Source organism: Ahaetulla prasina, chromosome 3 (assembly GCF_028640845.1).
Source record: "Ahaetulla prasina isolate Xishuangbanna chromosome 3, ASM2864084v1, whole genome shotgun sequence".
NCBI lineage: Eukaryota > Metazoa > Chordata > Lepidosauria > Squamata > Colubridae > Ahaetulla > Ahaetulla prasina.
This window is the reverse complement of record NC_080541.1, coordinates 203,933,478-204,054,537: the sequence shown is the minus strand read 5'-3', so window position 1 is coordinate 204,054,537 and position 121,060 is coordinate 203,933,478. Positions and strand designations below refer to the sequence as shown.

The window sequence follows — 121,060 nt, the reverse complement described above, 5'->3', positions numbered from 1 at the left end:
ACAAGGCGACGCTTAACAAAGCCTTACAGAAAAGCGCTTACCCGGTTCCCGTGGTGCAACACTTATTGCACTCTTTGGGGCAAGGGCAAGTCTTTGCAAAGTTAGACTTGGCCCAAGCCTACCAACAACTGCCCGTAGACGCCCGCTGGCGAAGCCCAAATGATTGTAACGCACAGGGGGACCTTCAAGTGCACCCGATTGCAATTTGGGGTTAGTGTGGCACCAGGGCTGTTCCAAAACCTAATGGAACGACTACTGCAGGGGCTCCCAGGGGTAGTTCCCTACTTCGATGATGTCCTAATTTCAGGGGAAAACATGGAGGAATTGGGGGAGCGGTTAAGAAAGGTCTTGGGCATTTTCCGGACAGCCGGATTAAAAGTCAAGGCAAGCAAATGCCAAATAGGGGTCGAATCCGTCGATTTCTTGGGCTATCGGATAGACAAGAAAGGAATTCACCCCACTGAGAGCAAGGTTAAGGCAATTAGGAAGGCTCCAGCGCCCAAAAACAAAGCAGAGCTGCAGGCATTCCTGGGATTGGTGAATTTTTACGCGGTCTTTTTAAAGAACAAAGCAACCGTTGCGGAACCGCTGCATAGGCTCTTAGGAAAAAATACTGTTTGGTTTTGGGGAAAGTCGGAAAATAGGGCTTTTGAAGCAGTAAAGAACCTGCTCTCAAGTGATAGCCTGCTCATCCAATATCACAACTCATTACCCCTAGTGCTGGTTTGCGATGCCTCCCCTTATGGGGTGGGAGCTGTACTCAGCCATAGACTCCCAAACGGCACAGAAGCCCCTATAGCTTTTTACTCTAGAACGTTGTCCTCCCCAGAGAGAAACTACAGCCAGCTAGATAAAGCACTAGCCATTGTGTCAGGGGTTAAAAATTCCACGAATCGTCTTTGGGCGGAATTTTGAAATCGTGACTGACCACAGACCGCTACTAGGGATACTGGCTGGCGACCCAACGCCTGTGGCACTTTCGCCACGACTGACCCGATGGACTATATTCCTAGCCGCTTATTCGTACAAGCTGCAGCATCGACCAGGAAAAGAAGTGGGGCATGCAGACGCGTTAAGCCGATGCCCACTACCAGGGGCAACCGACGACCCCACTCCGGGGACGCCCATTCTACTTATTGACTCTTTGACTCTGGCCCAGTCACATCTAAGGAAGTGGCTCGGCATCATACCGGACATTGTGTTAAGGACTGTACTCGGTTGGGTACAGAGGGTGGCCGCTGCGCCGGGCGAGCAGTTCAAAGAATTTGTTAAAAACGAGATGAGCTCTCGGCTCAAGGGGTGCCTGTTATGGGGTGATCGTGTAATAATTCCTGATAAATTAAGGGAAAGGTATTGGACCTCCTCCACGAGGGTCACCCAGGATCGAAGGATGAAGGGTTAGCTAGAAGCTATGTGTGGTGGCCACCATGGACGCAGAGATTGCTGAGAGGGTAGGGAAATGCCAGGCTTGCCAAGAGTCCAGACCTCTACCCCAACGGCCCCAGTCAGGAATGGGAAAAGCCCCAAGGGCCCTGGTCAAGAATCCACATTGATTTGCTGGCCCTTCCACGGCCAAACGTTCCTAGTGGTGGTTGATGCATTCTCCAAATGGTTGGAGATCATACTCATGAAATCCACCACGGTCAAGCAGTAATCGCAGCCCTGCGCCACCTATTTGCAACTCACGGGTTGCCGGACACTCTGGTGTCCGACAATGGCCTCAATTCACGGCAGCCCAGTTTGAAGAATACCTGGCAGAGGAGGGCATCCGACATGCCCTCTCTGCGCCTTTCCACCCTGCGCCGAATGGCCTTGCAGAGCGTTCCGTCCGAGCACTAAGGAGGCATTGTCCAGGCTCAAGCCAGGTGACTGGCAAACAAAGATAGACTTTTTCCTAGCCGCCCAGCACAGAACCCCAAGCACGCCACCGAAAAGCCCAGCCAATTACTAATGGGACGGAAACTCCGTGCCCACTTGACTGCTTGAATCCCATTACACACCAGAGGGTTACAAGGGGAACTAGAAAAGACAAGGAAATGAGCATAGGCGACCGGGTGGGGTCAAACTATGGGGACGGCCCTAGTTGGTTCGCAGGACAAATAATAAAGATAACCGCCCAAAATCGTACGTGGTAGAGCTACCAGACAACCGAGTGTGGAGGCGCCACATAGATCAGTTAAGGAAGCGAATAACTGATCAAACCGAACCAAATGAAACAAATCATGACCAATACCAATTTGAATTCACAGCTGACAATGACCCGGGGGAGGCGCAAGACTTAGCTGAGGTCCCAGAGTTCCAGCGACGCCATCAGGTTCCCGAGGGAAACAGCAGGGATAGTTTCAAAAATAATCCAAGGCCGGATGGCCAAGAAAAAGAGTCGGCCAATAATCCGGATCCCGTTGGCTCAGAGAAAGAGCTGGGAGGAGAAAACAGCCCCTCCGACCAGCTCAAAACACCACCCAGAACTGAACCGCGCAGGTCAGAAAGAACTAGGAGACGCCCAGGTTATTTGCGTGACTACGTCGAAAAATAACATGTAAATAAATATGTAAATAGAGGCAAAGTGTTTTCTGGGAGGGGAGGAGTGTTATGTATTCATGTTTGTGCCTTTAAATATTTGAGCGGGAAATCAGCACGTTGCTGATTGGACAAAGCCTCCAGTAGAACTGTATAAAAGGAGAGGTTTTTCTCCCAGCCAGTCGCTGGGTTCACCCTATATTAAAGAGCTGTTGTCACTACCCTGGTCTCCAGCCTCGTTACTTCCAGAACTTAACACAGCATGTTTAAGAAAAGGAGAACGAGGAAAAGAAAAAGACGAAAAGGTACACAAAAAAAGGAGAGTTAGAAAAGGAAGAATAAAGCACAAAATAAACAGGAAATTTGCAATTTATTCCCTAAAGAGTGGGGCAGAAGGAGACCTCTGGTGGCTCAGACTGTTAAGACAGTCTGTTATTAACACAGCTGCTTGCAATTACTGCAGGTTCAAGTCCCACCAGGCCCAAGGTTGACTCAGCCTTCCATCCTTTATAAGGTAGGTAAAATGAGGACCCAGATTGTTGGGGGCAATAATAGAATAGAATAGAATAGAATTTTATTGGCCAAGTGTGATTGGACACACAAGGAATTTGTCTTGGTGCATATGCTCTCAGTGTACATAAAAGAAAAGATACGTTCATCAAGGTACAACATTTACAACACAATTGATGATAATATATCAATATAAATCATAAGGATTGCCAGCAACAAGTTATAGTCATACAGTCATAAGTGGAAAGAGATTGGTGATGGGAACTATGAAACGATTAATTAAATTAATTAAATTAAATTAATTACTGCAGATTCAGTAAATAGTCTGACAGTGTTGAGGGAATTATTTGTTTAGCAGAGTGATGGCCTTCGGGAAAAAACTGTTCTTGTGTCTAGTTGTTCTGGTGTGCAGTGCTCTATAGCGTCGTTTTGAGGGTAGGAGTTGAAACAGTTTATGTCCAGGATGCGAGGGATCTGCAAATATTTTCACGGCCCTCTTCTTGATTCGTGCAGTATACAGGTCCTCAATGGAAGGCAAGTTGGTAGCAATTATTTTTTCTGCAGTTCTAATTATCCTCTGAAGTCTGTGTTTTTCTTGTTGGGTTGCAGAACCGAACCAGACAGTTATAGAGGTGCAAATGACAGACTCAATAATTCCTCTGTAGAATTGGATCAGCAGCTCCTTGGGCAGTTTGAGCTTACTGAGTTGGCGAGAAAGAACATTCTTTGTTGTCCTTTTTAATGATGTTTTGATGTTAGCTGTCCATTTGAGATCTTGCGATATGATAGAACCCAGAAATTTGAAGGTTTCTACTGTTGATACTGTGTTGTCAAGTATTGTGAGAGGTGGAAGTATGGAAGGGTTTTTCCTAAAATCTACCACCATTTCTACGGTTTTGAGTGTGTTCAGTTCCAGATTGTTTTGGTTGCACCACAAGGCTAGTCGTTCGACCTCTCGTCTATATGCGGATTCGTCATTGTCTCGAATGAGACCAATCACTGTTGTGTCATCTGCGAACTTCAGTAGCTTAACAAATGGATCATTGGAGATGCAGTCATTGGTATACAGAGAGAAGAGAAGTGGGGAGAGCACACAGCCTTGGGGGGGCCCTGTGCTAATTGTACAGGTATTTGATGTGATCTTGCTTAGCTTCACCTGCTGCTTCCTGTTTGTTAGGAAGCTTGTGATCCACTTACAAGTCTGTTCCGGTACCTGTAGCTGGTTTAGCTTAGTTAGAAGAATGTCTGGAATGATGGTATTGAATGCTGAACTAAAGTCTACAAAGAGGACCCTTGCATAGGTCTTTGGAGACTCAAGATGTTGTAGGATGTAGTGCAGAGCCATATTAACAGCATCATCTGTTGATCTATTTGCTCGGTATGCAAATTGCAAGGGGTCTAAAAGCGGATTCGTGATGGTTTTCAGGTAGGAAAGCACTAGCCTTTCAAAGGTTTTCATGACTACAGATGTTAGAGCAACTGGTCTGTAGTCATTCAGTTCCTTGATGGTGGGCTTCTTTGGCACTGGGATGATGGTAGAGCGTTTGAAGCAAGAAGGAACATAGCACATCTCTAGTGATTTATTGAAAATATGGGTGAAGATGGGAGCCATTGGTCAGCACAGACTTTTAAGCAAGAAGGAGTTATCTTGTCTGGGCCTGGAGCTTTTCCTGGCTTTTGTCTGTGAAATAGGTCCTGCACTTCCTTTTCTGTGATCACTAGGGGTTGTGAACCCAATGAAATGGGGTCAGTTGTAGGAGGCTTGGCTGTTGTTGGTGTGTCTGAGATGGGGGTTGTGGAGATAGGTGGCTGTAGTTTCCTTTCAAACCTGCAGTAAAACTCATTCAGGTCATCTGCCAGTTGTTGATTACCTTCAGCCTGGGAAGGAGGTTTGCCATAGCCGGTGATATTTTTAAGAGTTTTCCACATGTTTGCTGGTTCATTTGCTGAAAATTGATTCTTTAGCTTTTCAGAGTAGCTTCTTTTTGCTGCTCTTATCTCCCTTGTTAGTGCATTTCTGGCCTGATTGTACAGCATTTTATCACCTTTTCTGTAGGCTTCCTCTTTGGAATGTCGTAGCTGCTTAAGTTTAGGTGTAAACCAAGGTTTGTTATTACTGTGTATTCGCAAGTTCCTTGTAGGTACACATAGGTCTTCACAGAAGCTGACATATGATGTTACAGTATCTGTGAGTTCATCCAGGTCTGCAGAGGTATCTTTAAAAATATTCCAATCAGTGCAGTCAAAACATGCCTGTAGCTTTAATTCTGATTCCTCCGTCCAGGTTTTCACTGATTTAATTATTGGTTTTATGGCTTTAAGTCTTTGCCTGTAAGCAGGTACAAGGTGAATCATGCAATGATCAGAGTGTCCTACAGCTGCACGTGGTAAAGATAAGTTGACTTTGTATATAATATACAAATGGATGAAGACTATTGCTAACATAGTGTAAGCTGCCCTGAGTCTTTGGAGAAGGGCGGGATATAAATGCAAATAAAAACAACAACATAAGAGCAGTCTTCTGATACATGAAGGAATGTCATAGAGAAGAGGGAGTAGAATTATTCTCCTAGCACCTGAGGATAGGACAAGGTTGGAATTCTACAGTGAGAGATCCAAAAGTTAAAGAAGGAAGAATTTCCTGTCTCTGAGAGCTATTAAGCAATGGAGCAACCTATATCAAGGTTCCAACAGATGCCCTAATTAAATCATGAACTTCGAGACAAGCTTCAAAAGAAATCCAGTTATTTATTAGGAGCTTCATGTCAGCACGTTCCAGGTGAAGCCAACTCTGACCCCACGTAATTTATGTCCCAATTATGATCCTATTTCCCCCCTCCCCCCACAGGGTGTGTCATCAATCACATTAGCCAACGGAGCAATTTTGTGGGTTGTAGAGCTCACTCCCCTCTGGCTACTGTAGGTAATCCTGGGAGACAGCCTTGAGAGAAATATATCTGGAATGTGCTCCTGTCTTTAGCTGCCATGCTGCTTCGTCAGTTTCCCATCCCCCTTGCCTATAGCAACTTGAGAGCAGGCCAAGGATGCTTTGTGACTTGACATCCTACCCCCTGAAGTTGTGGATGCTCTATCAAGATGTTCAAGAAAAGTCTGGGTAGCCATTGGTTCAGAATAGTATGAGAATTCTCATATTTGGCAGGGAATTGAACTAGAAGACCTCCAAGCCTATCCCTCTACCAACATCATAGAACAAGGTTAAAATGTTCAGTACTTCATTAATTAGTTTAAGCAACGGAATATGTTACAACTTTTTCAAAAAATTACCAATTGTTATTAAAAGGCAAGTAATGCAGTATAAATCATAACATTAGATTAAGAATTACAATAATTTTTGTTTAAGCAATAAAACCTTTTTAGAATTGACAATGAAGATATTGAAGTGGTAGATCAGGGGTGTCCAAACTACGGCCCGCGGGCCAACTGCGGCCCGCGGGTCAGTTTTTTTTGGCCCGCAGCAAATTCTGGAAGTATAATTTAAAATGGCCCTTTTCATGCTAAGCTCCTCCCCATGGGCGGGAATAATGAAGGAGGGGCAGAGGAGGCGGCGGAAAGAGGCTGCTGGCTGTGCCTGCCGCCAGCAGTCCTCCCCTCACCTTCCTCGGCCCGCCACCGAGAAACAGGTGAGGAGGGGTCCTGTCCTCGCCTTCCTCGGGTGGGAATAACGAAGGGAGGGGGGGGAGGCGGCAGCAAGCGCGAAAGAGGCTGCTGGCCGTGCCCGGCCCAGCAGCTCTGTCCTCGCCTTCCTCGGGTGGGAATAACGAAGGGGGAGGCGGCAGCAGCGCGAAGAGGCTGCTGGCGTGCCCGCCCAGCAGCTCTGTCCTCGCCTTCCTCGGGTGGGAATAACGAAGGGAGGGGAGGCGGCAGCAAGAGGCTGCTGGCCGTGCCCGGCCCAGCAGCTCTGTCCTCGCCTTCCTCGGTGGGAATAACGAAGGGAGGGGGCGGCAGCAAGCGAAGAGGCTGCTGGCCGTGCCCGGCCCAGCAGCTCTGTCTCGCCTTCCTCGGGTGGGAATAACGAGGGAGGGGAGGCGGCGCAAGCGAAGAGGCAGCAAGCGAAGCAGCGCGTCACCAAAAGGAGAGACCCGACAGTCTTTTAATCCGTGTAAAATTGGAGGCTTGGGTGGAATTTTAAATCAAAGGAATGCATTGATCAAACCAATATGCAATTGGGGAAAAATCCTGCTGGGCGTGTTGCACGAACTGGACACATCAATCCACGCGCCTTGGTTGCACTGAAGTAAATTCACAAATCCCGAGTTAAAAGCTCGGAGGGTTAACAGCGCCTGCCGTCTAGACAGGGGAAAAGGAGCGCCCATTTCTAAGGGTGGGTGGGAAATGAGCGGACTGCTAGGCGGCGCAAGAAGAAATCTCAGGAATAAGAAATGCAAAACCCAAATCCGAGCTAAAGTCTTTCCAGGGTTTGAAAACCTGGGCAAGGCGGATTTTCTGGCTTCTGCAGAAGCGGGAACCAGGAGTCTGCCGGGAAGGATCCGCCGAGTATCTTCCGGTTTTCCAGTTTCAAAGAAACCCTTTTCCCCGCGCTTCTTCCAATCTGCAGGGCTCGAATCGCCAGCCTGGGGCTGATCGCCTTGCTGCTCTCTTCCGCTGCCCCACCTGCTCTCCTCTGGCAGCAACCAAGGCCCGACTCCTCCGGCCCGGAGACTGCGGGCTCTGCCTCCCTTCCCGGCGCCTCTTCTTCCTCCTCCTCTTGCTTTTACCGCACCATGCTACCGCTGCAGCCCTTGACGCAGCTTGACCGACGGGCGGAGCGGATCCGCCAGTCTTGCCTCCTCCTCCTTGTGTCCCGGGGAAGGAAGGATCCAGTTGCTATGGCGCTGTGCCGGTTTCTATGGCTACCTCCGATACTGGAGCCGCCGCCGCCGCCGCCGCCTCTTGCCAAGACAAACCACTCGGGCGCCTGCAGCCACCACTTTTCACCCTAAATCCCTCCGCGGGCTGATCCCTGCAGGAGCCATAAGCATCCCTCTCCTGTACCTCTTCCTTCTCCCGGTCTGGAGAGAAAAACAAAAGTATCCAGGTGGGCCTCGATGGGAGAATTGCAATTATCTTGAAAAGGAATAGCCGGACTAGGGGACACCCCCGAGGGGGTATCTTAATTTTTGGATAAACTTCTTTCTTTTGGATGCTTCTGGGTGGAAATTCCTGGGGAGAACACCAGACCCCAAAGAGTGAAGCTCATACCCTGGGAGTCCGCAGGTTACTCGACAGATGCTCAGAGGTATTGGGTTTTTTCCCCCCTTTATACAGATTCTGTATAAAGTCAGCACCCACCCACCCACCCTCCTACAGAATGAAGTATTTTGGGGGATATAAATAGAATTAGAATAGAATAGAATTGAATTGAATTGAATTGAATTGAATTCTTTATTGGCCAGGTGTGATTGGACACACAAACTCGGTAACTTTAAAGTAGGTGGACTTCAGCTCCCAGAATTCCCCAGCTATCAATGGTACTCATCAAGAAAATTGAATTGCATGTTGTTATGTTACTACAAACTGAATGTGACTCAGCCATATAACATGATGCCCAGAGTTGCATTATCACAGAGATGGAAGGCATATAAATTCAATAAATAATGGCTGCGATATAAATAATGCAAATGTATTTTATCTTGCATTATCAGAAATAGGTCTTTTTTCTGCATTAATCATTCTTTACTTTCAGTACAGGGTCCAATTTTGAGTACCACAAATATGGATTGAGACCAATTTAGATACATTTGGAGAGAAGCAACAGGGATGATCGAGAGTCTAGAACAGGTGTCCAAACTTGTCTTTTGAGACTTGTGGACTTCAGTTCCCAGAGTTCCTCAGCCAGCTTTGCTGGCTGAGGACTCTGGGAGTTGAAGTCCACAAGTCTTAAGGGACCAAGTTTGGACACCCTGGCCAAGATGAATGAATATGAAACATTTTCCCCCCTTAATTGAAGATGATATCCACATATTGTTGCTTTTTAGTAGACTGACTGTATCCATCTGTATTGTAATGTCCCAGGTTTTCAGGCCTCTGATATAGTCTATTTACCACGAGTCACCAGCAATCGCAGCACAAGAAACGCAAGATAGCAAGTGAGTGTAGAAGATTTCAAACACGGTGGGAAAATGAATATTTCTTTAAAGAAATCAACGGAAAGTGTGTCTGTTTGATTTGCAATGAAGATGTTGCCGTGATGAAAGAGTATAATGTCCATCGGCACTATGAGACCAAGCATCAGAGCTACGCATCGTACACAGGTGCCAAACGAGCACAGAAATTCAAGCAAATGGCAGCTAGCCTGCAAGCTCAACAACAGTTTTTATTTCGTGCTAACAAAATACAGGAAAACGCCACAGCAGCAAGCTATGAAGTCGCAAAACTTATTGCCCAGCATGGCAAACCGTTCTCAGACGGTGATTTCATAAAGCAGTGCCTCATCAAAGTCACAGAAGTAATGTGCCCGGAAAAGTGCAGGATTTCAACAACGTGACCTTATCCAGAAATACAGTGGTGCGGAGAATCGAGGACTTGTCAGCTAACCTGAAACTTCAGCTGAGAGAGAAAGCTTGTGCTTTTGATTTTACTCGATAGCATGCGATGAGAGCACAGACGCATACAGACACCGCACAGCTTTTAATTTTTTGCGGGAGTCGATGATAATTTTGCTGTACGGAGGAGCTGCTTGATATGATGAGCCTAAAAGGCACAACGACAGGTGGAAATATTTTTGACGCTGTGTCAGAGGCAATTGAAAAGATGGGGCTTAAATGGGACAAGCTCTGTGGAGTAACAACGGATGGAGCTCCGCCATGACGGGTGAGCGCAAAGGAATGGCATCCATGGTGTGCGTCAAGGTAAAGAGAGCGGAGGTGAGGCTGTTAGGATGCACTGTATAATCCACCAAGAAGCACTGTGTGCCAAGACTGTGCAGCTGGGCGATGTGATGAACACTGTTGTAAAACTGTCAACATAATTCGAGCTAGAGGACTGTACCACAGGAATTTCAAGCTTTCTTATCTGACATGGATGCTGGATACGGGGATGTACTCTACCACTCTGATGTGCGCTGGCTCAGCCGTGGCTCTGTTCTGCAGCGGTTTTATTCGCTGAGATCAGAAATCGACAATTTTTTGAAAGAGAAGGACCGACCTCTTCCTGGACTCAGTGACCCTCTGTGGCTGGCAGACCTGGCATTTTAGTTGATCTTACTCATCATCTGAATACACTGAACAAGAACCTACAAGGCAAAGAACAGCTGGTATCACACCTGTATGCGCACATGAAAGCCTTCTGTGTAAAGCTCCGCCTGTTTGAGACACAACCACGAAGCTTTAATGCTGTACACTTCCCTGCGCTGTCTGAAATCAAGTCTGCTTTTCCAAAGGCAGACCTTTCTGCTAAAAAGGAGAAATATGTTTCTATAATTACATCTCTCGTGACAGAATTCAACCAGCGTTTTCAAGATTTTTCTGTCATTGAAAACAAATCAAGCTGTTCTCGACCCCCTTCCTGGTGGATGCAGAAGAAGTGGAGGAGAGTCTGCAGTTAGAACTGATTGAAATGCAATGTGATGATTCTCTGAAGAGTCAACATCAGCTTCTCTCCCTCCCTGACTTCTATCAGAATTTGGATCATGCCAAGTTTCCTCTGATGAGACGCCATGCAAAAAGAATGATGAGCCTGTTCGGCTCAACATACATATGTGAACAAACATTTTCTCTGTTAAATCAGAACAAAAGCAGACTGAGATCCAGAATGACTGATAGCCATCTCTGTGAAGTCCTTCGTGTCTCAACCACCAAACTTTCTCCTGACATCCCAGCCATCCTTCAATCCAAAGGACAGCATCACTGCTCCCACTGAGAGCAATGTTCTTCACATTATAGGCGAGTTAGAAATACACACAGTAATCATGTGTCAATATGTTACCTCTTGTGTGTGGCCCGGGCCACACATGAATTTACTAGGCTTATATACTGTTTGTTGTCCAGTTGTGAAGCAGTTGTGAAATGAGTGATATGGTTGTTAAAATGCCTACAATCGAAGAATGGACAAAACAAAACAACAAATGGACACTCAAAGTATCAAATCTGGCAGAGATGACAAAAATCTCCGCTTACTTGAAAGACTATATACTAGAAAAATATATTTTAGAATGGAAAATGTGGATTGATTATATTTAAAATAAGTATCAGATAAAAAAAAATATCGAATAGCATATGAGTAAATTTAGGAAATATTTTGTATTAGATATATTTTTGAAGGAGAGGGGAATTGAGAGTGTGACTAAGTGTGGTGTGACTAGAGATTATAATTTAGGAATTATTTTGGATTATGATTGTTAGTTTTGATACCCTGCATTTTGTTCTGGGAAGTCGGGGTGGGGGTGGGGGTAAGGGGAGGGAATTGGTGGTTTGGTAGAGATGGAGTGATGGTTAATGTACAGGGATTATTGAAGAAATATAATTAATGTAGGGTCGGGTCTGCATAGTTACCATTTTAGAACGGTGGGGAGGGAGAAAAGAGAGAGTAGGAGGTAGGAAAGAGGAGAAGAGGAAGGAAGAGGGATAGTAGAGGGAGAAGGAAGGTGTAGGGTGGAGGGAGGAGTGGATGTAGATAAGAGAAGGAGAGGAAGGTTTGGAAAGTAAAAGAAGGTAGAAGAGGGAAGAGTGTTAAAAAGGGTGGTGGTGACTGGGCAAGCCCGACTAATTGTATATAACTGTACATTGGATGAATTATTTGATATGATTGTAAAAATAAAACTTTTTATAAAAAAAAAATAAAAAAATGCTGCAATGGGCATAAATGTGAGGATGGTCATAAGTGTGAGGACTGGTCAAAAATTACTTTTTTTAGCCCTCTGAGTAGTTTCTATGCCCATAGCCACATCCACTCAGTCACATGAGCAGTTAGCCACGCCCACCAGTCACATGACCACCAAGCCACACCCCAAAATAAGCCACGCCCATTCCCCCCCCCCCCCGTGGCCCGGGCCTTTGCTTATTTTTCTGTATTTGGCCCTCACTCAAAAAAGTTTGGACACCCCTGTGGTAGATCGATTCTGCCTTTTAAGATCAAATTACATTCTCATCAATAAAGACAGTATTGAGAGCCATGAAGGTCTTGGAAAAGATATTTGACCAAGTTCAAATGAACAGAATTCAGACACATAATGCAAAGACCCAGCTCTTTGGGAAAGGCTATAATGCTGGGGAGGGGAGGATGGCAGGAAAGAGAAGAAGAGGATGACCAGCAACAAATGGATGTTTATAGTGGTGATAGGTGCACCATTGGAAGGCCAGGAGCAGATCATCATGGAGAAGATCTATGTGATTGCTAAGAATATACACTGACTTGATGACACATAATTAATCAATAAAAACAATACAACCTTTATGTTAAAGAGAAACCCAAATTTCAGATATAATACAAGCTGCAACATAGAGTTCTACTCCCAAAAATTTATTTCTATGTTGAATTAAATTTTTTGCCAAATTTACTTTTGAAATACAAAGTTACTTTAGCTGATTGGTAAGTAATGATTACTTTCCAAAAAGAACTATAGAGTATTCTTGTAACGCATTATATGCAAAGCTTATTCAATATACTTTGAGATTTAGCACTATCTTATAGAAAAATAGCAGGCTGTAGACCTGTCAAACTGGAAGCCCACAGGCCACATCCACCCCAGCTCTGCAAAGGCAAAAAATGTCATGATACATCACAATACGCCACGTGACACAGTCGAGTTCGTGCGGTAAGCGAAATTCAACTTTTAAAATTGGTTCCATTCTATTCCAATTAAAATTGGTTCCATTCTATTCTATGTTGTACCTTGATGAACGTATCTTTTCTTTTATGTACACTGAGAGCATATGAACCAAGACAAATTCCTTGTGTGTCCAATCACACTTGGCCAATAAAAATTCTATTCTATTCTATTATAAATAATTCTGTGTTTACTGAGTTTTACAACACTGGCACCAAGAATGGGAAAGTTATTCAATGTGATGGAATGGAGCACAATTTTAAAGCAACCGTGTCCCACCCTTTCAAAGATATTGGATAGGAAGCCAAGAAAAGAAGGGGGAAGTGGGCCAGAAATCTCTTGGAATCAATAGCAACAATCTCATAGGGTCAGATTCTTGGGAGAGGCCTAATGATGCCAAACAGTTGTTGATTAGATGAGGTTTAGTGGCTTGGTGGTCTTTAATTATCTCTGGAGTTGCTCACAAAAATTGGTTCTATCATTCACTTAGAAAACCAACCAGCCTCAACAGGTATTAGAATCTAGTTGATCACTGATCTTGGAAGTTGGGCAGGGTCTGGCTTGGATAGCATCCTTATTAGGATTTTTTTTTTTGCTGGTTAGATTGAATTAAAAAATAATCCAAGAAGAAGGGACTTTCATAGCTTTGCCAAGAAAACAGTATATGTAAAGACTATGAGTCATACTTGACTCAAAGGTGTCTTTTACCTTGCATTAAACTACAGGACTAAAAAGGAAAATCATAAAAAACAGTATGAAGCAATACAATGAGAAAGTCCAACTTGTTTGCAGCAAAACAATAAAAATTAATGGTCAATTAAAGGTAGTTAAAACAGCAGGTCCTAGATAAGGAACAAGCAGGTACTAAGCATTGTGAATGTTCCACCAGAAGGGAGATGAAAAAATAGCTGCTACTTACACCCTTACAAGATGGGTCCTGGGTGACTAATTGCATTTCATCACCTTTTTTCTTTGGAAAACATTCAGTGCATCAGAAAGTACATTGAAACTACCACCATCCTCCAACTGTTGATCTTTCTCATAGCCAGATTAGCTACAAGGTCAACATAATCTATTTATTTATTTTTTATTTATTAAATTTTTATACCGCCCTTCTCCCAAAGGACTCAGGGCGGTGTACAGCCAAAAATAAAACACAAGATATATACAATTAAAACCAACATTTAAAACATAGAAGATTATAAAAGGCTGATAATTAAAAATTTAAATTTTAAATTTTAAAAATATTAACAAAACCCCAAATTAAAATTCAACACTATTATGCCAGTCCCGCTTGAATGAATAAGTATGTTTTTAGCTCACGACGGAAGGTCCGAAGATCAGGCACTTGACGTAGACCAGGGGGAAGTTCGTTCCAGAGCGTCGCTGCCCCCACAGAGAAGGCCCTACTCCTGGGGGCCGCCAGCCGACACTGTTTGGCGGACGGCACCCTGAGTTGACCCTCTCTGTGAGAGCGTACGGGTCGGTGGGAGGCAAAGGGTAACAGCAGGCGGTCTCGTAAGTACCCGGGTCCTAAGCCATGGAGCGCTTTAAAGGTGGTAACCAAAATCTTGAAGCGCACCCAAAAAACCACAGGAAGCCAGTGCAGACTACGGAGCAGTGATGTTACATGGGAGCCATGAGCGGCTCCCATTACTACTCGCGCAGCCGCATTCTGGACTAACTGTAGCCTCCGGGTGCACCTCAAGGGCAGCCCCATGTAGAGAGCATTGCAGTAATCCAACCTAGACGTAACCAGAGCGTGAGTGACCGTGCACAAGGCATCTCGGTCAAGGAAGGGACGCAACTGGCGGACCAAGCAAACTTGGTAAAAGGCCCTCCTGGAGACGGCCGCCAGATGTTCATCAAAGGACAGCCGTCCATCCAGGAGGACGCCCAAGTTGCGAACCACCTCCTTTGGGGTCACTAACTTGCCCCCAACAGTCAGCTGCGGGTGCAGCTGACTGTACCGGGGTGCCGGCATCCACAGCCACTCCATCTTGGAGGGATTGAGCTTGAGTCTGTTTCTCCCCATCCAGACCCGTACAGCTTCCAGGCACCGGGACAGCACTTCGACCACTTCGTTGGGGTGGTCCGGGGTGGAAAAGTACAGCTGAGTATCATCAGCGTACAGATGATAACTCACCCCGAAACCACTTCACTGTGAACAGTCATCTGATGCATGTCCTCCAGATCAGTCATGCCTATAAGACCATACACAAACTTCCTCTTCTTGGCACATCAGTGATATACAGCACAAAAAGTGAAGATCAGGTAAAATCTTTAGCTATAAGTTATATAAAGCAATTATCTCCTCAGTAATTGCAATTCATGGAACATAGAGAATCAGAAAAAACATCATCAAAAAAGCACAACAAAGAATGTTCTTTCTGTGCCAACTCAGAAAGCTCAAATTGCCCAAGGAGCTGCTGATACAGTTCTACAGAGGAATATTGAGTCTGTCATCTGCATCTCTATAACTGTCTGGTTTGGTTCTGCAACCCAACAAGATAGACACAGACTTCAGAGGATATTTAGAACTGCAGAAAAAACAATTGCTACCAACCTGCCTTCCATTGAGGATCTGTATATACTGCACGAGTCAAAAAGAGGGCTGTGAAAATATTTACAGACCCCTCACATCCTGGACATAAATGGTTTCAACTCCTACCCTCAAAACGACGCTATAGAGCACTGCACACTAGAACAACTAGACATAAGAACAGTTTTTTCCCGAATGTCATCACTCTGCTAAACATTAATTCCCTCAACACTGTCAAACTATTTTCTAAATCTGCACTACTATTAATCTTGTCATCATTCCTATCACCCATCTCCTTCCACTTATGACTGTATGTCTGTAACTTTGTTGCTTGTATCCTTACGATTTATATTGATATTAATTGTATCCTGATGGCTTATTTGTACCCTATGACTATCATTAAGTGTTATACCTTATCATTCTTGATGAACATATCTCTTCTTTTATGTACACTCAGAGCATATGCACCAAGACAAATTCGTTGTGCGTCCAGTCACACTTGTCCAATAAAAAAAAAATATCAAAAGAAGTGGAACAAGCGGTATTGGTGAGCTATGATGATCCACTTGACTCCGATGGCAGTTTGGAAGGCAAGGCACTCAGTATCACCCAGGCATTATTGTCCTGTCAAACCCAGGCTGGCGTCTTCTGCCAGCTGCTTCCAGTCAATGTTGCCAACTTACCAGTTATATCAAAACCAAACTAAGGACAGATCAGGCCAAGGAATCCAAAACCAAGCTGGGGCCAGTTCAACCAAGGATTCCTGTAGTCACATCTTTGAAGTCCCATTACAGTGGCCACAAGATAGGCAGCCCTCAACCCTGGCTTTGTTTCTCTTCTAATTGGAGCAGCTACTGTTAAGACCATAAAATCTGGGCTTAGTTAGATGGCTGCAAATAGCTCCTTTTCCGTATCTGTTTACTGCCAGCTAGTTGTCATCCAGTTTTTCAATTCTGCCACCACATTTAAAATTGAATGCAAAGAGAATGATGGCAGGTTCCTGCCCAAGCATGTAATGATGGCTGTCTTTGGGCTATGCCATTCAGCTGCCACAAACTAAAACTGAGTTATGTAGAAAAGACCTGACAATTATGTACATGCCTAATCTCGCAAGAAAAGTGTTCCTACAACCCACTGAACTAGGCTGAAATAAGTAGTTTGTTTATTTGGAATGTTGGGGAACACAACCATTGTCTTTCCATGTTGCCTAAATCAAAACAATTTCTACCAAAATAGATATCAGACTAACAGATATCAGACTGCCTTTGAATGATTAGGATATATTATTTCTGATTGCTATGGGGGAGGTTAGGATTTGATGAGAATTGCAGGAGTTAACTGAGTTAGGAGGGAAAATTTTTAGCATATGCTTGTTTTATTTTTAACTATACCTTGTGTTTGTTCCGGGAAGTGGGGGGGAGGGGGGTTTTGAAGGGAGGGGGAGGGTAGAGGGGAGGGGAGAGGGGAAGGGGAAAGCTTTTTTTTGTAAAAACTTTTTCAATTAAAAAAAAACAATTTCTTAAACTATGGTATAATCTGGGGCATAATCCCCCTAGAGAGGCTTATATTTTCCCCATCTTACTTGCCTTTAGGTGAGCCCTAAAAATGTGGTTCTTTTGTCAAGATTAGATCTGGCAGGCCCTTTTAGGCTGGGAGAGATGGGGGAAAGTGTTTTTTATCTGTTCCTTTAGAGCTACTACTTTTTTTCTTACATAATGTTATTCTCTTCTTGATTTTAAAGTTGTAAAGCTGGCCAGAGTTCCTGGAGTTGGGAGGCCTAAAAGTGGGATGGATGGATGGGGAAGGGAGAAATTTGTTTTGATATATGGGTTAAAAGTCTTCAGGATGTTCAGACAAGAGACAATCTTGCAAAACTGTAGTCTCATAAGAACTGCAGTGTCTTCTCTTTGTATTATCAGTAACAGCTGGGTAGGAGTGGCTTTTTCTCCTGGTTGTGAAAATCTGATTAATGTGTTCTGAGTTGTGCTGTGTTTATCACAGATTATTGCTTGCATTATAGACAAAGCAAGACATCATGGTTCCTCTTGATCCAGAAATATCAAGATATAGCCCCCTACTAGAAAACAAGTCTATCACACCTGATAAAATATTTGGACCAAGGCTATCAGCTTCATCTCTTCTTCCATTGTAACCAATAGCAAAAGAGACACACAGTTGCCACGGGAAAGCTCAGATCCTTTTTTTAAAAAAAAGGCTATAAGTAAAGCCAGCAGTTTTATTCGCGCATAACGCAATTCTGATCTGCATTAAAAAAGAATAATTACTGCAGTTTGAAGATGGAAAGACTTGGAAAAAGAGACGGGAACTATTTTTATCCTTCTACCTCTACTGTCACAGCTCTAAGACCTTTTTATCAGAGTATATAATATTTCCAGAAATATAGAAATTAAGACTGGGGGGGGGATTGGAAACAAATTGAGAAAAGTATTTTTCTTTCTTTCAAATATATCTCTTTGTGTCTTTCTCCTTCCTCCTGCCATTGTGATTTCAGACACAGCTACAACATACAGTACTGGGAAAGCTGGTAAGGATTTATTAGTTGGGTTGGTTCTTAACATTTATAGATTTAAAAAATTGTCTTTCGTGATAGTCTTTCCATCTCTTATTTTAATATTAACTTTCCATCTTTGATTTCCAGATTTTAAAAAGATAAAATAAAATAGGATTTACTTATATGGGCTTGGTATTAAAAGAAGAGAGCTGCCCTCTTGTGGAATCTATTAGTAGATTTCACTGCAGTACCAGTTTTTGAGCAGCACATTTTTCCTTTTTGATATTTCCATTATTTTATAGCACATTCAGTCTGCAATGCCTTCTAGAACTTATGCCTATATCTGTGTAGCTTTTCTGTGTATTTTGCAAAGCAAGCGATCTCTTTCCAAAGAACTGAGCATCAATTTGATAATGCCAAAGACTGCCCCGCCTTGATATGCACACACACTTCTTGCTTGAGCATTTTATTTTAAACCTTTATATCCTGCTTGCTCTCTACGGAGTTCTAGGAAGCTCACTCCCATCAATCAAATTTTAATAAATTGTTGGAAAGCCTTGGTTGAAATTATTGGTAGAGCGGCCAAACCACACTCCTATAGGTGTGGGTGGGGCCACTGATAGGCAGTAGCTCCAAAGGCATGACATAGTCCTGTTTAGTTGTACCTCTGTTGTGCATTGTGACATCTCTTTTTCACCCCAAGAAAACCATGACTGTGCTATCTGCAATATAGACTCCATCAGTGGTGAAATCCATTTTTTTTACTACCAGTTCTGTGGACGTGGCTTGGTGGGCGTGGTGAGGCTTGGTGGGCGTGGTGAGGCTTGGTGTGCATGACAGGGGAAGGATATTGCAAAATCTCCATTCCCACCCTACTTTGGGGCCAGCCAGAGGTGGTATTTGCTGGCTCTGAACTACTCAAAATTTCCACTACCGGTTCTCTGAACTGCTCAAAATTTCCGCCACCGGTTCTCCAGAACCTGTCAGAACCTGCTGGATTTCACCCATGGACTCCATGCACATGAAAGAGATATAAACAGATACAACTCCTATTGATATTGATATTGTTCCTAGTATGATTTGATTGCTTATTTGTACCCTATGACTATCATTAAGTGTTGTACCTTATGATTCTTGATGAATGTATCTTGTCTTTTTATGTACACTGAGAGCATATGCACCAGACAAATTCCTTGTGTGTCCAATCACACTTGGCCAATAAAGAATTCTATTCTATTCTATTCTATTCTATTCTATTCTATTCTTGCACAAGAGCTTTGCCTACTCCATAGTTAATCGCTGAGAAAAGTATTGCAATCACACCAAGCAGATCAGGGGAAGGCTAGGAACTGCCCCTAGACAGGAGGTTGTTTGCACAGAAAGGATTATAAAACATTCACCTTTCAAATAATTGAGTAACTTTGAAGCACATAATCTTTAGAAGGTTCATGGACTGCAAAGAGACCTAGAATTATCCTTGTTCTTCAGGCTCAGCAGCACTTTTAAGACAAGCCAACTCTACACACACTTTTCTTGTCAGGAGCTCGATTTCAAGAATTGTTTATTTGGGGACAACTAGAATAGAAGTGACTCTTTTCCCCCCGCAGTGTTAATTTCATGCATTAAATTTCTTCACAGCTGTGTTCCTTGAAGTCCTAGTTGTATACATTTATTGTTTCAGGCACAAAACAATACTTTCACAGAGAGGGTAATACTAAGCAAGAATATTTGCAATTGCCTGGTTCTGGACTATGCTTTGTTGGCTTATTGCCTAATATGTTCACAGAGAAGATAAATTATAAAATCAACATTATATTTGCTAGAACTTATATTGGACTCTCGTATTGCCAATCTGCTTCATTGTACATTAACCATTTTCATAGACATATAAACAGAGGACTCTCACATAAAAGCACTCCAATCCATAAAAATATGTTCCATCGTCACAAAAAAGCTCTTTCCATATTCTGATTATCCAATAGCTGATGATTAAAGTTCTAATAGAAGCTAATATTTATAGCTCAGGGTTGAACTGTGGGGTTCTTGGAGCTCTCGGAATTTGGTTGTTTTCTTCCAAATGTTTCATTACCCCAACTAGGTCACTTCTTCAGATGCTGGTTATTATTCAGATGCCACAGTAAAGTTATCAAACTACTCCAATAGCACTTAGACTTATATACCGCTTTACAGTGCTTTTACAGCCCTCTCTAAGCGGTTTACAGAGTCAGCATTTTGCCCCTAATAATTTGGGTCCTCATTTTACCCACTTCGGAAGGATGGAATGCTGAGTTAACCTTGAGCCTGGTGAGATTTGAACTGCCAAATTGCAGGCAGCCAGCAATCAGCAGTAGCCTGCAGTACTACACTCTAGCCACTGCGCCACCATGGCTCATAATGCCCTTTAAATCAGGGGTCTCCAACCTTGGTCACTTTAAGACTTGTGGACTTCAACTCCCAGAATTCCTCAGCCAGCTTTGCTAGCTGAGGAACTCTGGGAGTTAAAGTCCACAAGTCTTAAAGTGACCAAGGTTGGAGGCCCCTGATTTAGATGAGTTAGACATCTCCCTGTAGACTACTCATATAACATACTGCTTGATTCTAATTGTTTTTAACAAATTACCTCCTCATAGCTATGTGAATATATGCACATAACACAATTCCAATTTGTGAGTTCAACATTGCAAAGAGAAAATGTTCCCAATATTCTCTGGTTCAGCTTTCAATAGAACTCAATTCAAGGCCTGTAGTCTAAAGATGATAAGACTTGTACTCTTTATTCAGAGTAAATCCAACCTGATCTTAATGACATTTGGGGAGATAGTCCACTGAATAGCCAAGCACTGGCTGTTGGTATGTTATCCCTACTGGATAATAATGTATTATAAAGGTAAAGGTTCCCCTCGCACATATGTGCTAGTTATTCCCGACTCTAGGGGGAGGTGCTCATCTCCATTTCAAAGCCGAAGAGCCAGCGCTGTCCGAAGACGTCTCTGTGGTCATGTGGCCGGCATGACTCAACGCCAAAGAGACACAGAATGCTGTTACCTTCCCACCAAAGGTGGTTCCTATTTTTCTACTTGCATTTTTATGTGCTTTCGAACTGCTAGGTTGGCAGAAGCTGGGACAAGTAAGGGGAGCTCACCCTGTTACGCGGCACTAGGGATTTGAACCGCTGAACTGCCAATCTTTTGATCGACAAGCTCAGTGTCTTAGCCACTGAGCCAGTGCATTAAATACCTACAGGTTAATAAATATGCCAGTCTGGTTTCTTTTTTTAAAAAAAACAGGTGTTCACTTTGCCATGCTATCAATTATTTTGTGCAGCACCAGCTTAATGTGGAGTAGAGACATGTGGTAAGCATCGGTTTGGAGTGGCATTGGAATTTCTAGAAGTGAACCTCCCTATCTGATACTTAGATCTGAAGATAGACTCGAGATTTTCATTATGTACTATCTAACCCGCTATTTCACAATCACAATTATTGGCACAAATGATAGAAGTGAACCTAAGCAGGATCTCTTTGGTATCTTGCTATTATCTATTGCAGGGGTCTCCAACCTTGGCAACTTTAAGCCTGGTGGACTTCAAGTCTCAGAATCCCCCAGCCAGCAAAGGTGGCTGGGGAATTCTGGGAGTTGAAGTCCACCAGGCTTAAAGTTGCCAAGGTTGGAGACCCCTGATCTATTGGATGTCAATCAATATTTTATAGTGGATATCACATGTGGACCAGGGGTGGCATTCACTTACCTTCACTAATGGTTCGCAAATGTGAGTGTGCATGCGTGCTATGCACGTGCCTCCTCCATACATGTGCAGAGCTTTCTGCACATGCGCAGAGGGTCAAAAACGAGACATGATGACATCCAGGCAGGTGGGGAGAGCCTCTCGCCGCCGGGGCTACTGGATCGCACAACCCGGATAGAGTCAGCTGAATTTCACCACTGATGTGGACTCATCTCATATACTGTCTTGAGTAGTACTTACAATAGGGCTATGTTGGATATAATGTCTTTATTTTTATTTTTTTTATTTCTTTTTGTCACAACAGTATACACAAACAAATGTCATAGATAAAACAGCATATCTTGAAGAATATATATATATATATATATATATATATAATTAAAATTAAGCATCAACTATATTAATTGGATACTGCCTACTTGGTCAAATTGGAAATTGTGGCTACTTAAAATCTCTGGGATGGAGAACAGAAAGACTGACTTCTGAGAATGGTAGATTCTTTTCTTTTATGTACACTGAGAGCATATGCACCAAGACAAATTCCTTGTGTGTCCAATCACACTTGGCCAAAAAAAAATTCTATTCTATTCTATTCTAATACTTCTTTGCAGTCTCTTGGGGATTTTCCCAAGAGACTGAAAAGCCTTCACTTAGGTTCTGATTGGAATGAAGGGATGATGGTTCTGATTGGAATGAAGGGATGATGGTCTGCACAATGTGAAGTTTATTGTGCATTTTCCCAATAATCACATACTTGGAAGCATTAAGTTTGGATAGAATCTAAAATGAAAGAAACTACACTACAATCTTGCTAATGTTGCTATGGTTACCCATCAGCTTCTACAGTTAAAGTACACAAAAGCTTTGGAGATTCATTTCATCTCTTGTCCTTGTCCACCCTGGCTTCTCAAATCTGCCAACGCTGGCTTTGAAAATATATATGTGTGTCTTCCTTATAGAAGACACATGCAAGAACCAGTCAGTGATCATAATTTAATCAAGAAACCAAATTTATATTCAACTATTTTAGCAATCCCTGTTTGGATTCTAATTTTCCATTGAGGAGTAAATTACTGAAACATATAGTGGCTTCCACTTTTAAGCAGTATTGAAGGTTCTGATCGTTTAGATATATTTGTATCTGGCTTGCATTTGGCAGATGGAAGCAGCTTCGATCACTCTGAAAAATTATTTATGTAGAATAAATCATGCGACTCTGCTACATTTCCTGCACTTCCCAGGCACTTTCAATATAATCAACCACAATGTCCTTCTGAACAAATTATCCGGTTGAATTTGGAAGGCATAGTATAGAGTACAGCAATAGCACTTACACTTACATACTACTTCATAGTGATTTACAGCACTCTCTAAGCAGTTTACAAAGTCACCATATCACCCCCAACAATCTGGGTCTTCATTTTACTGATCTTGGAAGGATGGAAGGCTGCGTCAATCTTGAGCCAGTTAGGATCGAACTCTTGACACTGGACAGAGTCAGTTTGCAGTACTGCATTCTAACCACAGCACCACCATGGTGCCACAGAATATATACAGGAAACAATTTTAACTGGAGAAAAGTGGCAAGAAGTCTCTATTCAACAAAAAGCCTACAATGTAATCATCATCATCATTTAATTATAGGAGCCCTAGCCATAATTTACGTTATGAGCAATGGTGGTACAATGGTTAGAATACAGTACTGCAGGATACTTCTGCTGATTGCCGGCAATTTGGCAGTTGAATTCTCACCAGGGTCAAGGTTGACTCAGCTTTTCATCCTTCTGAGGTGGGTAAAATGAGGACCCAGATTGTTGGGGGCAATATGCTGACTTTGTAACCCACTAAGAGAAGGCTGTAAAGTAGTGGTCACCAATCAGTGGTCCGTGGACCACTGGTGGTCCACGAGAAAATTTTGGTGGTCCATAGAAAAATTATTTGCATTTTTATATTGCACTAAATACTAAATATCTTTCTAAAAAAATCACATTAATGGTCCGCAGGATTTCAAATTATGAATTTAGTGGTCCCTGAGGACTGAAAGGTTGGTGACCCTTGCTATAAAGCACTGTAAAGCAGTATATAAGTCTAAGTGCTATTGCTATTGCTATTTAACTGAATAATCCCACTCAACTATTACGAACAGAGCACATACAGTTGTCTATAAAGCATTTCATTAAAAAAAATCAAGTTTCAAGTTTCTTAAACTCTTTAGTCTGATACTGTTATAATTTTGAACAGGAATGGAAACTTCTTTCAGGGAGGTTGCTTTGTCTTGGAGCCCTTCAAGAGATACTGCAGCCATGGTTTGAGGACACCAAGGAACTCATTTTCATAAGAGGAACTTAAGCCCCTTTTACAAAGAACCAAAAAGATCTCAATATATTGTCCAACTTATTTGCAGATAATTCCCTCATCCCTACCCTAGAGCATCCCCACATGCCAATGAGCGAAAAGCCAAGCTAGTCCAGAGACATCTGAATTCTACCTTGATCAGACAAATCAAAAGATGCCTTGTTTTCTTATTCATCAAAATCAAGGGAAGACACAGGGAGGAGTAGAAATACAAAAAACAAGGATCCATTAAGCAAGAATATATAAGACACAGACTTCAGAGGATAATTAGAACTGCAGAAAAACAATTGCTACCAACCTAATTCTATTGAGGACCTGTATACTGCACGAGTCAAAAACAGGACTGTGAAAATATTTACAGACCCCTCGCATCTTGGACATAAACTGTTTCAACTCCTATCCTCAAAACGACGCTACAGAGCACTGCACACCAGAACAACTAGACACAAGAACAGTTTCTTCCCGAATGCCATCACTCTGCTTAACAAATAATTCCCTCGACACTGTCAAACTAGTTATTAAGTCTGCACTACTATTAATTTTCTCATCCTTCCCATCACCCATCTCCTTCCACTTATGACTGTATGACTGTAATTTTGTTGCTTGTATCCTTACAATTTATATTGATATTGATTGTTTCCTGATGGCTTATTTGTACCCTATGACTATCATTAAGTGTTGTACCTTAGAATTCTTGATGAACATATCTTTTCTTTTATGTACTCTGAGAGCATATGCACCAAGACAAATTCCTTGTGTGTCCAATCACACTTGGCCAATAAAAAATTCTATTCTATTCTATTCTATTCTATTCTATTCTATTCTATTCTATTCTATTCTATTCTATTCTATTCTATATGCATGATTGGGCTTCCCAGTGGAAGAAACTGTGAAGAAGAAGTGCATCTACAGATCAGTCATTTTTGTAGACAATTTTCCCAATATAAATTGCTTCCCTAAAGCTGCCATTAACCTTCTAGGGGCCACATCAATCATTACTATCAAAATACCAATATTTCTTTGGCCTTTTGTTTTGTACAGAAACTTAAGGAAGGAGAACGGGAATGGCAAGGAATGAAAAACCAACCAGCGTATTTTCCAGTTTCACAAAAATGAAGCAGATGACTTAATATATACAGAATTAGCTCAGATCGTTAGTTCAGTTGAATACATGCAAAACAATTATGAAATTCTGTATAAAAGTGCAAACCCTGAAATCTATTGTTGGTGCAAATGGCATAAAAATATGGATACCGGAACTACACTATACATTTATTCAACTATTGCAATTTAAATATAAAAGAGGGGACTTTCCATGAAGCCAAAAGATACATGCCTGGAAATCATTTCCAAGAATCTACAGCTTCCATGTTCACAGCAGGCATTAAAAGTTCCAAGCATAGCTTGGCAGCAGCCATAAAATCTAAAAACTTGCTTTTTGAAATATAAGGGAAGGAGATTCTGGGGAAGCTGAGTTCTGTGATCAGTATCACATCAGTGCTTTATCTCTGCACATACAGAAACCATCCTGTACTAATTATGAGAAATGTCACCAAAATTCCCTAAGCTCAGGCTTTGATACAAGATTTAGGAGATTATTAAAGTCTGAGGATGGACATAGAACAGGAAGATTAGATCTTTTGCTCCTCTTCAACCGTCTCCAGCTTCACTGCAGCTGTCTTAGGCAGATAAGCTTTGTCAAAATGGAAGAAGTGATAAACTCAGAAAGAGAACTTGGTGAGCAAGATGTGAACAACCTGAAATATTTTAATTTTCAGAGGAAACGGCTTTATGTACCTTGAGGGTGATCCAAATTGAGCGCTGACGAGGTTTATCCATCCATATTCATCAGAGTCTGCCTTCAGATCAAAACCTTACAATCCTGGGTCTCTCTCACAGTGGTTCTTCTTTAAACCCTGCTATTCGATATTTTTTTTAATATTTTTTTTATTTTGTAACAACAGTATATATAAGCATAAGCATGAAACAACTATACAACATATAAGCGTATATATAATGAAAGGAAACAATAGGACAGGAACGGTAGGCACTTTTGTGCTCTTATGTATGCCCCTTATAGTCCTCTTAGGAATGGGGTGAGGTCAATGGTAGAAAGTTTTTGGTTAAAGCTTTTGGGAGTTTGAGAAGAGACCACAGAGTCAGGTAGTGTGTTCCAAGCATTAACAACTCTGTTACAAACGTCATAATTTCTGCAATCAAGACTGAAGCGGTTAACATTAAGTTTGAATCTATTGTTTGCTCTTGTATTATTGCGATTGAAGCTGAAGTAGTCTTTAACAGGAAGGACATTGCAATAGATGATTGTGTGTGTTAAACACAGGTCTTGTTGGAGTCGGCGGAGTTCTAAATTTTCTAATCCCAGGATTTCAAGTCTGGTGGTATAAGGTATTTTGTTGTTTACAGAGGAGCGGAGAACTCTTCTTGTAAAATATTTCTGGACTCGTTCAATTGTATTAATGTCAGAGATTATGAAACATAAAATATTGGGAGTGAGAGGTAGGGCTTCGGACATTGGAAGAATGTTGAAAAGTCCACGCGGCAGGTTCCACCTTATTCCCTGAATTTCTGTAAATGAGGATTACAGCAGTGATAAAATCAATGTTGGTGGATTATATGAAAGTCAGATGAACAAGAAGCTGTGAACTGAAGGACAAGTGCAAGTATCCCGCTGACGAACCCTCTTCCAGGTCCCTCTACATCTTGGATTCCCCACAGCCTGCCAGTACAGTAGCTGGTTCCTGTAAAACAAAACAAAGCATGCCATGAAGTGGTATTTCCATTTCTACAAGGACAGAAGGATAAAAGGGCCACGAATACCAGACAGCAACTGCCAACAAGAGCAGAATTAGTAGGATTGATCCAGTGGTGAAATCCAGATTTTTTTACTACTGATTCTGTGGGTGTGGCTTGGTGAGCGTGGGCTTGCTGGGCGTGGCAGGGGAAGGATACTGCAAAATCTCCACTCCTGGGGGAAGGATATTGCAAAATCTCCATTCCCACCCCACTCTAGGGCCACCCAGAGGTGATATTTGCCAGTTCTTCGAGCTACTCAAAATGTGTGCGACCGGTTCTCCAGAACCTGCTGGATTTCACCCCTGGATTGATCCCAAAGATGCTTTTTCAAGAGGCAACTGGACATTCTGGTTTTTCTCTGAAGATGTTTCGCTTTTCATCCAAGTGTTTCTCTTCAGGGCTGAAGAAGCTTCTTGGATGAGAAGTGAAATGTCTTCAAAGAAAAAACAGAAAGTCCAGTTGCCTCTTCAAAAAGCACCTTTGGGACAACCGTGACCTGGATGGCTGAGAATCTCCATAGACATTTAGTAGGCTTGATGTTTGTCAACCTTGGCAACTTTAAGATGGGTGGACTTCAACTCCCAGAATTCCCCCACCAGCACAGCTAGCTGGGGAATTCTGGGAGTTGAAGTCCACCCATCTTAGAGTTGCCAAGGATGAGGAAACGCTGGTGTACATGCAATCTTTTCTTGAGTTAAGGATTCTGAATCAGATCCTTTATATTCCTAGTAACATAGAACCTTTTATGATCCAATTGCAGAAATATATGATTAAGAAATCTTGGTTGCAAAACTAATTTTTCTTTGACCCTACTTTATCAAGGTAGTATGTGCAGACTGGCTTTTAATCTGTCACAAATCTGGACAGTGATGGTGGCAGGTTATTCCTAGACAAGCATTTCCTTCCTTCCTTCTTTCCCCAGCTGTATGCACATGACCATCTGTTGCAAACCTGCATTCCATAACTCCCATGTCTTCCTGCAAATCCTAAGGAACAGCTAATCTTTGCAAGCAAGAGACATTGGCTTTTCTAACACATGCTTTTTGCAAATGTCAGGAGTGCTTAATCAGGCCTGAACCTTCCAGTAGCATTTCATTTTTTTAAAAAAAACCCTCTAAATTTTACTCCCTCATTTTAAAGTCTGCCTGTTTAAGTAACCAAAGATGTACAGTGTACAAATGGATTGCAGCTTTTAGAATCTATTTCTTAAGCCTGTATAAGGCACAAAATGAATTTAAGAGTCAATTTGTCCAAGGCACTAAAAATATGAAGTATCTGTATGATGCTGAAGGGGTATTTATTTCTGTAAACCATGGGTTTTCCCAAACTGCTTTCTGGCTCCAGTCCAATTCCCATTCATCACATAAGTTTGCCATTAAAAAGGAAGAGGAAATCTCACAGCCATCCTACCCTTTCACAGAATTCTTTGAATAGATGAATGATCTTCAGGGTTTGTTCTCCTCTCGCCCTCCATTCTAAAGACTTTCCTCAACTGTTCTATCTTCTCAAGTGATCATGGCAGACGGATCTTCATGTCACCATATCCCCTAGTAGATTTGATCAATGTCTCTAAGTCTATTTCAGGAAGAAGCAAGGAGGGCAGGAATATTGACAGATGTCTCCAGTTGCACCAAATGAAACCTCACGAGACATTCCAGACATGGCTCAGCTGATTCAACAAAACATTGCAGCCATACTCGCATGCGAATTAAATTCGTTGACATCCTGAAGCCATGAAGCCACTTTCATAAGTGGGAAACTATTTCCCTGGAGGCTGGGTTGAAACCGTAGTAGTTCAACAGTATCGCACTTTCTTCTTTGTTTTTAGGGAGCAAAAGAAGAGAAACATATCCAAACAGCAAAAAATTAATGAACCTCAGCCTGGCACCAAGATGGAGAGTCCATTGTGGAAACATGTCCTCAATAAACAGTAAGTGTCCATCTTCAAGCCAGGGAAAGAAAACTGTATGGATCACACTTTAGCTTGTCAAGAAGCTTGTCTTATTTGCGTCAACTGGCACAAATTTCTAAACTGTATACACTAATGAAGTACCAGCGGGTTTACATAAATATTTCCAAAACAGGGGAGGAAATACTGTACTAAAGAAACAAATAAGAAACAAATGATGCTTGCAAAATTTATTTGGTGCACATTATTAAAATAACTGCTCTAATTTCTGCTTTCAAAAGTAACACAGAGATACATGCGTAGTTGTGTCTTCTTGTCAGTTTTCAATTTTTCTAATTCGTTGCTTAATTTGTTTTATCAAAATGCATGCAACAGGTTTTCCCAACCTGGTTCTTCTCAAATGTGTAAGACTACAGTTCCCAGAATTCCCAGTTGGTATGGCCAAAACCTCATCTTAACAAAAAGTTCTCTTTGTCATAATTAATAGGCAAGATTAGCTCATCCTTGCAAGTCATCTCCAGATGGAACAAATGAAATACATCAATCATGCATTTATGGAAGTTTAAGATCTTCTCCTAGCAGTCTAAAATTTTCCATTTTCAGTTTCACCTTCTTTTACATTTATGTCTGGGCAGAACATAGTTATATCAGGCTTTGCATTTTTACTATATTTTATAGCTTCAGCTGACAGTTATACTTGTTGCTATTGGGCTCTATCGAAATAATTTTGCAGCTATATACTGAAACCATGCATGCAGAAAATGCTTAATCTTCTTCTTTAATACCATAAATAAATTGTATCTGATGGGCTTTAGTTTTGTACTAAAGACATCTATTGGTTCTAATAAACATATTTCATGTATAAAGCAAAATTTATTTCAAGTCCTGAAACAAAGCAACTTAAGTTCATTAGCAGTGAAAATCAAGAGGGAATTAAGCAGTTAACTGCTGTACATTATAGACTATTATAGATGAGAGCTCAGCAACAGTGTGTGTGTGTGTGTGTGTGTGTGATGAACCAAGGCACAGCACAAACAGCTGGCAGTTCAAACCGCCCCTTTATTGCTCCATATCTCCCCAAATGCTCCCATGTTTCTGGCCAGTCCCAGAGCAGAGTGATAAAACCCCATGCAAACCTCAAGCAGACTCTGGCTGCAATTAGTCCAGCCCAGCGCTGTCTGCACCAAGGCTGCATGACAGTAAATCCAAATGTATTTGGCAGATAAAGGAGTTCTGGGAGCAAAAGATCCAGGTAATTAGTCCAAAATGCCAAAAGGAATGCAAGGACTCTTGGCAAGTTCAAACGTTGGCACGTAACACTTCAGGAATTCAATGTTTGTTCCCAACAAATGCCCCTCCCCCAGTGTCTCCTTAAGTCGCATTCCCCAGGTGTGCCTGGTGAAGATGGGCAGGGCACTTTCCTTGTGAGCAGCCTACTCAGTCTGTACTGATCACTGTTAAGATTAGCATAACAAATTTAACACCTTTTCTGTGATAGCATCTTCAGAAGCTCCAGCACAGAGCATAGGATATGTGCAACAACAATCCCTCTTATAGTTGCCCAGGACGTTTCAATCTCACTCTTATATTATTTCTTTCTTGCAGTGTAAAATCTGAGCTATGGTTTTCCTAGTTGCAATGTATGGCTGTGAAAGTTGGACCATAAGAAAGGCTGAGCGCCAAAGAATTGAGGTCTTTTAACTCTGGTGCTGGAGAAGATTCCTGCGAGTCCCTTGGACTGCAAGATGAACAAACAAGTCAGTCCTAGAGGAGATCAACCCTGACTGCTCTTTAGAAGGCCAGATCCTGAAGATGAAACTCAAATACTTTGGCCACCTAACGAGAAGAAGGACTCACTGGAGAAGAGCCTAATGCTGAGAAAGATTGAGGGCAAAAGAAGAAGGGGACGACAGAGAACAAGGTGGCTGGATGGAGTCACTGAAGCAGTAGGCGTGAGCTTAAATGGACTCCAGAGGATGGTAGTGGACAGGAAGGCCTGGAGAAATGTTATCCATGGGGTCGCGATGGGTCGGACACGACTTCATAACTAACAACAATAAAAAATCTGAGTGACATGAACTTAAACTGATCCAGTACATATTTCCCCACTAAGCAAAAGACATAATTGATTCTTACTTCTTAGCTCCGCTCCCATCCCCAGAGCAGTGTAGACTCTTCTGATTGAGGGCTGGATGTTGACACTCCACACACACTGTGTGTCCTTCACTGAGATACTTCATCCAATGAGTGTAGGAACTGTTCCCATGAAGGCAGCCTTTTGTGATGTCCATGAGCTGGAACTCAACACAATACCTGTTGTGGAAGAGATCAAAGAAGTGGCAATTTGGAAGCCAGAATGCGCCTTCATCTCACCCTTGTCTGCACCTTGTCTGGGCTCTGAAATTAACCAAGATTGGAGGAGATAAAACTAGGGAATTGTAGGATTGAAGATTAGACTAGGAACTGGGGCGAAAAATATCCCCCAAAAAGATATCAGCAGAAGAGATTTGTAGCGTTGTCAAGAAAACTGCATGGACATGTTCATGTGGTTACTGGGAAACCAGGACATACCTATTTAGCTTTGGGCTATTCCAGTGACTGATGAACGTGACAGGAGAAACTCCCTGTCCTAGTAGTTGCTTGTTGCCCTTATGAGAAAAAAAAAATGAAAGGCTGAAAAAGTTTTGAATTTCAATTTGATCCCCAAGACTCTTGTTCTTTTCTTCAGTAAGTCTCGTTGTATTCAATGGAAATTCAGTACAAGAAAAATGTGTAATGGGCTGCAATCTCAGACCTACAGTAATTCACACAAACAGCAAAGCTGCTTCTGCTTTGGACTGCAAGTGTAGTTATATGGTTAAAGAAAAAGTTGCATACTTTGCCTAGCATTTTTTTCTGTGTGCATATGTCACGTAATCCTTCTGATTCACCTTTACGCTGCAATGACACAATCTAAGGAGCACTTTACTTCCAGCTCTGCTTCCTGTATCAGTGTCATGTATTAGATGACAAAGTGATTCTTATTGGTGGATCCTATATTTAAAGTTTTCTTTCCAGTTACCAGGGATCTAAAACCATTTTCAGTAACATACCAATGTAATAAGCAGGATTAGGTTAATTTTATTTTATTTTTCATTACAACCCTATAATTCCTTTTTTTTTAGGGTGGGACCAGGGCAACTGAATGAAGCTGAGCGTTTACTGGCCAGATGCCCTTCCTGATGCCTCTCTAGGCCACCGCACTGTTCTTTAATTTAAATTTTAATAATGACTGGAAATTATTACATGTGAACATGCACAATTTTATGACTTTTTTGTGGTGGTGGTGAAGTGAACTACCAGGGTGGTTAAGTACCATAAACGCAGTGGTCATTAATCAAATCCATTGTCCTCCATGGTTTCTGGTTTTCGCCAGACACAAAAAGTAAATTCTGGTTTCTGGCAAAAAGATCATAAATCATGATCACGATTGTAGGATGCTGCAAACAGCCATAAATGTGGGCCAGTTGCCAAGCACCTAAATTGTGATCACGTGACCACGAGGAAGCTTTCAGAACTTCGAATTTAGGTCGTAGGTAGCCCTGGGAAGATCCATTGTAACTCTGCATGGTCACTAAGCGACTGGTTGTAAATTGAGGACTATCTGTAGTAGAGATGAGAGGACTGAGAAGGCAAGATCTGCTGACGGAGGAATTAGGGTTTAGGGACATGCACTTAAGACTAAGTGTATCTTACTGTCGATATTGTTAACTACAGTACTATTATTCACCATGCAGTTCAGTGCGACTAAAGGAGGCAAAACAATAGATTTTTAATGCCAAAATATAGAACTTACCCAACTCTTTCTCTCCCGCTGAGCACAGCACGCTTTCTCCTTGCTTTCCCATAGCCTCCGGTGGTTATTAATGCTGGGACTGATCACAAGAAGGGGAAGGGGGGAAAAAACCCACAACAACCACAATCAGTGAAAACTATACCCTCAAACTCATTTACATCAGCAGAATAATGAGGCTGGGAGGCTCGAGGAGTTTAATGCCTTGTTATTATTTGCAAGTGGGAAACCAAAGACACATTTTCTCCCACAATTCCAGATCACAAATAATTATTCATCCACTGCAGAATTGGGAAATCTTCATCCTATTTCTTTCTTGCTAGAACAGGCCTACTTATTATCATTTTAGAAGAAAGGAAGCTATTTTAATAATCCACCATAGTTCAGCAGAAAGAAATACAACACATTTGAATTGATCACAAATAAACTTTATTTGGGTCTGAACCATGTTTTGTTTTTTTAAGGGAAAAAAAATAGCTCACCTTAACTAATTAAACTTTTTAACACAGACTAGAAAAACAACAATTTTAATTGTTTCTCATATAGCCATGCCTATTTGGACCAGCTGAGGAACAGCACTCCTTTCACTTGCACCAAATTCTTCAGTAAGAAACCCATTTGTTCTTCCTGAGCTAAAGTGTTGTGTCATGGATTCTGCTGATATACAGGTACAACTGTCTATCCATTTTCTGGCTGTTTTCCTAGGGGATCTCCGTATTCACTGATACTTTAGAAGCCAATTCAAGGTTTCATAACTGCCTTGATACAAGTATTTCCATATGCCTGAGATGTGCTCCTCTCCAGTTGTTGCAGAACTATAATTCCCAACAGCCTTGGGCTGCAAAGACAAAGTTGTGGTGCATGTAAGCATCAATATCTGAAGAGGCATTCTGTCCTGAGCATATCCCATTGGCCCAACGTATATAATAGAATAGAACAGAATAACAGAGTTGGAAGAATCCTTGGAGGTCTTCTAGTCCAACCCCCTGCTTAGGCAGGAAACCCTACACCACTTCAGACAAATGGTTATCCAACATCTTCTTAAAAACTTCCAGTGTTGGAGCATTCACAACTTCTGGAGGCAAGTTTTTCCATTGATTAATTGTTCTGTCAGGAAATTTTTCCTTAGTTCCAAGTTGCTTCTCTCCTTGATTAGTTTCCACCCATTGTTTGTCCTACCCTCAGGTGCTTTGGAGAATAGCTTGACTCCCTGTTCTTTGTGGCAGACCCTAAGCACTGCTATCATGTCTCCCCTAGTCCTTCTTTTCATTAAACTAGACATACCCAGTTCCTACAATCGTTCTTCATATGCTTTAGTCTCCAGTCCCCTGATGATCTTTGTTGCTCTTCTCTGCACTCTTCCTAGAGTCTCCACATCTTTTTTACATCGTGGTGACCAAAACTGAATGCAGTATTCCAAGTGTGGCCTTACCAAGGCATTATAAAGTGGTATTAACACTTCACTTGATCTTGATTCTATCCCTCTGTTTATGAAGCCTAGAACTGTGTTGGCTTTTTTGGCAGCTGCTGCACACTGCTGGCTCATATTTAAATGATTGTCCACTAGGACTCCAAGATCCCTCTCAAAGTTACTACTATTGAGCAAGGTACCACATATACTGTACCTGTGCATTTTGTTTTTCTTGCATATCTTGCATAAGCTTCAAAACCGATAATATCCTTATTATCATAAATCATTATCTGGAGAAATCAGACAGGCAATAACCTTCTCCCTCCACAAGAATGGTGGATCTGTTAAACTGGTTTATACCCTTAAGAGTTTTATGGATCCCAATAGACTCCACAAAAATTGAGAATTCTAAAGAGCAGCCTGTTCCTTGGTTCATCAAAGAACTGGAAGTGATAAGATAAATAGGATGAAGTTCAAATGCAGATGGAAATGATGCTTCATTGTGATTACAACCAAATAGGCATAAGGGTACAATACCGCTCCTACTTTAGCTAATAAATTTGTGTCAATATAACAGCCATAGCTTTCTCAGGGTACCTTCTAAAATGCTAGAACAGATCATAAAAATATGTATGAGTTGGAATGTTCCATTAATCATCTAGTCCAACCTCCCTCTTCACACCAGAATGCAATGAATCATCTTCAGCAGGTAATCATTTAACCTCCTTGAAAACTTCAATGGGGAGAAACCAGGCCTGCTCTAGATAAATCATTCCACTGCTTAACAGCTCTTACCATTAATAAATTATTTCTGATAGTCAGCCAGTATCGCCTTTCTTTTCATTCTTTTTCTTTGTCCTTGTCCTATTCTTGGTTTCAGCAGAGGTCTGCTCACTGTTGCGTGAATAACCTTTTAAGATATTTAGTGCAGAGCAACAACTTCACTAATTCCCAGCAACTCTTGATTGGATTCTGCCTGATTTGTTCCTAAGCTTGGTAGGAAAGGATCCATCTACCTGGAGATTCTTTCTACCTTGTCATTATTTCCCAATAATTATGATATATAATCCAGTGGCATGCTGATTCTTGCAGGGCTAATCCCAAAGGCAGTTGCCTTTTTCTGGAAACTAAAGAGAGCAAAATTATATTTAATACCCTGTTTTCCCCAAAATAAAACATCCCCTGATAATAAGCCCGATTGGACTTTTGAGCACATGGCAGTAAGACCAAGCGCTTATTTCAGGGTTCAAAAAAATATAAGAGAGGGTCTTATTTTCGGGGAAACACGGTATTGCTTTTTTATGCACTTGGGAAAGCCTTGCTATAACATCATGGAAGGTAAGTTCCAATTAAAGTAATTGTAGAGTAGGGAATTACAGCACTGACTGAGTCCATGTCACGTAAGAACCCAAATCTGCCTATTCCCCTCTTCCTTATTCCTTCATAGAAATGGCCCATGTAAGATCCAACTGTTATTTGAAAAAATCTCTGTGCTTAGCGGAATCAGATCCATCTCTCAGACTGACATTTAGTATTATGCAATTATAAAAATAACAGCCATAATAAATATTCCAAAAAGATTTGCACTGTGGTTAAAAGTACTTAAAGGAGGATTTGAGCTGCCTTTCCCCACTTACGAATGGAGTCCTTGCACAATGTTCCTTGCTGAGTCCAATACTCCAAACAGCCAGCCTTCTCTTCAAGAGCAGGGCAGGCTTCTCCACCGTTTCTGGGCTCCCGGATCACAGATCTCCTTCGGAGGCGGTAGGTCGCCTTGCAGTGTTCAGCACACCCACTCCATTCACTCCAGTCAGAGACCAGGCAGGAGGCCTCTGCAGAAAGAATAAGAAGTTGCTTCTAAAAACTGAGTGTTCTGACCCAGCTCCCCAAACATGACAAACCCTCTGACATGAACTCAAAAGATTCCTTTATTACGAATGCCGGCAGCCCCAGCAAAAAGTTTCTTTCTCAATGCAGGCTAACAAGCCCATCCAGCTGGAAGATGAATAGTTGTCTGCCACACATATTCATCTCCGGCCCCTGCCCTTTATCCCCAGAACTAAGGTAGGGCTTCGCTAGCAGTGGTGGTGCTTCCTTCCCAAGGATCAGCCCACGGATTTCCACTGCTCTCCTCTCCTCTGCCTTCTGTGCATCCATGTGTCAGGCACTGGACCCAGCTGCTCCTCCTCTTCCTCATCAGCCACCTCCAGACCTGGGGGCTGCTGACTCTCCATCTGAGGCTGATGGATGGTCCAGGCTCCGCCTCTGTCTCTCTCGCTCTGCCAGCTCCATTCCCTCTTCCTCCTTGGAGCTCCCAGGTTGCCCTGATGCTGACCTTGACTCCCACACCTCCTCCTCCTCTGATTCGGCTGCTGGAGGGGCCGGTGTCCAACAGGCCACAACACTGAGATCCATTCTATGCTGTATCAGGTCAACATCCCAGAAAGAGAATCTCAAATTATTCCTGCTAAGCAAGCATCTGAGCATGTTGTGGTTTATAGGTTGTCCTCGAGTTATAACCATTTAGCGATGGTTCAAAGTTGCAACAGCCCTGAAGAAGATGATTTACAATCAGTCCTTGCGCTTATGACCATCGCAGCATCCCCACAGTCACATGATCAAAATCTGGACACTTGGCCAAACCGGCATATCTTTACAATGGTTGCAGTGACACGTGATTGCCATCTGCAACTTTCCCAGCCAGCTTCTGACAAGCAAAGTCAATGGGAGAAGCTAGATTTTCTTAAAAAGTGCCTGATTCCCTTAATAACTGCAGTTTGTTTAACCACAGTGACAAAAAAGGTCATAAAACTGGGTGCAACTCATTTAACAACTGCCTTGCTTTGCCACAGTGATTCTGGTCACAACTAGATAGATCACATAGATCAAGGACTATCTGTTAGTTAGTATTTTAGAAGCAAGTCTTGAGGCTGATAGGCTGAACTAAAATCAAAACCTCCACAAGTTAAAAAGTCTTTCTAAATGTCTCTATTCTGATTTTCTAATTAAAGGGTAGGTTCAGGGGTGAAATGCTCCTGGTTCGAACTGGATCGCCTGATCTGGTAGCGATGGCGGTGGGTGGTTTGGAGAACTGGTAGCAAAAATCCCTTCCCCCCACCTCATGCCCACCTGAGCCACATGATCATCAATTTTTTTTTTACTTTTGAAAGCATTTTTTCTTTTAAAAGGCTCTGACGATCCCAGCTGAACTGCCTGATGGTCAGAGGCTTTTTTTTTCTTTTAAAAGCAAAAAAAAAAGCCTTTTCTCTTCTTTTAAAAGCATTTTTTTTTGCCTTTAATAGAAAAAAAGCCTCCGACGATCAGGCAACTCAGCTGGGATTATTCAGAGCCTTTTAAAAGCATTTTTTTACAACCTCTTCAGCCAAGTTTTTTTTTTTACTTTTAAAAGCATTTTTTTGGCCAAAGAAAAAATGCTTTTAAAAGTAAAAAAAAATAGTTTGCCACACCCACCCAGTCACATTACCCCCTCCCCCACCAAGCCACACCCACAGAACTGGTAGTAACAAATTTTACATTTCACCACTAGGTAGGTTGTTTCATTTACAGGGGGAATAGTCATAAATGTGATTTCCCAGCTACAAGATGAAGCACTGCAGTCCATGTTCACCTACATCTTTATTACATCTATAGCCCATCTTTTCTGAGTTCAGAACAGAACTGCTTCTGTAGTTAGGGATTAAACTAGAACTTCAATCTCCTTGTTCCTTCCCTGACATCTTATACGCCATTTCACTTGCTCTGATAACCCAACCAACTGTGGCTGTCAATAAAACTTGCAACCATGGCTCTGCTTGCATGTACTGTATACAGTTTCACTGTTTTTATAAAAGAATCGTCTTTTGAGCTTTCCTGCTGAACCCAAAGTAAAGCACTTAGCAGTGCTAGCTGAGAAATCTGTAAGTTGCAGATCTAAGTAGAGACAATTGGGAAAACTGGGCTAAATCACTTTGATCTTTAGCAAAGCAAGATGACACGGAATTTAAGTGAGTTTGCTTAGGGAATTTCAGAGAGCGAGAGAGAAATCAAATATAAAGATCATTGACTACTTTGCAAACAAGCATTCCGCGGACCTTTACGAGAAACATTGAGGTCACTGATCTTATTCTACTGCTCCAAAGATTGTGCTGTACCAATAGAACACCAGAAGATGGCAGTATTAGAGGATGCAATACAGTACTTAAATCAACCCTTGGTTGATGTTATCAAAAAATGGAGTTCAATGGTGGTAATAAAAACTAAACAACCAGTATGGGGAGGAAGAACCATGGAAATTAATTCATTTACAGGTCTGTTGGTACATAAATCATTTTTATCGTAAGTTTCATAAACTTGCAAGGAATGAAGGAGAGTACAGTTATAGTAGAAGAATTACACAGCAGGATTCTGCATTAAGCATAGCCTGAAGCTTTTTTGATTTTATATCTTACACCAAGATTCCAGCCCTCATGGCCTTCCCAACTGTAGCACTATCCACATAGATCAAGCCTATGATTTTCAGAATTCCCAGTATATCTCCAAGGCACCAATTGGAAGGCTCTCCTAAAGAGCAGCTTCAATAATTATTTTCAGGCTAAGCATTTCTCTCTGGGCTGGGGATAATGGAACTTGCAAAACTTTTCTGGAGGGCACCAGAAAATGAAACAAATGCTTTGAAGCTAGAGGCATTAATGTCAATGGGGGAAAAAAAACACAGGTAAACTATTGTAAGTCGAGGACTACCTATACTGTTTAAAGAGAGGCAAAAGAAATATAAGGTAGTCCTTGACTTATGACCACAACTGAGCCCAAAATTTACACTGCTAAGCAAGACAGTTGTTAAGTGAGACTTGTCCCATTTTACGACCTTTCTTGCCACAGTTGCTGCCACGCCAAGATTGCTCTAAAGCTAAATGCATTCTAATGTGGCCATCACATGCGAAGACCTGTGGGGTAAAATTCCAGTAAAAGCTTGAATTCGATATAGTGCCTTCCAGTAAATGGCAACTGCTTAGATTTGCTTTTTGGCAATGTACAGGTAATTCTCAATTTACAACTATTTGTTTAGTGACCATTCAAAGTTACAATGAGACTGAAAAAACTGGTCCTGGCACTGATGACTACTGTAGCATCTCCATGGCCATGTGAGTATGTATTGTAGCCTAGGCTCACTTAGGCATAAAAGACACACTTAGTCTTAAAACAGCTGGGAATTACTTCATTCCCAGCTTAGTCCAAATTAATTCCAAAACAAGTCCTGCAGAAAAAGTCCTTTGGCCTTATCACAAACCTTTAGCTGCTTTAGCACCCTGCCAAAGGCTTTTCTTGGGAAAGTCCCACAAGTCCCACAAAGAGACACCGATTAAAAACAGATGTAGCAACGTTGCTTTCCTACAAAGAGCTCAAGAGCCATTGCTGCTCTTTTAAGCCTTATGGGAGGGGCCAATCATCTCCTGGCCTTACTCCCGAGTTGTCCTTTTTGCTTTAGCTGCTCTTGCCTTCTGGAAGCTCTTCACACGTGTGCACTAGGAACAGGCTCCTCCTGTTCCTCTGCTGTCCACCTCTGGAGGCTCTGGTGTCCACGCATCACTCCTAGATGGCCCTGGCCCCATCTCTTCCTCTGACGCAGAACCCTCATCCAGGCCTTCCCCTGACTCCAGGACTGGCCCATTGTCCTCCCCATTGCCGACTCCGCTGCCAGCTCTGTAGCTGCTGGTGGACCACAACAGTATGAAACACTCTTGGAAGACACACTCTCTCATTTCTAGCCAAAGGACCAATGGCACAGCATGACAAAATAAGCAATATTTCCGTAAGCATAACCTGTTGCCTACTCCAGTCATCCCCAATCTTCTCTTGGCTACTCCATTTGTATGGAGACTGTGAGGATCTAACATTGCAAAAGAAAAAAGTTCATTTTCCTAGGGCATTCTCCCCTGACCTTGTCCTTTCAGATATTAGAAATATTCAGATTTCCTGGATTTCCCCACTGCTCCGGGATTCTGGAAGTTGTCAGATCAACGGGGCTGGGCAAATTTAAAAATTTTCTGACAGTGAGAGCAATCAACCAATGGAACACAAGTTGTCTTCAGAAGTTGTGTGAGCTTCATCACTGGAAGCTTTCAAGGAGAGACTGGATTGCCATCTATCAGAAATGATATAATAGCAATAGCACTTAGACTTATATACAGCCCTCTCTAAGAGGTTTACAGAGTTAGCATATTGCCCCTCAACAATCTAGGTTCCCATTTTTACCCACCTCGGAAGGATGGAAGGCTGAGTCAACCTTGAGCCTGGTGAGATTTGAACTGCCGAACTAGAGCTAGGAGTCAGCTTAAGTAGGCTGCAGTGCTGCCCTCTAACCACTGCGCCCCCTCGGCAGCTAAGATCCGCTTGGGAGAGGGGGAGGTTGGACTAAATGACCTACAAGGTCCCTTCCAACTCTCTCGTAATCTGTATCTGTCTCTAACTCTCCAGGCGCAGCAGAGGAGCCTCGAATGCGCAGCAGCTGCTACCGTAGCTCAGCCGAGAGAAGCAGCGGAGACGAAAGCGCCCCGAAGAAAAGAGCGTGGGAGAAGCAGGCGGGAAGCAGCCGTTCGCCCTCCCAGGCCCGCTTTACCTGGCGCGCTTCCCTGCCCAACCCACCCACCCACCCCGGGCCTCGCGGAGACGCACCTGGGCAAAAGCGCCGGTAGTCGCTGCAGCAATCCAGGGTGGCAAGGCAAGCCTGGTCGCAATAGCAGAGCCCGTAGGATCCGTCTGGTCTCCAACCGGCGCTCACACACTCCAGGCTCCTGCCCGAGCAGCAGCGTCCCAGCTCGGCGCAGCCACCCGCCGCTCCCGCCTCGGCCAACAGGGCGGCGAAGAGCAGCACGCCCGCCAGGCTCCGAGAGCCGCGGCTCACCGGCATGGCTGTGGCCCGGCTGGTTGGAAAGGAAAGCGAAGGGGGAAGATAATCCCGGGCGCGGGTTGCCCTTACAGCGCCTAGCACCACCCTCCTGCTGGCTCAGCGCAACCCGCCTTAAGGCAGAGGTGACGTAAGAGAGGGCGCCCCGGCCCCGCCAAAAAAGCAGCAGCAGCAACAGCAGCAGCGCCCCGGGACGCTGTCTTCCCAGTTGCCGCTGCCCACGCTCGGAGGGAACCCGCGGAAACGCTGGAAGAGGATTTTTCCGCGCGTTTCGGCCAATTAATCCGGAAGCGGCTCCGAAAGGTTTGGGTTGTACCGGGAGATGCTTCTCCGAGCCCCCACCACCCCTCCAGTTCCCTGCGCAACTTTGGCAAAGCGGCTGCGACCACCTAGTTGAGGATCCGCGCAAGGAAAGGTCAGAAAGTGGATCTTTGGAATCCGAGCGCCTGACTAAGCCTGCGATTGCAGCCGACGAGCCCTGCCCGAGGCGGCGGGAGGGATCCCCGCCTATATTCAATCTAACCTTTGCCTTTTCTATGGATTAAGCTCAAGGCGCCCTTAAAGGAAGCGAGTCGGTCGCGAAGCCTTCCAGTCACCTGGACTGGCTGGAGTGGAAGGAAGCCGTTACTTCAAAGTAAGGCATGTTTGCCAAGGGAGGCAGCGAACTTCGCAGGGCTTTTCTTTTGACTTGGGACGCTGCCAGGGGATCCACATTAAAGGGCTTTCCACTAAGTCGGGAGGTTGGCAGAGAAGCCAGCCCGTGTGAAATTGCAAGGGCTGGTTGCTGAGCCCTATGCTCAGCAATGAGGCTGATGAGCAGCAGTACCCTCTTACAGTTCTCATGCTGGAGAAGTTAAGGAATGCACGGGTTTTTTTGCCAGCCTTTATTTCCCTTCCAACTGGGAGAGGCTGCAACTGCTGTTCTGGGGGCAGGTGTGCTGAAGGATGTGGCATATGGGATGGTTTCCCTGAGGAGTGCTAACCCTGTGTTTCAAATTAGCCTGCAGGGGCATCCAGGTGTAGGTATAAAACAAGTAAAAAAAAGTCAGCTACAATTGCAGGATGAAAATACTGGCTCTTTTTTACAAGTATCCATGCAAGGAAAAAAAATGGTTTTCTGAACCTTTGATTATGATTGCTAGCTTGACACCCCCCCCCCCAGTGGTGGGTTTCAAATTTTTTACTACCTGTTCTGTGGGTGTGGCTTGTTGGGTGTGGCATGGCTTGTTGGGCGTGGCTTGTTGGGCATGGCAGGAGAAGGATACTGTAAAATCTCCATTTCCTCTCGATCAGCTGGGACTTGGGGAGCAGAGAATAGATGAGGGCAGGGCCAGTCAGAATTTTGCTACTCAAAATTTCCACTATCGGTTCTCTAAAACTGGTCAGAATCTGCTGAAATCCACCTCTGACACATACACACAGGCACACACAAACACTGCTAGCCTGATTGACTGGTTACAGGAGTGGAGGAGGGCCAATAGTGAAGGAGGTGTTACATGCGCCACCCCAGGGTTATCCAGAAGTGTCTGCATTGCTGCATTCTGTATCAATTGTAGCTCCTGAATACTCTTCAAGGGTAGCCCCATGGAGAGGGCATGAAGTGACCAAGGACCAAGTGATTGAGAGCTCATAAACCCATATGCAGAAGGAGCCTGCATAAGATATAACCAACACTTTGCATTAAGTGGACGGAACTCTGCTTAATTCTGATGCCCTACCTGAAATGGTCACAGAGGGAAAAGACAGGCCTGATGCAACCTAGAGGGATTAATAGCAACTGGGAAGATGCCATCTCCAGACTATACCATCAACCCAGGGGTGAAATGTAAAATTTGTTACTACTGGTTCTTTGGGCGTGGCTTGGTGGGGGGTAATGTGACTGGGTGGGCATGGCCAACTTTTTTTTTTTACTTTTAAAAGCTTTTTTTTTTACAGCCTCTTCGGCTGAAGAGCTTGTAAAAAAAATGCTTAAAAAGGGTTCTGATAATCTCAGCTGAGCCGCCCGATCATCAGAGCCTTTTTTTTTTTACTTTTAAAAGCATTTTTTCGGCCGAAGAAAAAATACTTTTAGAAGTAAAAAAAACCTCTGATGATTGCACGGCTCAGCTGGGCATGTGGGGGGGAAGCGGGGGGAAGGGATTTTTGCTACTGGTTCTCCAAATCACCCACCGCCATCACTACCGGATTGGACGATCCGGTCTAAACCGAGAGCATTTCACCCCTGCATCAACCTCATCATTGATTAAGCCAGTAGATCTTAAAACTGTTTGACCCAGTTACCCCTTTCCCGAGTCTCAAGGCACACAAAAAAAAAGCCAGATTCTGTTGTTTTATGCAATCAGCTCAGCGGTGACAGTTCCCAACTGGATCCTTGACTCACGAACGAGCATTTGTTGTTCAGATTGCTCCATTATCCCAGAATATGTCCCCAAAGTAGCTTCAGAGTAACCTTTCAGTGCCTGGTGCTGGAGGCTAAGTGGGAATTGTGAGGTTGAAATCCAAAGGATCTGGATGGCACCAGCTTAAGGAAGGCCGCCATAAAAGATATGTCGGTGCATTTTTCTTTAGCATGTGCACATTCATAGGATCTAGAAAGATAAATGTTGAAAACAAAGTCAATGGGGAAGCCGGCAGGGAAGATCGAAAGTTGCTCCAGTAAGTCGCCCTTGCCATTTTCAAGCTCCCATATTCCATAGTAGCCCCCACCTGAATACACTCTATACTGCACACCTACACTCCATACTCTCCCACGGGTTCCACTGACACATTCAAGGCCCTCCTACCAACTCATTCCCTTAGTGGGCTCCCCACCCCCAACATCCTCAAATCCCCTGCATTCCTTACTTGGGACTCCTGCCTCTTCCCGTTGAAAGACATTGCTGTTGCTCAGCCATGTAGTCACATGAGATTATGCTTTACAACCTCAGCCCTTAGCAATAGTAATCCTGATCTCAATTGGCATCATAACTCAAGCACTACCTATAAATGTTTAGGCTGCGTTCTTCTGTGATACACTTAAAAGTGAACCTCGCAGAATTCACTGCATCTCAAAACGGATACTGAAAATGAGGAAAAGAATCAGAATGGGACACAGTTCCCTGTTCCACTGTTCACTTTTTCATTGCTTCATCAATGAATTCATAAAACTTGGGGGGGGGGGGAGAGAAACCTGGCTCAGTTTTTAACTGCAGGTAGTCCAGAAGTGTGTTTCATCAGGTTCTGACCAGTTCTGGAGAACCAGTAGTGGAGTCATTCGGAGAACCGGTAAATACCATCTCTGACTGGCCCTGCCCCCATCTATTCTCTGTCTTCTCTGTATTCTCCAGCTGATCTGGAGGAAATGGGGATTTTGCAGTAACCTTCCCCCAGGAGTGGGGAGGGAATGGAGATTTTACAGTATCCTTCCCCTGCCAAGCCCACTAAGCCATGCCCACCAAGCTATGCTACGCCCACCAAGCCACACCCACAGAACCAGTAGTAAAAAAATTTGAAACCCACCACTGAGCTAGTCCTCAACTTAATGACCATAATTTCAACCAGAATTGCTGTTGCTAAGCAAGGCAATTGTTACATGAATCACACCTGATTTTACAACCTTTTTGTCATACTTGTTAAGTGAATCACTGTGATTGTTACCTGAATCATGTGATTGTTAAATCTGGTCTCCCCCATTGACTTTGCTTGTCAGAAGCCAGCTGGGAAGATTGCAAATGGCGTTCACATGACCCCAGGAAGCTATAGCCATCATACATACATGTCGATTGCCAAGCGCCTGAATATTGATTAGGTGATCATGGGGATCTACGACAGTCGGAATTGTGAGGATGGTCATAAATCACTTTTCTCAGTGCTGTTGCAATTCTGAAAGGTTGGTAAAATGAATGGTGGTAAGTCGGGTGTATTTCATCAGCAAAGAACAGGACCATTATTCCACGGTTCTCTGCACAATAGCCTAGTTTTTCACTGTACCGCGATGAACGTCTAAAAAAATGTGCCTGGAGATTGGCAACTGATGAAGAGTAGGGCGGGCCCTTCCTGCCAGAGCAATGCAAGTCAACTGAGTTGCAGCATTTGCCTACATTGAAATGATGTACACAGGCAAACTAGAGAGCATTGTCTGAGCTTGCACAAGTCAAAAAGACTATTCTCAGTAGAATAGTCTTAGTAGAAAAGACTTTCTACTTTTTGCTTAGTAGAAAAAAGAAGGGACTGGATGCAACCTTACAGTTAGTGGCCCGTTCCTGCACTGGTACAAACTGGTCATGTGGATCAGCTCTGATGAAGTTGAAATTAAACTTAATATTAGAGGAACATTTTATGAGAAAAGTGGATGATATTCCAAAATAATGTTGCTTCTAGTCTGTAGGTGCCACCCTTCTGCTTTGATTGCATCCATTTTCATCTCGCCTTACCAAGGCCATGCTCAGAGGACATATCACAAATCATCATGCGATCTTTAGGCCAAAGCAGGTTTATTCAGTCATGAACCAACTGGCAGGAAATTCACCATGTTAATGACACACTGCCCCAAGACATGTTGATCACTAATAGGTGTTTTTATAGAACTTGATAAAGTCTACTAGTGGTAACAACAACTTTCTCGTTGACTTTCCAATGGTATCAAGTTGAGCCCTGAGGAAAGTTAAGAGAAGATACTTATCCATATTATCCATCAAATAATTTGTTCTTACATACTCTTTCAAAATGATGTACTTGGTACACAATGTAATTTTCTCAGCAAGACTGTACACCACTGTCTTAATTTCTGTATGGAACTTGCTGGCATCTCCTCATAGTTTGTTATTTTTGTTACTCATGGTTCAAATGAAGTATATTCAGGTTTTTCTGATAAATAGTCTTGAAGTTTCAACAACTGATCATTGACTGTAGCAGATATTAAAACAACCGAATATAATTTAAAAACTTATCTGATTAAATCAGCTACCTCTGTTGTTGATCTGAAGCTTGTATCAATCCATATTTGAGAACAGGAAAAATTATTTTAATATATTGAGAATATATTGAGTTTAAAATTCTAGAAATTGTTTTTTCCCACTGATCCGTACAAATCAAAACCTTTCTCTGAATTTTAATTTTAACCTTTTGTAGACCCTATGACAGTGCTCCAAAAGAATTTTAGTGCTCACTTAATTATTTTCTTATATACAAAGGCAGAGCTGTGCAGCTGTCATTTTATATCAGTCATAAAGACTTTGGTTAACTTGATGAGTGAAGCAGCTGTCAGGATTCTCCATGCTGCCAATGTGAATATTTTGAACACATCTCATTCAGTGTTATTGGGCTGACTGAAATTTTGAAAGAGTGCTTCAATTATTACCATTTGATGTAATCCATAATTTATTTCTTGGTACTATTAATTGTGGAATGTTGTGATTATTCTCAGCAACTATTTTATGTTACTCATGTTTTTAATTATGGGTTGCGTTTTATTTTGTTTAAACTGAGTCACCCAGAGACATGTATACGAGATGAATGATCATATACATGTATTAATAAAATTATTCAATCTAAAAATTGTTTATTGTACTTTCTATTTTCTTTTTTAAAGCTTATAGGCTATCTTTAATGGGCAGACAGATGAAATATAATAAAGCAATAACTGAAACTTGTTGGATAACATGTTTGAGAATTCAAGACAATCACCATTCAAAACTATGTACCTTTATTAATAGAACATACAGATACAGAGAGAAGGGAGGAAAACAAAAGAATTCTTCAGGCGACTTCAGTATTTAGACCTTTACAAATAGGCAGGAATTTGGACTTAAATAATCAAGAAATAAAAATGAATAGCTTTCAGGGAACCCCAAATCTCAGGAGCTAGAACACACAATAATACTTCCTTTTGGGTAAGTGCATGTGGTAAAAGAATTATCCATAGATCTTTTACAAATCCTTTTGCAAAAAAATGAGATGAGATTTCTTTAATTAAGTCCAGTTGAATAGCCTCCTTCCTGTAATTGTCCTGCTCAATCATATTAGTTTGAAGGTCATGGAAAATGAGTCTTGTTTAAAGAAAAATATTTATTAGATCATAAATGTTTGTGATTAGAGTGTTTTATAACATATGCTTGGATAGGGTTACTCAATTTTCACATGTAATATACTTGTAGGTTACACATATTAAGTTAAATTAGGACTTTTTTTCATTGGTATAAAAAGAATAACAGTTGGATGTCTATGGATATTCTCAATCATTCAGGTCATGGTTGTCCAAATGATGTTTTTTGAAAAGGCAACTGGACTTTCTTAGGTTATTTTTTTCTTCTTTGAAAATGTGTCACTTTTCATCCAACAAGTTTGAAGAACTTGAACTGAAGAAGTTTCTTGGATGAGAAGCGAAATGTTTTTTTTTTAAAAAAAAAAACCAAGAGAGTCCAGTTGCTTTTTGGAAAAAGCATCTTTGTAACCGTTGGAGTAACCTGATTGTTCTTTAGAAGGCCAGATCCTGAAGATGAAACTCAAATATTTTGGCCATCTAATGAGAAGGACTCACTGGAGAAGAACCTAATGCTGGGAAACATTGAGGGCAAAAGAAGAATGGGATGTCAGAGAATGAGGTGGCTGGATGGAGTCACTGAAGCAGTAGGCATGAGCTTAAATGGACTCTGGAGGATGGTAGAAGACAGGAAGGCCTGGAGGAACGTTGTCCATGGGGTCGCAATCGGTCAGACATGACTTTACAACTAACAACAACAACTAACAGTTGGAGTTAAACGGTAATGATTCTTTAACAGTGCAATTAACACTTAATGCAATTAACTCATTTAATGGGGGGAAAAACCCAAATTTTCCACCTTTCAGGCCTAAGCAGCTGAAACATACTTTATTTTTAATCAGTTGAAAAAGTGCATAGAATTGGACATTGAAAGTTTGCTACCTTCATGTCCTTAAAACAAAACTGAGGCAGTCTATGGAGATTCTCAGTCATCCAGGTTGTGCTTGTCCCAAAGGTGCTTTTTCAAGAGGCAACTAGACTTTCTGGCAGCCGTGATTTAATTTAACCCATATCTCCCAGTTTTTGTCCAATACATTATAGAGATCCTATTTTGTTACAGGAAAGGAGATCATCCCAGTTTACTGAGAGAGGTAAAAGCAAGCTTTGATAGTGGCATTAACTTTTTTTTTTTTTTTTAAAAGACACACTTATTTGCTGAGACCTCACCAAGCACTTTATCTTATCATCTGGCATGGGAAAGTTTAGTGCCAGTCCCTGCTGAGAAGTCTTTTTCTGTCTTAATTAAGAATTCTGCATAGTGGTGGAATTGCTTTTGACCCAGTTCCCAATAGTTCTCACTCCAGTGTCTTTTGTTAAACGATTTGGCTGGAAGATCCTGGCAGCTGGGCATTGATAGAAAGGAACAATTATTCTCACTTTCTCTGCTGCTGGAATTTGTGATTGTTAATTGTTCTTTGCTGGCTGCACCAGCAGAATTGTTGGGGTGCTCCAGGCAAAAATATTCATCCAATATTCTGAATTCATGTCAGCAGGAACAAGAGAAACTTACCCGGAAACACATCCTCAGCATGATGCTTAACCTGTTTCCCTGAAAATAAGACATCCCCTGATAATAAGCCCAATCGGGCTTTTGAGCGCATGCGCTAAAATAAGCCTCCCTCCGAAAATAAGCCCTCCCTGAAAATATTTAAACGTAGAGCTGGAAATTAAGTAAGAAGGCAAGAGGAGCCCCATCTTGCTTCACGCGCCCCAAAATAATTAGACCTCCCCAAAAATAAGGCCAAGCGCTTATTTTGGGGTTCAAAAAAATATAAGACAGGGTCTTATTTTTGGGGAAACACGGTAAATCTCTGCAGATATTTGAGCTTGTCCAAAAGGTGTTAGGTTATACAAATAAAGAACAGTTGCCATAGCATAAGGATTTTTAATTCTCGTTTGTTTGTTTCAAATTACTGCAACGTCACACTGAAGATCTGGACTATAGATGCCTGTGGTTTCACAGTATGAGGGAGTTTATGGTCTGGTGCAGAAGGAAGATGAAAATGGAAATAAAATATTTCATAAGCCCAGTGCTCTCCAGATGGCCTACAATTACTGTCAGTCTCATTCACTCATCAACTTCAACTTCTTCTAAAACAAAATAAAGTAAAACCCTTTGACTTTGTTTTCTAGAGATGTGAAGGAAGCTTCCATCCTGAATGTCCTTTACCTGACTTGAAGACAGTAGGGTCCTTTCTGTATGAGATCCAGCAAGGCCGAAAATAAAAAGAAGGAAGGGGCCAATGCATACTGAAATCAGGGCAGCCACCTCTTTATGTTGTTCAGTTGTTAAGTCATGTCCGACTCTTCACAACCCCATGGACCATAGCATGGCAGCTGTCCTCGCCCACCCACCCCCGGAATTTTCTCATGCCAGCCACCTAATAACACCTAAACAAATCTGCTGAGGTCACCACCAAATGAAGGACCATTTCCACACTGGGGTCTCCAACATGATTCCCAGCAGGTCCAGAGAGACCTCCCTTGGCATCTACATAAGTTTTCCATGTTTAAATAAACGCCTAATTCTTTTATTTATATATTTAATACAGGGAAATGGAGAGGAGGGGTGGGGAGAAATATGTGCCGGTTCAAGACAGTGGAAATCAAATGTACAAGTTTGTCTTCTGGGGCAGGGGTCTCCAACCTTGGCAACTTTAAGACTTTAAGAGTTCTCTGGGAGTTGAAGTCCACAAGTCTTAAAGTTGCCAAGGTTGAAGACCCCTGTTCTGGGGAATAATAAAGCCTTCTCTCTCCTCTCAATCATTAACAAGTCTATTTGTGCACGGCCTAGGAATTGGAGAGAGCGCTTGTGATCCATATCAAGGCATACCTGTGGATCCTAAGTCTTCATGCTACCTGCAGGCTTGCACCCCTTTTCTATATAGAACCGCAAGAAATGTCACTATTATTTAATCAGGCTTTGCCTAGGGCAGTGATGGCGAATCTATGGCACATGTGCCGGAAGTGACACCTAGAGCCATCTCTCGGGGCACGTGAGCCATCGCACGTTGCTCTTCCGGGTTCCAGCGCGCCAGCCAGCTGGTCTTCACATGCGCAGGAGCATCGGAAACCGGAAGAGCAGCTGCCCAGCACACATTAGCACACCAGGAAGATGATCTTCCGCTTTCTAGCGCACGGCCAGCTAATCTTCGTGCGCGCATGCATGCCATAAACCAGAAGAGCAGCCGCCCAGTGTGCATCGGAAAGCAGAATATCATCTTCCCGGCATGCGCATGAGCACCGGGCGGCTGCTCTTCTGGTTTCCGGCACACGCATGCGCACTGGCCAGCTGGTCTTTGCATGTGCATGCGTGCCAGAAAACTGGAAGACCAGGTGGCCGGTGCACATGTGTGCACCAGAAATTGGAAGATCATGTTCCCGGCGCACGCATGCGCACTGGGTGGCTGCTCTTCCATTTTTTGACACATGTGCGTGCTCCCATTTTGGCACTTGGTGCCGAAAAGGTTCACCAACACTGGCGTAGGGCCCCAATAGGCCCCAATAGGGGCCTTCTATATTGTGGATGGCTGACTGGTCACCCATCTTAGTATTTTGCTTTTCTAATTTTAATGGTTCTGTGGTCTTCTTCTTTTTTTTAACTTTTTAACATATTGTAAGCAGCCAGAGTTGGTGTTATCAGTGAGATGAGTAACATAGAAATTTAATAAATAAATAAATAAAGGCTCTCATCCTTTTGAACCAGTTTTCTGTATTTCCTCTTCAGGAAACTTTTCATTGTGCATATACAGCTTTTAAATGCAGATTAAATAGAATCCTAATTTTTCAGAATGGTTTGCAATAGAAAGTGGCAGGTAGTAAAGTATTAAATCACACACAAAAATAGAATTATACTTCTTTGACATCTGAAAAGAAGCCTAAATATACGGAGAGGATATAATAAATAAATACTTGTTCTGAACATGGAATAACTTAGCTCCAGAGCATTTCTCCTTTACTGGCATTTTAACAACTTCCCTTGTCATAGTGCTTCAACCATGGCATAAATATTCCTTTGCTCCCAGTAACCTTTCATGCTGCCCATGAGACCTATTACTTTAAAAGTCTCGGGGTATAATTTTTGGTTATAGTAGGGGAAAATCCTAGTCATTAGTAGGGCAAAGAACACCTACATTCAGGCAATGTTATCTGAGCACAATAATTTGGTTTCATATCCTGTGCAATAATATTGCCCTTTTATTATATGCAGGCTGGTAGGGGACACGGTAATAAAAGAAGACAAAATGGCCTGGCCTTGTTCTTCATTAAGCATCCCTTTCATTCTGCTAATTAGGTGTTCACTTCACTGACCCAGCAGAAAAGCAAATGATTGGAGCTGCTATCAAACTGCCATTGGACTATCTGGCCTCTTGCTTTTCCTTTCAGTCTCTTTCCTTGGAAAATAAAAATCCCCTTGAAAAGCAAATTTAAAACAGTTTGTGTTTGGCTTTAAGCAATCTGGTATATAATGGTGGGGCATGTTTACAGTACATGCCCCCCAATACAAAGAGTTTTGTGAAGATTATTCTTCCTTCATTGCTTCTTGTTAGATTCGGGCAATAATGAGGCAGGAGACCAGGATAGTGACAACAGCTCTTTGCTATATGGTGAACCCAGCAACCAGTGCCCGGGAAAACCTCTCCTTATATACAGTTTAGCCGGTGGCTTCAACCAATCAGCAACGTGCTTTTTTCCCGCCAAAACTTTTAAAGATACATTACACTCCTTCCCTCCCAGAAAACACTTTACCACTATTTACATAATATTTACATCTTATTTTTCAACGTAATCACGCAAGTAGACTGGGCGTCTCCTGACTCTTTCAGACCTGCGCAATTCATTCTCTGGGAGTGAGTCGAGCTGGCCGGAGGGACTGTTTGTTCCTCTCAGCTCCTCCTCTAGGCCATCCGGCCCTGGATTATTTGCAGAGTCTTCTTCAGGATGAACCAGTTGGCGTCGCTGGACCTCCCGGCACTCAGATAAGTCCCGCGTTAGCCCCGGGTTTGAGTCAGCTGTGGATTCCAACATTGAATAGTCAGGGCATGTTTCGTCTGATTCTGTATTACCTGTTATGCGTTTTCTTATCTGGTCTATGTGGCGCTTCCATACCCGGCCATCCCCCAACTCTATTAGATATGACTTTGGTCCTGTTATTTCTAGGATTGTTCCTGCTAACCAGGTCGGGCCTCGCTGTAGTTGTGTGCCCACACTAGGTCGCCTGTTGCCATCTCTCTTGTTTTACCGTGTGCCCCTTTGTAACCGTCTGGTGTGTAGTTTGGGTTTAAACGGTCTAGTGGGCACCTAAACTTCCGACCCATTAATAGTTCGGCCGGGCTGCGGCCAGTTGTGACACAGGGGGTTCTGTGTTGGACTGCTAGGAATGTATCGATTTTGTTTGCCAATCGCCTGGCTTGATTCTGTATTACCTGTTATGCGTTTTCTTATCTGGTCTATGTGGCGCTTCCATACCCGGCCATCCCCCAACTCTATTAGATATGACTTTGGTCCTGTTATTTCTAGGATTGTTCCTGCTAACCAGGTCGGGCCCTCGCTGTAGTTGTGTGCCCACACTAGGTCGCCTGTTGCCATCTCTCTTGTTTTACCGTGTGCCCCTTTGTAACCGTCTGGTGTGTAGTTTGGGTTTAAACGGTCTAGTGGGCACCTAAACTTCCGACCCATTAATAGTTCGGCCGGGCTGCGGCCAGTTGTGACACAGGGGGTTCTGTGTTGGACTGCTAGGAATGTATCGATTTTTGTTTGCCAATCGCCTGGCTTGATTCTGGACAATGCTTCCTTTGCGCTCCGAACGAAACGTTCTGCAAGGCCGTTCGTCACAGGGTGGAAAGGCGCCGAGAGGACATGCCGGATGCCCTCCTCTGCCAAGTACCCCTCAAACTGGGTTGCCGTGAATTGCGGGCCGTTATCGGAGACTACAGTGTCGGGCAACCCATGGGTTACAAATAGGTACCGTAGGACTGAGATCACGGCCTCGGCTGTCATGGACCTCATGAGAATGATTTCCAGCCATTTGGAGTAGGCATCGACTACTACCAGAAAGGTTTGGCCGTGGAAGGGGCCGGCAAAATCGATATGGATCCTAGACCAGGGGCCCTGGGGTCTCTCCCATTCCCGAATCGGGGCCGTTGGGGGTAGCGGTCTGGACTCCTGGCAGGCCTGGCATTTCCCTACCCTTTCAGCAATTTCTGAGTCCATTAAGGGCCACCACATAGCTTGCTAGACCCTTCATTCGCACGATCCCTGGGTGACCTTCGTGAAGGAGATCCAATACCTTTTTCCTCAATTTCTCCGGGATCACCACTCGATCCCCCCATAGCAGGCACCCCCCTTGGGCCGAGAGTTCCCCATGTTTTTTTACAAACTCTTTAAAACGCTCGCCCGGCGCAGTGGGCCAACCTCTTTGTACCCAACCAATTACAGTTCTTATTGTAATGTCCTTATACGAAGCCCGAGCCACCTCTTTGGATGTGACTGGGCCAGAGTCCAAAGAGTCAATTAGCAGAACTGGTATCCCCGGAGTGGGGTCTTCGATAGTCTCTGGTAACGGGCATCTGCTCAGGGCGTCTGCATGCCCTAATTCCTTTCCTGGCCGGTGTAGTAATTTGTAAGAATACGCTGCCAGGAAGATAGTCCATCGGGTCAGTCTTGGCGAAAGTGCCACGGGCGTTGGGCGGTCGCCTGCCAGCAGACCTAGCAAAGGTCTATGGTCCGTGATGATTTCAAAATCACGACCAAATACATACTCATGGAATTTCTTTACTCCTGATACTATAGCCAAGGCTTCCTTATCAAGCTGGCTATAATTCCTTTCAGTGGATGACATGGTTCGGGAGTAGTATGCAATAGGGGCTTCTGTGCCATTTGGTAACCTGTGGCTGAGCACAGCCCCCACCCCATAGGGAGATGCATCGCAGCTTAACACTAATGGCAGCGTGCCATTGTATTGGATAAGGAGGCTATCACTCGTTAGGAGATTCTTTACCCCTTCGAATGCCCTAGCTTCCGCCTTTCCCCAAGACCATGCAGCCGTCTTTGCCAGTAATTTATGCAGCGGCTCGGCTACTGTTGCCTTATTCCTTAAGAATACTGCGTAGAAGTTGATCAGACCTAAGAATGCCTGTAACTCCGTTTTGTTCTTTGGAACCGGGGCCTTCCTGATGGCCCGTACCTTGCTCTCAGTGGGGTGAATCCCTTCCCTGTCTATCCGGTAGCCCAGGAATTCCACAGACTCAACCCCGATCTGGCATTTGTTCAGTTTAACCGTGAGACCGGCAGACCGGAAAATGCCCAAAACTTTTCGCAGCCTTACCCCTAATTCCTCTAGATTCTCAGCGGATACCAGTACATCGTCAAAGTATGGTACCACCCCTGGTAGGCCCTGCAATAGCCGCCCATTAGGTTCTGAAATAACCCTGGAGCCACACTAACCCCAAACTGTAATCGGGTACACTTAAAAGCCCTCTGTGAGTCACGATTGTCTGTGCTTCGGCTGTGCTGCTATCTACGGGCAGCTGTTGATAGGCTTGGGCCAAGTCTAGCTTGGCAAAAACTTGCCCTTGCCCCATTGAGTGCAGTAGGTGCTGTACCACCGGGACGGGGTAAGCACTCTTTTGCAACGCTTTGTTAAGCGTTGCCTTGTAGTCAGCGCAAATCCGGACCGACCTGTCCGGTTTGACTGGGGTGACTATAGGGGTCTCCCACTTAGCATGGTCAACTGGCACTAGAATTCCCTGGTTTACTAGCTTATCCAGTTCCCGGTCAATCCTGGGCTTTAGGGTGAACGGGACCCTTCTAGCCTTTAGACGGATAGGGGCAACTTGGGGGTCTATGTTAAAAGAGATAGGGGTCCCCGTGTACTTGCCCAGGCAGTCTCTGAAAACGTCCCCAAATTCTTTCACGAGTGCGTCTTTGAGGTCGACTTCGTTTCTGAAGATTCCAGTCACTCCCATGCCCAATGCTCGGAACCAGTCTAGTCCCAACAAGCTTGGCAGGGTCCCATCGACGATGGTGATGGGCAGAGTTTTCTTGTATTGTCCATACTCGACGTGGACGGACGTTACCCCTCGGACGGGGATGCGATTCCCCTGGTAGTCTTGTACCTTTAATTTCTGTGGTTGCAGTTTGCGCTTTGCGATGGCGGGTAAGGCTCTCACGAGAGTGTCCCAGGACATGATCGTGATCGATGAGCCGGTGTCCACCTCCAATCGGCACGGCACCCCCTCAATCTTTGCCTTTGTAAAGATTTTTTTCTCTACGCGAGTTGATGCGTGACCCACTCTCACGACAGTCTGATTCAACCGCGCCTTTTTAAACTGACCACTCGCGGGCCGCCGCGTTCCCACGCCTGATTGGCCGGTTTGAATTTTTGGCGGGAAGGTTGGGGAGCTCGACAGACCTGTGCTAGGTGCCCTTCCTTCGCATCGCCGACAAGTTGCATCCTTAAATCTGCATTGTTGTCGTTGGTGTTGTCCTCCGCAACTCGTGCAGTCACCTCGGTCGTCTTTCTCCGGCCTTCCGGTGTGGAAGACTCCTTCCTCCTCCTCACCGTCCGATTCGGCCTGGACCTCTTCATTGTGGACCGGGGTTGATTTCGCACCAGCCGTTGGTGCGATCTGCTTTTGTAGGGTTTCCGCCGCTTGGGTAGACATCTCGTGAGCCCTGGCTTCGTCCAAGGCGTTTGCCAGCGTTAGGTTGCTTTTAGACAGCAGCCGCCTCCGCAAACGGATGTCCCTGACCCCGCGGATGAGTTGCTCCAGCAATGCCTCGTCCAAGTCTCGGTACTCGCAATGTTTTGAGGCTTTCCTCAGGGCGGCCATGTATGCGCTGATGGACTCGCCTTCTTGCTGTCTGCGCTCCCCGAATTCGAACCGTTGCACATACTTGGATGGCATTGGTGCAAAATGGGCTTTTAGTAAAGTCTGCAGAGTTTGCCACGGTACCGACTGTACCGGCGTTGGCTCAGCCAGGGATTCTGCGGTGTCGAAAACTTCTGGACCACAGTGGCTCAGGAAATAGGCTCGTTTCCTGTTATCTGAGACTCCTTGAAGTTCGTTCGCCTCGAGGAAACACTCGAAGCGAGCCATGTATGACCCCCATTTTTCCTTAGCTGGGTCGAATGGCGCTGGCGGTGTGTAGCCGGACATCGCTGCTTTCCGCCCTTGTTTTGCTGGGTTCGCGTCTTCCTGGTGAGTTCAGCTCTTTTCCTGGCGCTCTTAGCCTCGAGATCCCACCTTCGTCGCCAGTGTTAGATTCGGGCAATAACGAGGCAGGAGACCAGGATAGTGACAACAGCTCTTTACTATATGGTGAACCCAGCAACCAGTGCCCGGGAAAACTTCTCCTTATATACAGTTTAGCCGGTGGCTTCAACCAATCAGCAACGTGCTTTTTTCCCGCTAAAACTTTTAAAGATACATTACACTTCTCTTATCAGCTCATCAGTTTTAAGATGTTGAATAGCCATTTGTCTGAAATGGTATAGGGTTTCCTGCCTAAGCAGTGGGTTGGACTAGAAGACCTCCAAGGTCCCTTCCAACTCTGTTATTCTATTCGGTTCTATTCTGTTCTGTTCTGTTCTGTTCTATTCTTATAACCACATACAGTAAATGCCAATTAAAATAGGCATTTTACCCTAAATAAAAAATGTGCATCATAATTAAAAAACAATCATAATAATTCAAAGAAACAGAAATGGGGCAAAATACTTCAAAGATCCAACAATACGGCAGAGATATTTTGTCAAACAGAATCTAGAAACATTGATATCTTGTTTTATTATTATTTAAAAACAGGTTGACCAGACTAAAACCAAATTCAGTTTTACAGCCTCATGCTGTATACAGATAATCCTCGATTTACAATCGTTCAAAGTTACCACGGCACTGAAAAAGGGGATCCATCATCAGTCCTCATACTTACAACTGTGGTAGCATCCCTACGATCATATAATCAAAATTCAGGAGCTTGACAACTGGCATGTATTTATGATGGTTGCAGAATTGTAGCATTCATGGCCATATGCAACCTTTTGAGTGAGACTTCTGACAAAGTCAATGGGAGAAGCTGGATTCACTTAACAATCACATGGTTCACTTAATAACCATGGCAAAATAGGTTGCGAAATCAGCATCACTCACTTAATGACCTCACTTAGCAATGGAAGTTCTGGGGGGCCAATTGTGGCCCTATCATATTTATATGAAGATCAAGATCAGATACACTTTTGGGGAATGCCTTGTATCACAGGAGCGTATTGCTAAAATGAGCATTTCTTGTGAGCCACCATCCTTTGCGTGGCTTTTCAGAAACGAAACAAAACAAGTGTTGGATTAACAACATCTCTGCTACCGGTATTACAGCAGAGATGAATGGAATAGATTCCAGCCATGTAGAACTCAAGTGAAATGTGAACTTATCCACTCAAAGCAATAATATGGAAAACAAAGAGGTAATGGAATTGTAACACAGTAGGAGATATGTCTATGAGGCCATTATCTGAAAGTGGGTATTATGAGCCTCTTTGTGGTCCAGTTTTTGACATACTGTGAAGACAATGGAGCTAAATAAAGTTGTCTGTATTCATTCTTCCCATTTCAAATCTCTGTGTTATATAACTATGCATGTTTTCTGGAAAGAAAGTGGCCATTGAAAATGAAGGTGCACGAAGTGATGAGAATGCAGAGTAAAATAGTCACCCTTTTGAGATTTAGAAAATACTGATAAACTAATTTTTACCTTGCTGATGTTGATGAATTATAATATTCAGCATCCCTTATCAGTGACCATTGGTAACCAGTATGATCAGCCAGATTCAAAGGCATCCAGAATCACATTGATAACACTCCAGAATAATGGAAATGGCAAGATTTCAAAAGGCATCTCTGTTTTAGTCATTATATCAAGATTTCTGACTATGTAGACTGCACCAAATTCTGTTGTTGTTAGTTGGAAAGTCGTGTCCGACCCATCGTGACCCCATGGACAACGTTCCTCCAGGCCTACCTGTCCTCTACCATCCTCTGGAGTCCATTTAATTTCATGCCTACTGCTTCAGTGACTCCATCCAGCCACCTCATTCTCTGACATCCTTATGGTCCAACTTTCACAGTCATACATTGCAACTGGGAAAACCATAGCCTTGACTATACACACTTTTTTTGGCAGGGTGATGTCTTTGCTTTTTAGTATGCTGTCTAGATTTGTCATAGCTTTCCTCCCCAGGAGCAAGCGTCTTTTAATTTTTTGGCTGCAGTTGGGGGATCTTGGAGCCCAGGAAAATAAAATCTGTCACTACATCCATTTCTTCCCCATCTATTTGCCAGGAACTGAGAGGGCCAGATGCCATGATCTTAGTTTTCTTAATGTTGAGTTTCAAGCCAACTTTTGCACTCTCGTTCTTCACCTGGATCAAGAGGGTCTTTAGTTCCTCTTCACTTTCTGCCATTAGGTATCATCTGCATATCTGAGGTTGTTGATATTTCTCCTGGCAATCTTAACTCCAACTTTTGATTCATCTCCAAATTCTGTATAGCTCTTAAAAAACATGGTGTTCCAGGCCACTTCCCCTGCCTCTAGAATTTGTATGATGATCAAGAAAATAACACAATGTAATATAGGGAAGAACAAAGTCAGCTGGGTGATCTTGGGTCAGTCACTTTCACTCAGCCCTAGGAAGGAGGCAAGGGAAAATCTCTCCTGAAATTTTGCTGGGAAAACTGCAGGGAGTTGTCCAGTCAGTCATCAGCATTCAATGCTGACTCAAAGGTTATACCTCTTCATCTCTCTCTCTCTCTCTGTGTGTGTGTGTGTGTAATATTTGTGCGCATATAAATTAAATAAGTGATATTATACAACTTTGGCTAACTTATTTAATTCAATCACCACCACCCTTTGTAAGAAAGGTGCACTAAGGAGAGGTTCAGAAAAACAGCAACAAGAACGGAAATGGGCAGGACATTTTCAAAACTGCTAACAAATGCAGGAAGTCCCGCACAATTAAAAACACTTGAGAAATGTGCTTTTTGTCACATACTCAGAAATCCCCCTCCTCCCTCCTTTATTTAGCTCTTTATAAATGTTCTACTGCCGAGAAATTTGAATGGCTTGTAATTATGTTAACTATAGTGAACATAGCAAAGAAATTCACCCAGGGACAATCTGCTCACTTGATAGATTTCAGTAATAACAATTTCTAAGCAAGATAACATGAAGATTACCATGGGGTTAGAGAGGAGGCTGCAATTTGTTGAATGACCTGACTCCCTAGAATAGAGATGGGGAACTAAGCCCCTTTATGACTTGTGGACCTCAACTCCCAGAATTCCTTTGCCAGCAGGACTTTTATGGGTGTTCTCATGACTTTTCTCATCCAGTTTTCCGCCTAGATGGCATTAAAAGCGTAAAAGTGAATGGCACTTCCCACCCACAAGATTGGCAAAAATTAGTAAAAAATACTCTCCAATTTGTTGGAAATGTGAAACCGAGTTAGGATCATACTATCACATGTGGTGGGAATCCCCAACAGCAAAAAGATTCTGGCAGCAAATAAGAAGCTGGTTAGAAGAGATGTTAACGGTCAAAATAGAGGTCAAACCAGAATTTTTCTTATTGGGCATGATACAAATAAAAATTGGCAAATACAATAAAAATCTAACCTACTTAACATTGCATATATTAACCGTGGCAAGATTAGCATTTGCTCAAAAATAGAAGTGTAAAGAAATACCCTCAGAAAAAGAAGTAATAAACAAAATCTACAACTGTGCAGAGATGGACAGACTTACTTTAGAACTCAAAGACAAAAGCGAATCAAGGTACTATGAGGTCTGGAGTAAATTCTACAACTGGCTTGAGAGGAGTTAAAGTGCCAAAAACAAGAGATAATGAATGTCTGGAAATGTATATATCAATGTATATTGTACTTGTAAGGGTATAATAGATTTATTAAATATGTATATAGTTGTAGGGGTGGTAGTAATATAGTATATACTTGATATATAAGGAATTAGGAGATATGTAAATTTGTATATAGACTGAGGAATATATGATATAGTAACTTGAATTTGATGTAAATGTTAGAAACCAGAGACATGGAGCAATGTCCATTGTTTTTATTTATTTTTAAATCCAATAAAATTTTTCAATTGAAAAAAAAAGTGTAAAAGTGAAGACTTTGGAGTGGTGATGAAGAGACCCAAGGAAAACAAAGTTGAAGTATAATGGGAAGTTATTCCTGGTGAAGTTGGATGGATATTTGGTGGGTTCCGTGCATGCGCTTTGCTTGTGCACCTTCCGTGCATGCGCCCGGCCTCAAATAGGTGCCTAAATAAGATGGCAGAGCCAGGGCGGAGGGGGGGGGGCAGCGGGATCACTGTGATTTCCACTACTGGTTTGAGCGAACTGGTCCAAACTGGCTGAATACCACGTCTATTTGGCACCCATGGAAATAAAATCAATCACTATTTCCATTTCTTCCCTTTCTATTTGCAAGGAATGATTAGACCAGATGTCATAATCTTAGTTTTTTGCTGCCAATAATTCAAAAAGGTGTGGTTCTTGACTCATTAGCGTGAATCATATGCTATCAAAGCCACAATAAAGAAATCTGACTAGATTGGTGGCTTTCTAAACCAGGCATATTTTGGAAAGAGGGACAAATCTCAACCAACAAATGCTGTTTTACACATTGGAAAAAAGAATCGGAACACTAAATACAAGCTTGATGGACATTACCTTGTAGATGACCCTCACCCCGTCAAAGACCTTGGAGTTTTCATATCAAACGATCTAAGTCCCAAAGCCCACTGCAACTACATCGCCAAAAAGGCTTTAAGAGTTGTAAACTCTTGTGTAGCTTCTTCTCCAGAAAGATGATGTCGTGTCCCACTCCTCCTCTGACGGCCGGGTTGGGGAAGTCCGTATCAAGCGTGGCTGCAAAGCCTCTGCAGCTTTGCCAAAGTTCTGTCAGAGTTCTCAGGGCAGACAGGAGACCAGGATGTGACTTCAGCAATCCAAGTTAGACTTTGCCTGACTCAGAGAATTCCAGAAAGCAGATCCTTTATATAGGCTATGGAGTGTGGCTCTATGACTCAGCACTTATCCAGGCCTGCCCCTCCCTCCCTTTTGCTGACGTCGCCTCTCCATTCTCCGGAAGCGTGGATCCCTCCACCCTCCAGCTGCCGGCAATCCCAGCTCGTGACTGGCCTCATATTCCTCATGTTCACATGCTGTGGGGGAGGGGTTTATCTGCTTGGTTTGTACGGGCATGGTGCCAGGACTGGGGGCTGAAGGCATGCCAGGCCATTCGTCTTGCTCGGTCTGTCCGGGCATGGTACCAGGACTGGGGGCTGGAGGCATGCCAGGCTGTTCGTCTTCATTATCCGTTTCTGGCTGAGGTAACAGAAGATGAGAAGGGCCCGGCTGCGGCGGGGGGGGGGGGGGCGAGCGAGGCACAACAGATTACACTACTAACCAGAGCATACAAAACATTTGCTAGACCAATTCTCGAATACAGCTCGCCTGTTTGGAACCCACACCTCATTTTGGACATTAATATAATTGAGCGTGTCCAGAAATATTTTACAAGAAGACTTCTCCACTCCTCTGATTACAACAAAATACCTTATGCCACCAGACTTGAAATCCTGGGTTTAGAAAATTTAGAACTCTGCCACCTTCGACATGACCTGAGTATAACTCATAAAATCATATGTTACAATGTCCTTCCTGTCGAAGACTACTTCAGCTTCAATAGCAACAATACACGAACACACAATAGATTTAAACTTAATGTGAACCGCTTCAATCTTGATTGTAGAAAATATGACTTCAGTAACAGAGTTGTTAATGCCTGGAATGAACTACCTGACTCTTTGGTCTCTTCCCAAAATCCCCAAAGCTTTAACCAAAGACTATCTGCTATTGACCTCAACCCATTCCTAAGAGGTCTATATGGGGCGTGCATAAGAGCACCAGCATGCCTATCGTTCCTGTCCTAATGTTCCCTTTGATTGTATCCAATTTAATAAATAAATAAATAATAATAAATAATAATAATAAATAAAATAATAAAATAAATGAGCATTTGAGTTTGTATTTTGATATTGACATGGGGGAAAATAAGTTGACTTTGTATACAAATATACAAATAGGATGAAGACTATTGCTAACATAGTGTAAGCCGCCCTGAGTCTGCGGAGAAGGGCGGGATATAAATGCAAATAAATAAAAATAAATTAATAATAATAATTTGTATGGTTATTTCATGCTTATACTTATATATACTGTTGTGTTTGACAAAATAAATAAAATAAATAAATAAATAAATAAACAATTTACAGATCCAGACTCCACCAGTCTTGTCAAAAATGTCAACCTGCATCGCAACACACAACATGACTGCATCACATCCCTGCAATGCCAAGTTTGTCAGTGGCTCTTCCTTAAGAATGCTGTTCAGTGACTGTGTAAAGAAAACTCTTCCAGTGAGGTAGAATAGCTTTGAATTATCCATTGAAACCTAAAATAGCTTTCACTCTGCAATTTAAAGGACATGCAGTAAATGGGTGTGTTCCTCCCATTAATAGAAAGTAAAGACATAAAAATATGTTATCGATAAACCAATTATGTCTCCCATCCAAATGAAAAGCAAAATGCATGTGAAATAGCGAACTGTTTGATGTAAATGCTCTTTGCATCTGAGCAAAAAGTGGGCAAACAGCACCCTCTGAAGTCTTAACACAAAATGCAAAGCCAAAACAAAAAGCTAAAAGCAGGCGTAGTGTTTGGGATTTATCTTAACTGCATAATTCATATTGGGGCAGTATCAAGCTAAGGTGTAAGTCTGCTTTTGAATTCAGCAGCTCTTTAAGTTGAAGCCACAAAAAAGCAACCCCCACCAAACTTTGTCTGATGCAAGAGGTACATACTTATGTAACTAAATCTATTTAAGTATATCCTTGTGAATGTAATTATTAAAATTTTTCCCTCCAAAGTACCTACAATGAATCATTTACTTTGTTCCCACATCTAAACAAACAGCAACATACATCACATGCCCTGACTAGAGGCGTTTTTATAGAGTCAAGAATTTCTGTTGCTAAACAAGGCAGTAAAGTGAGTCACACCCACTTGTTCTTTTTTTGCCATGTTCTTAAGCGAATCATACAGTAATTAAGCAAATTTGGCCAAAGGCAAGCTCAAAAAATGTTCAGATTTTTTTGACGTCATAAATTATCTCTAAATCCTGCCCTTTCTAACTTCAGATCCCACTCAGTTTCCTGGAATTCTGAGACTTGAAGTAAAGATTCCCCTCGCATAGGAGCTAGTCGTTCCTGACTCTAGGGGGCAGTGCTCATCTCTGTTTCAAAGCCGAAGAGCCAGCGCTGTCCGAAGATGCCTCCGTGGTCATATGGCCAGCATGACTAAATGCAGAAGGCACATGGAATGCTGTTACTTTCCCATCAAGGTGGTCCCTATTTTTCTACTTGCATTTTTACATGCTCTCGAACTGCTAGGTTGGCAGAAGGTGGGACAAGAAACAGCTCACTCCGTTACGCGGCACTAGGGATTCAAACTGCATCCCCTATTGAGACTTGAAGTACACACATTTTAAAAATTGCTAAGAAGAAACATTACATTACGTGAGCTTTAACCACTGATGTAAATATTAATCTTGACATACCTTAAGAGGAGTGAAGGAGTGTTAAATTTTCCATAATATATTTAAATAACATCTACTTATAAGCAAGATGGTAATTTTGAAAGCAATAAACTGTGAGCATCAGCATCAGACAGAGAAGGAAACTTCAGCTGTCTACCCTGATGTCAAAACTCTTTTCCAGAGATCCCTGGATTTACAAAGCATAAGGGAGACAATAGCCAAGAGACAGAAGACAATTGGGTATTTGTGACTTGGAAGATCACAAATTTGATAGGTCTCTGTGATAACTGAAAATTTAAGTTGTGTTGCTGAGCAGTTGTTTTTCATATACTGTATTATTAAACCACTTTTAAGTCTTCCCATCGAAAGGCAGGGTGTAAAATTTAAATTGTATAAAGGAAAAGCTAATAATACTGTTCATGATAATTCCACAATGCTGAAGTTTGCTGCTTCACTAAGGATGCATTTAACATTCAGTCCAATGCCTGGTTCATCCTATAATCCAAGGGTCCCTGACCCCTGGTCCATGGACTAGCATCAGGCCATGGCATGCCAGAAACTGGGCTATGCAAACCAGCCCCACCCACAGGATGCGGGCAGCACATGTAACCACATCCCCTCCAGTCCATGGAAAAACCTCTCTCCGTGGAACCGGTCCCTGGTGCCCAAAAGGTTGGGAGCCACTGCAATAATCAATTCTTGACTGCATTGGCTGCATGTATGTAAAAACACACCATCTTATTTTGCCATCTTCTTTGTGAATATGAATAGCAATTAAGATCCAATCGTCTCATACCCAGAGGGCTGTTTACATCTACACTTTCAGCAAAAACTTACCATATTTTACCCAATGTAGCATCTCAGATAGTGCAAAGAACAAGCACGCACGTTCTTCAAGGAACACAAATAGCATTAGTGGCAGGTTTCAAAATTTTTTACTACCAGTTCTGTGGGTGTGGCTTGGTGGGCATGGCAAGGGAAGGATACTGTAAAATCTCCATTCCTACCCACTCCAGGGGAAGGTTAAGGCAAAAATCCCCATTTCCTCCGATCAGCTGGGAATTGGGAGGCAGAGAATAGATGAGGGGTGGGGACAGTCAGAATTTTTACTACCGGTTCTCCAAACTACTCAAAATTTCTGCTACCGGTTCTCCAGAACTGGTCAGAACCTGCTGAAACCCACTTCTAAATAGCACCTATTTTGGTGCTCACGTTGCAGTCTGGCTCACGCACATCAAGAGAAAAAAAATTCTTTCTCAAGGTCCCCTGGGCGAACTGACATGTCTTTAAGCTGCCCAGTTATACATTAGATGGGCAGCTATATAAATTGGAATAAATATATCTCCCAACTTTGACTATCAATGATCTACATCAGGACCCCACTCCAGCTTAATATGCAAATACTGTAATTCTGACATTCCCTCCTGCAAAGTTCTGGGGTTACACTATATCAGTGGTGTAACCCAAGAGCTCATCTTATCAGCAATTCGGAGATCCAGATTCTAGCCCACTTTCTTCAGCAGGGGTGACTTTGGGCCAATCATTCTCAGTCCAACCTACAACACTGGGGGAACATGAGAGAAAGCACTATGTATCTTGAGCTCTTGAATGAAAAGGGTATCTAACAAATTTAAGAAATGTGGGATCATAGCTTAAACATCAACCTTTTACTCAATTGTTCCAAGGTTCTACTACTTGATGATGTCATACTGTAGGCATACTACACTAAAAAATGTCCTACCAAGATACATTCTTTGTTAACTCCCAACAAACAACTACAGCCCCTGCTCATATGGGGCCAGCTCTGAATGTATGAACTCAGAGCCTGGCTCAGCAGAGAAAAAAAACAACTGAGTTTGTTCTCCATTGAAGACTTACACCGTTTAATGTTGCTATAGTGTAAATTATTTATTGAGCATCAACACTACTGAATTCAAATTAACTTCCAGTCAACATGTTGCTCTTGTTAACATCACACGGAAGTCAAGAATCCGTTTTTAAAAAAATGTTCAGAATGAGTTTAAGGTAGCAGAAATGAATAAAAACCCTAAATACTTTCCACCAACTTAAGTGCTCAGTTCACATATGCATGACTTGTTCTATTATGAGTAGAGTAGTGGAGGATTCTTCTCGTGAAATACCTCTGGACCCGCTCAATCATGTTAATGTCCGAAATAGTGTGGATTCTAGGCAGACAAGCTGTATTCAAGAATTGGTCTGGCAAGGGTTTTGTATGCCCTAGTTAGCAATACAATATTACCGGAGAAGCAGCTTCGCAAAATTAGGTTAACAATACTTTTTTTTTAAATAGAAAAATTTTATTGGTTTTAAAAACAAACAAAAACAATGGACCTTGCTTTAAGTCTCTGGTTTCTAACATTTACGTCAAGTTTAAATTACTAAATCATATATTCCTCAGTCTATATACAAATTTACATATCTCTTAATTGCTTATATATCAAGTATACGCTATATTACTACCCCTATAGCTATATACACATTTAATAAATCTATTATACCCTCACAAGTACAATATACATTGATATATACATTCCCATTCATTATCTCATTTTTCACATTCTTCCTCCTATCAAGCCAGTCATAGAATTTACTCCAGACTTCATAGTACCTTGATTCACTTTTGTCTTTTGAGTTCTAAAGTCTGTCCATCTCTGTAGTTGTAAATTTTGCTTACTTCTTTTTGAAGGTATTTCTTTACACTTCCATTTTTGAACAAATACTAATCTTGCCAATTAATATATGCAATGAGGTTAATAATTCTTAATGCTTTTTTCGCAATGCTGTTAGTGTTAGAACTTAGTTTTATTTATTTTTATTTATTTGTTTAATTTATATACCGCCCTTCTCCCGAAGGACTCAGGGCGGTTTACAGCCATGGTAAAAAGTACAAATCAAAAAGTTAAAAAAGCATTTAAAAACTAATTAAAGACTGAAAAAATTATAATAAAACTATATTAAAACCCCAATAAAAAACTTCATTAAGCCAGCCCTGCAAGATTGAACAGGAAGGTCTTTAGCTCGTGGCAAAAGGTCTGGAGATTAGGAAGTTGACGTAACCTCGGAGGCAGTTCATTCCAAGGGCAGGAGCCCCCAGAGAAGGCTCTCCCCCTGGGGGTCGCCAGTCTACATTGTTTGACCGACGGCACCCTGAGGAGACTCCCTCTATGGGAGCGCACGGGTCGATGGGAGGCTATTGATCGCAGCACACGATCTCATAGATAACCCGGTCCTATACCATGGAGCGCTTTAAAGGTGATAACCAACACCTTGAATTGCACCCGGAAGACCACCGGAAGCCAGTGCAGCTCGGGCAGGATAGGTGTTACATGGGAACCTCGAGTTGCTCCCACTATTATCCGCGCGGCTGCGTTCTGAACCAGTTGGAGCCTCCGGGTGCTCTTCAAGGGGAGCTCCATGTAGAGAGTGTTACAGTAGTCCAGGCAGGAAGTGATGAGAGCATGAGTGACCATGCATAGGGAATCCCGGTCCAGAAAGGGACACAACTGGCGTATCAGGCGAACCTGATAAAAAGCCCCCCTGGCAACGGCCGTCATATGCTCTTCTAAAGACAGCTGTACATCCAGGAGGACGCCTAGATTGCGAGCCCTCTCCATGGTGCCAATGACTCGCCCCCAATAGCCAGCGATGGCGTCAGCTGGCTATACCGGGACGCCAGCATCCATAGCCACTCAGTCTTGAAAGGGTTGAGTCGAAGCCTGTTTCTCCCCATCCAGACCCGCATGGCCTCCAGACACCGGGACATCACTTCAACGGCATTGTTGGGATGGTTTGAGGTGGAAATGTATAGCTGAGTATCGTCAGCGTACAGATGACATCACACCCCAAAACCACGGATGATCTCACTTAGTGGCTTCACATAGATGTTGAACGGAAGAAGCGAGAAAACTGACCCCTGTGGCACCCCACATAAGAGGCGCCTCGCGGCCGATCTCTGCCCTTCTGCCAACACCGTCTGCAACCGGTCAGAAAGATAGGAGAACCACCGCAGAACGGTGCCCCCCACTCCTAACCCCTCCAACCGTCGAAGTAGAATACCATGGTCGATGTATTGAAAGCCGCTGAAAGATCTAATAGGATCAGGACAGAGGAACAGCCCCTGTCCCGAGCCCTCCAGAGATCATCCACCAACGCGACCAATGCAGTTTCCGTGCTGTACCCAGGCCGGAAGCCAGACTGAGACGGGTCGAGATAGGCAGTTTCATCCAGGTACTGTGGGAGTTGTCGCGCCACCACACTCTCTAAAACCTTCGCCACAAAGCGAAGGTTGGAGACAGGACGATAGTTCGCTAAAACAGCTGGATCCAGGGAGGGCTTCTTGAGGAGAGGGAAGACACCCTCTGTCAAGGAAGCGTTGACAATTCCCTGAAGCCAGCCTCGTGTAACCTCCTGGGTGGTCAATACCAGCCAGGAGGGACACGGGTCCAATAAACATGTGGTCGCGTTCAGCCTCCCCAGTATCCTGTCCATGTCTTCAGAAACAACTGTATCGAACTCTTCCCAGATAACATCCTCAAGACCTATCTCCGTCATCCCGCCCGAATCCACCCAGACAGAGTCCAAACCATCCCGAATCTGAGCGATTTTTTCGTGCAGATATTTTCCAAAATCCTCAGCACGCCCTTGCAAGGGGTCCTCCCGTGCTCCTAGATGGAGGAGGGAGCGGGTCACCCTAAACAGGGCGGCTGGGCAATTCTCTGCCGATGCAATAAGAATGGAAAAATACGTTTTGCCGCTCTTACCGCCACTAAGCAGGTCTGAATATGAGACCTTACTAGGATTCGGAACGACTGGCCCTCCAACCACTCTCTAGGCATCTTTTCCAGCGCTTCATCTCTCTCAGCTCCTCAGAATACCAAGGAGCCAGTTGAGACCGGCTGGGTCAGAGGCCGTAAAGGCACAATGCGGTCCAAAGCCTCACTGGCCGCCCTTTCCCAGGCGGCCAATAGTTCTTCAGCCGAGCCGTGAGCTAAATCCTCAGGAAATGGCCCAAGCTCCATCAGAAACCTCTCCGGGTCCATCTGGCGCCTGGGACGGAACCAGCTAGTCGGCTCCGTCTCCCTGTGGTGGGGGTTGGCGGTTCGAAATTCGAGTTGAAGGAGTGAATGATCTGACCATGACAGGGGTTTGGTAACTAAATCCCCTACTTCTAGATCATTCAACCAATGTCCAGAGACTAAAATCAGATCCAGAGTGTTTCCCCCAATGTGAGTGGGACCATTAACTAACTGGGTCAGGTCCAAGGCTGTCACGGAAGCCATGAACTCCCGAGCCACGACTGATGTTTCACCGTCAGCAGGTTGAAATCCCCCATAACCATAAGTCTGGGGGTGTCAACCGCCATCCCGGCTATCGCATCCAGTAGCTCGGGCAGGTAGCAAGGAGCCAGGTACGTAATCAGCAGGCCCATCTGTACTCCTTGGCCCCACTTCACAAAAGGGACTCGCATCTGGCTGAGGAATAGTGACCTCCTTCGGCTCAAGACCTTTTTTAATTATAACCGCCCCCCCCCGCCCCTCAGCTGATGGAATGCTCGGAAGCCTGGTGGGCACATTTCAACAAGGGGCACCCCCCCTTCCACGCCCAACCAGGTCTCTGAAATGCCCATCAGATCCGCATCCCCCCTCTTGTATAAGATCAAAAATGAGGGGGGCTTTATTCACCATGGACCTGGCATTACATAATATCAGCTGAAGGCCCAGCCTCTGAGGATTCAAGCCACCCGGGGAATGAGAAGTCAGGGGGACTGGAGTGCGCTATCACTCTCAAACAGCGAGCATGCACTGCCCCTCCCATTTACCGAGCAGATGGAATAGCCCTCTTTAGATCGAGCTCCCGCCTCCTCCATCACCTCTGAACCTATAACATCTATACCGCGAACCATCGCAGGGTCAAGCCATGGCCCTAACGGGTTTCCCCCAAAACCCATCCTAGCCCTCCCTCCCCTTAAAAACCCTTTATTAGAATTGTTTAAAATTAAAGTTTTAAAAGACAATTTTAAAAAACCCCTCAATCCCTTCTTTGCAGCATGGTTCTCGGGATTCCAAACTCAGTCATCGAGGTAGGCCCTCGATAGAGTGGAGGGCCACATCTGTGAGGGGGGAGTCTCGCAGACCAAGAAGTTCCACTGGTGAAAACATAACAGTCTCAACGAATGGCAGGCAGTTTATCTCGGCAAGTCCAGATGGTATCCCAGCAAGTCCAGATAATAATATATAACATGTCTGTCATGCAACATTGAATCAAAGGCTTTGCAGAAGTCTATGTAAATTGCGCCTATTGTTTACCCTGATCAAGATATGTGATCCAAATGATTCTGCAGTGATCCAAATGATTCTGCAATGTAGGAGTTGCAGATTACAGGACAATTTTTTAACTGCTTGTTAGAAAGCAGGTTGCTTGTCTCTAAGTGGAGAGTGGTGGACTAGTTTAATTGATCCCATGACTTTACAGGTGATGCAAGACAATGAGATTGGTCTGTAATTTTCAACTAGATTAGGGTCTCCCTTTTTAAAGACTGTGGCCAATGACCATAGGTTGGCCAAGGAGCTGGTTCTGAAAGATACCTAAAAGATTGTGTAGAGGCTTAGCTATGGCAGTGGCATGTTGTTTTAAAAAGTAGGCACATAATCCATCAGGGCCAAGAGACAGAGATGGCTTTAAGTTACGTAGTGCCATTTCAGTGTTATCTACTATAAAATCAATATGTAATAAATTGTGAACAATTAGTTATGGTATGACTAGGAAATATGGGGCAATAGCCATTGCTGTTGACAAAGACTGAACTGAAGAACATACTGAAGAGGTTGGCCTTTAACAGCTTCATTGTTAAGTCTTCCCCATTAGGCCCTTTTAATTAGGGTGAGTTTTCGAGTCTTTTAAGTTTGGCATTTATGAAATTATAGAAGGCTCAGGTGGATTCCTCCTGTTTGCAATGATTGGTACATTCTGCCTTTATCTGGCGGCATAAGGCTTTATAGAGGTTTTTAAAATTAGCTACATAGCCAATTTTGTTTTCTTGCCAGAGATTTTTTCTTGATCGTAGCTTTTATTGTTATGGGTAATTTATTTATTTTTGCTTTAGGCATTATTGGTACATATAGGTTAATGACACTATTGACTTCGATTAAAAAAGTAGTATAATGGTCTTCTGCAGTATTACAACCTGTGAACAGAAGGTGCCAATCAAGGAATGCGAGGCCGGCAGCTATGAGATCATAGTTCATTTTTTTAAAGTTATAATTTGGAGTCCCATCATTATGACCTTCTTTGCAAGGACATAAACTAAGACAAAAATCAATCATGCTGTGGTGACTTGAAAAAAGGTTCTTTAACCTGTAGGCCAGGGGTGTCCAAACTTGGCCCCTTGAAGAGTGGTGGACTTCAACTCCCAGAATTCCCCAGCCAGCATGAGCTATAAATATGAGCAAGTTGCTGGCTGGGGGAATTCTGGGAGTTGAAGTCCACCACTCTTCAAGGGGCCAAGTTTGGACATCCCTGCTGTAGGCCATAAATTGAGTTTAGACCAGGGGTCTCCAACCTTGTCAACTTTTGTCTTTTGAGCTCAGAGTGGAGCTTGCAGGCGTGGGCATGTTGTAGTATGAACAGGTCGGGCCGTGAACGAAGTTTCTTATGGTTTATGATGGTTTCACTCTTGCAAATGACTCTGCAGAAGCATGGGGCCACCGAACTATCACTGTTCTTGAACTCAGGGCCGTCGCAGGAAATGTTGATGATTTCATCAGGAGATGGTGGATGCCTGGAAGTTGTTGATAATGGACCAGTAAGAGAAAAAGCACCATTAATTATATCAAATGAGATCACTGTAACTCACTGTATCATACATACAGTGGATACTTTAAAGATATAATATATACTGTTCCAAAGTAATTTTATAAAAAAGGTATGAATGCACACATTTGTATGCTAAGTAAAACAAACCTTTCTGGACCAGCAATCCCAGAAAAATGTGATGCAGCTTCTTTCATCACCAGTGCGTCTGACCAACCACCTCTCTCCTGAAAAATAAGCCACATGAATTAAGATTTGCGTCTGGCTTCAAATATAAAAAGTGCAACACTAAGACTTGGACATCAGTGGAATCAGGCTATTTGGCTAGAACACATGCTTGATCAGCATAGTCGATATGATGGGGAAAAAAGAAATAGTCATCATGTACCACTGAGCTACATGTTTTGCAGTCCCTTTGTCTTAAAGAGTACTTGGACTTTTCAAGCACGCTTGATAGAAGACAATCACATAGAATAGCTATTATCTTTTGATTCTTTCAATTAGAGTCTGATTAAGTTTTGTGGCAGTTTTAATAACTATACAAATCTGGCAACTGCAATCAAACTCTCAGTCAAAGTATTCATTTTATAATTGAGGTTATTTTACATGCAACACTGCACCAGTTTAGCACAATATAAACTCCAGGCTCATTAATTTCTTACTCTTTTTCTTATGCCTATGACTATCATTAAGTGTTGTATTATTGTTAAATTTGTACCCTATGACTATCATTAAGTGTTGTAAGTGTTGTACCTTGACGAAGGTATATTTTCTTTTATGTACACTGAGAGCATATGCACCAAGACAAATTCCTTGTGTGTCCAAGCACACTTGGCCAATAAAAATTCTGTTCTATTTTCTATTCCATTCCATTCCGTTCTAAGTAAATGAAAACTTTGTTTTCAACAAATGCCCAATGATTCCTACCAGATGCAAGCTTACACAAATTCTAAGCAGTTTAAATCAGGAGTGGAAAATTTCCCAGGTACTGCCCATACTGACCAGAGCTAATGAGCCCAAGCAACTGCAATACATCACACTGCCAAAACACTGTTCAAACAAGCCACAACCAAACTGTGGCTTGTATCCTTCTCCATTTACCAATTTACCATTTACCAATACAGTTCTCAGCAGAGAGAACTAAAGAAAAATGCTGAATAATTGTTTTCCTAGGAACTACCTTTTCAGTCAATTTGCAACAAATGTGTGCACCTGAGCCAGCTTTATGAACAGATTTTATCAATCTCAAATAGAATTTCCAAGTTCTTTCCACCCACATTTTCTCAGTCAATTGATCCATTGAGTTTTAAGAATTTGACTTCAACTTGAAGCTTTTAATACCTCATTCTTTAGCCGCAAAAAAAAAAGTTATGTAGCCTTTCCAAAATCTTTAAAACAAAGTTGACCAGATAATTCATATACGGCACATTTTACAGTCTTTCTCTGTAAATTTGTGCTCTCCCATGAGGCAGAATTTGTTCCAGGATATTCTATGGTAGAGTCTCCAGCAAAGTCATTATACAGGGAAAAGCAAAGCACTCAATTCCAAAGAACTCCAAAATGCTGCTATATCCTCTAGGACCAGGTTAAAACAACCATTCTGGTTTGAAGGTTGTTCTAGAACTAAATTGTCTTGAAAACCATTGGTCAGAACAGCATTGCCCAGGAGGGAAATGTAACATTTCAGAGTCCTTCTGAAGGTTCTATTTAGGGAACAGGTTACTGAGATTACTTTTAATAAGTAAATTTAATAACTTAACATAAAAACATTCTTACCTCTAAACTTACTGGATGTGCTTGAAACAATCAACTCAGTTTTTCTTAGGTTTACGTGACTCCTCTTTTTCATCCATCTGGTGCAAGAATTCTATTTCTTCATTGATTCACTTGAATCCTAAAATGACACAATAGACTCATCAGTTACATCATGGGCTGGTCTGCCTGGAGAAGAATAAGCAGATACCTCCAGCTGATGTATCAGACAAAGACTGGCTAATACAGTAAGATCAACAGTATCGCTCTGATGGGGAAAAAAGCTTTAGTCATCACATACATCAGCTCTAAACGTACATTAGAAGAGGGAGTATTCCCAGAGCATTTGCAACCATAACTGTAATTTCCTTGTTTCAAAGTCCCCCCCCCAATTTGCCAATCTAACCTTCACAAAGAAATTATTCTCCAAAGCACCAGAGGGCAGGACAAGAAACAATGGTTGGAAGCTAATCAGAGAGAAACAACCTGGAATTAAGGAGAAACTTCCTAACAGTGAGGACAATTAACCAATGGAACAGCTTGCCTTCAGAAATTGTGGGCACTCCATCACTGGATGTTTTTAAGAGTCCAGTCACTTATCTGAAATGGTATAAGTTTTCCTGCCTAAGCAGGGGGCTGGACTAGGACCTCAAAGGTCCCTTCCAGCTCATTCTACTCTAAAAAATTACACGTAAGCAAAAATGTACAGGTACCTTAAATTATTTAATTAAAATGGTTATCCACTAACGCATTACGTATTCCAGATTGCTTTTGAAAAGAATTCCTATGGAAATTTCAGCAACCCAAAATGTAAAAATTAGCACCTATTTTAAAAACGCTTACAAGAATGAATAAGCCAATATGCAATGTAATCAAACAGATTTACAAAAAGAAATAATAAAAAGAGGAAAAGTATTCTGTGTCAATAGAAAATGCTTTGTGGTGCTACTTAAAAGCATAAAGCTTAGCAGGGAATGCCTCAGTGCCATCCACCCACTGAAGGAATGGTTTAGTTTAGAGCAACTCTTCACCTCAGTGTTTCACAACCTTCGCAACTTTAATTCCCAAAAATTCCTCAGGCAGGTGTTGGAAGAAATATCCATCTGGGTTCAGTTCCAAGTGGGGACAAAGACACTGGAAACATGGAGGCTGCTTGGAAAGATGGTTTAATGGTGGTCAGGATCACATGGCTTGAGTTCCTGAACAGAAAGGGCCGAGATCCTGTGTGCTCCCTGGTTTTATGCTTTTTCTGAGCTCTGACCTTTCTGGGGCACAGGAAGAGTATCCTGATTGGTTGTCAGACTCCCAGGGGGTGGGGGTCTTAGCTAGCCTTGCTGGCTGTCTCTCAAGCTTGCTTGAGCCATGCCATGTGGTGAGTTTCAGTTGTATTGTGTTGCAAATCATGGGGGGATTGAGTGAGCTTGGTTGAAGCCTTAATTGCCCATTGACAAAGGTGGGGAGAATGAGTGAGCTTAGCTGAGGCTTTTAATGGCCCATTGACAAAGGTGGGGGGGGGGTCAGGAAGTTGCAGGGAGCTCCTTTGTCTTTAAAATATGTTTCTCCATTTCTCATCCAGGAAGGTATAATATTCTGCTTTTTTAAAATATTTCCTAGAATATTTCATTCTTCTAGGAGGGGGGTGGGTGCTAAATTCCTACACAGGTTTACCAAGAAAACTGCAGGGATACATACAGGCAGTGGCCAGGAGTCAAAAACTTCCATATGGATCACCCTTCACTGTTGTAAGTTGATAACATGTTTTTGCTAAACTAACTAAAAATAAGCAACAGAAACTCACTTGTCCTTTTTTAAAAAAAATGTTCGCCACAGAACTGATAATGGTACTTTAGGTGATTCCACATCTTTCAACTTGGGCAGTTTTGCAAGAGCTTCCTCCGTACATCCTTCACAGAATTCTTCCCTTGCCTAAAACACAGAAAGATCCAAGATAGAAACATCAGTCCACATCCTAACAAAAGCGAAGTGTTATCAATTCCCAGCCAGCCCCCGTTCTTACTCCCCACGGTACATTTGGTGCAGTCAGACAAATTCTGGCTAACAGCAAGGAATTCAACACTTCCGCTCTGATGGGGAAAAAAGTCCTAAGTCATCATGAGCACCAAATTAAACTTTCAAGCGCTAAGATCGCATCCTGGGAAGAAGAGTACCGTGAAAGAAGAATGCACGGGGAAGACCCCTAAATACATTTTGCATAATCTTAAGGGAAAGTAAGCGGGGATAATTTAGGGAGAAAAAAAGAAAAGGGGAGAGGAGAAATGGGTGAGGCAAGCTAAAATCTCGCGAACAACCAAGAACATGGCAGATGGCGGCGGATTGCCAAGCTCCATCGTCCGCAGAGATCCCACCTACTTACCTTGGAGAAAGGCTCCAAAAAGAACGCGTGCGTCTGCGTCGCGTCCTTATATACACCAGGGCAGCTTGGTGCGCATGTCTGTTCAAGGTATTCTGGGAAATGTAGTTTTTCAAAAGCCCTGGTGTATGTTAATACTTCCGTGCTTTTCTTTGAGAGGTAGGTAGCTGGTATTATGGGAAGGGGACAGATCGCGCTTGACGATTTAAATTTTAGAGCACCGCTTTAGCTTTGCAACTTTGGTTTGTAGACGCTGGACTTAACGTGGGTTAATCATGGTGAACTACAGCATTGATGTGAATCGTTAGAATGGCAACGGGCAATGAATGAGCCTTTATTCCGGTGGCAAACGGGCAAACACGTTTAGATAAAACGTGGCAAATACGTAAGGATTTGTTTTGCAGCAGACGAGTAGAAAGCTCAGTCACGTTCGCTTACTGAAGAATATTTCTCGAAGTTCAATAGAAAACATACCTTTAATAAGGAGCGCAGACTTTATGGGTTATCGTATTGTTTTTGAACAGTCAAGAAGAAAATATAATAGAGAAAGTCGTTAAATAAATTCAAGGGCAATATGTTTAATGGGCTGTGAGACCAGTGTAAATCTTGTTCACTTGTCAGAGCAACCATGATCCTGCTATTGCATACCAAAGTACTCATAAAAAATTAAAATCTTATAATACGTAAGCATTTTTCTTTTTAAAAAAACCCCAAACACTGCTGTGTGAAGTTCTCTGTTCTGTTCTATATTTTAAGAAAGGTGATGAAAATTAGCACTTCCTTAAGTCCCCAGAAAAAGTTGAATGGGAAACACTCCAAAGCAGGGGTCTCCAACCTTGGCAGCTTTGCTGGCTGAGGAATTCTGGGAGTTGAAGTCCGCCAGGCTTAAAGTTGCCAAGGTTGAAGACTCATGCTCCAAAGGAGCAGGGTACAAAGCAGCATGCATTGACATGAATGATTAAGGCAACGTTTCTGAACTCTGGGGGTGGCTGGGGAACTGGGAGTTTGCACATGTTAAAGTTGCTGAGATTTGAGAAACACTGGGTTAAAGTGTTGGACAAGAATGGGAGACCCAGGTTCTAGTCCACCCTAAGCAACAGCTCTTTGCTTAGAAGATCCTGCATTGAATTGTACAGGCGGTATTTAACAATTTAAAAAAAAAAAGTGCCTTAGGGTTATTGTGCTAGCAAATCTGTGATTTAATTTCAAGAAGCTCTTAGGCATGAACTGAAAGCCAGACGAATCAGTGATGCTGGGACTCTCATACTATGTCTTTATTAAATGCAGAATGCTTCATGGTTATGGAAGCAGGTATAATGCTATGCTTTCACATTCACAGGTCCCAACCAATATAGATTGTACTGTCCTCCCAATAGGGTATGAGTGTCAAATTCACTGCAGCATGTTGCCGTCGTGTGACGTTTCACGTTTCCCCCCTTCATGGAGCTGGGGTCGGTGTGGCCTGCGTGTGATGCATCCGGCCTGCAGGCCACCAGTTTGACACCCCTGCAATAGGGGCATCTTCCAGACATGTTGGATTACAATATATCTTACTTAACTACAGACATGGAAGCGCAGCTGATAGCAAAGATCCAAAGCATTAATCCAATATCCAGCATAATAGTGGATAAACTGAGAGACTAAAAGGAGACCCAAATTCAAGTCTACCCTCATGAATGGAGGTACTGGATGACTTTGAGCCTTTATCAGCCCATTCTTTTCACAGGATTATTTTTGTGAATAGATGTTTGGAACATGGACAACTATGGAAAGGAAGGAAGGAAGGAAGGAAGGAAGGAAGGAAGGAAGGAAGGAAGGAAGGAAGGAAGGAAGGAAGGAAGGAAGGAAGGAAGGAAACTGGAAGTCTTAGCATGGATTCAGATCACCTAATTCAGGGGTTCCCAATCTTTTCTATACCCCTAGAACGCTTCTGATATATTCTTGCACCCCTTACAAAAGTAAATAACTATATGCATATAATTATGCATATACACTATAATTTTGAAAACTTCTAAACCCAAGTTTTCACATCCTCTGGAATATTGTCTTGCTCCCCTAAGGGGTGCGAGCACTCCTGGTTGGGAACATCTGACCTAATTCAACCATTGCATCCATTTTATTTGGAAAGGGTTTGAGAAAAGCAATATAACAACAAATTATCTTTCAATTATCTCTGTGAATAAAAGGATGGCACCGAACAAAGATACGCCAACTTATCGTACTTAACTGATCTTTATCTGAACTATTTAATACTCCAAGGGGAATGTATGTTGTTGTTAGCATGATTTATGGTAGGGCTTCTCCTACCTTACAGGAATTCTACTTAGGTTCAACAGATTACATGGTTATTGCAGTTAGTCATAGTTTCCAGCTGGGCCAGTTGTTGCAAACTATTAACCTAAAATTTGATTGACGACAACGACTTCATTTGGAAGGGGCAGGTGGTCTGAACAGGATGGACTTGTCTAGATAAAGGCCCAAGGGGTTCTTGTTTTCTTCCGGGAACATTGCACAATTCCAATTTCAGTGAAGTCACATTATAAATAATATTTAATTTTAACAAAAACACGTAACATTTAGTTTTTGTCCCGGCTTTAGCCACTGTTTGGTATGCTGCTTCTTGCCCATCCCCAAAGTTGTGTAGCCCCTAGTCTAAGATGACCCCAAGTAAGCAACAATCTGGGCTTCCACTCGTTTCATATTTTGGAAGGAGATTCCTGTTTACTTTTTTAAGAGTTAGAATTTATTTTTAGGAAAGTATGTATGTATTGTGTGTGTGTGCGTGTGCGTACGTGTGTGTGTGTGTGTGTGTGTGTGTGTGTGTAAGCCATGCTGAGTATTTACAAAGGTATATATAATTTTGAGTAAATTGTTTAATAACTTCACAACCAGTAATGTTATTAGTCTTAAATTTTCACTCATTATGTTACATTATTCAAAACCTGACGCAGTTAAAAAAGAAAGTTTTACGAAATCGACATTTAATAAAAAAACAATTTCTCCTCTTTTTTAGTATTTACCATTTATTGGACAAACACTACGTTTTACTTACATTCCATGGGGAGAAAAAATTCCAGCGTAAACAATGAACTGAAGCAGTACTTAACTTGCAATGCTATCGTGCTTTACCTGGACCATATGCAAAAACTTTATTGCCCACATTGCTGTGGGCAATAAACACAACATCAAAAGCAACACAGTTTATATATAAACATAGGTAATTTTTTTCAGCCCTACATGGAGATGTAATTAAACAGTATAAAGCACTCAGGAAAATCAATCTGCAGCTTTATATGCACTACATTGAGATCATATCCTGTACTGTACTGAGTTGGTGTGCCTTTATATACAGACACACACACACATTTTTTAAAAAACAAAGATTAGCGACCATTGAAGCTTCTCTTGCATTCAGGTTTCCCTCCCTCTTCCCTACCCATCAAAATATTCTAGAAATCAAAGTGATCAAATAAAGTTTAAAATTCTAAAATGTATAATTATTTCTTCAACTGTCTGAGATTTAGGGCGAGGTTCACCTTACTGACTTTTTGATAATCAAATGGTAGGCACACCTTTTCCAGTGAATTTTTTTTTTTTTACAATTTCATTAAAAACAAAAAAACTTAACACATACATGGATATGATCTTCCCAAGTTAGTTCATAGATAAGTGTGTCAGACAATCAAGTTTCTAAACTGTGCTATAGTTCTAGGTACAATTAAGAAACTTTTAAATGAAAAATTTATAGTGTCATTCAAAACAATGCAATGAAACTAAAAATTTTATCACTGTTTGAAAAGCAACGGTTATGATTTAGACACTACAGTGGGTTGTAGCAACTGTAGCACTCTAAAACAGTTAGGTTACATTATTAGGAAGCATTTGATTTTCTCTGGTGCTTTCAGGTTTGGGTCCAGTCAAGCCTGTTTAGGCAGTGGTGTCCAGTGTTTGTCCCAAAGTGTTTGAGCTAGCCGGTTTGAGGAGAGGGTCACTTTCCATTTCTTGCTTCACGCATCTGGAGAAAAAAAAAACCACCTTTTTTAGAAGAGAGCCATGCTTTGAATGATGGAAGATTCAGTTCTACAAAAGTTGATGATAAGACCCACCTTTTCTCTCAGACAGCAAATTACTGCTATATGTTTGTCCATTTGCTTTACGTGCACTGCCAACAATACAATTAAGTAACATCCGATAAGCAAAACCTACTCCAATGAAGCAATATAATCTATTTCATCCAAAGGGGTAGCTAAATGATGTGAGCAAAACCTTCAGGGAAAAATGAATGGCAGAATATTTTGCTGTAATCCAAAGTAAGATGATCACAGCAGTGACACTCTTTTAATTGGTGGGTTGTACACTGTGTTCAATGAGATGGGTGGCCATGTCAATTGCTTAAATAAATAATGCTGACATATAATTTGGGACATAGATTTACTTATTTATTTAAAATATTTACATAGCAGCCTCTCTTCCAGCTAACTCAGGGCAGCTTCCAATCAAAGTTAAAACATATAAAACTATATTAAAACTATAAAATTAAACAGATACACATTTCTCATATCCAACCTCCATTATTTGTAACTTTTTACATAGATACACTAAGGCAAGTATTTATACAAAACTTTCCTAAAATAGTAAATAAAAATCAACAGCCCAGATTTTGCAGGATTATGGGAAATATTTTCACTCACACAGACATTGGTCCATTTCCTGTTCTTGGCATCTCTGTACTTTGTTGGTCCAACTCAGACAGCAACTTTAAGATGTTTAATGCAGCCTGGAATAGGGAAAGTGGCCCATTCAAATTAGTTATATAAGAAGAGCAACTATTACTATATTTGATTAGAATTTTATTAGACAATGATACTGGATTTGCTGGGAATGCAAATAAAAATAGTTCCTCTGATGAGACAGAATTAGCACATCCTTAAGTTTTCCCATTGAAAGTTGGGAAAGTACATTCTTGTAGACAAATCTATTCTAGTTTAAATTGTCCAATACTAACTTTTCTCTGCAGAAACCTTTCTTAGAAGCAGGATAAATAAACGCAAGCGACAATTGTTCTTTTCTATCAGTGTCAAAAAGGGAGGACATAAGTACAAGAAATACTTATGGTATACTTACCATATCATGGCAAGATTCAACATCTTTTCCAATTCCATGGCTGATCAGTGGTGGCTGAGAGGAACAATTTATAAGAGATACAAATTCATTCTTGTTGTTTTTGGGGAAATCTTTGTACTCCACCTTACAAAGGAAAAAATGATTATTTTCAATTGTGTCCCTGATCTTTTTTCTGTGTTGAGTGTTCCAACACTTTAACCAGCAGTAATTCAAGAAATTCAGGCATATTAAGTACTGTTATACTGAAAAATAACTGCAGGATTTTCTTTTAAACAAAAACTCATATCCAAATACAGGGCAAAAAAGTGTTTAATTAATAACTAGTAAGACATTGCAAGAGGAGACGTGTGTTATGATAACAAAATAATCAGCACTCATAGAAACAAGAAGCACTGGACACAATTTTAAAAATTAAGAAATCTGGTGATTTCTCATGCAAAAGCCCAGTCAAAATTGTCCTACCTCAATGGGTTTGGTCCGTGTAAAAAGTGTGTTTAAAATTTTTTAAACCTTAATAGGACAATATGGAAGTTGTATGAGTTTTATAGCACCCATGGTGCTAGACTGCCAGCCCCTTACAGCTGAGAATCTCAGATAACTGGCAGTAATGTTAATAAGGACCCAGTCCACAAGCTGTTATGATGTGGGTAAAAATGTGAGTTTTATAATTCTACGTTTCTACTAAAAGTTTGTACCACATTAGGAGCACCCCAAGAGTGAAATCTTTCCCTGAAATGTTCTTAAGATTAGCAAGAGCTGATTGGGTAATTAGATAGAAGTCAAACTAATTCAAGGTATAAATAGAAAAATTCAAGAATCTCTCAACTAATAAGTCTCCTTGGAAAAGTTTTATGAAACACCTTGCTACAATAATCCTAATGCAGATGGAGGCTGAACAACTGCAATGCTGAAAAATGAGTTGGTAAAGAAAGACAGCAAAATAAGCAAAATAAAATATAACAAGATAAAGTAGCACAGGAATAGCCTCCACAGTCATCTATGTTATAGGCCGAGATAATTCAGAAAAACCTTCACAAAGAGAGGCTGACCTAAACCCTCTTCCAAAACGGTTTGTTGCTGAGTGAGTTGTTCAACTACCAAGCCCAACCCTACAGAGATGTATTGAAATAATCCACTTTTAGTTTACCTGGATTCCCTGAACACCAGAAAGGTAATCCAACTGTTCAGAAGGTCTCGTGAGAGGCCCATGGGGAACATGGCCCAAGGAACTGTTTTTTATAATGGTTTCAGCAGTAGGAGAAGTGCCACCATATAAAAGCTCTCTTGCAATCATGGCTGTCACTGTAGCCTTGGCAGGATTGGGGGCTGCTCTACTGAACTCTTTGGGGTGATGTCCTTGATTGACTCCTACAGCCTGTGCAACCTCAGGGACCATGGGAAGAATGCCAGCAGGAAGCTGCTGATGGCTGAGATAAGGCATCCTAAAATCATCCTCTTTATTACCTAATAAAGAGACAGAATACAAGAATGGAGATTTAACAGGCAAATTTGCTTACCTGCAAACTGGCAGATCATTGAATATAAAGTCTGAAAAGATGTTGCAAATCAAATCCATTTTTCCCAAAACAAGAGTGAATAGCTCAGGGCTAATATTATTTTCAATGCTGATCTTCTCAAAAGACTAGAAGAAGCTTACAAAATTAAGGAAAATGCATTTTCAGCATACAATGCAAATGATCTGTCAATCCCTCATTTTTTAATCGGAATGGACCAAATTCAATTTTTAAATTTATAATGAATTCCCTATTAATTCAGTATATTCTTCAAAAAACTAACTTGATTTAAAATGAACCTGAATGCAATGTATCATGCTTTAAATTATGCTTTATGACCCACTTGGGGTGGGGGAGAAAGCAATTTTATAGCTTGGGCATACATATTGTAGTTTGAGACTGAATCATTAACTGGAAAACCATAAAAAATGTTTGTTTGAGAAACTATCTATTTCTGATTAATACCTACGTAACTATCTGAACTCTTGCCTTTATGGCATTGAGAACATTTATCTTCCACTGCTGCCAATAATCTGTTTCTATTTGAGATTATCTTTTTATTAATTTTTGCAGAACAAATAGTATAAACACACATACAAGTAATTCTAATGTATCTTCATCTAATCATAAGTATCTGCGTAATAGCCAATGTACTATCTCTTATTTTTCAAAACAATAACATTTATATTTATCCTCTCAGATTCATGTTTTCAAATTTATAGTATTTATAGAATGTATTTATATTTTTCTTTAAATTGTTTTATATCAACACTTTATTATAAGTTTTTATTTCTTGATTTTAATCATTTAAATTAATCCACTTAATTATTATAGAAGTAAAACAAAATTAGAGGTCACTTACTACTAGATGTTTCTTCAGACCCAGGTTCAAAAAAAGTTACTTTTCTTCCATCACCTGGCTTTTTTACTGGCGTCTAACAGAAAATATTCAGATTTATTATTGTATTAACCTGAATGCAGAAGATGAAACTCTAAGTCAAAATAATGAACTTCCTGTCTTGTTTTAATATGCTTTCACAACTCAGCCTGGTCATTTCGCATTTGCTTTCCCTCTACTGTGAATACCTATGAAAGCGGTAATTTCAATCTTCTTCTGCAAAAACATTGTTTGGATATATATATATATATATTCTTTCTTATTGATCTGATTTTTTTAATGAAAAGCACATATAGTTAGCTGGAGTTGAGTTTCATTAAATGTAGGTATTACTTCATAAATAACAATATCAATCAATCTTGTATTACCTTTTCTTCTGTCTTTAGTGCTGGTTTTGGGGGCTGTGGTTGGGGGACTTTAAATCCTAAGAGCTCCAGCATGTTTTCAGCTGCATTGCGTTTGGCTACTTTCTTGTTAGTTCCCATTCCTTCAGCTGTGTGCATGCCAACTTTCACCTAGAATTACAGAAACAGCAAAGTTTTTTTCCCAATTTGTTTTGTTTTTGCACTTTTGAATTAGTCTTGACTCCTGGCAACCCAGAAGAGGTTTCTTTCTAGGTGTGAAAGAGACTGGCCCAAAGTTCCCCAGTTGGCTTCAGTGCTTAAGGCACAACTAGAACTCAAGTTACTTCATTCCCAGTTCAGCTTAATCACCATGCCAACCGGCTCTTGTATCTTTTTATAAAAAAGACGCATAGATGATTGTTTGCAACATATTCGTGTAAATATAGTCTGACAGAAGAGCTATGTTAAATGGAAAGATAAATTAATCCACTCACTGCCTTCATCTCATTTCTTATATCTGATTCAAGACAAATAACGCAGACAAATCTATGTCATGATCTCCCTTAGAAATTTCTTACAATGCTGTAAGTAAGTCTAGATTCTTAAAATCTCTATACTGTTCTATATTATTCCTATAAGTATGGATACCAAGTAGGTAAGTTAATTAAGTATTCCGTACTGGAATATTAACCAGACCTGACCTTCCCTAATTCTGAGCCCAGATAAGGTCAGCTGGATGCTAGCATAGAAAAATGAACTAAAATATTGATATTTAACAGCATTCATGAATTCAATAAATGAATTTGTTAGAATTAATTTATGCACAAAAAAAGGAGTGCCAAACTGTTCAAACCTGCATAACGAATTCCCGACGCCTTGGCAACCCACGCTCTGTGATGAGCATATACTCTGGCTCTTTCTCTTTCTTTGCTTGTTGTATTTGAGCCAGTCGGCTAATAGGATTCATACCTTGGCCATATTCAGGACTCGTCTGCAATTTGGACAGAAAAAGCTGACATCAGCTAACAGCTGTCAAGAAAAATTGTAACACAGCGCAGTCACATTACACACTCTTAAGGATCATGGGTGCACTTTTTTATTCTTAATTTTACAGAGACCTGGATAATTTGAAAGCGCCAAACAAATGTACTTAGCACATCACATTTATGACCAACTTCTGCATAAGGCTAAACATGCAGGCCAAACAAGAACAAGAAATGCCAACTTAGCAAACTTCATTGAAAAAGAGTTAGAGAACTTGGCTTATAGAGGGTAGCAAGCACATATAGCAATGCAAGTGTTATAGGAGTGACACAATGACAACAGCATTAATGCAAGCCAAGATTCCTTTGCTTCACCTCTGAAATTTCCTTGGATAGTTGTAGTTTTCTCTCACCTTGACTATTGTTTTCGTTTTCTTTTTGATTCGTGGCTTCATTTTCTCAACTGTAGGAAGGGGAGGCAGCTTCTTCAACTCCTCTAGGACTGCAATAGCTGCATTCTTTTTTGAAATCTTCTTGCTCTTGCCTTCACCTTCACCCATGAACTCGCCCACCGATACCTTTGTTACAAAGCTCTTCATATGCGGGGGACCGCTCTCCCGGGTCACCTGTTTCAGAGGTAAAAACTGAGTGAAAGCGTGATAAACACTTATTAAAAATGGTAAAGTACAATGGTTGTAAAAAATTTCATTCACATGAGCTAAACTGAAATTTGTGGGGGAAGTATGGTGGTCAATCAGTATTCTTGATAGACAGGACTATCTGTTTATTATACCATCCCTCCAGATTAAAAGTCTAAACACGGATACATATCTACACATTTAATTGCATGGTTTTTGCTATCTTATTGTCACTGTAATAAATTTAGTTGCTTATGGTGTAAATATTTTGACCAGCACAAAATTTTAAAGATTTTTGTAAAAAAAAAAAAAAAACTACACTTGGGCATGCATTCATACTAGAATTAAACCAATATCCTTATATTAATTCACAATGAAGAATCATGTTATTCCTAAGAGATACATTTGAATACTCTTTTATACTTTTATTTTTCATGCAAACAATAACAGAAATATAGTACTGTGCATTCTTAAACATGAATATATGTGACCTTTTAAAAACTGTCATGCCAATATCATTCAACAGTTGTGATCTTTAAATTCTAATGTTCAAGAAGTATCGAACCCAATGGCAGCATTTGGACATCACACTAAAACATAGTTTATTGATGTGCCTGAAATCAAAATGAGTCAAAGCTTCCCATCTTTTTTTTCTCTACTATCTCCATTGCCAGAAATAGAAATTCAAACTGTGGTTTCTGTTGTGATTGATCCACAGTACAGTAAACTACTTTTGGGCATTATGTGTCAACACAGCCAATAGATTCAGCAATCATTCATAGACATCCCTTTGCCGAAAGAGATTTCTGACTTTCCCCTTTCATACTTTGACACCCCCTCCCATTCACACGGCAGTCCCTCCTCAGCTATTCCTAAGGACTTGGAGACCTTCCTGGAATAACATGGGACACACTCTAAGGCAGGGCTGTCAAACTCCCGGCCCATGGGCCAGATGCGTCACGTGCTGGCCATACCCATGCCCGGTTTAGCGAAGGGGAAAAAAGTCCCGATACGTCACATGATGCCATGATGTGAGTTTGACAACCCTGGTCTAAGGATTGCAGCAAAAATCAGGAATTCCACATGCAAGTGAAAATTATCCTCGGCTCACTTTAAATTTTAAATTCGAGCTAATATATTTGTATATCCTATAATTTAATGAACTTTATTAATACACAGTGAAGTATTAGAACAGGATACTTGTGGCATCTTTCATTCTATTCTATTCTTTATGGAATAATTTAGCTGCTGCCAGCATATTATTTCTTTTAATTTTCATACCTGTAGTCTATTAAGAGGGAAAACAATTTAACTATTGGACCCAGGAAAGAAACATACCCTAATACAGTTTTAAGGGTCAGTCAGATCTGACCCAAATGTATTATCCCTGTCAAATGTTTTACTGCCTTCAATATGCTAAAATAAAACCGCTTTTAGAGCAATTAACTAAACCTACCTCAAAATTCACAGGCAAGTTCCTTTTAAGTGCAATCTCAAACACTTGGCTTATTTCAGATTTATTGAGATTTTCATCATCTGGTTCTCTCCCATTTATCTAAGAGAAGAACAATTACATTGAAGAGGCACAGCTGTCATACTAGCTCACTAACAACAAGACTACTACACACAGTAGAGGGTTAGTATAGGAATGTTAAGCATGTCTTTAAAGGCAGATTAAATTGAAGGCTCAGGGATGTCTCACTATGACTACCTAACATGCAAGTGAAGTGCCCAAAAGTTATTGCCTGAAAAATCTGTGAATATTCTGAAAGATGCAGGAATACATACAAGGAAAGGATATTTGATGTATACATGCAACAGCTTGCGGTAAGCATGTAAAAAAAATGGCAAGAAACTTTAGAGTTTCAGCAGGTATTGCTTGTATTTGTATTGTTGCACAATACAATTCAGCATGTATTATGTAAACAAAGACCAAAAAGATTTTTTTTCTATATATATTACCCTTTCTCAGCTACTTTCTGAGAAATGCAATTATTGCTGTGTGTCCAAGGGGAACTCTGAACCTGGATTTTTCTAACATTAGTCCTTTGCCCTTAACCTACCATTATATTACAAACTAACAGCAGTATGTGCATTTAAAGCATGTAGAAAGGAACACACTATTATAATAGGCAAGGCATAAACTCCTTTCCTTTACTGCAATTGTGAAACTTTTCCAACTGTTCATTCTATACTTAAAATATTAAAACTAACTCTATTTGTGGCAAAATCAATGCGATTTCTGAAACCTGGAAAAATGCCAAGTATTTCTTCAATTTTAGTTGATTGTATATTAAGAAAAAAAGTATGCAAATGGTTCAGTTACTTTGCATATCCTGTTTAGTGCATACTTCATTTTTGGAATTACTATCTATGCTATTGCAATAGCATTTACACTTATACACTGCTTCATAGTGCTTTGCAACACTCTCTGAGCAGTTCACAAGGTTAGCATATTCTCCTCAACAATCTGGGTCCTCATTTCACCCACCTTAGAAGGATAGAAGGCTGAGTCATACTCAACACACACTCTTATTTTAAAAATACAAGGAAAAGAGAAAAACAGATTCATAGAATGCTGAAATTTGAGCCCAATATAAAGTTTCCATACTTGGCACCAAGTTTACAATTAAATATGTTGAAAATCTGGCAGAATTAAAGGCAGATAATAATTCTGCACACATATTGAGAATTTGAACTGATAACCATCTTCAAATGTTTTAAGTATTACACAAATGGAATTAATTTGTTTTTCCAGTAGAGGAAAGGACTTGGATCAAGAGGTTCAAAATTCAACAAAGGAATGTTTTGGTAAACTTCAGGAAGAATTTTCAAATAGTACAAGCAGTGAACAAATTAACTTAGAAATCTGTAGACTTTCCTTTATTAGTAGCTTAACAGATTTCTTTCATCAGCATGAGGCTAAACTAGGTTATTTAGGACATGGCTTCCTTTTCCCCCCCTCCTTTTCCAAGTTTCAGAGAGATTTAAAAGATTTTTTTAAGCAAGTAAAAAACTTAATGTATATGTCATCCTAACTTTAAATGTACAAGCTTTGTTACAGTCCAAGCCAGCAACGTTAAATCTCATTAATATAGTCCAATGTGCTACATCATATTTGAAAATATAATCACAAAAGTAATTCTAAAAAATGGGTAGTTCAAATCAATACCTAATTTTCCAATGCAGACTACAGTGATTAATTTGACTGACTACCTTATGGTTGAACTGTGGAATTCTTGGTGCTCTCTGAGCCTGATTATATGTTGGCAGATGTTTCCGCTACCTAACTAGGGTACATGAATGTGCACGTGAATGTGGGGCTTTGTTTATATATAGAAACTTGCTGTGTCAGTTTTGATGGAAATGTGCTTTCCTCTTGTTCTAGCTTTTATATTTGAATGGTTTTGCCCTCTGAAAGCATTAGAAATATATAGGCAAGAAAGACAAAGCCTATATTTCATTTTAAAAGCCAGGAAATTTCTTTGACAGAACTCTCTTGATTCTCAATTCCTGAACAAATTTTCCACTGCAAGTTAATCACCTGGTATTTAAGCAAATCCATGCGTATTTGTATATATTTCAGTAATACTGGCGAATAAGATGCTTGGAAGAATAATTATTTGTTCAAGCAATTCTGAATAAGGGAGATCATGAGAGAAAGTCAGTTTTATGAGACAAAGGCAATAGATGTTTTATATCAGCTATTTTTATGGTGTCCACTTAAAATCAAATCAAGCAAGCTTCTGCTCATACATAAAACGACTTTAAGCCTAATTAAAATCATTACAAATTCAGAAGCCTGAACACATTGTTCAGGCAACTCATAGCAAGCAGCTATATGCTACACATGCTCTTCCACTTACAGCAGCAAAACAATATTGCTATGCCATGCAATGGTACACATCACAAGCACAACCTCCTCTCTTTCAAATTAGTTTCATGCAAAATAGCTTCATACAGGATGAAGGGATCATCAAGAAGCCGAAGCAAACAGCAATTCTTTAGAATTATACTGCTACAAGCAATAATGAAGTGGGTAGACAAAGAAAAAACAAGTAGGATTGATGCTATTTAGAAAGTGTCTGTATACGCATAGCTTTTCATACAGAGGATGCTTTGAATACAGAAGTGACAAGTTCGCAGATTTTGATCTTTCGAGTTTAGAGGAGTTTGATAGCAATGTTAGACAAGCACCCTACCAAAGAACCTGTAGAACTGCTATCAACTAGCACATTACTAGCTATAGTAAGAAGTCCTGTGGTACCTTAGCTTAACAAAAGCAAGTTTCTAGAGATCGCAGGCCATGAAAGTGCACAATACTTTTCATATAGGACAGTACTCATGCATCTGATGAAGTGTACTGTTATCCACAAAACTAATATAATAATGAGTGTTGTTAAACTTCAAGGTGCCACAACACATTTTAATATGCTGCAAAAAGACTAATGTCTCTCTAAAAACTAGTACTAGGCTAAACAGGCAGCTTCTAAAAGTACACCAAATTAAACAATTATACATCAATCGCCTTTCACAAATGCATGTGGATAGTACCAATAATTCAGTTCTGCTGCAAACAGATTACATTTTTTTTCCTGTAAACTAAAATATAGAGCTCAAATAAATAATATAATTTTGTGGTGCAGCTTAAGTGTTGATAATTACAGAAGGATTCATACCAAACAATTAAAAAAGAGACAACCTTATTAATAACTTTTGACCAGCATTGCATGAAATAGAATTACAGAATTCTTGGCTGCTATGGTTATTACTTAAATATATTCCCTGGGAGAAAGTATCCTATTTCTGCAATGCTTTATGACTTACCAACATACTAGGCACCTTTCATACATTTGAATGGGTTTACTAGGCACCTTTTTTGCCATCAATGTAATTTAGTTACCCACTGATTAGGATAATTGGTAAGGTACTGGCTTCAATGTTGTTCAGTTTTGGTAAAGTGCTTCATATGCTAGCCACAGTAGTTCATAAACAAAATGTAATTTTATTGAGTGAACTCATCAAACTGCAATTTTTTTGAATAAACAATTAACAAATGTAACTTAACACAATATGTAAATCCAGGCCTAAGCTACAAGAAACAGATAGAGAATGTTTCAACATTGGGCAATGTAAAAGCCTATGAATACTGAAAAACAGATTCATGCTAAGCCAGCAGTGTTTTCTATCCTGCCAATTTATAATCAGTTCTCAAGATTATTGTCCCTGACTAGTCACACACACGAATGGATTACACATCCATACTGAATGTAACTACTTTTATCTTTTAAGCTGCCTTGGAAGACCACTAAGCCCTAATATACAGCCTAAAGATATTTTAAGTAAACAAAAGTACAGTTTTGTTTATTGTGCCTATATTAAAACAATTTCTACTTGTTAACATGTTGATTATCCTGCAATCAACTTACGTGTCTCTCAGATGCTATTAACAGCAGATAACAGATTTATTTTTGATTAGCTAGAAGTACATGATGGATTCACCATAGCTAAACTGGGAAAGCCACCACAGGAACAGGATAAATGTCCCCCAAATAAAGTGCATATAAGTCTTCAAATATCAATGCCACAGTGTTTGCACACACTTAAACATGCTTAAACTTATTTTCAACGAACTTCAAAGCATAATCAAAAGCTTTGAATGGACTTGGATAATGCTCCAGACATACTACCTCTGGTTTCTCAGGCAGGGGCTCGTTTTGCAGGATTTTCAGTGCTTTAGCAGCTGCATCATGCTTAGCAGCCTGTCGTGTTCTACCTTTCCCATGAAACTGCTGTCCCCCTATAGAAAGCTCTACTTGATAGAGCCATGGTGCTACAGGAAATGGATAGAAGTACCTAAAAACAGAAAGATTTTACATTTCAGATTTCCAGTCCACATGAAGTTTCTCTGCCAGGAAACAAAGTTTAAGAGCTTACAATAAAAGCCAATACTGAACCAAATGGTTGGCCCTTCCATGTTTGAATGACAGACTGCAGCACACACTGTTTATCAGATTAGCCAAACTGGTTCACTTCAGACACATACAAGAATGGAAGCTCATAGAATTCCCAGAAAATTTGGACAAGGGAACTCTTAAGAGTTGCCCCTTTGGAGGATTCTTAGTTCAATACTCTATTATTACAGAATTGTCTCCATATAAAGCCAGTAACAAACAAAAGCATCATGAATCCAGCCCAAGCATATTTTTTTCATGTCTTTAGTACATTCCCTGTCTGATTTTGGTGTAGAACCAGTGATTTCCCAAAAACATGGGTGACATCCATATAATTCTTTCAAAACTTGCATGCAGTATTGAATTTAGTGTGTAGGTTTGTTTTCTATAGTAAAGAGAGGATGTGTTGCAAAGACCTGTTGTCCCAACATTCTCCTTCAAGCCATCCTCACAATGAAGGAAAAATCTACTTCTGAAATTATAATCTAAAAAAACTTGTACTGCCTGGCTCCAGAGCTCATAATGTGATAGAAAAGAAGCACTTATAAAACCCATGGGTAGTAATCATACTAAGACCATCCCACCTAACATTCAGGACTGTAATATAGCTAATGAAGCTAGAGAAAGGCCAATTTAGCAGTAATAGATGTGTGAATACATTTGCACAAAACTTGTTGTATCCACAAAAGTAAGCAACTAATGGCTTGCCCATGACTCCGTCAAATTTAGTGTAACATGCTCTGTAAACTGCATTAGTTGCCAGATTGTTTCTGGGATCAATTCACTGGTTGACAATTTGCTTCTTATAACATATAAAACTTGGAATGACGTTGGGTCATCTGAGGGATCACCTTTCCCTGGTTACAGGTCCCATCTATCAAAGAGTGCCATCTGATAGGACCCAGGAGGAGATCTTTTTCTACCACAACCACCACTCTTTGGAACATCATCCCCTCCAGAAGTTAGATTCGCTTCAACCCTGCTGGCCTTCTGAAAGGCACGAAAGACATAATTCTGTTAAAGTGTCTGGGCATCCACTTCCTTTATTTACTTGTTTATTTGTTTGATTTGTTTGCCGTCCATCTTGCTTCAAGGCAACACTGGGTGGGTTTTTAAACATCAAACTTACTAATGTAAACATACTAGCATTAAAGTTATTAATAAATGCCCAGCACTCTCTTGTTAATTTGAATTATTTAGTATTCATTTTTAATTCTAGCATTTTTGCTGGAGCATTTATTCTGGTACAAGGTGGAAAATACCAAACAGTTTCTCTCAATAAACAGGGACAAGAGACAATATTCTGAATTGGTAAACAGATGGACAGGTGATTTTTAAAAAGCTTAGGATTTTAAATGTGTTAAGCAGGTCTCACTGGAAAGATCAAGTCTATTGGCCCAGGGCAACAGGAGACAGGCTTCAATGCTGGGGAAAGAGAATATATTGTTCTTTTCAGAACACTGCAAAGCAGGAGGTTCTGTTCAACAATATAACACATGCTTTGCCCACTAAGTGCTGTTCAGAAATAACAAAGAGTGCAGGTTTTTCCCATCCATATTCTGTTATCTTTAATATAGTTTGGCTTTCAGATTTATTTATTTTTTTGCATTTTCTATCCAAAAAGGAGGGGGAAAAAGCTATGTCATTTCAATCATCCACCTATTATCATATTTATGCTTGGGAAGGTTGCACCATTAATTTATGAAGGTAAATTACAGTGCTCTAGCAGTGATTTCTTTGTATGAATCAGAGTGTATTTCAATAGATTTCCATTAAGTATATTTTTAGTTAATTCATGCACAAAACTTGCTATTTCTGGGAAGACCATTGGAACATAGTTGCTTTGAAACGAGATGGGCGGCAAATAAATTTCATAATAAAAACAGAAAAAGAAAATATTCTTCAGAAGCAAAACTGTTTTGGGTAACGCAGGATTTCAGTATATAAAAGTGCTGAGGTATGACCTACCGCGGGGGATAAGCACCGCCTCTCATGTTGTAGTTGTAGGTGGACCTCATCTCTGTGTAAGCATCTATAGGCTTGTACATAGGTTTCTTTCCCAGTTTCATACAAAGCGCATTCAGCTCCACGGTGGGGGTTACACTATCTAAAACAAAAACAGAGCAAGTGTTAAAAAGTGAAACTCTTTCATTTCATGCAATGCTGAGAACACCTAATCTGAGGGGGCTTTTGGGGGTAGGAGGAGAAGAACAAGACTTCTATGTAAAATGATGGATAGTAACTATATTGCAAGTCTTAATGTAATTTGCTAAGGAAAGATACTTGTTTTAATTAAAAAGTGTTAATGGAAATAATACCTGAAGACATTCTTCTTATATAGCACATAAGTTGCCTGATATTTGCAAACAGTATTCAAATACAAGCATTTAATTAGAAAGTCTTGAACTGCATGGGCAGGGGGAAAAGTACAGGAAATATTGAAAGTTATATATTACCAAGAAGCTTTGGATTATATATGCTTGATTAAACACAAATGCTTTTTTTCACTTCACTGAGTATACATGGCCCCTTTAGCTTGCACTCAATCATTTCTTGTATGCATATTATGACAATGTTTGCAAATCAGAATTCCACATAAACTTAAAGAGTAATAAGTAGGATTCTTCCAAGGACACTAGTGTTTTCCGAGGCATGTACTTTTGCTGCAACCTAGAACATATCTCTGAAAACTCAAAGAGATACCTGGGAATGAATGAGACTCCAGCAAGAACAGAGCATATAAATGAAGTTCTCTGGTTGCCAACTAAGATCTCAAAACCCACATTGAGAGTCTCAGTGGATTATTTTGTCCTGATTAAATATCAATGTTTTATTGTGAAAGAATTACAGAATTACCAAAAAAGCAAGAGTTCAAGGCGGAAGTTCTCATTTCACAGATAAAAGCAGCAGTTTATTAAAAAGCACAAGAATTCAACAGCTTTACAGCAAAGCATTAACAATAGTTACCAAGTAATATGAAATATTGTAGGATAAAGAATTAAGAGTAAGGATGAACAGGAGGTAGGCTTACATACAAAACTTTCAGTGCCCCAGAATACATTCCCCTGGGTACTTCAAACAGTAATTTTTCTTATTTTATAGCCCCAAAACTGTTTAAAGCAAAACAGGAAAAGAGAAAAGGAGCCAGATATGGAATGGGACAAGAGTTAGTTGAGTTAGTTGAAGATAGATTGGCCTTAATGGGCATGTAATTGCAGTGCAGGAACAACAGAGGGGAAAAAATGATTTTATCCTAAGGTCAGCATCCAAAAATTATACAATCAGCCCTGTAAATCTAAGGAGGCTTTCAAAAATCAGTTGTTAAAGGAATTTAAAGATGGTCCTTGCTTAATGATCGCAGCTGAGGCCAGCATCTCTGTTGTTAAGTAACACACTCATTAAACAAAACATCACTTGAGCACAATGTGTTTACAATGTCACATGTCACATTAACTCTGCTTGTTGGAAAACCAGCTGTGGAGTGCACAAACAATGATCATGTGACCATGGGATGCTGCAATGGTTGTAAATGTTTGCTAGTTGCAAAGCAGCTAAATGTAAATCATGTGACCATACAGTGTGACATATGTGACAGCCATAAATGTGAGAAGTGTTCATGAAGTTGTTTTTTCAGTGCTGCTGTAACTGAACAGTAGTTTAGTGAAGTCTATTTGTATATGGTTGTTGTGGGAAAAATAGGAGACAAGGGCATTAGGTATGTTTGACTTACATAAAAAGGTGGGATAAAATAACAACAATTTAATTCCTTTAACATGAAACTGAAAAGCCCACAACATTTCTAAAAGAGCTCTTTGTTTCTTAGCCTAAGTTTTCAAGATCAGCTACTTCATGTTCTTAAACACTGCTTTGTGATTTCAAGGAAAGCAAAGACAATTTATGAAAAACAAAATTCTGAAGCCATTTTCTAAACTTGGCATTACAACAACAATAATAGGCAAAGGCACACTATAAATGATCTAATTTTCAAGTTAGTAAAAGAACACATCATGCTATATACCAGAGGTTCGCAAAATGGGTGGTACTGCCCCCTGTGGGGTGGCGGGATGACTTGCGGGGGAGTGCTAAGAGGCAAGGGGGGTGGCAGAGGCGTGCTGGAGGTGGGCCCCTCGCAGCTTTGCTGGCTCGGCTCGCCCCTTGCCCTGCTCCACTACTATTTATTGGCCTTGCAGCATACCGAACCATTTGTTAAATTGCTGGCTCACCTGCCCCTCAACCCACTATTTATTGGCCTCGTTCACAGTGTTGCACAGCTTGCCTTAATGACACACTGAGGCATAGCTGCAGCTATTCTTTGGCTCCTCAACCACATGGCCTTTGCGGCCTCTGACCCGGCGCAGGTCTCAACCAGCTCCCTGGTACTCCGGGGAGCTGAGGGAGATGAAACGCCGGAGAAGACGCCTAGAGAGTTCCTGGAGGTCTAGTCGTTCAGAGGCTGATCGGACACTAGTTAGGTCCTATACTAGGACCTACCTAGTGGCAATGAGGGAAGCGAGACGTTGCTACGTCTCCTCCCTCATTGCGTCGGCAGATAACCGCCCGGCCGCCCTGTTTCGGGTAACTCGCTCTCTCCTTCAACAGGGAGAGCGGGATGACCCATTGCAGGGACGTGCTGAGGAGTTTAGTGGTTATCTATACGACAAAATCGTTCAGCTTCGGGACGGTCTAGACCAAAATTGGGTAGATCCAGGTGGGATGTCTGAGAGCCGTCTTGTTGAGATTGTTTGGGATGAGTTTGACCCTGTGGCTCCTGAGGACATGGACAGGTTGCTGGGTAGGTTGAATGCCACCACATGTTTACTGGACCCGTGTCCCTCCTGGTTGGTGCTGGCCGCACAGGATGTGACACGAGGCTAGCTCCAGGGGCTTACAAATGCTTCTTTGCAGGAGGGGGTCTTTCCGGCCGCCTTGAAAGAGGCGGTGGTGAGGCCTCTCCTCAAGAAGCCTTCCCTGGACCCAGCTGTGTTAGGTAACTATCGTCCGGTCTCCAACCTTCGCTTCGCGGCAAAGGTTGTAGAGAGTGTGGTGGCATGTCAGCTACCCCGGTACCTGGAGGAAACCGTCTATCTAGACCCGTTCCAGTCCGGTTTCCGGCCCGGTTACAGCACTGAGACGGCTTTGGTCGCGTTGGTGGATGATCTCTGGAGGGCCAGGAATAGGGGTTGTTCCTCTGCCTTGGTCCTATTAGACCTCTCAGCGGCTTTTGATACCATCGACCATGTTATCCTGCTGCACCGGTTGGAGGGATTGGGAGTGGGAGGCACCGTTTATCGGTGGTTCTCCTCCTATCTCTCCGATCGGTCGCAGACGGTGTTGACGGGGGGGCAGAGGTCGGCCCCGAGGCACCTCACTTGTGGGGTGCCTCAGGGGTCGATCCTCTCGCCCCTCTTGTTCAACATCTATATGAAGCCGCTGGGTGAGATCATCAGTGGTTTCGGTGTGAGGTACCAGCTGTACGCTGACGACACTCAGCTGTACTTTTCCACACTGGACCACCCCAGCGAAGCTATCGAGGTGTTGTCCCGGTGTCTGGAAGCCATACGGGTCTGGATGGGGAGAAACAGGTTCAAGCTCAATCCCTCCAAGACGGAGTGGCTGTGGATGCCGGCATCCCGGTACAGTCAGCTGCAGCCTCAGCTGACTGTTGGGGGCGAGTCATTGGCCCCAATGGAGAGGGTACGCAACGTGGGCGTTCTCCTGGATGGATGGCTGTCTTTCGAAGATCATTTGACGGCCGTCTCCAGGAGAGCTTTTCACCAGGTTCGCCTGGTTCGCCAGTTGCGCCCCTTTCTAGACCGGGATGCCTTATGCAGGTCACTCATGCTCTCGTGACATCTCGTCTGGACTACTGCAATGCTCTCTACGTGGGGCTCCCCTTGAGGAGCACCCGGAGACTCCAGGTAGTTCAGAATGCGGCTGCGCGGGTGATAGAGGGAGCCCCTCGTGGCTCCCATGTAACACCTCTCCTGCGCAGACTGCACTGGCTGCCTGTGGTTTTCCGGGTGCGCTTCAAGGTTTTGGTAATGATCTTTAAAGCGCTCCATGGCATAGGGCCGGGTTACTTACGGGACCGTCTGCTGCCTCCGAATGCCTCCCACCGGCCCGTGCGCTCTCACAGGGAGGGACTCCTCAGGGTGCCGTCAGCTAGGCAGTGCCGACTGGCAACGCCCAGGGGAAGGGCCTTTTCTGTGGGGGCTCCCACCCTCTGGAACGAGCTTCCCCCAGGACTTCGTCAACTTCCTGACCTTCAGACCTTCCGCCGCGAGCTTAAGACACATCTATTTATCTGCGCAGGACTGGACTAGATTTTTAAATTTTAATTGTTTAAATTTTAGATTTGATTTTAAATTGGGTTTTATTATTTATGTCTATTTTAAATATTTGGCATATTTAATAAGTTTTTTAGATTAATGTTTTACTTTGTATATTTATGTTGTTTTTATATGGCTGTACACCGCCCTGAGTCCCTAGGGAGATAGGGCGGTATAAAAGTATGAATAAATAAATAAATAATAAATAAATAAATGGCCCAGCCTGCTTTCCTACCTTTGCCAAGGCTTATGACGTGGTGGCCTCCCACTCTGCTCCCAAACGCCCACCTCGGACTGCCCCCCACTCTCCAGCAGAACAGCCAAGTACAGCCAAGTGCTGCCCTCGGGGGAAGAGGGGCTGGGAAAGGTGATCGACCTGCTCCCGCCCAGCTGCCGGCCGCAACCTACCCCCATCCGAGTACCTCGCTAGTGGCTGGTGGCCACGTGGCTAGCAAGCCGCTGGGTGAGCAAGCCACGTGGCCACGTGGCTAGCAAGCCCATCCAAGCGCCTCGCTAGTCACCCCATCCAAGCGCCTCACTAGCCACCTCATCCAAGCGCCTCGCTAGCCATGCAGCCGCCAGCCACTAACAAGGCGCTTGGATGAGGGTAGCCAGCAGCTGGTGGCCTCTGGCTACCCTATCCAAGCGCCTTGGCCTTCCGCTAACCCGGCAGCACTGTCCTGTGTCTGCCTCCCACCCGCGTGGCACCAGCCTACCCTACCCCATCTGGTAGCTTTTCTCCACCCCAGAACACTGGCTGAGTGTCGTAATGGGCTCCAGGAGGAGGAGGAGGGATGCCATCTGCCCCATTGTGAAGCTCAGTAAGAGCAGCCAGAGCTGGCCGCAGGCACAGTCAGGCGGGCACACATGCAGTGGGGCACAGGTCCAAGATGCTGTATCCAGGCCGAGGGGCGACCCGATGGTGTGGTAAGTACGCTGCCGCTGCTGGCACTGTCGCCACCACCCAGGTGGGAGAGGAAGAAAGTGAGTGAGAGGAGGAGGGACGCTGTCTGCCCATTGTGAAGCATAGTTACAGCAGCCAGAGCTGGCCACAGGCACAGTCGGCTGGGCACACACGCAGTGGGGAGCAGGTCTAAGCTGCCGCATCCAGGCCAAGGGGCAACCCGATGGTGTGGTAGGTACACTGCCATTGCTACTGCTGCTGCCATCGAGGCGGGAGAGAAAGAAAGAGAGATGAGGGAGAGAAAGGGGGAGAGAAAGAGATGGAGAGAAAGAGAGAGGGGGCAGAAAGAAAGATGAAGGAGAGAAAGAGGGGGGAGAGTTGGCCACACCTACCTAGTCACATGCCCACTTAGCCACGCCTACCCAATCACATGCCCACTTAGCCATGCCCAGTCAGCCACACCCACAAAACCTGCAAACCACTATTCCAAACAATGCTATTTATAGGGGGTGGGGCTGGGGAGCACCGAGATTGAGTCTGTATTACCAAGGGGGCAGTGGACTGAAAAAGTTTGGGAACCACTGCTATATACCTTAATGACTCTGGCAGCAGTAGGCAAGATTTTAAAAGTTTATCAGGTTATTCAATCAAACAAAATGTTCCCCTTAAAGCTCTTATGTTTCTGATATTTGCTTGTGATTTAAATATGCACCGTGACATACACTGACATGTAAATCTGAATTGGTTTGCAATTCTCAACCTGAACTGGGTCAAATCAAATAGAGGTCTGGCCATTATTTTTCCCTATGAAAGAGTTTCTATCTATTTAAACAGACTTGAAAATTATCAGTGAATCTTAAAAGTTCATGAATAAGTTTGCTACTTTTTTTGTTCTGTTGTAAAAAGATATTGCCTTGATTACATTTCAAAATAGGATCAAATAAGATACTGAATCATTCAGTAATGGAAAGTCATACATCTGAATACTTTGCAATTTTATAACTATTTTTATTTAGTCATACTTGCTGTTTAGCAAACTATGTGGAAAAGTATCATCTATACCACTCCAAATGTTCACTTTTAATGTACCGTATATACTCGAGTATAAGCCGATCCGAATATAAGCCGAGGTACCTAATTTTACCACAAAAACTGGGAAAAACTATTGACTCGAGTATAAGCCGAGGGTGGGAAATGAGGCAGCTACTGGTCAATGTAAAAAATAAAGATAGAGCCAAGTAAAATAACATGAATATTTATTTGAACGAAAAACAATAAAAGTGCAAAAGGGGGTCCCCAAAAAGAATATGGTATCAAAAATACAGTATCTTTAAAAGTAACAGCAACCAAGCTAACGAGAGCTAAAATCCCTCAAAACTGGAGTTCTCCTCCTCCTCATCTGTTTGTCCAAACAGAGCTTCAGCTACTTCAGCTTCTGTGATGTTATCCGATATACGTTGTCGCCATCACTGAGTTCACAGTCGCCATCATCACTGCTGTCACTCTCATACAATGCGCTGTCTTCACTGCCATCCATAGCATTACTAATGCCACATTTCTTGAAGGCACGTTGCACCATGTCCTCTGGAATATCTTCCCATGCATCACGAACCCACTGTGCTATTAGTTCTATGTCTGGCTTTCTCAGATTTCCAACTTTTGTCAGACGAGCTTGACCAGATGTCATCCATTCATGCCACATCCTTCGCACATGGTCCTTGAAAGGTTTATTTAAACTGACATCTAGGGGCTGCAATACAGATGTAAGCCCACCTGGAATAACGGCCAAAGTGACTTGAGATGACTTTGCCAATTTTTTTATGTCATCAGATGTGTGGGCTCTGAACATATCCCAAACTAACAGTGATCTTCTAGTCCAGTCCCCACTCCTCAAGCAAGAGATCCTATACTGTTTCAGACAAAGGATTGTCCAGTCTGTTCTTTAAAAACCCTCCAGGAATGAAGTGTCCAATAAGGTTCAAATTGCAAGTACCGGTAGTCCTCAATTTAAGACTGCAATTGAGCCCAAAACATTGTTTTGTTATTTTTCCCTAACTGTATGTATCCCCTGCCCCCATTTTACGTCAGCCTGCCATCAAAGCGAAGCACGGCTGAATATTATTATTATTATTATTATTATTATTATTATTATTATTATTATTATTATTATTATCATTATCATTATCATCATCATCATCATCATTATTATTATTATTATTATTATCATTATCATTATTATCATTATTATCATCATCATTATTATTATTATTATTATTATTATCATTATCATTATTATCATTATCATCATCATCATTATTATTATTATTATCATTATCATTATTATCATTATCATCATTATTATTATTATTATTATTATTATTATCATTATCATTATTATCATTATCATCATCATTATTATTATTATTATTATTATCATTATTATTATTATTATTATATGATGATGATGATTTTTTTGCATTGGACAGAGCGAGCTTCAGTTTACCAAACTTTGTATCTTTTAATGAAACGTGTTAGTCTGGAAGGGACTGTTTGAACTCACAAAACACTTGCAACTTTTAGTTCCGTGCTGAGGATTTTTGGAAAGCAGCCCAGCAATATTTATTTATTGCTCGGACTGCTCTTATTTTCACTCCCCTTTCTTTCTTTTCCTTCCTCCTCCTCCTTCTCTGCCTCTCTTCGCCCCCACCTCCCGGGATCCTTGCGGGTCGAAGGTTCTGCCCTGCCTTACACCAGCCGCCCACCCATGCCAAGGTCTCCTGGCTCTTTCGCCTCTGTAAGCAGCGGCTTCTCGGCAGCGCCGCCTCCCTCCATGGATCGGCTCCTTCCCCAGCACTGAAGGCATCCTTAGGAATACACCTCCACCTCCAGGAAAATAAAAGAGGCAGAGAAGGTAAATCGCCCGCCTGCTCGGAAAGGAAGGGGAGAGGACTCCAATGGAAGAAGGGAGAGGAGAATTACCAATAACAAACACAAAGAGCTGGGTTAGAGGTGCCTTGTCATGTACAAGGAGATCAGAGAGGGCAACCACCGCGAAACAATAATCAGACTCAAAACGGGCTGCTTATTTGCCATTTGCTCTGGGTAGAACGGGTTTTTTTTTTAAAAAAAAATTGGTTTGGAGAAGGAAAGCTAATTTGCTGATCTGCGCGAGGGTCGGTTTCTTTTGCCTCCCTTCTTCTTCCTCCTCCTTCTTCCCACCCTAGCTTGCAATGCCCCCATCTCTCCTCCTCCTCCTCCTCCTGCTCTCTCGGGGAGAAATTGTTTGTTCTTGCCAGATTCGCTTCCAAGAGGCTTTTCTTTTCCACCTCTTTCTCCCCACCTCCCCAATTTCCATAGGGGGGAAAAAAAACCCTGGGGAAAACTTGGCAAAAAATAAAATAAAATAAAAAGTACTGAGTGCAAATGTTTTTTTTTTATACTGTAGTTGGAGTTTTCCACGTTTCTTTCACATTCAAGGCAGCATTCTCCCCCCATCCCTCGCTGCTTTTCCAAAACATGCTTTGAAACCTTTGCATTTTATTGGGATGTATTCGTGACAAACGCCCCCTCCGAGGGCGAGAGGAGGACGAGTAAGAGGAGGGCGAGAGTGACAAACAAATAAAGAGAGTTCTTCTCGCCCCTTGGCGTTTGTCACCCTCGCCCTCCTCTCCGAAAAGCCGAAATTGAGTGCGAAGCGGCAGTGGGGGTGGGGGGAGGCCGCCGTGAAGTGCCGGCTGGGGGAGCCCGGGATTGAAGTGCCGGCATGCTTTGCCAGCTCGGCCGGCTCGTTTTGGGGCGGCGGCTGGCCTCCGGCGTTTTCTTCCGCCGCTTTTTGATGGCGGCGGCGGCGGTGGTCGGCGGAGGGGGCGGAGGGGGCGTTCGACATTTTCGCCCCCTCTCACTCGTCCTCCTCTTGCCCGCGGTGGGGGCGGAGGGGGCGTTTGTCACCCTCGCCCTCCTCTCCGAAAAGCCGAAATTGAGTGCGAAGCGGCAGGGGGGGGGGAGGCCGCCGTGAAGTGCCGGCTGGGGGAGCCCAGGAGCCAATCCCGGGCTCCCCCAGCCGGCACTTCACGCGGCCTCCCCACCCCCACTGCCGCCGCACTCAATTTCGCCGGAGAGGAGGGCGAGGGTGACAAACGCCAAGGCTAGAAGAACTCTATTTGTTTGTCACGCTGAGGGGCGTTGTCACTCGCCCTCCTCTCCGAAAAGCCGAAATTGAGTGCGGCGGCAGTGGGGTGGGTGGGGAGGCCGCCGTGAAGTGCCGGCTGGGGAGCCCGGGATTGGCCCCGGCCCCCAGCCGCACTTCACGGCGGCCTCCCCACCCACCCACCCCCACTGCCGCCGCACTCAATTTCGCCGGAGAGGAGGGCGAGGGTGACAACGCCTCCGCCCCCACCGCTGGCAAGAGGAGGACGAGTAAGAGGAGGGCGAGGGTGACAACGCCCCTCCGCCCCGCCCCTCCGCCGACCACCGCCGCCGCCATCAAAAAGCGGCGGAAGAAAACGCCGGAGGCCAGCCGCCGCCCCAAAACGAGCCGGCCGAGCTGGCAAAGCATGCCGGCAGCATTTGGGCTCGTCCTGCCGGCCCAGCTGTTCCCGAGGGCAAAAAACCCTCTCCCTGGGTCGGCTCTGCAAGGGTAGACTCGAGTATAAGCCGAGGGGGCGTTTTTCAGCACAAAAAACGTGCCGAAAAACTCGGCTTATACTCGAGTATATACGGTAGTCTATCATAATCAGTATTTTTTTCAAAAAAAAGTCTTTTAAAAAATAAATTGGGTAATATTAATATATGTGATCTACTTCTGGAGTTAAATGCTAAATAAATCAATGGATAGAGGAATTCTTGTTAACCAAATTTCACATTTGTAAATGAAAAATCAATGTGATCATTTCAAAGTTGAGTATTTACATCTGTCAAACGGACAATTCATTTTCACATAGTATGAGTTCAGTTCTATCTAGCAATTACCACACTTTAATTTATCATATACATTTACTTCTCTTACTTCTTTTAAGCCAAGTCACCCTAAAATGCCAAGAAAAAAGAAAAAAATTGGCAAGCATACTGTCTGTTTTCTTAAAACATGTTAATATAGCACAAGATTATACTTTAATTTAAAAGCAAAATTCTCAAGTTCTGCCAATAATCTGTATGTTACTGAAATTTCTACCTTTCTTATGGCAGCAGCTCATACTGTACCTGGATTCTTTCCTTCATTGCGAGATGGGCGAGCTGTAGGTTTAGGAAATCTTGTCCCTTCCAAAGCTTTGGCAGCAGCTGCATGTTGAGCTTTCTTAATACTAGTTCCTTCAGCTTCCCAATGCTGGTCCCCAAGAGTCAGCTGCACTGTAAACACCTAGAAATGAAAAGTAAGCTTTAACTTTCGCTGCCTGATCATGTATACATAATTTGTATATGGTGTTCAAACATAAAGGCTAAATGTTGTAAAATCCATATATCATTAGTATAACACAGTGATAGTTTAACTCTAAAGCTTAGGCTTGCTGTATAGAATATGTATAAGTTACTTAGCAAAAGTGAACTGCATCAAATTCCATCTACTTTTTAATAAAGAAAGGCCTTATTTTTTTTTCTATGGGTTTCATCTCTCCAACTGTCTTTACATACCAGTATATCTTTCCAAGAATGTGTTTATTTTTGAAAGGTAAAAAAATATTAAATACTCGCATGATCTAGGACCTATTTTGTAACTAACATCTCAAAGTATGTTAGGGTTATATCTTTAATTTAACCTCATTTGCTATGCTACAATAATTTAGTAGGTATTTTGTTTATATAATTTCCTACTACGGTGCATAACCAAAATAAAAGAAACCAGTGGAAAGCCACATAAAGATTGACTGAAACATGTAAGAAATTTATAGTTAATTGTATGATAAATGTTTTTATGTTGATAAGCTGTATAAAGTCACAGTGAAAATGTAAACATTATAAATCAGTAACTACACAAGGAACATTAAAGCTAGTTTGGCATTGTGGCTAAGGCATCTAGCTAGAAACCTGGAGATCTTAGGCCTGTCACTTTCTGTCACTCTAGAAAACAGGCAATGGCAAACCACTTCCAAAAAACTTTGCCAAGAAAACTGCAGGGACACCCAAAGAGTTACCAGGAGTTAAAAACTGACTTAAAAGCACAAAATAAACAGAAGGCAGATCGTATCCTTCCATTTTTGAGCCACGGTGGCGCAGTGGTTAGACTGCAATACTGCAGGTTTCTTCTGCTCACTGCCTGCAATTTGGCAGTTGAAATCTCACCAGGCTCAAGGTTGACTCAGCCTTCTATCCTTCTGAAGTGGGTAAAATGAGGACCCAAATTGTTGGGGGCAACATGCTGACTCTGTAAACCACTTAGAGGAGGCTGTAAACCACTGTGAAGCGCTATATAAGTCTAAGTACTATTGCTAAGTGCTATTTTTAACTATAAGCTCAAAATTTCAAATTAGGTTCTACTGTTGCCAAGAGGATCCATTCTTCTGGATACCCTTCTTAATATATTGCAATGGAATGTATTTAAAAACTAAACTGGGCTTCTAGTAGAATCAAATACTGTTGCTATTTTCTATCACTTTTTTTAAAAAAAAACCTAGGATCTCAACCTAATATAGCTATATCACAGATTATATGTAAACTTTCTGTGTGTCTCTTTCACATACACACATAAAGCCTCTTTGTCCAAGAGATCCCCCTTTTGCTAAATACATGACCATCAGAGAAACAATTTTACCTTCGAGTGAGCTGGACCTTGCTCACTCAAAAGCTTATATTCAGGCTGAATCTTGTTGAAACGGGCTAACTCATTCACAAGACACATGGGTGTTTTCTCTTTGGGGTTTGCCATGTTAGAAGAAACTGAAAGGTAAGATAAAGTGTTATTACAGTTTGTAAAATCCCTCCAATAAAACAAAAACTTCCTGGCCCCTTAGTGATATTATGTAAACTTAAGAAAATGAAATGTGTCATATATTGCATGAGCCTTTAATTATTAAAACTTATTTTTATACAACATGCCAATTGCATTTGATTTCCTTAACTACTGAAAAGTTAATTGATGATTCACTCTAGACAAATTAGATGTCAAGATTAATTCTATGCTTGAAAGCAATATTTAAGTCAATGAATATTGCTATTACAAATTCTGGCAACAGAAATAACAAATAATTTGTTTGGCAAGAAAATAAGCTATCCATCTACAACCTTGCTTTGATGATTAGAGGCTGTGTAGTTTATATTTGATTGAATCATTATTACAATGGAATATTCATAATAGTAAAACCTGCTCTTGGAGCTGCTCTCACCCCAAGAATTCACTTGTCTTCACTGTTATCTGCATTATTTTTTAATGCATTTTTAAAAAAATCACAAAATTTCAGTTCTCATCTTTCAGTCTATCCCAATACTTCCTTTAAAAAGACAACTTTTTAGTGCCTCACTCCAGGTAGAGCATTACTATTATGTCACTTAATTTCATCCCAATTAGAATTTAAGCCAAAGCATAAATTTCAGATAATAACAAGGTGATCCAAGTCACAAATGCATGATGTTTTTGTCCTCTGGTCTACAGTACTCTGAGATTAGAATCATATAACAGGAAACAGCTTTCAGGCTTCCTGATTTGCAGCTCTAATTGCAAGAAAGCTGGTAATGTACAGCAAGACTCGATTTTATCAAGGTTTTATTTCTTGCTTTTTAAAATTTCCAGAGTTGGAAATAATACTAGGGTTTTTTAATTGTATTAAACTTTATCAAATTCAAAAACTAGCACATAATGGAAAGCATGACTTTCAACCTTAATTTGGATGGATTCTTCATAGTGACAAATGATCACTTACATCTGCCAAAATCATAAATTGTTAAACCTTTGTTTCTTAAACTCAATTGGCTGGATTTGCAAAAAGGATTAAACTATGCTTTACAAACCATATTGGCCAGGTTTACACACTGTACCAAGCTGGAATTAAAACAATTACATTCCTGCTTAGCATAGCTAAACTTTTGATTAAAATTTGAAAATAATTAATAAAGCACAAGTACAGATCTTAATATTTTGTGACAGTGATTAAAAAGAGCTGCAGGAATAAGTTAGTAAGTCTGAGCAGTAGAACAGGTTGGGGCAGAAGGAACTTATTCAGACTTCTAGATACTAATCTGTCCTTAGAAGCTTTGCTCAGGTTAAATGCTTAAAAAAAATTACAGAAAAGAAAACATTAAAGACTATTTAAAGAATAAAACACATAATTTGTCAGTTGCTGACAAATAGAACCAAAATATCAATTCCCTAAAAAGTGTCATTAAACAAGTATTCTTGCATATTTGATATACTGGAGCAGAAAACACTGCACCAAAACAAACCCCAAACTTACTGTTAAGTGGTGAAAGATAGAAAACATTTATAAAGTGGAATTAGAAAAATGTTTAACTACATTTCTTTTGCAAACACTTTTCACACATTTCAATCATATGCAATACTTCCTTTATAATAATTTCAATTATTTAAAAATATTCCCTTAAAAACATAATCTAAAGCCAATGTTTTAAACCAGTGACCCCACCAACCCAAACCTTGGAGAGAGGTTTTTCCATGGACCGGAGGGGGCGTGTTTTTGCATACTGCCTGCATCCTGCAGATGGGGCTTTGCTTGCTTGCGTGGACTGACTGCTAGCATGCCGCTGACTGGTGCCAGTCCATGGGCTGAACGTTGGGGACCCCTGTTTCAAACTACAGATTAATAGAAAAAAATTATTGAAGAATATCAAAGATATTTTAAAGCTTACCTGCAGCAACACTAGTAGATGTAACAGATGCAGAGGGTAAAGCGGAATTTTGAATAGGTCTACCCGCATTTTCAGAGGGCAAAGAACTAGTGGGAGAAGGAATACTCAAAGGCTGTGCGAGAGATTGGTTCTTGCTTAGTATTTGGCTGCTAGAAAGAGTAGCAGTTGGATTCTGAATTTGAACTTGAGACATGTTTATTTCCATTCAAACCTAATCAGTGCAGGTAAACTTGGCCTTGAATGCAGGTTTTTTTTTCTGTATAAGTGCTTGAATTTGTACCTTTAAAGAATAAAGGGGGGGAAAATGAAATTTTATGTCAGTCAGGTGCTTCTTCTTATTTTCTGATTAAATATACAGTTGAGAGGCCTGCCAACACAATAAAAGAATTAACATGTTTTGGTTGCAAGGAACAACAAACCTAGTTTTTAGCTAACAATTCTTGCTGGATAAATCATTAAATCCATTTACAGCTAGGGTTCAAAAACAGAGTCATAAAAATATATTAATGAGTTCTTGAAAGTAATAGTTCAAAATTTTCAGTAAGCTATTTTTATAGCCAATGCAGTTCACTCCAAAAACACCGGATACTGCTCACTTCAAGTGAGTCAGGTTTAGCATATTAGAATATGAAATATATAATGGTATTTGATAAACTGTTCATATTTCCAGTGTCACAATTCAACATTTCTAATGTCTATTATAGTTGGGTTTATTTACTTTTTAAAAAAGTTTTAGTAGAAAAGATTCTATATTTCTTCAAAACTATAAAGCTGGCCTATTTTCAGCTTTAGGAAATATAAATGCTGCTCAAACGCTGAGTGCTAATAGCGTTTATTTATTTCCAAGTACTCTGCAGGCTTTCACAACTGATACCAAATTTAGAATGGATGTGTCAAACACAAAGTAATTTGCAAGCTATCTCTATTTTCCATTTCATTTTCTTGTTTTATGTAACATTTTTGCTGTAACAAATTAAAGTTATACAGTAGCAAAAATAAGACAAATAACAGCAAGTACGCCAAGTTAAAGAAAATTACAATAACAAGCACAGCATATATTTTCTTTCAGTCCTAGGTGCAAGTGTCACTATGGACACATTTTTTCTTGACATTTGGCCACAAACAAGGCAAAACTGGTTAAAGTATTTACTATTTTTTTTTCTTTGTACAACCACAACTGGAAAATTATTTTGTAATGATTGGACTAGTCAATTTTTCTATACAAGAGAGAGAGAGAGTAGAAGGGGGGGGCGATACTGCAAAAATAAAATAATAGAGCAAATTATGGGAATGATTGTCTGCTGCATTTGTTGCAAACAGGAGAATGTGTTGCTATATGGAATTGTTTAAAATCTTCCTTCAAAAATACAGGCATCCTCGCTTAATGACTTCTTTTTAGTGATTGTTCAAAGTTATGACAGAGCTGAACAAATAATTTTATGATCAGTCCTCACACTTATGACCACTGCAGCATTCCCCAAGGCAATGGGATTGATATTTGGGTGCTTTGCAACTGGCACGTGTTTATTACTGTTGCAGCATCTTGCATTTGTGCAGTCATCATTCAGATACTACACAGGCAGCTTCTGACAAACTGAGTCAATGATGAAGCCATCAATAAAATCCAAGTCACAGTCACATCTCTTTAACCATGATGACTTGCTTAACAACCACAGGATGTCCTGTTTAATTACTGTGACACTTAGTGATAGACTTGCTGGTCCCTATTGTAGTTGTTAAGCAAAGACTACCTGTATTGTTGCTATTATTCATCGATGCTACTACTGGTATAAAAGCATGTATGAATGACCTTGGGTAAAGAAAGCAAGAGATGCTTCTTAGGAAACCATCAGACAATAGAAGCAGTGGCTTAAAGGGCACAAAAAAACCCAAAACCCTCAGAAAGGATCCACCCTAATGGATCAAGTAAGTATAAGCAGTGGGATGAAGTCTCTGTCTTCAAACTTGCAAGGTTCTGTTAATGTAACCTTACAACAATAAGGTAGTTAGTTATATTTCCCGCCTACTTTACCTGGAAGGGCTGTCAGCCACCTCCAAAGAGTTTAGGGGAAAAAAAAACCCAATACATCTGGAAACATAAATAAGGGTTCATCATAAATAATGGGGAAATTTTTAAGTCACTGAAGCAGGATTAGACACATAGTTCAACAATATTCTTTTAACTTTACTTTTTTATCACTAAAACTGGCCTCTAAGGGCTGAAATATATTATGAAATGGCTCATGTGAATGTGCTTTAGCTCTACTTTAAACTGCACAACATCTCCCCATGATATCTATTAAAAATGCCACCTATATGACAGATAATATACTGATGATCCTCAACTTAATGGCCATTCACTTTACTATTCAAAGTTAGGACAGTGCTGGAAAAAAGTGACTTGCGACAGGTTCTTGCACTTATGTCCATTGCAGTGCCCCCATAGTCACGTGATCAAAATGCAGATGTTTGGCAACTGGAATATATTAATGATGGTTGCATATTCTTGTGGAAGCATGATCATCATCTACAACCTTCCTGGGGACTTCAGAAAAGCAAAGTCAATGGCAAAGCTGGATCCATTAATGACTGTGATTTGCTTAACGATTGTGATTTGCTTAATGATCACGGTAAAAAAGATCGTAAAATTAGGCATAACTCACTTAGCGGCTGCATTGCTTAGCAAAAGAAGTTCTGGTCCTAATTGTGGTCGTTAAGTCGAGGACTACCTGTAATGGGCTCCAACATGCTAGGTCTGGATGGGTAAAACAAATTCAGATCAAATTATTGAATCAATGTTGCTTTTGTCAGTGATCAATGTGGCTCAATCCCTGTTCCATCTTTGGCTCTAATAGGGATTGTACTCCCCAATGCGATTCTCCTGTATGTAAAGCTTCTATGCTAGGATGCCTTCGCCATTTTTGCCTGATGTGCCAATTGGGGACCTTATGGGGTCAGGATGCGTTGGCAATAGTGACTCATGCCCTTCTCACCTTACATATAGGTTAAGATGGCACAATATATATGGAGTTCTTTTTCCAAAGCTTTAACTAGCCCAAAATGGGATGGCTTGTCTGTTAATTTGGGATAAAAAATTTGTTTACAATTTATCTATGGTTTCGTTGCTATATTTATTACCAGTCTGCTCCAGGTCCAATTCAAAGAGGTGGACACCACCTTTAAAGACCTACGTGGACTAAGATAACCTTGGGACTTATAGGTCTATGCCTATATATATTCAGTTTGCATCCATAAAAATGCCCCCCATCTCCTGGCTTTTAAGACTACTTTAAGATTGTATTTCATTGAGTATATATGGGAGCTAAGAATACTAGGATAGCCTTAATTAGATTAGACTGATTAATGGCTGTACTTCATAATCTATAAATATTTAAAATGTTCAGAATATTCCACCATTCAGGCAATATAGAGAGACAGTAATAGAGACCATCCTAGTTTATTTATATTATATTGCAAAGGTCTACAAAATTAATCTACTGTATAATTACACAGAACATTTTAGAACTGTACTGATGGTCAGGAGACACCAAAAGGTTAGTTTCTGACCTGCAGCACGCCAGAACCTGACTCTTTCTTGCCTTCTCCTGCTTACCAGGTGCAGAAAGGTTTGTTTATATTGGCAAAATTTTGCAACTTGATAGTTTGTTAGCAATGTCTGTACTGTATAGTTTTGGTAGAAAAGTATTATGAACTACATAAAGATGTTGATAATAAACGAGGAAGATCACTTCTAAAAACTGACAAAACAGCATCACAAGTAACTCTTCCTTGACTTCCATCATAAATCTCCACATGGTGGAGCCAATTTCTGACTCAGAGAAAGAAATGACCAAGTAGTATTTCATTCATATATTTTTTTTAGCAAGAATACAGCCCCATTGCTTGAAGTTCTCTCCAGGAACCATGAAAGCAGAGTTGTTTTATTTTCCATTTTAACTGTAATAAATTGACATATAGTAAGCATTCTTGCGTAAGAGAGACCAAAATTGTCTCTAATCTTCACTAATTGAATGTTCTATAAAATGAGTATGGAAATGCAATTCTCTATAATGTCCTTTTCAGAAAATGTATATGCATTCCATTATCTTGACGCACATTCAATGTTTTCTATCAAACAATCTGTTTGGAATGACTCACTGGCACATTAGAAGCACTGAGTCACCTCAGTATACAAAAGGATAAAAACAGATTCTCTGTTTAAGGCTCACATCAATTTTACTATTCCAAGATCACTGTCAACAATATAGTTTTAAAACGTATGTTTATTCTTGCCTATATATTTGGTCTTCCCATATAAATAAATAAATATATATATTTCATACAGATTTTGTCTAGCATTTCAATGGTCTATGAATGAGAGTTATGGAACTCCTAAATGAAAGTACTGTGACTGGGAAGCAAAACTAATGCTTAGATTTCAAAAAGAAAATAGAATTGTGTTCTTCCTTTGCCATAGCTATTCCCAAACAGTATTTCCATAAAAAGCAGAAAGTCCAAGATCCAAAATGCAACTAAGCTGTCAAGAATGTGAAAAGCAAAAAAATTAAGAGAAGAGATAATGAGTACATAAATTCAGTGGTGCTTAGAAATTTGTAGATTGTTTTGAATTGTCAATGTATCTGTATAAATGTTACTTAAATATGACCTACTCTCTATACAAGTATTAAAACTAGATAAAGAGAACTCAGTTAAATAAAATGTTATACCTGTTCATTGATTTATTGAGGAAAACGATCCAAAGCTACGTATTTTAAATGGCAGATAAATGTGAACCTCTAGGATTACCAGTTCATTTGGAAATTAGTGCCAGTTGTTTCACTAAATCAATGAGATGACAACCAGATGTGGGGGTGGGTGGATCCTATCTTATTTAGAGAACAGTATTCTGGTATTTGCTATCAAAGTTTATTTTTCACCACTCAGATGTGTATGGCTTGAACAAAGGTGGTTTCTGGAAAAAAAGAAATGCTCACCAAGCTGGAAAGAATTACAAAATTATTTCCTAAGAATTTCGGCTTCCTCAGTTCATATCAAGCAAAGGTCAAGCAGATCATGTACAAATGAAGCAATTTAATGCCATTTTACTCTCCTTAGGATAGTAAAACCAACCAACCATGATCACACCAAGAGCAAGGCAAAATAATACTCTGGGAGGTCCCAAAGAACCCCATGTAAAGAATTAAACTCTTGTATCTTTACCTTATTAAACAACATTACCTGGAACAATGGAAAAATGTTTATGACATCAAGAACACATTGAATGACAATAATATACATGGCAGTATTTATTTACTACTCATGTCATCAACAAAGCAACTCAAAGAGAGTTGGAAGGACACAACAAGGAAGTACTGTATGTTTTTGACTCATTGTTTAACTAAGCTCTCCTTACAGGCAGTCATCAATTTACAACTGGCCACTTAACCTTCCAAATTTACAATGGACTAAAAAAAAGTTACTTACAACCCATTATTGAAATGACTGATGCCATGCCGTGTTTTGTGATTTTTGCTGCTTTCCAGCAAAAAAACCCCCCATTAAACTGGATTCAAACTTATGACTATATGATTTGCTTAACAACCACATGATTCACTTAGCCACCATGTGATCTGCTTCACAAAAATGGTACTCAGTTAATAACCACCATAAAAATGGTCATAAAATTGAGTCCAGTGACATGGTGATTTAACTTACAAACGTAACGATTTATGACCAAAATTCAAGGCTCAACTGTGGTCATAATACAAGGACTACCTGTATCTATATTTAGAACTTGCAGTATGTAGAGAACAGATTACAGTTTATGAAATATTTATACAGAAACACTGAACATGCAAAATAGTTCACAAACTTTTAAGCACCACTGTAAATATACAAATTAGAGCAGCTTGTAAAGAAATCTAGGAACAAGATATGCCTGGTGTTTCAAAAAAATGATAGAGTGATAAATAAGGAATCATGTGTCACTGGGGGCTATGCAGACAGGGAATCAGTTTTGCAACTGAGCAAGCAAACCAAATTGTGACACTATCTTTTGACCAGTATTTAATTATTAGAACTGGCAAGGATTTAATATGCAGAATTAATGGATTATACGCCAAATACAAGTTTCCCATACCTTTTGGTGTTCCTGGGATAGTTTACTTTTGGTGTTAGTTCCAAGGAAAATATTTATATGATGGAAATTGCCTATATCAAAAGGAAAAAAAACCCAGTTACAAATATGCTCTATATGATTTTCATACTATTTTACTTTATAAGAACGTTGCACAGTATTTACATTACCTTATTCATCAACATTACCTGGAATAATCGAAAAATGTACAATTTAATAAAATATTAATTTCTTTCAGGATATTATCTGAAATAAGCCATTACACTTCCAAAGTCATATTCCATTATACCATATTTTTGAGATAGTTATTTAACAATATCTGATGCCTGTTCTTTAGGATTAGGAAGCTATTTTTTAAAAAAGAGAACACAGTATTTTGTTTTTATACTGCAAAAAATATCCCATGCAAATATATTTTATTTGCTTTTGATACTTTTGCCTTATCAATTGTATCTTCTTAGTATTAACTATAAAATTCATTTTAATCCTGCATAAATCAGCATTTAAACACACAATGATCTCTAAAGTTCATATTATTCTTTAACATCCAGAGATTTTATTTTTTCTGAAATTAGGATAGAAAGCTTTGATTCTGAGTTCCACAGCTTCCTATCTACTCTTGTAAAAATTGTGCTCTGATTTCTTATGTTTCAATTTTTATTTAACTAAAGCTGGGTAAAATATGTTGGAAGGGTAGGTAATCAGCAACACGTGTAGGAATAGGCATATGACTTAAATGTGCAGCAGTAGACTAGTCAATGCATCTCTGGTGTAGATTCCTTTTGTGTCAAAATTGATATATACCATGACTTATAAAATGAGTTACATGTACATATATAACTATGAACAATCTTGCATTTTATAGTTACTTAAAGGAAAACTGAATGCATAGGTTAAACTATTTTATGTAGTGACAGTGTATGTGCTCAAATATCGCTAATTTCTCAACACACAAATTTCTCATTTGTCTTACTTGTTAAACTGCCTTTAGTTTTCTAAACTAATGATCAGTTAATTTTTTTATTTTATTTTATTTGCATTTATATCCCGCCCTTCTCCGAAGACTCAGGGCGGCTTACACTATGTTAAGCAATAGTCTTCATCCATTTGTATATTATATACAAAGTCAACTTATTGCCCCCAACAATCTGGGTCCTCATTTTACCTACCTTATAAAGGATGGAAGGCTGAGTCAACCTGGGGCCTGGTGGGACTTGAACCTGCAGTAATTGCAAGCAGCTGTGTTAATAACAGACTGTCTTAGCAGTCTGAGCCACCAGAGGCCCTTAATTTAAAATATAATATTCATTACATAGCTCATAAATAGAATATCACAGAAGGAAATATGTAGATCCTCACATCAAACAATTACTCTTTCATTGTGATATGTTTATTGTTCTGTAAAATGGAAGAAGTGGATTCAGACATCCACTGACTAAAATAAAAGAATTTAGTCACTAACCCTTCCAAACAGTATGGGAAATAAACAAAACCAAATTTAAACATGTTGATTATGCAGTACTATAGATATTAGAAAACTTCAGCCTTTAATATATTATAGTACGACACACTAAGATTGATGAAAGTTTTATGAAGTGGCAGCAACAAGTCACAATTAAGTAAAGTAAAGTATAAATCTATAATGACAGTGACAGAGTAATTAAAATACTTAAGGAGGAGGAATTGCACTGAAATATAATTAGAAAATAGCACAAAGATATAAAGGACTACAATAATTAGCAACTCCATTAAAAAGTGGTTTGATGAACACAAGAAGTTGCAATTTACAGATACATCATTTGACAAAACAGCAATTTTATCTTCTTCAATCAATTCCTAACTGTTCATAAAATGATTCCATCCTATCACCAATGCTTTCTTCTCTTTCTTTTATTCTCCTTTCCCCAATGCCATAAAAGTTCCCTGATGATTCAAGCATTGGGGGAATAGCAGAGAAAAGAAATGCAGGAAGATTAGCTTCCACCTTGCCCTATTTCTCAGGTGGACTTCTGAACCCAACGTATACTTTCTTCACAAAGACATAAACTATAAGGAAGTTCTGCAACATTTAATAACTTTTTAAACAATGACTAAAGCAGGCCTGAACAACACACAGCCCATTGGTGTTTTTAAAAACTCAAGTTTACCACCACAAAATATCATTGCCCTTAGAAAAGATCTGCCACTGAACGAAAAGGCATGCTGCTGAGCATCTCCTGGTTGCACCAACATTGTTATCATAGGGCAAACAAATACCTGACTGGTACACTAGCTATTTTCTCATAGGCATTACTTTTAATTGATCCTGTGGCCCTTTCCCCTCTGCAGACAGGCGCTATAGCCATTTCATTACGTGGTTTCACCAAGTTCTTGTTGCAAGTAAGAGCATACTTTCAGATACTATGGGAGTCTTCTTTGTTGGAAGCACATAAATGAATATGGCACATTTTAAAGAAGTGAAATGAATGAAAACATATTCTTGGTCTACTCCCATTCATTTCAGCAGGTGTGTGTGGTCAAATATTTGTTGATGAATGACATTCTATGGTTGTAATAAGTAACTTCAACTGTCTTATTTTATACTTTCTAGCCTAGACAGAAAGTACACATACTTAGAAATCAAAGCAATTTGACTGGCCAAAACAAAAGTAGCAAGAAAGTCTAGTTGGTGGTACTGCCAATTCCATCACTTATATCAGAGTATGTGTTAGCATTTTTAGTAATGTTTTTGTTGAGCTGCAGCATTATTTAATACCAACATCTGCATACACAGAAAACATTTCTGGTTACTTCAAGGGCCAAAGTAAAGAACAATAATGCTTTTACAACTAGGGAAATCAATATAGCTCAAGTTTTGTTGTTTCAACCATTCTGTTGTGTGACTCTTGGCAACTGTATAGGCAAATGCTCTCCATGCTACTCTGCTTCTTTCAATTGTTGGATCTTTGTTGGATCTTTGCATCGATTTTGAAGTTACCAAGTCAATGTTTTCTTTGCTTCCCCCTTCTTGTTCCATTAACCATCCCTGATTTCTTCCAATGAATTTGCATGCATGTGTTGTGACCCAGGCCCAAATAGGTAGTAGGAAACTCAGTCAGTGAAAAAACAAACAAACTTTATTCAAACAGCTGAGAATTACTTCATTCTCAGCATAGTTCAACTAAATTAAAGCAAATTCCTCCCAACACAAATTCCTCAGTCCTATCACCAACCTTGGTCCAATTAGGCAAACTGCCAAAGGCCTTTCTTGCCAAGCATTCAGAAGATATCAATACAAAATAAATGCAAGAAGACGAAGCTATCAATGTTGTTTTCTGGCAAAGCCCAAATGCTGTTGCTGGTCTTTTTTAAGCCTTATGGGAGCGGCCAGTCATCTCTTGGCTCTACACCTGAGTCATCCTCTTTGCTTGAGCTGCTCTTGCCTTCTGGCAGCTCTTCTCATGAATGCATTAGGAACAGCCCCCTCCTGTTCCTCTGCCTCACTACTGTCAGTCTCTGGAGGCTCTGGAGTCTGCACCTCACCCCCCCCCCCCCGATGGCCCTAGTCCCACCTCAGCTTCTGACGCAGAGCCTTCATCCGGGTCTTCTCCAGCCTCCAGGACTGGCCCATGTTCTTCCTCAGCCTCATCGCTGTCGAACTCCATTGCCAGCTCTGCAGGCTGCTGGCGGACCACAACAGCATGGCATACATTTGGCAAATATATTAAGCATAAATTTAAAGTAAGAGATTTGAAGCAGAACAATTGATGGGATGTGACACTACAAGGACTATAATAACAGAACAAGGCAAAGTATGGCATATTACTTATACATTAACTCATGATAAGAAAATGTGCACCCCTCTCATACTATCTTCCTTATTAGAAATAGGAATATCTAGCAGACTTAGTACTATTTTATTTGTTCCCTATGAGTTTAACTAATCTACTTAGTTTTCTCAAGTGATAGAAAAATAGTTAAGTTACTAAGAATGACTATTATTCACACACTGACTTTAATTTATAGAATCTTTCCCAAAAACTATCCTATTCTCATGTTTTATAAGTAGGTTCATATTTTTTTTGGTTTCAACTGGTATATTATCAAGTTACATGCAAGTGCATCAAACCTGTTTAGTCTTGCTTTGTTCTTTTCTAATAGCCAAACAAATAAGAAATAGATTATTTTTCATGACATCCAAAACTTCTACTCCAAAACCTAAGAATCCTAAATCAAGAACTAAAAATAGTTTACAATTAGGGCTTTTGAAAATATAAAAAGCCAAGAGCTTTAGAAGTGGCTACTTACAACATAATGGATGCATTAAGATAAGTCTTTATCATCAATTATAGCACTCTTCAACAGGGACAGTTCATACAATAAGCAATTATTCATCTGGTTTAATCAAGTGATACACAAGCTACATCTAGTCAGCTTTTGCTAAATCTAAACAATGTGCCTTCTTAATTCCAGAATATACATAATTTACTTAGGGAAGTTCATTAATGTTAATTTTCACAACCCAACTACACATATGAAGTTCAATAGAAGTTATTCCCTATAAAGTGCCTAGGATTTTATATTTTCCCAGGTTATTAAATTAATAGCTTAATTTGATGTAATGAGGTCCAATGTAGTTCAAACCTATCCAAAATTGAAATATTTCCATGTACATGCTACCCCAAACCAAAGATTCTGGACAGCTTACAATAACAAAACTGCAACCAGACCCATAAATTATAGTAATTATTAAGTATCTGCAGCAAAACAATCACAAAAATGTGGAATCTTGTTAATGATGTTCAAAATCTGAACAGTTTTTCAAAATGCAATGCCATTCAAGACACTCTGATTACGGTCTCTTGTCTACAAAGTAGTCTTTTTTGGTCAAATTTGTGCTGTCTTAGTTATACACACTTCACTAGAAGACAGTTTGTCATGTCAGGGCAATGCAAAAAGTTAAAAATAGTACTGAGAGTAAAATCATATTTTGAATTGTGCCTGACTTGCAAAGACACGTGTAGTTTTCTTGATGTGATGTGAAAAGCTTGCCTCTGCTATTTTGAAGATTTTTTTTCTAATTCCCCAGCCTACCAAACTTCAAATTATTCAGATGTTAGTTGAATAGATTGATTATTCCCCCTAGAACATATAATTCTGCTAACACTCTGCTAAACAAATAATTCCCTCAACACTGTCAAACTATTTACTAAATCTGCGCTACTATTAATCTTCTCATTGTTCCCATCACCTATCTCCTTCCACTTATGACTAACTTTGTTGCTTGTCTCCTTACGATTTATACTGATATTGTTTCCTGATTGCTTAATTGTACCCTATGACTATCATTAAGTGTTTTATCATTAAGTGTTAAATTTGTACCCTATGACTATCATTAATTGTAAGTGTTGTAACTTGATGAACGTATCTTTTCTTTTATGTTCTCTGAGAGCATATGCATCAAGACAAATTCCTTATGTGTCCAATCAAACTTGGCCAATAAAAAATTCTATTCTATTCTATTCTATAAAATACTTCCAGATTCTATCTTCAAGTTGCAATGGAATTTTTACTACTGGAACACTTTACTGTACCCTGTTGCAAAGTTACCCTTTGGAATGCTTACTAAACCTACATAAATCAATGAATGGAAACTAACTAACTAAAGCTTTGCCTATTTGTTATTCTTATCCAAGTGTGGCCAAATCTCAACCCACCCTGTCAAAAACAAAGCAAGAGATGCACTTACAAAAACCCATTTAGTTTTTAAAAGTGGTTCCGATTTAGCAAATGCTTACTTCTCCTAAAGTGAAACAACACACAGTTTTTGTGAGGGAAAACCAACTGAAGGAGCTGAATACCTTACAGCATGTCAACTGAAAGCACACAAAGGCCTTTAAACAAACAAACAAACAAAAAAAGGAATAAAACCTTCCAGCTTTCAGAGGCTATGCTGCAGAATATACTCCAGGATGTGAATCCAAGGAAAACTGTGACTTGAGTAGACAGAATCTAAATTCAACTCTCCACCGGAACCCCTCCTTCCATTTGTTTTAAGAGAAGTAATAGTTTCAACTTTGCAAGTGCTGCAGTGTCAAAGACATTAGAGCAGCTATTCTGCAGAGAAAGCCTCTCTTATCCTGCGTCGAATATGAAAAGGTCAAGAAATCTGGTAATCACCACAAACAGCCCACACATAACTGCCCTTGCACATAAAGATAAAAAATGCTGCACAGGCTCTAGGAAAAGAAACCTACGCACCGGGCACGGGTGTATACAGAGTGCAAGAGAGACGAGTTACGGTGCTTCTCACTTCACACAAACATTTAAAGTTGCCACCAGGCCTCCTTTTACTTCTCTCCCAGGATGGGATTTCTAACCCAAAGCGATCCCTAGGATGCCGAGGCGAGAGAGCTGCGCTGTCTCGGGACTCCCCACCACCACCACCGCGGTCCACGGCCTCTTTTTTCCCACAAGCGGCCAACCCGGCGGGCTTGGTTTCCCACCTCGGGGCGCGGGGCGCGGGGCCGCTAACCCCGAAGGCATCTCCCGCGGATTTTCCCTTTCAGCTCCTTCCAGCGAAGGGAAGGAAAAGGAGCGCCTGTCAGTCAACCTCGCGTCTTCCACCTGCCGGCAGCAAAGGAGCACCGCTGCCGCCCCCTCAGAGAAGCCCGAGCTTTTCCAACCCCCACGCCGGTGGCCCGAGGCTGGCCGTCCCGCTAGGCCCCAACCTGGGCGAAGGCCCGGCCGAGGCCTCTCCCTCCCACATCCCCCAGCCGCGCGCCCCCTCCCTCCCTGCTTCCCGCTCCTCTTCTTTCTCCCCCCCTTCACCTGATGTTGGTCTGGGCTGCGGCTCCCGGGCCGGCTCGTGTTGACGGCGGGCTATCGGGCGGCTCAGTCCATTGGTAGCTCCCAGGAAAGGGGGGTCCGGGGAAGGGGAGGGAAGCGAGCGAGTCGCAGCGGCAGCAGACACAGGGCAAACACTAAAGAGAATGAGCGGGGCCAGCTCCGGCCGGGAAGGAAGTGACGGCACCACACGGGGAGTGAGAGAGGGAGAAAGAGGAGGAGCCGTGGCCTTGGCAGCTATTTATAGCGCCGCCTAGCACCACGCATGCCGTGGTCTTAGTTAGCGGCCGGCTTTTCAAGAGTTTTACATTGTCGCACGGATCGCCCCGGATGACTACCACACCCAGCATGCTCCAGGGTAGCCAGCAAGAACACGTTGCCTTCTGTCAGTCTCTCACGGCTTTCGCTTCCTTCCTCGGATTTTTTTTTTTTCAAAAAAAACTATACTTCCCAGCATGCTCCATTCCCCCCGAGAGATCTTTCTTTCATCTTTCTTTCATCTTGCTCTATACACATCTTCTGCCACGTGCTTCCTAAAGCCCTACATTTCCCAGCGTGCATTGCTTCCTTACCTTCGCCCGCGGAAGGCTTGGCGGCAGGTCTTGTACGCCGGGCGGAAGAGGATCCTTGGCTGGGAGTCGCGCTGGGCTGGAAAAAGGATACTTTGGTGCGGTTCGGGAAGGCTGCCGTTTGCCGAACGTGGATCTGACAGGAGCTCGGTTTGATAATCTAAACCGCGGGTCTTCAACCTTGGCAATTTAAGCCTGGCGGACTTCAACTCCCAGAATTCCCCAGCCAGCTTTGCTGGCTGAGGAATTCTGGGAGTTGAAGTCCGCCAGGCTTAAACTTGCCAAGGTTGGTGACCCCTGATCTAAACGATGTCGGGGGGCTCCTTTTAAATAAAAAGAGATTCTTTTGCTCTATATTTTTTTTAAGAGGTTCTTTGGTGCCCTGGGAAAATAAAGCTAAGATCTTTGAAGTTAAATAATATAATGCATTGTATTCTGACCAACCATAATAAAACAGAAGAGGACTCAGTTTCCCGCAGTTTTGTCTGCAAGGCTTGATTTTAAAAAGTACTAGAGAACTGAAAAACACGAGACAGGCGGCTTTGCGTCCGGTTTGATTGT

General features: G+C 41.4%; 2 protein-coding genes, 1 long non-coding RNA gene and 3 other non-coding genes across 14 annotated transcripts; all 6 read right to left on the bottom strand.

Moving 5' to 3' along the window:
- Window positions 1-21,895: 21,895 nt before the first annotated feature.
- On the bottom strand, window positions 21,896-41,364 carry LOC131194387 (somatomedin-B and thrombospondin type-1 domain-containing protein-like). Its single transcript, XM_058175319.1, has 5 exons — window positions 40,607-41,364; window positions 35,572-35,766; window positions 32,527-32,605; window positions 30,828-31,004; window positions 21,896-26,727 (listed from the first exon to the last, which is right to left on the bottom strand). Exons 1-5 carry the CDS (start codon window positions 40,839-40,841, stop codon window positions 26,610-26,612), a joined length of 804 nt encoding a protein of 267 aa, XP_058031302.1. The 5' UTR covers window positions 40,842-41,364; the 3' UTR covers window positions 21,896-26,609.
- Window positions 41,365-65,904: 24,540 nt separating this feature from the next.
- Window positions 65,905-75,067, bottom strand: LOC131194389 (uncharacterized). Of its 2 annotated transcripts, XR_009154156.1 has the most exons (5): window positions 74,916-75,067; window positions 73,142-73,259; window positions 71,516-71,592; window positions 71,115-71,333; window positions 65,905-70,931 (listed from the first exon to the last, which is right to left on the bottom strand). It is a non-coding gene; the product is annotated as an uncharacterized LOC131194389 (long non-coding RNA). The 2 variants fall into 2 exon arrangements; XR_009154155.1 differs by lacking the exon at window positions 65,905-70,931 and having other exon boundaries at window positions 70,982-71,333.
- On the bottom strand, window positions 71,668-71,759 carry LOC131196480 (small nucleolar SNORD12/SNORD106). The gene has a single exon (XR_009154758.1). It is a non-coding gene; the product is annotated as a small nucleolar SNORD12/SNORD106 (small nucleolar RNA).
- On the bottom strand, window positions 73,334-73,424 carry LOC131196477 (small nucleolar SNORD12/SNORD106). The gene has a single exon (XR_009154756.1). It is a non-coding gene; the product is annotated as a small nucleolar SNORD12/SNORD106 (small nucleolar RNA).
- Window positions 75,068-75,147: 80 nt separating the features above from the next.
- Window positions 75,148-75,241, bottom strand: LOC131196478 (small nucleolar SNORD12/SNORD106). The gene has a single exon (XR_009154757.1). It is a non-coding gene; the product is annotated as a small nucleolar SNORD12/SNORD106 (small nucleolar RNA).
- Window positions 75,242-78,484: 3,243 nt separating this feature from the next.
- On the bottom strand, window positions 78,485-120,094 carry STAU1 (staufen double-stranded RNA binding protein 1). Of its 8 annotated transcripts, none has more exons than XM_058176020.1 (17): window positions 119,916-120,094; window positions 113,109-113,179; window positions 106,970-107,249; window positions 104,922-105,046; window positions 103,376-103,532; window positions 92,912-93,050; window positions 90,680-90,845; window positions 86,446-86,544; window positions 84,765-84,995; window positions 84,222-84,359; window positions 83,393-83,539; window positions 82,989-83,061; window positions 81,760-82,076; window positions 80,613-80,735; window positions 80,180-80,265; window positions 79,595-79,650; window positions 78,485-79,503 (listed from the first exon to the last, which is right to left on the bottom strand). In XM_058176020.1, the coding sequence occupies exons 3-17, from the start codon at window positions 107,172-107,174 to the stop codon at window positions 79,496-79,498; spliced, it is 2,070 nt and encodes a 689-aa protein (XP_058032003.1). In that variant the 5' UTR covers window positions 107,175-107,249; window positions 113,109-113,179; window positions 119,916-120,094; the 3' UTR covers window positions 78,485-79,495. The 8 variants fall into 8 exon arrangements, with proteins under 8 accessions (XP_058032003.1, XP_058032000.1, XP_058031999.1 ...); XM_058176017.1 differs by lacking the exon at window positions 79,595-79,650 and adding an exon at window positions 109,633-109,724 and having other exon boundaries at window positions 119,916-120,093; XM_058176016.1 differs by lacking the exon at window positions 79,595-79,650 and having other exon boundaries at window positions 119,916-120,093.
- Between the last annotated feature and the right edge of the window lie 966 nt (window positions 120,095-121,060).

Bases quoted from the DNA above. Each gene is read 5' to 3' on its own strand.
- LOC131194387 (XM_058175319.1), bottom strand. From the start codon at position 40,841: ATGCCGGTGAGCCGCGGCTCTCGGAGCCTGGCGGGCGTGCTGCTCTTC. The intron at 35,767-40,606 runs GTGCGTCTCCGC...TTCTTTCTGCAG, and splicing joins CTACCGGCGCTTTTGCCCAG to AGGCCTCCTGCCTGGTCTCT. The intron at 32,606-35,571 runs GTAAGTGGGGAA...TCTTGTGATCAG, and splicing joins ATTGTGCAAGGACTCCATTC to TCCCAGCATTAATAACCACC.
- STAU1 (XM_058176017.1), bottom strand. From the start codon at position 107,174: ATGGAAATAAACATGTCTCAAGTTCAAATTCAGAATCCAACTGCTACT. The intron at 83,540-84,221 runs GTTTGAACAGTT...CTGTAATTCTAG, and splicing joins GTCGGGAATTCGTTATGCAG to GTGAAAGTTGGCATGCACAC. The intron at 82,077-82,988 runs GTAAGTGACCTC...TCTCTTTATTAG, and splicing joins GTCTGAAGAAACATCTAGTA to GTAATAAAGAGGATGATTTT.